Below are 122,274 nucleotides of genomic sequence, written 5' to 3' on the forward strand. Positions count from 1 at the left end.
CCATCAACTTACCAACCACTGAGGTTAGACTCACCGGTCGGTAATTTCCCGGGCTGTCCCTGTTCCCTTTCTTGAATATAGGGACCACATCTGCAATCCTCCAATCCTCCGGAACCTCTCCCGTCTCCATCGACGATGCAAAGATCATCGCCAAAGGCTCCGCAATCTCCTCCCTCGCCTCCCACAGTAACCTGGGGTACATCCCATCCGGTCCCGGCGACTTACCAACCTTGATGCCATTCAATAGTTCCAACACATCCTCTTTCTTTATGTCCACATGCTCGATCCTTTCTGTCCACCGCAAACCAGCAGTACAACCACCCAGATCCCTTTCCACCGTGAATACCGAGGTAAAGTATTCATTAAGCAGCTCCGCCATTTCTAACGGTTTCGCACAAACTTTTCCCCCTTCACCTTTTAAGGGTCCTATGCCTTCACATCTCATCCTTTTACTCTTGACATATTTGTAGAAAGCCTTGGGGTTCTCCTTAATCTTACCCGCCAAGGCCTTCTCATGACCCCTTCTCGCTCTCCTAATTTCCTTCTTAAGCTCCTTCCTACATCCCGTATACTCCTCTAAATCCTTAACACCTCCTAGCTCTCTGAACCTTCTGTACGCCTCTCTTTTCTTATTCACCAGGTTCATCACAACCTTCGTGCACCACGGTTCCCGTACCCTACCAACACCCCCCTGTCTCATCAGAACGTTGTCATGCAGAGCTCCAGACAAACATTCCTTGAAAATCCTCCACTTTCCTTCGGTACTTTTCCCCAAGAATGCCTCCTTCCAATTTACCCGTCTAATTTCCTCCCTGATGACACTGTATTTCCCTTTACTCCAGAGAAACACTTTCCTAGCCTGCCTGATCCTATCTCTTTCCAATGCTATCGTGAAGGAGATAGAATTATGGTTATAGGTTACATATAGCTCCAATGAAATTAGTAACTAGGCTGTGTGATCAGCTCCGAACACTTCTGGACCATCTAAAGGCATTTACCCGGCACGTTATCACCTGTCCCCGAGCCTTCACAATCTCTCTTCTCAGGACATTTTTATCTCTGACTTGTCCGTACTGCTAACAGTCTCACAAAGCAGCTCCCTATGTACTGATGTCAGAGGCTCTGCTGGGCAAGTTTAATGCTCTATGACTGTGTCTAATGACTGAATAGCTATAGAACTGTTTCAGCTAGCCAGCTAACATCACAATGTTTCTCAAACCATTATACTCCATTTTGATTAATATCGTATATTGCTAGTATGAAATGGAATATATATATAGAGATATATATATATATATAATTGCCCTTGCCATGGGCCACCTCAACACTCCTGCCATTCCTCAATGTGGTGATGGGCAAGTCTGGCAGTGCAAACACTCGGGAGTAAAAGCACTGGTGGAATTCTGTGATAGAAATTGGAAACTTAGACTTAAAGAAAACTGGAAGTTGGGCAATCAGCATCTGTGGTTGAAGCGGTCATAGAATATTGCCCTTGTTTATCCTTTCATTGTACTGAGCTGTGTACACCTTCTGCAGAATCCAGCAATTTCCAACATTCCTGGTCATATTTCATAGCCAAGTTCCGCACACATGAGGACGGCCTCAACCGGGATCTTGGGTTCATATCACACTACCTGTAACCCCCACGACTTGCCTGGACTTGCAAAACCTCACTCACTGTCCTGTCTGGAGACAATACACATCTCTTTAACCTGTGCTTAACGCTCTCTCCACTCACATTGTCTGTACCTTTAAGACTTGATCAGCTGTAAAGACTCGCATTCCAATCATTATTCTGTAAATTGAGTTTGTGTCTTTATATCCCCTGTTTGTGAACAGAACTCCCACTCCACCTGACGAAGGAGCAGCGCTCCGAAAGCTAGTGGCATTTGCTACCAAATAAACCTGTTGGACCTTAACCTGGTGTTGTTAGACTCCTTACTGTGTTTACCCCAGTCCAACGCCGGCATCTCCACATCATATTTCATATATACCACAGAATTACCAAGAGTAGATTCAATGGGCAGGGTTTTCTAACCACGCTCGCCTCAAGGCCAGAAAATCCCGCCCAAGGTCAACGGACCTTTGCATAGTCCATGTCCTGCCCCCTACAATTCCCGTGGCGGACGAGATGGTAAAATTCCGACTAATGTGTGACACAGATCGCCCTCTGGTTTCCTGCCACTCTCAGTCACGGGAATATTTCTGCCCATCTCAGATCCTGCTGCTAATACATCAGATAGTAGGATATTGGATACCAGGAATTCCGGACACCTGATACCAGGAATGCCAACCCAGCACGTGGTCTCTGCATTCACGTGTGACTCCATTGTGCCCCGAGCACCCACTCCGGACAACCACTCTGCTCCGTCCCATTCCCCTCCTTGACTCGCCCCCTCAGGCACCATCTGACTCTCCCACCATGTTCCAACCTCCATCACATTGTTGCCCTGATCAATACCGTCGGTTTATTGTTGATAATTTGCTGTTTTGGCCTCTTACGTGTGAAGGTGGATGTGAACTTGTGCATAAGCCGCCTGCAGCTAGACAGGAGGCAGCACTGACTTGGGACACTGTATTGGAAATGAGGATCAAAAGGTGCAGGAACAGCCACTGGTGTTGAAGCTCTGTTGCCGTCACTCAGTTCCGTCTGCAAGATGAATTTGGCAATTAAGACAGTCAGGGGATTTTGAGTCAGACAACAGCTTTTCTCAAGTGAAAGGGAACTAACAGATAAATGTCAGCAACATTGACACATCCTGTTGGTCTGCAAACTGTGTACTTTCTACACAAATGTCAGTAGAGGAAGTTTGGAAATTATTTTTCATTCAGGACAATTCAAATCAGTTAGTTTGGTCATATTTTAACATGTGCATGACCTGCAGGTCCTTCTTCATGTTCTTGCCACTCTGTATCTGGGAGCTTGCTGTGTGACTGGTGGTACGTGAAGGCACCTGTAGGCTGCCTTCCTTACTCCCTTTTGGAGAAAGTGGAGGCCCAACTTGGACACCTTCAAGATTTAGGCATCATAAGGCCCGTGCAATTTACGGAGTGGACAGTACATATCATCCCTGTCGTGAAGCCATATAATTCAGTCCACATTTGTGGGGATTATAAATTAACGGTCAACTGGGTCTCTGGATTAGGCAGGTTCCTGATGTCCAGAATTGAGGGCTTTTACACCAAGTTAGCTGGTGGCCAGTAGTCCACTAAGCTGGATATGAGCCAGGCCTATCTTCAATTCAAATTAGATGAGGAATATATAATTCAATATATCAATCGGGGTATAGATTACAAAAGCAGAGAGGTCATGATGGAGTTGTATAGAACTTTGGTGAGGTCACAGCTGGAGTACTGTGTGCAGTTCTGGTCGCCACATTGTAGGAAGGACATGAATGCACTGGACGGGGCACAGCGGAGATTCACCAGGATGTTGCCTGGGATGAAACATTTAAGTTATGGAGAGAGGTTGGATAGGCTTGGGTTGTTTTCGTTGGAGCAGAGAAGACTGAGGGGCGACCTGATTGAGGTGCTCAAGATTATGAGGAGCATGGACAGGGTGGATAGGGAGCAGCTGTTCCCCTTAGTTGAAGGGTCAGTTACGAGAGGACACAAGTTAAAAGTCAGAGGTTTAGGGGGGATTTGAGTAAAAAATCTTTTACCCAGAGAGTGGTGATGGTCTGGAATGCATTGCCTGGGAAGGTGGTGGAGATGGGATGTCTCACAAGGCAATGGGCCGAGTGCTGGCAAGTGGGATTAGGTGGGCAGGTAAGGGCATTTCACGCGTCGGTGCAGAATCGATGGGCCAAAGGGTCTCTTTTGCACTGTAGTATTCTGTGATTCTGTGAATATACTCGTCTGCCCTTCGGGGTCTCACTGGCGTGGGGAACATGCTTGAGGGGTTCCCTACCAGCAGTAGACCTGGACAACGTCCTGGTCACGGGCACCTCAGATTTTCTCTCGCCCAGTGCAGTCTGTAATTGCTCAGATCAGCTGCTATTCATTTGTTACTGCCAAGAGATAAACCAGAGACAGATGATCTTCACCTCAACCACCCTCTGTGGTAGTCAGTTCCATATGTTCACCAGAAATCTCTCCTGACTTCCCTACTACATTTATTAGTGACAAACACATGAGAAGGTTGATGGCAAATTACACAGAGTAGCTGGTCTACTCTGCCCACAAGTCACCCAGCTGTGTGGCTCTTGGGGAGGCTGGCTCTAATGGTGTCAAACTGAGGCAAGGTGGGAATTGGTGGGCAGTGCAGGGAGGCAGTCAGGGTAGGCAGTGGTATTGCCACTGGACTAGAAATCCAGAGACCCAGGGTAATGCTCTGGGACCCGGGTTCGAATCCCACCAAGGCAGGTGGAGAAATTTGAATTCAATAAAAATCTGGAATCTAATGATTCTTAATGAATTCAACATGAATTGTTGATTGTTGTAAAACCCATCTGGTTCACTAATGTCCTTAAGGGAGGGAAATCTGCCGTCCTTACTCGGTCTGGCCTACATGTGACTCCAGAGCCACAGCAATGTGGTTGACTCTTAACTGCCCTCAGGGATGGCCAATAAATGCTGGTCCAGCCAGCGACGCCCACATCCCATGAGCGAATAAATTAAAATTAATTGGAATAGATTCACACACTCATGTAGTTGGCAAAGAATGGACGTTGTAATTCAATTCCTGTCATCGCTTCCTCTAGGTCCCAGGAAGATAGAAGTGCCTTCTGACACTCAGCAGCTTCTCCGAGCTATTGGCCAGTCAGCATGATGGGTAAACCCCGCTGCTCCAGTGCTGCTGAGATCAGCCCTGCTTCTGCTCTGGCCACTGTTCAAAAGTTGGTTGGATCTCATCAGTCAGGGAACCGGAGCTGAACAACTCCACCATGGCCTGCTGGGGGAAAAAAAAACAACCACCTGCATTTATATAGCACCTTTAATTCAGTAAAGCACCCCAAGGTCTGCTTCACGGGCACGTCATCAAACACAATCGACATTGAACACATCAGAGAAGTCGGGCAGATGGTCGGAGAGGTAGATTTTAAGGAGAGTGTTAAAGGAGGAGAGGAAGGCGGTACAGCTCCTGTCAAGTTTTGGATTTAACTAGATACACATATGTGTTAGTCACGATTTTGAGTAGGACGCACAAACTTAAACTGAGCATTGCACTGGATTTCTGGTTTTCTCAGCAAATATTATCCCTTTTATTGACTTGCAAAATGTACGTGTCACTGGCAAGGCCATCATTGCCAATCTCTCCGATTCCTTCAGAAGGTGATGGTGACATTTCTTCCTGAAATTTTGGACTTTAATATAACTGTTCGAGGGATAGTACTGAGGGAATGCTGCACTGTTGGAGGGGCAGTACTGAGGGAATGCTGCACTGTTGGAGGGGCAGTACTGAGGGAATGCTGCACTGTTGGAGGGGCAGTACTGAGGGAATGCTGCACTGTTAGACGGGCAGTACTGAGGGAATGCTGCACTGTTGGAGGGGCAGTACTGAGGGAGTGCAGCACTGTTGGAGGGGCAGTACTGAGGGAATGCTGCACTGTTGGAGGGGCAGTACTGAGGGAATGCTGCACTGTTGGACGGGCAGTACTGAGGGAATATTTCACTGTTGGACGGGCAGTACTGAGGGAATATTTCACTGTTGGAGGGATAGTACTGACGTCATGGTGGATTGTCAGAGGGTCTATACTAAGAGAGTGCTTCAATTTGGGAGGGACTGCACTGAGGTAGTTCTACATTGTCAGAGGGACAGTACCGAGGGACTCCTCCATATCAGAGGGTCTGCACTGGTGGAGTGCTGCACTGTCTGGAAGGGATAATACTGAGGGAGTGCTGCATTGTCAGTGGAACTGTACCATGGGAGTTTTTTTTATTCATTCGTAGGACATGAGCATCGCTGGCTGGCCAGCATTTATTGCCCAAGCCTAGTTGCTCTTGAGAAGGTGGTGGTGAGCCGCCTTCTTGAATCGCTGCAGTCCATATGCCATGGGTTGACCTACAATGCCGTTAGGGAGGGAATTCCAGGATTTTGACCCAGCGACTGCGAAGGATAGTGAGTGGCTTGGAGGGGAATTTGCAGGGGGTGTTGTTCTCATGTATCTGTTGCCGTTGTCCTTCTAGATGGAAGTGGTCGTGGGTTTGGAAGGTGCTGTCTAAGGATCTTTGGTGAATTGTTGCAGTGCATCTTGTAGATAGTACACACTGCTGCCAATGAGCATCGGTAATGGAGGGAGTGGATGTTTGTGGATGGGGTGCCAATCAAGTGGGCTGCTTTGTCCTGGGTGGTGTCAAGCTTCTTGAGTGTTGTTGGAGCTGCAGCCATCCAGGCAAGTGGGGAGTATTCCATCACACTCCTGACTCGTGCCTTGTAGATGGTGGATCGGCTTTGGGGAGTCAGGAGGCGAGTTACTCGCCGCAGTATTCCTAGCCTATGACCTGCTCTTGTAGTCACTGTGTTTATGTGGTGAGTCCAGTTGAGTTTCTGGTGAATGGTAACCCCAAGGATGTTGGCAGTGGGGGATTCAGTGATGGTGACACGACTGAATGTCAAGGGGCAGTGGTTAGAGTGTTTCTTACTGGTGATGTTCATTGCCTGGCATTTGTGTGGTGTGAATGTTACTTGTCACTTGTCAGCCCAAGCCTGGATATTGTCCAGATCTTGTTGTATTTGAACATGGACTGGTTCAGTATCTGAGGAGTCGCAAATGGTGCTGAACATTGTGCAATCATCGGCGAACATTCCCACTGCTGACCTTACGATGGAGGGAAGTGCTGCACTGCTGAAGGGTTAGTCCTGAGGGAGTGCTGTACTGTCAAGGGGGCAGTACTGAGGGAATGTTACAGTGCTGTAGGGCAGTACTGAAGGAGTGCTGCACCATCAGTATTTAGTGTCAGTAGTTAGTGAGTGCTGCACCATTGGAGGTGCTATCTTTAGATGGACTTCAAACCAAGGGCCCACCCTCCCTCTCAGGTAAGCATAAAAGTTCCCAAGTAGAGTATTCAAAGACCATAAGACCATAAGACATAGGAGCGGAAGTAAGGCCATTCGGCCCATCGAGTCCACTCCACCATTCAATCATGGTTGATTTCAACTCCATTTACCCGCTCTCTCCCCATAGTCCTTAATTCCTCGAGAAATCAAGAATTTATCCATTTCTGTCTTGAAGACGCTCAACGTCTCGGCCTCCACAGCCCTCTGTGGCAATGAATTCCACAGACCTACCACTCTCTGGCTGAAGAAATTTCTCCTCATCTCTGTTCTAAAGTGACTCCCTTTTATTCTAAGGCTGTGCCCCCGCGTCCTAGTCTCCCCTGCTAATGGAAACAACTTCCCTACGTCCATCCTATCTAAGCCGTTCATTACCAGCAGAGAATTCCTCCCAGCGCCGTGGACCAATATTTGCCTTTCAACTGACATCAATGAAAAGCAGACTTTCTAAACATTATCACATTGCTGCTTGAGCAATTTTGATATGTGCAAATTGGCTGTGGTATTTCCTACACGAGACTGACTACACCTGGAAAATACTACTTCATTGGCTCGACAATGTTTTGGGATGTCGTGAGGGAAGAAAAGGAGCTGTATAAATGCACGTCTGTCTTCAATTCTTACTGGAATTGCACCTTGAACCAATAGCTATACTGAATGTTATTGTACTGCTTATCCAGCTCTGCTCTCTCCCTGTCCCTATGGCTTTTGTTTAAACAGTTGGTGCAGAGTGAGTGAGTCACTCAGTGTCAAGCCCTTTGACCCTTGGGACTAAGTTCAAAGGTAAATCATCGGTGATTAGGGAATTCTACCCCTGCTTCATATCATTATATAGCGTGATACAATGTTTTGCTGACTCTCAAACCCAGAGATTGATCGAGGCGCCATCCTGTTTACAAGTGCAAAATAGGCCGGCATCCAATATGACGACAACACATCCCACTCGCTGCACTGATAAAAGCAGGAAGAGTTGTCCAGTGACTGTGCCTCTCTGCGTGTGAAAAAAATAGGCCTAATCCCATTTCATAGAATCATAGAAACCCTACAGTGCGGAAAGAGGCCATTCGGCCCATCGAGTCTGCACCGATCGCAATCCCACCCAGGCTCTACCCCCATATCCCTACACATTTACCTGCTAATCCCTCTAACCTACGCATCTCAGGACACTAAGGGGCAATTTTTTGAGGACAGCCCTTTGTAAAATCAGACAGCCCTGGATGCATCATTGCCAAGCTATCTGTAACGGCTTTAATCAAGCAATTGAGGTGAGCCTGTTAGAATATAAACTCCCTGATTAAGGGCCAAATTGATGGGCCAATCAGGGAGCCTCTTGTTTAAGCAGGAGTATCAGTTCCTCTGGGACTCCGAGTGTAGACTGCAAACTGAAAGCTCTCTGTGTGCTGTTATCAGACTTGTAAATAAAGGGATTTTGGTGAAGGGACTTCTGCCTCCAATGACTTATTACACTGTCAATGATCAGGATAGACCTCTGTAGAAATCCCTCGCCCAATGCTGTTCTGAAGACCTTTGTTGCTCCATCTGATTGTCCACCCATCACCCTCCCCCCAGACACACAATTGCCGCTTTCTTCTTGATTACTCCCTCCCTTCCCAAGCTGCAGCCCCACAGAAGCTCCCTGAGTGCCATCATTAGTAACACAGCAGCCTGAAAGCCAATGTGGATTTTTGTTTGAGTTAAGGTGCAGGGAGCCAGTGTTGGGATCAGTCCTGTGTCAATACATACATGATGTGGAGATGCCGGCGTTGGACTGGGGTAAACACAGTAAGAGTTTTAACAACACCAGGTTAAAGTCCAACAGGTTTATTTGGTAGCAAATACCATTAGCTTTCGGAGCGCTGCTCCTTCGTCAGATGGAGTGGAAATGTCATGTGGAGGTTTCCGCTCCATCTGACGAAGGAGTAGCGCTCCGAAAGCGAATGGTATTTGCTACCAAATAAACCTGTTGGACTTTAACCTGGCGTTGTTAAAACTCTTACTCAATATATACAGGCAGCTCCAGCCCAGTAAATTCCTAGACCCCAGTACCCGATGAATGAAAGTACAGTGATATTAGTCATTAATCCTTCGGTAAATCTGTGATCTTATATCTACCTAACCATCTACATTGTCTACGCACTTACTCCAAAAGGATTAAAATCGGATAACTTTGCTCACCTGGGAATTTTACCCCTGATTCATACCATGATGTAGCATCATGCTATGTTTCTATGTTTCTATGGCCTAGAAGGTAGGAATATGTACGGCACAACTTGTGGGGCCGAAGGGCCTGTTTTGTGCAATAGTTTTTCTATGTTTCTTTCTATATTTCTATGCAATATTTTGCTGACCGTGCCATACAGTAAAGGGAAAACACCATTGTAAGGGTTGTAAAAGAGTTGAGATATTGGTTGTAAACCACACTAGTTTCCACATGGCAATTTATAAGGTTGTCTTAACAAGTTGATGAGATATAATGCTGTTAATACAGGAATTAGACTGTCAATCCTCAGAGTCCTTCACCAGTTAAAGTTAAGTGCATTTGAAAGAAACATGTCAGACTTTATACTGGGGGCAATGAACCACAAGCAGTTTTGAATAATATGGTTAGATCAGTAGCTACGGACATTGTGTGCCATCAAAGGAATCCAAAATCACTTGGATGTGAATGAAAACCTCAGCATGAGTTGTCGAAATCATGAACATTTTCAATGGATTAGACACGGAGAACCTGCTTCTAGTCACAGGAGGGTCGGGAACCACAGGACACAGATGGGAAATCATTGGCGAAAGAGCCAGAGGCAACACAAATTATCAGAATTTATTTTTACACACAGCGAGTTGTTGTGCTCTGGAATGCACCGTCTTAAAGCAGGTTCTATAGTTACTTTCAAAAGCAGTACGGTGGCACAGTGGTTAGCACTGCTGCCTCACAGTGCCAGGGACCTGGGTTCGATTCCCAGCTTGGGTCATTGTGTGGAATCTGCACACTCTCCCCGTGTCTGTGTGGGTTTCCTCCGAGTGCTCCAGTCTCCTCCCGAAAGACGCGCCTGTTAGTCGCATTGGCCGTGCTAAATTCATCCTTGGTGTACCCGAACAGGCACCAGAGTGTGGGGACTAGGGGACTTTCACAGTAACTTCATTGCAGTGTTAATGTAAGCCTACTTGTGACACTAATAAATAAACTAAACTAAAAGAGAATTAGACGAACACGTGAAGGGGAAAATATATAAGGCTTTGGGGAAAGGGCAGGGAGAGGGGGACGAACAGCATTGCACAGGTACTGTAGGCTGAATGGCCTCCTCCTGTGCTGTATCATTTTACCAGTCACTCCAAGAAGTTAGAAGTGTGTACTTAGAATGACAAGTGACTGATGACAGAACAACTGGACCCAGTGCCCATACAAGGAATGCCCCTGGAGAATAGGGAATAATGATCGAAATGCATATTTAGAAAGTAAAAGGTGGCATTGACATTGAAAGTGGAGTAGACCTTTTATTCACTATCAAAATGACAGAGTATTAGGGAGGGATTTTCCAGCTGCAATCGCCCCAAGGCTGGAAATTCTTGGCTGAGGTCAACAGACCTTTGCGTGGTCCGCCCCCGCCCACTACAATTCCCGTGGGACAGGAAAATTCTGCTGTTTGTGGCCAATTGACGCAGATCTTGTCACAGCTAAACTGTACGGGTAACAGAACCCTGCTGGTTACCTGATAGCTTTAGGAATACATTGAGTTACGTTTCATTATCAGGACAGGTTGCTTAACTTTGCATTCTCATTAGATAATTGAGGGGTTATCTGATCGAGACATTTAGACTGGTGGGAGAGTCCAGAACAAGAGGTCAGAAACATCTTGGGGATAGCGATCATAATTCTATCTCCTTCACGATAGCATTGCACAGTAGCACAGTAGAAGACATGAGTAATATCCCAACAATTCAGGAAAGTCAGGGGGCAGAGTTGAATATGGTTGCCATCACAAAGGAGAAAGTGCTAGAGAAACTAAAAGGTCTGAAAATTGATAAATCTCCGGGCCCAGATGGGCTACATCCTAGAGTTCTAAAGGAGATAGCTGAAGAAATAGTGGAGGCGTTAGTTATGATCTTTCAAAAGTCACTGGAGTCAGGGAAAGTCCCAGAGGATTGGAAAATCGCTGTTGTAACCCCACTGTTCAAGAAGGGAACAAGAAAAAAGATGGAAAATTATAGGCCAATTAGCCTAACCTCAGTTGTTGGCAAAATTCTAGAATCCATCGTTAAGGATGAGATTTCTAAATTCTTGGAAGTGCAGGGTCGGATTAAGACAAGTCAGCATGGATTTAGTAAGGGGAGGTCGTGCCTGACAAACCTGTTAGAGTTCTTTGAAGAGATAACAAATAGGTTAGACCAAGGAGAGCCAATGGATGTTATCTATCTTGACTTCCAAAAGGCCTTTGACAAGGTGCCTCACGGGAGACTGCTGAGTAAAATAAGGGCCCATGGTATTCGAGGCAAGGTACTAACATGGATTGACGATTGGCTGTCAGACAGAAGGCAGAGAGTTGGGATAAAAGGTTCTTTCTCAGAATGGCAACCGGTGACAAGTGGTGTCCCGCAGGGTTCAGTGTTGGGGCCACAGCTGTTCTCTTTATATATTAACGATCTAGATGACGGGACTGGGAGCATTCTGGCCAAGTTTGCCGATGATACAAAGATAGGTGGAGGGGCAGGTAGTATTGAGGAGGTGGGGAGGCTGCAGAAAGATTTAGACAGTTTAGGAGAGTGGTCCAAGAAGTGGCTGATGAAATTCAACGTGGGCAAGTGCGAGGTCGTACACTTTGGAAAAAAGAATAGAGGCATGGACTATTTTCTAAACGGTGACAAAATTCATAATGCTAAAGTGCAAAGGGACTTGGGAGTCCTAGTCCAGGATTCTCTAAAGGTAAACTTGCAGGTTGAGTCCGTAATTAAGAAAGCAAATGTAATGTTGTCATTTATCTCAAGAGGCTTGGAATACAAAAGCAGGGATGTACTTCTGAGGCTTTATAAAGCACTGGTTAGGCCCCATTTGGAGTACTGTGAGCAATTTTGGGCCCCACACCTCAGGAAGGACATACTGGCACTGGAGCGGGTCCAGCGGAGATTCACACGGATGATCCCAGGAATGGTAGGCCTGACATACGATGAACGTCTGAGGATCGTGGGATTATATTCATTGGAGTTTAGGAGGTTGAGGGGAGATCTGATAGAAACTTACAAGATAATGAACGGCTTAGATAGGATGGACGTAGGGAAGTTGTTTCCATTAACAGGGGAGACTAGGACGCGGGGGCACAGCCTTAGAATAAAAGGGAGTCACTTTAGAACAGAGATGAGGAGAAATTTCTTCAGCCAGAGAGTGGTGGGTCTGTGGAATTCATTGCCACAGAGGGCTGTGGAGGCCGAGACGTTGAGCGTCTTCAAGACAGAAATTGATAAATTCTTGATTTCTCGAGGAATTAAGGGCTATGGGGAGAGAGCGGGTAAATGGAGTTGAAATCAACCATGATTGAATGGTGGAGTGGACTCGATGGGCCGAATGGCCTTACTTCCGCTCCTATGTCTTATGGTCTTATGGAAAGAGATAGGATCAGGCAGGCTAGGAAAGTGTTTCTCTGGAGTAAAGGGAAATACAGTGTCATCAGGGAGGAAATTAGACGGGTAAATTGGAAGGAGGCATTCCTGGGGAAAAGTACCGAAGGAAAGTGGAGGATTTTCAAGGAATGTTTGTCTGGAGCTCTGCATGACAACGTTCCGATGAGACAGGGGGGTGTTGGTAGGGTACGGGAACCGTGGTGCACGAAGGTTGTGATGAACCTGGTGAATAAGAAAAGAGAGGCGTACAGAAGGTTCAGAGAGCTAGGAGGTGTTAAGGATTTAGAGGAGTATACGGGATGTAGGAAGGAGCTTAAGAAGGAAATTAGGAGAGCGAGAAGGGGTCATGAGAAGACCTTGGCGGGTAAGATTAAGGAGAATCCCAAGGCTTTCTACAAATATGTCAAGAGTAAAAGGATGAGATGTGAAGGCATAGGACCCTTAAAAGGTGAAGGGGGAAAAGTTTGTGCGGAACCGTTAGAAATGGCGGAGGTGCTTAATGAATACTTTACCTCGGTATTCACGGTGGAAAGGGATCTGGGTGGTTGTACTGCTGGTTTGCGGTGGACAGAAAGGATCGAGCATGTGGACATAAAGAAAGAGGATGTGTTGGAACTATTGAATGGCATCAAGGTTGGTAAGTCGCCGGGACCGGATGGGATGTACCCCAGGTTACTGTGGGAGGCGAGGGAGGAGATTGCGGAGCCTTTGGCGATGATCTTTGCATCGTCGATGGAGACGGGAGAGGTTCCGGAGGATTGGAGGATTGCAGATGTGGTCCCTATATTCAAGAAAGGGAACAGGGACAGCCCGGGAAATTACCGACCGGTGAGTCTAACCTCAGTGGTTGGTAAGTTGATGGAGAGGATCCTGAGAGACAGGATTTATGATCATCTAGAGAAGTTTAGTATGATCAAATGTAGTCAGCACGGCTTTGTCAAGGGCAGGTCGTGCCTTACGAGCCTGGTTGAGTTCTTTGAAAATGTGACCAAACACATTGACGAAGGAAGAGCGGTGGATGTGGTCTATATGGACTTCAGCAAGGCGTTCGATAGGGTCCCCCATGCAAGACTTCTTGAGAAAGTGAGAGGGCATGGGATCCAAGGGGCTGTTGCCTTGTGGATCCAGAACTGGCTTGCCTGCAGAAGGCAGAGAGTGGCTGTGGAGGGGTCTTTCTCTGCATGGAGGTCAGTGACCAGTGGAGTGCCCCAGGGATCTGTTCTGGGACCCTTGCTGTTTGTCATTTTCATAAATGACCTGGATGAGGAAGTGGAGGGATGGGTTGGTAAGTTTGCTGACGACACCAAGGTAGGTGGTGTTGTGGATAGTTTGGAGGGATGTCAGAAGTTGCAGCGAGACATAGATAGAATGCAAGACTGGGCGGAGAAGTGGCAGATGGACTTCAACCCGGATAAGTGTGTAGTGATCCATTTTGGCAGATCCAATGGGATGAAGCAGCAATATAATATGAAGGGTACCATTCTTAGCAGTGTAGAGGATCAGAAGGACCTTGGGGTCCGGGTCCATAGGACTCTTAAATCGGCCTCGCAGGTGGAGGATGCGGTCAAGAAGGCGTACGGTGTACTAGCCTTCATTAATCGAGGGATTGAGTTTAGGAGTCGGGAGATAATGCTGCAGCTTTATAGGACCCTGGTTAGACCCCACTTGGAGTACTGCGCGCAGTTCTGGTCACCTCATTACAGGAAAGATGTTGAAGCCATTGAAAGGGTGCAGAGGAGATTTACAAGGATGTTGCCTGGATTGGGGGGCATGCCTTATGAGGATAGGTTGAGGGAGCTTGGTCTCTTCTCCCTGGAGAGACGAAGGATGAGAGGTGACCTGATAGAGGTTTACAAGATGTTGAGAGGTCTGGATAGGGTAGACTCTCAGAGGCTATTTCCAAGGGCTGAAATGGTTGCTACGAGAGGACACAGGTTTAAGGTGCTGGGGGGGTAGGTACAGAGGTGATGTCAGGGGTAAGTTTTTCACTCAGAGGGTGGTGGGTGAGTGGAATCGGCTGACGTCGGTGGTGGTGGAGGCAAACTCGTTGGGGTCTTTTAAGAGACTTCTGGATGAGTACATGGGATTTAATGGGATTGAGGGCTATAGATAGGCCTAGAGGTGGGGATGTGATCAGCGCAACTTGTGGGCCGAAGGGCCTGTTTGTGCTGTGGCTTTCTATGTTCTATGTTCTATTAACATTAGAGGCAGGTCATTCAGGGTAAAGTAAGAAAACACATCTTCACACAAAGTATGGTGGAAATCTGTCCTCACCCCCAATTGAGTCTGGGGGTCATTTAGAGCTTTCAACAACAAAAACAACCACAACTCATAATTACATAGTGCCTGTAACCTACAGAAAGGTGTCGGGGCACATCACAGGAGTGTTGTAAAACAAAGTCTGACACTGAGGGCCCTGTTTTACCATTTTGATTCTAAGTGCTGGGCGGACTTGAAACTGGGAGTGTTTCAGATCCGACTTTTAGACCCGTTCTCAGGCGCCCCCATACACGCCCTGCCTGCAAAAATATCAGTGATTCTGAATCATGCTGCACAAGCCTGTGGGTGGGGCTTAACGCACCCTGAAATCCTGCAGCTCCGATCGGCACCTCCAACTGCGCATGCGCAGAAACAAATGATAGAATGCAGCTCCCCTGCCACATCCCTCCCGGGCCCGATAATGCCTCCCACTGGACTCCACAGACATTGCCCCACCCCCACAACATTACTGACCCCCTTATCTCCCTACCCCCTCCAGCACCCAGACTGATCGCGGGCCCATCCCCCCCTTCCCCCCCACTGATCACAGGCAGAGTGGCAACGGACCCCACCTCTTCCCCCTCACTGATTGCAGGCAGAGTGGCAACGGACCCCACCTCTTCCCCCTCACTGATCGCAGGCAGAGTGGCAACGGACCCCACCTCTTCCCCCTCACTGATCTCAGGCAGAGTGGCAGTGGACCCCCCCTTCCCCCTCACTGATCACAGGCAGAGTGGCAGCAAATGCATTGAAACGGCCGTCGCACCCGTTTTGGGCGCGGTCCTGATCGCGGCCATTTTCGGGCCTTGGTAAAGGGGGAACCGGCGCGGAGGCGGGCGTGGATCACGCTACTCGCCTCCCGCCCGACTTTATCAAGTTTTTGTGCCTGAAAACGGGTACAACTTGATGGTGAAATCGGGCCCTGAGACACACATGGACAGCAATTGGGTCAGATGACCAACACTTAGTTTGTTAAAGGGGGAATGAAAGGGAGAGAAGTGGGGAACATTATGAACAATATTCCAGAGTTTAGGGCCGAGGGAATTGAAGACCCGACTCCCCTGCGTTTTGGAAGGTCTAATACAGATAGGAAATATACAGTAAATGGCAGAACCCTTAGGAGTATTGATAGGCAAAGGGATCTGGGTGTACAGGTACACAGGTCACTGAAAGTGGCAATGCAGGTGGAGAAGATAGTCAAGAAGGCATACGGCATGCTTGCCTTCATCGGCCGGGGTATTGAGTTTAAAAATTGGCAAGTCATGTTGCAGCTTTATAGAACCTTAGTTAGGCCGCACTTGGAATATAGTGTTCAATTCTGGTCGCCACACTACCAGAAGGATGTGGAGGCTTTGGAGCGGGTACAGAAAATATTTACCAGGATGTTGCCTGGTATGGAGGGCATTAGCTATGAGGAGAAGTTGGAGAAACTTGGTTTGTTCTCACTGGAGCGACGGAGGTTGAGGGGAGACCTGATAGAAGTCTACAAGATTATGAAATGCATGGACAGAGTGGATAGTCAGAAGCTTTTTCCCAGGGTGGAAGAGTCAATTACTAGGGGGCATAGGTTAAGATGCGAGGGGCAAGTTTTAAAAGAGATGTACGAGGCAGATTTTTTACACAGAGAGTGGTGGGTGCCTGGAACTCGTTGCCGGGGGAGGTAGTGGAAGCAGATACGGTAGTGACTTTTAAGGGGCGTCTTGACAAGTACATAAATGAGATGGGAATAGAGGGATATGGTCCCTGGAAGCGTAGGGGGTTTTAGTTAAGTCGGGCAGCATGGTCGGTACAGGCTTGGAGGGCTGAAGGGCCTGTTCCTGTGCTGTAATTTTCTTTGTTCTTTGTTCCCCCAATGGTAGAGAAATTATATTTGGAAAGCACAACAAGATGAAATTAGAGAAGTGCAGTTCTATCGGAGGAGTATGGTTCAAAGAGAGGTTACAGAGACAAGGTCATGGATGGATTTGAAAACAACAATGAGAATTTCAAAGTCAAGATGCTGCTTGACCAGAAATTAGTATCAGTCAGCGAGCAAAGGGATGATAAGGAAACACGATGTGCTGTGAGTTAAAATGGTAGGATTTTGGATGGCATTGTGTTTTTGAAGAATAGAATGTGGGAGACCAGTCAGGAGTAGGTTGAAATTTGATTTGATTTGATTTATTATTGTCAGATGTATTAGAATACAGTGAAAAGTATTGTTTCTTGCGCGCTATACAGACAAAGCATAACGTACATAGAGAAGGAAAGGAGAGAGTGCAGAATGTAGTGTTAGAGTCATAGCTAGGATGTCGAGGAAGATCAACTTAATACAAGGTAGGTCCATCCTGCCTTCCTGTTTTTGCTTCCAAAATGGATAACCTCATATTTATCTACATTATACTGCATCTGCCATGCATTTGCCCACTCACTCAACTTGTCCAAATTACACTGAAGCATCTCTGCATCCTCCTCACAGCTCACCCTCCCACCCAGCTTCATGCCATCTGCAAATTTGGAGATATTACATTTAGCTCCCTCATCTAAATCATTAATATATATATTGTGAATAGCTGGGGTCCCAGTACTGATCACTACATTACCCCAATATTCACTGCTTGCCACTTGAAAAAAGATCCATCTATTCCTACTCTTTGTTTCCTGTCTTCTAACCAGTTTCTGTCCATTTCAATACACTACCTCCAATCCCATGCGCTTTAATTTTACAGGCTAATCTCTTATGTGGGACCGTTTCGAAAGTCTTCTGAAAGTCCAAATAAATCACATCCACTGGCTCCCCTTCATCAAGTCCACTAGTTACATCCTCAAAGAATTCCAGTAGATTTGTCAAGCATGATTTCCCTTTTCTAAATCCATCCTGACTCCATCCGATTCTGCCACTGTTTTCCAAGTGCTACCCTCCAATCTGTAGGAACTGTTATAGGGTCTATAGAATCTTGGAAGATGACCACCAATGCATCCATTATTTCGAGGGCCACTTCCTTAAGTACTCTGGGGTGTACATTATCAGGCCCTGGGAATTTATCGGCCTTCAAGCCCATTAATTTCCCCAACACGATTTCTGTACTAATACTGATTTCCTTCAGTTCCTCTCTCTCACTAAACCCTGCGTTCCCCAACATTTCTGATATGTTATTTATGTCTTCCTTTGTGAAGACAGCACAAAAGTATGTATTTAGTTGGTCAGCCATTTCTTTGTTCCCCATTATAATGATATTCTCTGGCTCTGATTAGATAGATAGGAATGACTGAGATTGATAGTGAAAGGCATTAAGGGAAATGGAGCTAAGGTGGGTGAATGGAGGTGAGATACAGATCTGCCGTGATTTAATGACAGAAGAGACTCAAGGGGCCGAATGGCCCACCACCATTATATTCTGGCATTAGTGGTGGAATTTGATTTGATTTGATTTATTATTGTTACATGTATTAACATACAGTGAAAAGTATTGTTTCTTGCACGCTATACAGACAAAACATACCGTTCATAGAGAAGGAAAGGAGAGAGTGTAAAATGTAGTGTTACAGTCATATCTGGGGTGTAGAGAAAGATTAACTTAATGCAAGGTAAATCCATTCAAAAGTCTGACAGCAGTAGGGAAGAAGCTGTTCTTGAGTCGGTTGATACGTGACCTCAGACTCAGAATGGTGTAGGTAGTTTATATTATTGTTTTTGTAAGGGCTGACATTTAAAAATTGTTGTCTTCCTTATAATGTATCTCATGTGGAACAATTTATAGAATTCCAACATGGTCAGAGGAGAAAGACAGGCTACGGGGAACATACCTTCCTCTACTGAGATTACCTGAAATCAGTTGAGGATGATTTTTCTTACAGGATATGTTACTGTTTATGTTTAAAGAAAGGGGAATCTGTTAATGGTAGGTTAATTACATTGTTAAGATATACACGTGAAGGGCGCTGTTTTAATAAACCACCATGAGCACTTATAAACAGAGACCGCTGGAACACTGGTTTGATGGGTAGGAACCAGATACATGTTTCTATAAATAAATCTACTATCAAGAAAAGTATTGCTATCTGGTTTCATGCGTCACCATTGGGCTTGGGATCAAACAAGCATACGTGTGATTCACTGACTCCCTATCATTGCTAAATACTCCTTTATATGTCCCCGCCTGCCCTTCAACAGAAACTGCCACACCTTCAAAACACCTTCCAAAGAACGATGGAATGTTTTCTCGTCTGCAGATTTATTGTCTATTTATCTTGCACACATGTTCTGTCTCTTAACAATTACCCATTCTTATGAGTGATTTCACCCTCAAAATGACGCCTGTCACCGCGTTAACTCTGCCTTTCTGAACCCCTCTGAAACCTATAAAACAGTTTCCCACTACCCGACACAGCATCCGAGGGAAAGTAGAAGCTAAATACTTGACCACTTTAATTCATTGATACCACTATGGATTCAGGACAAGCAGGGTTCAGCTGGGGCATGTCGAGTGCCTCCTCCCCGTGGTGTTTGACAGATCTTTAATATGTATTTGTAATAACCTCAGGGCGACTTGGGATAACTTCAAGTCAAAACGCGTTTATTTGCCAACCAATAAAAAAGTGTATACGTGCAATAGTCAGACAGACAGACAGACAGACAGACAGACAGACAGACAGACAGACAGACAGACAGACAGAACTATAACACGACTACATTCACTGCTCTCTGGCTCCAACTGAGGTTCCTCCCCAGGCCCTGGACATGTGCCCTTGCTCCCGATTGGCTCGGCTTCCTGCGCTGGCTCTCCATAGGGTATGACTCGATCATGTGGCCCTTAAGGATTGCACTCTTAAAGGGGCCACACTACTACAGTGCTGCACTATGTTACACATATGTAAGTGACTGCCTTAGAATGGCAGACTGTATTCTTAATGGAAGAGGCTGTATTTCAGAGCGTCAGACCTGTAAGGTTTAGGCACTGCCAGAGCATACATGGGACAGAACCAGGCCATTCAGCCCAAATGGTCCACGCAGGTGTTCATGCTCTCCTTGGGCTTCCTCCCACCTTCCTTTCGGCATGTTCTATTCCTTTCTCCCTTGCGTGTTCCCCTTAAATGAATCTACACTGTTCATCTCAACCAGTCTCTGTTAATGAGTTTCATGTTCTCACTTCTCGTTGGGTAAAGACGATTCTCCTGAATTCCCTATCGGATTTGTTAGTGGCTATCATTATGGCCCCTAGTTCTAGACTTCCTGACAAACGGAGAGATTTTCTCTGTGTCTACCCTATCAATCCACTTCACAACATTAAAGACCTCAGTCAGGTCACCACCTCAGTGTTCTCCTTTCCAGGGAAGAGATCCAGAGGTTTAATCTTTCCTGACAGGCATAACCCCTCAGAATCCTTTCCGCACTCTCTCTGCCTGCTTTACATATATTTTTATAAGATGAAGACCAGGATTGCTCACATTACCCTGACTATGGTCTAACTAAGGTTTGGTACTAGCTTAGCATAGAATCCCTACAGTGCAGAAGGAGGCCCTTCGACCCATCAAGTCTGCACTGACCACAATCCCACCCAGGCCCTATTCCCGCAACCCAACACACTTACCCTGCTAATCCCCCCGACACTAGGGTCAATTGAGTATGGCCGATCCATCTAACTCGCACATCTTTGGACTACGGGAGGAAACCGGAGCACCCGGAGGAAACCCATGCAGACACAGGGAGAATGAACAAACTCCACACAGACAGTGACCCGACGCCGGAATTGAACCCGGGTCCATGGTGCTGTGAGGCAGCAGTGCTAACCACTGCGCCACCGTGCCGCCCCAGACTCTCTGGGGATAAATTCTCTGCTTTTTGCAATTCAATTTCTCCGGAACTGAACCCCAATGTTTGATGTGATATCTTATGGCCTTACTAACCTGTGTTACTGCTTGTAGTGCTTTAGCCAATCTGTGGACCTAGAATGCCTCTATTTGTCCATCCCATTCAGCTTCTTGTTTTCTCAGGAGAATATGGTGCACGGCGGCACAGTGGTTAGCACTGCTGCCTCACAGCGCCAGGGACCCGGGTTCCTGTCTGTGTGGAGCTTGCACATTCTCCCCGTGTCTGCGTGGGTTTCCTCCGGGTGCTCTGGTTTCCTCTCACACTCCAAAGATGTGCGGGTGAGGTGGATTGGCCATGCTAAATGACCCCTTAGCGTTAGGGGGACTAGCTAGGGTAAATACACAGGGTTATGGGGATAGGGCCTGGGTGAGATGGTGGTTGGCGCAGACTCAATGGGCCGAATGGCCTCTTTCTGCACTGAAGAATTCTATGATTCTGTGACATGGCTTCCTTTTTCTTCCTGTCAAAATGTACCATCCCATTGCAATCAAGATTGAAATTCATTTATTAATTGCACGCTCATTCTGGAGGGGTTGTCAATTTTGTTCTGCATTTTGTTACAGTTTTCTGCATTAACTACACACACCCCCATCCCAATTTAGATTCTGTTGATATTCTAGTTCTGATCGCACTGCAACAGATATCAGGCAACATGCAAAAACTACCTGGATATTATACTTTACCTGGTGGATGGGGATGAAGATATCACAAGACAGGAGAAAACTGCACCATCTATTAAGAGAAACCTCTATAAAGAATACCATGAAGGAATCTTGACTCGCTGGTTTGTCTCTACATTCTTCCCCTGAGTGCCTCCAACATTGTTGCTTACAACAGCAGAGCCCAGGAAGGACGAACAGGAACAACTCTGAAGTAAAGTTTAAATTCTGAATGAACAAGGGAGTTCAAGATGAGTGGAAGGTTAGGATTAAGTCAGATTTGCTCGTTGACGTTGAAGGTGTTCTGCAAGAAAGTCGGTGTTTTAATTTTTTTATCTTTCAGATACCCTTTCCTCCAGCACCTGCCTTGAGTCTTTCTCCTCATGTTCTCTCGTTCCTGTGGCCCAGTGGGCTGATGGCACCGCACATTCAGCACACCGACACAAAAACTAAAGGCAGCATCCCCCCCCTCCCCAAATAACCCCCTTCCCTCCCCCTCTCTCTTCCTCCCCCCTTCCCCATCCCCCTCCCTCCCCCTCCCCCATCCCTCCCCATCCCCATCCCTTCCTCCTTCTCCTTCCCCTGCCTTCCTCCTTCGCTCCTGCTCCCCATTACTTCCCCCTTCCTGCCTCCCCTCCCCATCCCACTCCCACCCCTCTTCCCTCCCTCCCCTCTCTCCTCCTCTCCCCCTTCCCCTGCCCCCACCTTCCCTCTCCCTCTCTCTTCCCCTCCCCCTTCCCTCCCCTTCCCCATCATTTCCCCCTTTCCGCCTCCCCTCCCCTTATACGTCCCTCCGCTCTCCCCCTCCCTCACTCTTCCCCTACCACTGCCTTCCCCCTTCCATCCCCCTTCCCCATCCCTTTCTCCCTTCACACCTCCCCTCCCCCTTCCTCCCCTCCCCTCCCCCACTTCCATCCCTTCAAACCCCCCTCCCCGCCCCCCAACGAACTGGACATGGGGCAACAGGTGAAATTGCAGACAATCCTTTAAAAGACAGTTGTTCCTCCTGTTCAATACCTTTGGGATTCATTACAATAAAAACAAGCTGCTGTCACTATATTCCATCACCACCACACTTGTGGGTGCCCTGAGGCCAGTACCTGGGACATGGTTGTCCCACGTTTCCGGGAATATCCTCAAAACCTCGTAAAGGACAGGGTTTCCTCCTCAGCCCTTTACAAGGCAGACGGTGATGTGTTCGGAGGTGGGCAAATCCAGGAATAGGGATCTCTGGGGATTCTCACTCCATCGAGAAATTATAGCCAAGTTCCGCACACATGAGGACGGCCTCAACCGGGATCTTGGGTTCATGTCACACTATCTGTAACCCCCACGACTTGCCTGGGCGTGCAAAATCTCACTAACTGTCCCGGCTGGAGACAATACACACCTCTTTAACCTGTGCTTAACCCTCTCTCCACTCACATTGTCTGTACCTGTAAAGACTTGATTACCTGTAAAGACTCGCATTCCAACCATTATCTTGCAATTGAGTCTGTGTCTATATATGCCCTGTTTGTGAACCCAATTCTCCACTCACCTGATGAAGGAGCAGCGCTCCGAAAGCTCGTGATTCCAAATAAACCTGCTGGACTTTAAACTGGTGTTGTGAGACTACTTACTGTGCCCAGTCTGTTGATGCCCAGCAGAGTCCTGGAGGGGGTAGTCACACCCTGTCAGTGCTACATATCGGGCTCTCCAAGTGCCTGATGGTTCAAACATCAAAATGTGTCAGAAATTATTGTTCAGTTTTATTCCGTTTATTTACTTGATATGAGCATTGCTTTCATTATTTCTCCATCCCTAAATGCCTCTAAAGAGGATAGTAGTTGGCTTTTTCTTTTAATGGTTCCAGTCCGTGTGGTTTAGATACACTCACAATAGCGGCAGTTAGGGAACAGCAGGTCAAAGCAGTGTGTGACTTCGAGGGGAACTAGTGGGCGGTAGCGTTCCCATGCATTGTGTGCCATTATTCTTCAAGGTGCTAGAGGTGACAGGTTTGGAAGTTGCTATCGAAGGAGGCTTGGAGAGTTGCTGCAGTGCACTTTCAGAATGGTACACACTGTTCCCACTGTGCGACATGGTGGCACAGTGATTAGCACGGCTGCCTCACAGCGCCAGGGACCTGGGTTTGATCCCGGCCTAGTCATTGTCTGTGTGGAGTTTGCACATTCTCCCCGTGTCTGCGTGGGTTTCCTCCGGGTGCTCCGGTTTCTTCCCACAGTCCAAAGATGTGTGCATTATGTTGATTAGCCATGCTAAATTGCACCTAATGTGAGGGGGATTAGCAGGGGGCAGCACGTTGGCATAGTGGTTAGCACTGTTATCTCACAAAGCCAGGGACCTGGGTTCGATTCCCGGCTTGGGTCACTGTCTGTGTAGAGTTTGCACATTCTCCCCATGTCTGCGTGGGTTTCCGCTGGGTGCTCCGGTTTCCTCCCACAGTCCAAAAATGTGCAGGTTAGGTGAATTGGCCATGACAAATTCTCCCTCAGTGTCCCCGAACAAGCGTGGAGAGTGGTGACTAGGGGAATTTCACAGTAACTTCATTGCAGTGTTAATATAAGCCTACTTGTGACTAATAAATAAACTTCAAGGGTAAATACGTGAGGTTACGGGAGTAGGGCCTGAGTGGGATTGTGGTCGGTGAAGACATGGTGGGCCAAATGCACTGGAGGGATTCCATGATTCTATGTGCATTGGTGATGGAGGGCATCCCACACCCCTATCCTTCCAAAACCTTACTGAAGCCTTTACCACTGGACACACTGCCAATCATGCTGGAAAACTGGCAAAAAAAATCTCCTCCCTCCCACTCTGGGAACGCACTATAATAAATATCAGGGCCAATGATTCAGTGATCCAATAAAGTATTCCTACGGACTTCGGCAGCTTCTGAGAGCTTGGCTGGAACCCAGGTATTTTGAGATGAGTTTCAATTGAGTACTTTGGCATGGTGGCACAATGGCACAGTGGTTAGCACTGCTGCCTCACAGCACCAGGGACCCAGGTTTGGTTCACTGTCTGTGTGGAGTTTGCACGTTCTCCCCGTGTCTGCCTGGGTTTCCTCCGGGTGATCCGGTTTCCTCTCACAGTCTGAAAGACGTGCTGGTTAGGGTGCATTGGCCGTGCTAAATTCTTCCTCAGTGTACCCGAACAGGCGCCAGATTGTGGCGACTAGGGGATTTTCACAGTAACTTCTTGCAGTGTTAATGTAAGCCGACTTGTGACACTAATAAATAATCTTAAACTTTAACTTAATCTTAAACAGTTAATTTACAAGGCAACTGTAAGGGGAAGTTTTTGCTTCCTACCAGCATAAAAGACAAGCAGACATGAGTACAGTACAAAAGGCAACACAAGCTGTATTCCCTGTCCAAAATAACAAACTAAGTAAGAGTTTTAACAACACCAGGTTAAAGTCCAACAGGTTTATTTGGTAGCAAATACCATTAGCTTTCGGAGCGCTGCTCCTTCGTCAGATGGAATGGAAATCTGCTCTCAAACAGGGCACAGAGACACAAAATCAAGTTACAGAATACTGATTAGAATGCAAATCTCTACAGCCAACCAGGTCTTAAAGATACAGACAATGTGAGTGGAGGGAGCATTAAGCACAGGTTAAAGACATGTGTATTGTCTCCAGACAGGACAGCCTGCAAGTCCAGGAAGCAAGCTGTGGGGGTTGCTGATAGTGTGACATAAACCCAACAGTCTTGCCTGGTGATTGTCGGGGCGGTGTTCATTCATCCGTTGTCGTAGCGTCTGCATGGTTTCCCCAATGTACCATGCATGGTACATTGAACACCGCTCGACAATCACCAGGCAAGACTGTTCTCTTCCTGTGGGGGAGCACTTCAGCAGTCACGGGCATTCAGCCTCTGATCTTCGGGTAAGCGTTCTCCAAGGCGGCCTTCACGACACACGACAGCGCAGAGTCGCTGAGCAGAAACTGATAGCCAAGTTCCGCACACATGAGGACAGCCTAAACCGGGATGTTGGGTTTATGTCACACTATCAGCAACCCCCACAGCTTGCCTCCTGGACTTGCTGGCTGTCCTGTCTGGAGACAATACACATCTCTTTAACCTGTGCTTAATGCTCCCTCCACCCACATTGTCTGTATCTTTAAGACCTGGTTGGCTGTAGAGATTTGCATTCTAATCCGTATTCTGTAACTTGATTTTGTGCCCTGTTTGAGAGCAGATTTCCACTCCATCTGACGAAGGAGCAGCACTCCGAAAGCTAATGGTATTTGCTACCAAATAAACCTGTTGGACTTTAACCTGGTGTTGTTAAAACTCTTACTGTGTTCACCCCAGTCCAATGCCGGCATCTCCACATCAAAATAGCAAACCACAGGCCTGGGGGAACACAGCTGTTCGCCAACTGCTTCCCCTGGAATTGTGCGCTTTACAATTTATAAGGTTTTGAACTTCGCGCCAAATGTATGGTAATGGACTCATTCAAAGCGGTTGCTGATAGCATGAATGGGACCCACGTGGGTTATTGTCATTTACTACAAGTTACGCCATCAGTATCTACTAAAACAATCAGCAATTAACACAAAGCAGTGACACAATAGCGAAGTATTGAAAAGCCATTATAGATAGGTGGAATTGATCTGTGACTAATGGTGAAGTGATCCTCTTTCTCCTGGGCCGATCTCTTTCTGGGGAGTCCCCTCTGTGACTTGAACACCTTGCATAATCTAATCAGTTGAGCTATTGTCTATGTTTCCCTGCCTGGAGTCTAAAGTGATTAAAACTGTCTGTAGTGATTAGAGGGTGCAAGGAACCTCTCCATGAGTCATCACATTGCTGTGAGCTGCTGACAATATTTCCATCATTCATTGCCGGGCAAAATAAATTTGATATAAACGCGTAAAAATGTCTATGATATTAAGCATAAAAGTCATCCCCTTCACAACCATATAGAGCTGAATGCTGCCACTGCTTGTGTGTACCGGGCCCTCTGACAGCACTTGTCAAGCCTCTCTTTGCAACGCTGGGTTGTATTCGTCATGGTCGAGTTCCACTCTGATAAATGTCAAAAGAGTCTGCCAAAAATCTTTGTGACTGGGATAGGAGATTTCAATCTGAAGTGAACCAGGGAAGATAAAACACACTGAAAATATATGGTTGACCAGAAATAAATGTGTCAGATTGTCCGACGTAGAATTCTGCGCAATGTCACCGCTGCTATGAACCTCCCCGGTGCTGCTGTGGGGGTTGGGGGGTGGTGGGTGTGAGGCAGGGGAGGTAGGGCGGACGGATTGCAAAACAGAGGCTATGGACTTCACAGCTGAACGGGGCTGGGAAAATTGGGAAGTCAGGAATCAGAGCAGAAGAGTGCACAGAGGGAAAAAAAATCTGGAAACAAGAATCCACTGATGACCACGAAATCATGTCGATTGTCGGAAAAACCCATCTGGTTCATTAATGCCCTTTAAGGAGGGAAATCTGCCATCCTTACCTGGTCTGGTCTACATGTGACTCCAGAGCCACAGCAATGTGGTTGACTCTCAACTGCCCTCAGGCAACTAGAGATGAGCAATAAATGCTGGACAGCCAGTGACACCCATGTCCCATGAATGAATTTAAAAAAAGAATATGGAACCTAAAGTCACTGGGTAAGGAACTTGGGCGCGCTCAAGGATTATCTAACCTGAGTTGTGTGTGTGGTTTAAAGGTTTTGGAAGTCTATAAGGACAGGCGATGATAAATCCTGACTTGGCTCAGCATATTTGTACTTACCAGACATCCACTGTCATCTCTCTGTCGCAACTCTGTCTCTCTCTGACTCATTTCTCTCCTCTCCGTCTCATAAGGAGTAGGCCATGGGCAGCACAGTGGCACAGTGGTTAGCACTGCTGTCTCACAGCGCCAGGGTTCGATTCCCAGCTTGGGTCACTGTCTGTGCGGAGCCTGCATGTTCTCCCCGTGTCTGCGTGTGTTTCCTCCGGGTGCTCCTGTTTCCTCCCACAGTCCGAAAGACGTGCTGGTTAGGTGCATCGGCCATGCTAAATTCTCCCTCAGTGTACCCGAACAGGCGCCGGAGTGTGGCAACTAGGGGATTTTCACAATAACTTAATTGCAGTGTTAATGTAAGCCTACTTGTGACACAAATGAAAATAAACATAAACACAAACAACTTTGCATCTTTCTTTACCAAGTAAAACATTGCTGCTAAATTCAGTGTGAAAGAGAAGATGGTTGAGGCATTGGATAGGTTGGAAATTGATAAATTGGAAATATTAGGAATGCTGGCTGTACTTAAAATTGATAAGTTACCTGCAGCAGATGAAATGAATCCATGGGTACTGAGGGAGAGAAGGCTGGATATTGTGGAGGAATTGGTTGGAATTTTCCAATTCTCCTTGGGTACAAGGGTAGTGCCAATGGACAGGATGATCACAGATATTTACAGGCCGGTCAGTCTAACCTGAACGGCGGGAAAGTTTATAGAAATGATAATCCAGAACAAAATTAACAATCACTTGGACAATTGTGGTTCAGTGAAGAAAAGCCAGCTTGCATTTGATTGGCTGTGCTATATTGCCACTTACCATTAGGGGGTAAATACGTGGGGTTACGGGGATCGGGCCTGGGTGGGATTGTGGTCGGTGCAGACCCAATGGGCCAAATGGCCTCCTTCTGCACTCTCACAATTCTATCAATTCACCACACTTTCAAAAGGATGTGAAGGCATGGGAAAGGGTGCAGAAAAGTTTCACGAGAATGGATCCAGGGAGGGATTCCAGTTACAAGGATAGATTGGCAAAGCTGGGGTTGCTCTCTTTAGAGAAGAGAAGGTTGAGAGGAGATGTGATGTAGGAAACTGGGCAAATATCTGAGAAGAATAAAAATTGCGGGGCCACGTGGAAAAGGCAGGGGAGTGAGAACAATATGAGAGCCAGAATGAACACAATGGGCCGAATAGCTCTCTCCTGCGCAATGTCCATTCCGTGATACTGTTTCTTTCAACACCTCTGCATGGTTTGAGCTTGGTGGGTTAAGGGAAGCACTCCTATTTTTCTTGAGCCTCAAGCCTTGCTGTAAAAAGTCTTACCTTTTCCAGCCCTTGCTATGCTTTAGCTTCAGGGATAAACCTGGGGAACAGGTTAAATACGAGGCACACAGCCCCATTATGCTATTTAAATGGTCAACCTGCTCCCTGGAGGCAGCATTGTTGCTCAGCCCCTTGTCGTACGTTTGTTGAAATCGGGAGTGTTGGATTGAGATTTCAGCCAATGAATTCCAGATTCCCACCAGCCTTTGGCTGAGAACATTTCTCCTCAGCTCCCCTCTAATCCCTCTCCCAATAACTTTTAATTCGCTCATTAATTATTTACCTCTCTGCTAATGGAAGTAGGTCCTTTGATCCACATGTACTTTGGCCCCTCCTAATTTTATGCACCTCAAAAATCTCCCCTCGGCAACCTCTGTTCCAAAGGAAACAACCTCAGCCTATCCAATCTTTCCTCAAAATTCTCCATTTCTGACAACGTTCTTGTGAGTCTCCTCTGTATCCTCTCTGGTGTGATCACATTCTTGCTGTCATATGAGGACTTAGAGTTCCAGCAATAGCCTTGTTTGTGTTTCTTGCAATGCTAACAGAAACTGCTGCTGTTATAGTCTACATCTAGGCTAATGAGGGAGTGCATCCCATACGCCTTCTTAACCATCTTATCTCCCTGTCCTGCTACCTTCAAGGAACAGTGAACATACATTCCAAGATCCCGATGTTCCCCTAAAAATCTCAAATATTCTCTTGCTTTGCTGGCATTCCTCAAACACCTCTCCAGATTGAATTCCAGTTGCCATTTTTCTGCCCACTTGACCAACCAGCCCATCATGTTTTCCTGCAGTCCGCAATTGTTCTTCCTCACTACCAACCCCAATTTTCAGATCATCTGAAAACTTCTTAACCGTGCCTCCTGTATTTAACGGTCCTATTTCACCATTTTGATTCTAAGTGCTGGGCGGACTTGAAACTGGGAGTGATTCAGATGGTAAAATCGGGCCCGAAGTCTCAATAATTAATATATATATCACAAAGCACAAGGGACCCAGTACTGAGCCCTGCAGAACCACATTGGAAAGAACCTGCCAGTCACAAATACACCATTCGACCATTGCTCTTTCCTGCCATTGAGCCAATGAGGCACTTGCTCTTGGACCTCACCATCATTGAATTTCTGACCAGTCTGCCATGCAGAGCTTTGTTAAAGGCCTTCCTAAAATCCAGACGGCCACATCCAATGGACGACCCTCAGTGACCCTCCTTGTCACCTCTTCAATAAAGTTCGCCAGACGTGACCGTCCCTTAATGAATCCATGCTGACTGACTTATTGAAGCATGCCTTAATTGCATCCTCTCAACGTAATGCCTTCACGACACAATGTTTACTTAGCTCGATACTGGGCTGAAAGCTGCATCAGATTTTATCTGGCTGTAAAGATATTTTCAAACATGCACAATGGGAGGTTTGGCCTCGGGTGATGTTTTGGGATCAGCTACTGGCAGAGAGAAGCAAGGGTGGAATGAAAAAAGGTTTCTTGTCAGGTTTAGACACAATAACATCATTGTTTATGCTCTGAAGGAACACCTGATGCCATTTGGCACAGGACACGGAGCTAAAAGTGAAACATTCTGTGAGCAATGAGTAATGTGCTTTTATTTATTGACCATGGGGTCCGAACCAGGGCATCTTGCTTCTGTGTTCAAATACTCATTGACAGCCAGTGAATGGCCCTAAACTGTCCACTCTCTGACCACGGGAGCTCATCCAGTGGCCACATTAAGCAATTTTAACCTTCTTCACCTGAACTGAATGAGGTGCAGACACAAGGGCGGCACAGTGGTTAGCACTGCTGCCTCACAGCGCCAGGGACCCGGGTTTGATTCCAGCTTCAGGTGACTGTCTGTGTGGAGTTTGCACATTCTCCCCGTGTCTGGGTGAGTTTCCTCCCATTGTCCAAAGATGTGCACGTTAGCTGAATTGGCCATGGTAAATTGCCGCTGACTGTCTCAAGATGTGTAGGTTAGTGGGGAGTGAGCAGGATAAATGTGTGAAGCTATGTGGATACGGCGGGGGCAGGGGCTGGGTAAGCTGCTCTGTCGGAGGGATATTGCAGACCCGATGGGCCGAATGGCCTCCGTCTGCACTGTAGGGATTCAATGATTCTTGATGGGAAGCTGGTTAGCGTGTTGCTTTGGCAATTGCCACGGCATTTCTGATATATTTCCACTCAGCATCGTTTTATCTACAGGCAGATACCTTGTTCCCATTTCAAATTCCACTTCAATTATATCATTAGAAACCCAACAGTATTTTTGTTGAAGATTATTGACAATGACACTGGACAATGGGCAGGGACTCTGGGCACTGGCATTGGGTGCTGATTATAGGGCAGGGTAATGACATTGTTGTTGAAACTGGACACTGAAACCTGGGCACCGGGTACTAGTACTGGGCACGGAAACTGGGCACGGAAACTGGGGAATGACACTTGCAATGGCACAAAGTACTGGATGTGCTCATGGGTAATGACACTGAGTATTGGGCACCAGCACTGAGCACTGACACTGGGTAATGGGCACCGACTCTCAGCATTGACACTGGGTATTGGGCACTGACTCTCAGCATTGACACTGGGTAATGGGCACTGGGTGTAAGGGATTCCTGCACAGACTGAAATTCCTGTCAGGATGTTGTCCTTTTCTTTGGTCACAGGAACAATCTTCGATCTACATTCCTTTTTATGGCAGTTAAAATATAAATGGCAGGGAAATGAAACTAATTTCTGTCAGTCTCTGCTGCAGTAGAAGATTCATTTGTTCACTCATTGTGTTTTGAATGATGAATATTATAGTTCGAGAGTGTGGAATATATGGTGTTGATGCAATGACAGGGTGAGTGTCCCTACGAAAGGTTAAAGGAAACATCCTCCTTTCCTGATCATTGGATGTCCCAAAGTGCCTTCCAGCCAATTAGGTTCTTTAAAAAATGTGTCACTATTATATTGCAGGAAAATCAGCAGCCAATTAGCGGACAATAAGATCCTACAAACAGCATTCCGATAATGACCAGCTTATCGGAATTTTCTTATGATGATTGAGGAATAAATATTAACCTGGTCACTGGGCAGACCTCCCCTGCTCTTCTTTCAATTAATGCCATGGACCTTTTCAATCCGTAATGTGGAGATGCCGGCGTTGGACTGGGGTAAACACAGTAAGAAGTTTAACAACACCAGGTTAAAGTCCAACAGGTTTATTTGGTAGCAAACGCCACTAGCTTTCGGAGCGCTGCTCCTTCATCAGGTGAGTGTGAATTCTGTCAGAGGGTCAGTACAGAATACAGAATTCCCACTCACCTGACGAAGGAGCAGCGCTCCAAAAGCAAGTGGCTTTTGCTACCAAATAAACCTGTTGGACTTTAATCTGGTGTTTGTTAAACTTCTTACTGTCTTTTCAATCCTCCAGGGACACAGGCAGGACCTTGGTTTAGTGTTTCATCCAAAAAGACAGCACCTCTTCTCGGTGCAGCACTCCAGTACTGAGCCTCTGACAGTGCAGCATTCCCTCAGTACTGACCCTCTGATAGTGCAGCACTCCCTCAGTACTGACCCTCTGATAGTGCAGCACTCCCTCAGTACTGACCCTCTGATAGTGCAGCACTCCCTCAGTACTGACCCTCTGATAGTGCAGCACTCCCTCAGTACTGATCCTCTGACAGTGCAGCATTCCCTCAGTACTGACCCTCTGACAGTGCAGCGTTCCCTCAGTATTGATCCTCTGATAGTGCAGCGCACCCTCAGTACTGATCCTCTGACAGTGCAGCATTCCCTCAGTATTGATCCTCTGATAGTGCAGCATTCCCTCAGTACTGACCCTCTGACAGTGCAGCGTTCCCTCAGTACTGATCCTCTGACAGTGCAGCGTTCCCTCAGTACTGACCCTCTGACAGTGCAGCACTCCCTCAGTACTGACGCTCTGACAGTGCAGCGTTCCCTCACTACTGCCCCTCTGACAGTGCAGTGCTCACTCAGTGCAGTCTCTCCGACAATACTGCGCCCCCTCAGTACTACCTCAGTACTGCTCATCTGAAGTGCTGCACTCTCTCAGTATTGCTCCTCTGAAATGCTGCACTCCCTCAGTACAGCCCTGCTAACAGTGTTGCACTCCCTTAGTACTGCCCCTCAAACAGTGCTGCACTCCCTCAGTACTGCCCCTCAAACAGTGCTGCACTCCCTCAGTACTGCCCCTCAAACAGTGCTGCACTCCCTCAGTACTGCCCCTCAAACAGTGCTGCACTCCCTCAGTACTGCCCCTCAAACAGTGCTGCACTCCCTCAGAATAGGGTGTCAATGGGCGGGTTTGGGGGCTGGAGTTGTACATTTTGAATTATTTCTCAATAATGATTACTGATTAACAAACAAAAATTCCTCAAGCGTTTGTGATGTGAAAAATGAAAGCGATTCACCCCAACATCCCCTTCCTTATCACTAACTGGGGATACCTGTGACAACAGATGCTGTTTAACGTCCAGCCTCCGGAACAAATAGATGGCCAATAATTTGTTTGCTTCGGATGAACCAGTGCGGCGATAGAAAGTGAAACTCAGGAAATACAGCGAGTTGCAAACTGGAGTCGATTTCACGTGATTTCTGAGAAAGGAAACTGGATTGCCATATTTGGCAGGTTAGACTCTCCGCCCCTAAGTTTTTCAACCCAGGCGGCTGAAGGTTGTGGCGAGATGTTAAACCACAGAACGAGAGGGTGAGCTCCTCCTCCGGGAGGGAGGGAAGGGGCTTTTACAGCGGGTTGGTGGCAGCATGTGATGTAACTGACTGCTCCAACCCTCACTATAAAACAGGCTGGAGTTTGCGGGCTGCTTTTGAATTGAGGTTTCGGCAGGCTGTGGTGGTGAAGTTTGGAGTGACGACAATGGGCAAGCAAAGGTGACTCATTCTGTCCTGCAGACACGAAGCATTGGGCCAGGGGAAAACCCATTTTATATTTATAATTTGCACCTTTTGTAACATTCACTGCTTTCTATTATCCTGCATCCTTGCCTGTCAGACATAACAAACCCCCTTTGTCCTTATCCACTTTGCTCTTTACAGAATGAATAAACAGAAACCGCAGCTGAGACCCTGGCTGATGGAGCAGATTGACAGTGGCAGTTACCACGGGCTGTGCTGGCTGGACCCCGAGAAGACCATATTCCGGATTCCCTGGAAACACGCTGGCAGGCAGGACCTGTGTGAGGATGATTACAGCATCTTCAAGGTATGAAGGGCAGAGCGGCCCCCGGCTTCGAATTAATGCGTTTGCATTTGGAGAGAATAAATGTTTTCCCATCCTTGGCAGTGAAGTAGCGTTGTGCACTGAGGGAGCGCCGCACTGTCAGAGGGTCAGTGCTGAGGGAGCGCTGCACTGTCAGAGGGGCAGTGCTGAGGGAGCGCTGTACTGTCAGAGGGTCAGTGCTGTGGGGGGTGCCGCATTGTCAGAGGGGCAGTGCTGAGGGAGCGCTGTACTGTCAGAGGGGCAGTGCTGAGGGAGCGCTGCACTGTCAGAGGGGCAGTGCTGAGGGAGCGCTGCACTGTCAGAGGGGCAGTGCTGAGGGAGCGCTGTACTGTCAGAGGGTCAGTGCTGTGGGGGGTGGGGGGAGGTGTGCGGCAAAGGGAGGCTTGTCTTTCTGATGAGAAGCTGGTGTGAGGTCCCCTCTGGTGAATATGAAGATTAAGTGGCATCAATTTGAAGAAAAGTAGGAACGTATACTGACCCGCCGATAGTGCAGCGCTCCCTCAGTGCTGACCTGCAGATAGTGCTAGCCCTCTGACAGTGTGTCCTGATCAATGTTTATATCCAACAACGCCAAGAGAGATTATTGCATAATTAACCTCACTGCTGTTTGCATGCAAATTGGACTAGTGTCGGTTTCCTGTCGCTGTATTACTAACTTTAAAATACTTAATTGGCTAAGTACTTTGCGATATCTGTTAGATAGCAACTTCCACAACTATGTGCAACTCTTTCACATATTGACTCGTATACCAGGTGTGGTTTCTGTTCGAATTGTTTGGGTTTTGAAGGAAGCCACAGTCAACGATTAAGCTCGTTTTAATTAAATTATAACTTTGCTGGAAGTCTGTTGTTTTAATGTTGGCATGAAATATGGAAAATCAGTGGTTTAGGGTGCATGGTGACACAGTGGTTAGCACTGATGCCTCACAATGCCAGGGACCTGGATTTGATTCCTGGCTTGGGTCACTATCTGTGCGGAGTCTGCACGTTCTCCCCGCGTGGGTTTCCTTCGGATGCTCCAGTTTCCTCTCTCAGTCTGAAAGACGTGCTGGTTAAGTGCATTGGCCATACTAAAGTCTCCCTCAGTGTACCCGAACAGGCGCCGGAGTGTGGTGACTAGAGGATTTTCACAGTAACTTCATTACATTGCTAATGTAAGCCTACTTGTGACACTAATAAGAATAAAATAGTGTCAGTTCTAAAGTCAGAACAGGCGGCAAATCTCAGTGGGGAATGTCCTGTGAATTCTGTTGAATGAATGAACCCCACGGCACAGCTTGTACATGTTGCCTTGCTGTGGGGGTGCTTCATATAGAAACACTACATTGCTTGCTGCCGCAGAACGTACATGATGTCCACCTCGAGGCAGGTTGAAGGGATGTCCCCTGGTTGCTGCTCCCTTTGCTGGGACAGGGGTGGAGGGCTGGGGGTGACAGTGATCCCAGTCCATTGAGCTGAGAGCTTCAGATGGGAGGTGCACTGAGACCCCTCCTCGGAATCGCTCGGTGAACTGTTAGCTGAGAATCTGGGTTCTGTCGGGTAGTGATGAGCAGCTAGTGCCCACTGGGCAATGACCAGGTGGTTGGTAGAGTGTACCAACAGCAGTCTGCTACTTGACAGCAGAGGGAATTGTGTGGAGATTTAGAGTAACAGATAAATATCAGATCTCCTACCCATCAGAGAGGGGACTGAGCATGTTAGATATTTCCTTTCCAGTTCTGTGAGTTAGTTAAATCTGATTTATCAACTTAGTAACCTCCCAGTGCTCTGATTTAATAAACTTTACTTTAATTTGTAAAATTAATAAGTCCCAAATAGGCTTACATTAACACTGCAATGAAGTTACTGTGAAAATCCCCTAGTTGCCACACTCCGGCGCCTGTTCGGGCACACTGAGGGAGAATTTAGCATGGCCAATTCACTGAACCAGCACGTCTTTGGATTGTGGGAGGAAACTGGAGCATCCAGAGGAAACCCACGCAGACATGGGGAGAACGTGCAGACTCCACACAGACAGTGACTCAAGCCGGAAATCAAACCCAGGTCCCTGGTGCTGTGAGGCAGCATTGCTAACCACTGGGCTACCGTGCCGCCCCCCCCCCCCCCCCCCCCCCACAGTCAGCAGTCTGTTAGCTCAGTTCCATTGTTGTGTCTCGGTTCAAGATCCTCCCATGTGTACGTTTCTAAGTAGTGATTCATCAGTTGATTTTATCTAAAAACCAGTAATTGAAACGTCAAACGGGAAACGGGGCTTGAGTTATCGCTCTCTGAGCATGTTGTTAATCTGACAGTGTCACTTTGCTGCCCTGTGGTTAGCAACGTGTGAGGTGGGTAGAACATTGAGGATTTCTGCTTATCAGCTCACCCCCAAACCTCTGGCACAATATCTACTCGTGGGAGGTATGGCAATAGCTATTTAGGGGCGGCAGAGAGGGAGTGCCGCACTGCCGGGGGGACTGCGCGGAGGAGGGGTTGCATGGAGGGGGTGCCACACTGCCAGAGGGATTGCGGGAGGGATTGCACGAAGGGACTGCCGGAGGGGTTGCATGGAGGGGGTGCCACACTGCCAGAGGGGTTGCGCGTAGGGAGTGCCGGAGGGATTGCACGAAGGGACTGCCGGAGGGATTGCGGGGAGGGGGTGCCGGAGGGGTGGCAGAGAGAAAGGTCCGCACTGCCAGAGGGGCAGTATGGCTGGAGTACTGAATCGTCTCCATACTGGTATTCTTCACTGCTGTTGATTGGCAAGAATTTTGCCCCCTCTTTTTCAGGGTTGGGCCATAGTGAGTGGGAAATTCACCGACGGTCCTCCCAAATGGAAAACTAACTTCCGATGTGCCCTCAACACTAACGACTCATTCAGTTTGATTGCGGACAACTCGAAGGACGACTCAAGCCCACATAAAGTCTATGCCATCACCAACCAAAAGGCCACTCCAGCTCCTGGTATGTACCACTCGTACACTTAGACGCAATTTAAATGTTCTAGATCACAGAAAGGGACTGAGATGCCTGGAGACCAGTGACAGATCAGTTATGGTTTAATTAAATAGCAGAACAGGCTGTACAGGGGCTAGATGGCCTGTGCCTGTTTCTATGGATGTCTGTGTGTGGGTGTTTTTGATGATCTGCATCTTGGTATAAGTGTACCGTGTTCTTTCAGAGCTGCAGTTTATTGCAGCTGTAACCTGTTCTATCAGCTTCAGATCAATAAATAGCAACAGTAACATGGGGACTATGCTGCTGTGATAGTTTAAAAAATCTCTATGGCAGGAATCGTGTTTTAAAACTCCAATCTTGGCAAACGTTTTTGTTTTATTAGATTAAATAGCCACTGGACCTGGGGAAGGGGGAAGACGTTTGACATTGGATTTGTTCATGAAATATGGCTGCTGCTGGCAAAGCCAGTACTTATTGTCCACTCCCTTGTGTCTGTGCAGAGTTTGCACGTTCTATGTGCTGGTTAGGTGTATTGGCCATGCTAGATTCTCCCTCAATGTACCTGATTAAGCGCCAGTGTGGTGACTAGGAGGTTTTCACAGTAACTGTAAATCTACTTGTGACTAATAAATAAACTTTAACTTTACTTGTGGTCCTTGGGGAAAGTGGTGGAGAGCAGCTGGCGAAAGACTGTTGCAAATCTGTGCCATTTCGGTCAAGAATTGGCTAACCAAGAGTCAGTTCACTTTCCGATTGGCCGTGGGGCTCGCGAGTTGAGTGACCAATGCTGGGACTAGTTACTCCCACGGGACTAGTTACGTCCCCGCTTGAGTATTCAGACTTCAGTTAATGTGGAGAGATTGGAGCGGTCAGAGTTGTTCACCACAAAGCAGCTAGAACTCTTCACCTCCAAGCGAAGAGGGTTAAGCAAAAAATTTAATAGAGATGTTAAAAATTATTAAGTGTTTTGACGGGCTAAATAACTTTTTATTGGCAGAAGGGTTGGTAGCCATTCGACATGGATTTAAGATGTTTGGAATGTGCTATCTCCGAAGATGGCGGAGGTAGATTCAAAGGGAATTGGAGAACTACTTAAGAAGGAAAAAGAACAAATTGCAGGGAAGTGGGACCAATCGAATAGCTCTTTCAAAGAGCTAGTACAGCCACAAAGGGCTGAATGGCCTCTTTCTGTGCTGGATCATTCTGTGAGATGGAGATGCCGGCGTTGGACTGGGGTAGGCACAATAAGAACTCTCTCAACACCAGGTTAAAGTCCAACAGGTTTATTTGGAATCACGAGCTTTCGGAGCGCTGCTCCTTCATCAGGTGACGGAACGCGATGAAGGAGCAGTGCTCCGAAAGCTCGTGAGTCCAAATAAACCTGTTGGACTTTAACCTGGTGTTGTGAGACTTCTTACTGGATCGTCCTGTGACTCGGGATATTTGCGAAAAAATATTTGAAATAGAAGTTAAAATCTTTTTTTTTGTTTGATGCTATGATTTCAGATCTTTCGCAGGATGATGACAATCCAGACTCAAGATTGTACATCAGTCCAGAGACGAACCCGGCCCAGCCCAACTTCGCACACTACAACCCCCAGCATTCCTTCACATTTCAACTTCAGGTAGGATGGGATCTGGGACATTGCTGTGCTGAGCTTCGAACCATCATTAAACCGGGATATCCGGACATGGAGCGGGAAGCAGTGATCCCGGAGTTGGTCATTGACCAGTTTGAGAGCTCCAGATAACAGTAGTCAGCTGCATTCTTTTCTCAGTAACTGTCTCTCTTGCAAATGATTTTGGATTCATGGCTGCGGGGAGAATTCCACATTCTTAGAATCGTAGTCTGTCAGGCTGTTTAATTTCCGGGTGCATCTTTAAACTGGCTTAGCTTGATTTGTGACGTGCCGCTTGCTTGTTTCTGGATTCCTGAACTGAAGAAAAAAAGACGTTCTCGATCTCCCCTGAATTTTAAACACCTCGACTTTGGTAGCAATAATAGGAAGACAGATTATTATTTGAATGAGTATCAGTTGAGAGAGGTGGATACCCATTGAGAGCTTGGAGTCCTTGTGCATCGGTCATAGGTACAGCAGGCAGTACAGAAGGCAAATGGTATGCTGGCCTTCATAGCGAGAGGATTTGTGTATAGGGATGTTTTGCTGCAATTGTATAGGTGTGGCCTCATCTGGAGTATTGTGTGCAGTTCTGGTTTCCTTATGAGGAAAGATTTCCTTGCTATAGAGGGAGTACAGCGAAGGTTTACCAGGCTGATTCCTGGGATGGCAGGACTGTCATATGAGGAGAGACTAAGTCAGTTAGGACTATATTCACTGGAGTTTAGAAGAGTGAGAGAGGATCTCATAGAAACTTATAAAATTATAGCAGGGGTAGACAGGGTAGATTCAGAAAGAATGGTGGGGGAGTACAGAACTCGGGGTCATAGTTTGAGGATAAGGAGTAAACCTTTTAGAACTGAGGTGAGGAGAAATTTCTTCACCCAGAGGGTGGTGAATGTGTGGAATTCACCACCACAGAATGTAGTTGAGGCGTTGTCGGATTTCAAGAAGAAATTAGATATAGCTTTTGGGGCTTAAAGGATATGGGAGGAAAGGGGGATCAGGATGTTGAATTTGATGATCAAGATGAATGGCAGAGCAGATTTGAAGGGCTGAATGGCCTCCTCCTGCTTCTATGTTTCTATGACTAGCTCAACCCACAACTTCCTAATCTCCAGCAAGCAGAAGGCAATCTGATCCAGTCGCTCATCATTGTGGTCTCGTCATGACTGAAAGGGGACATCTCTGAGACCGATCGTTGTGGATTTGATTTATTATTGTCACATGTATTAGTATACAGTGAAAAGTATTGGTTCTTGCACGCTATACAGACAAAGCATACCGTTCATAGAGAAGGAAAGGAGAGGGTGCAGAATGTAGTGTTACAGTCATAGCTAGGGTGTAGAGAAAGTACAGGTCCTACTCTAGAAATTCAAACGCTGAGTCCAAGTGGACACTCCTGGGCAGTATTGGGGGAGTGCTGCCATATTGGGAGGGGCAGTACTGATGAAACGCCACACTGCCGGAGAGGGCAGTACTGAGGGAGTGCTGCGCTGTACAAAGTGCTGTCTTTCTGCTGAAGTGCTGAGGCCCAGGCTTCATTCTCAGATAGGTGTGAAACATCTCGTGGTGAGAATGGAGAAGAATAGCAAGAGATACCCTCCCACCCCACTGTGTGGTCCAGCAAGTATTTATCCCTCAATTAACATTACTAAAAATCTGAACAGCTGCTCGTTTATTATAGTGTGGTTTGTGGGATCTTGCTGTGCATAAATTTGCTGCATCATTTCCTACATTCCAATAGTGACTATACTTCAAAAAGTTGGCTGCACAATGCTTTGGGTCGTCCTGTGGTTGTGAGAAGCACGATAGAAATTCATGTCTTTTATGTCACATGCGGAGTGTGTGGAACTGTGCAACAGATTAAAACCAATAGAATTTCTACAGTGCAGAATGAGGCTACTTGGCCCACCAAATCTGCACTGACTTACCCAGGCCCAAACCTCCCCTGCCATAATCCCCATAACCCTTTATACCAATCCACCTAACCTACGAAGGAGATTGTCATCAACTTCAGGAAGCATAAAGGTAAACATGCCTCTGTCTACATCAGCAGGGACGAAGTAGAAAGGGTCGAGAGCTTCAAGTTTTTAGGTGTCCAGATCACCAACAACCTGTCCTGGTCCCCCCCCCCATGCAGACACTAGGTTAAGAAAGCCCACCAACGCCTCTACTTTCTCAGAAGACCAAGGAAATTTGGCATGTCAACTATGACTCTCTCCAACTTTTACAAATGTACCATAGAAAGCATTCTTTCGGTTGTATCACAACTTGGTATGGCTCCTGCTCTGCCCAAGACCGCAAGAAACTGCAAAGAGTCGTGAATGTAGCCCAATCCATCATGCAAACCAGCCTCCCATCCATTGACTCTGTCTACGCTTCTGCTGTCTCGGCAAAGCAGCCAACATAATTAAGGACCCCACGCACCCCGGACATTCTCTTCCACCTTCTTCCTTCGGGAAAAAGATACAAAAGTCTGAGGTCACGTACCAACCGACTCAAGAACAGCTTCTTCCCTGCTACTGTCAGACTTTTGAATGGACTTGCCTAGCATTAAGTTGATCTTTCTCTACACCCTAGCTCTGACTGTAACACCACATTCTGTACTCTCTCCTTTCCTTCTCTATGAACGGTATGTTTTGTCTGTATAGCGCGCAAGAAACAATACTTTTCACTGTGTGACAATAATAAATCAAAAAAATCTTTGGGTTGTGGAAGGAAACTGGAGCACCCAGAGGAAACTCACACAGACAGTATTTGCAAATGTGACATTGGGCAGGATTTTCTGCCCCACCTCCCCCACCCCCTCTGTGTTTTTTGTGTTGGCAAAGGCCGCATTGCCATTAGCTGGCGACGGGACCATCTGGTCCCACCGTTGTCACCGGGATTTGCCGTTGAATTCATCTTCTGACACCGGGAAACCCATGACTGGTTCGTTGTCGGTGGGACTGGAAGATCCCGCCCGTGGGAACAGCTGGAAAATTCCGGCCAATTACACTGAAGTAGAAAGAAACAGCAAGAATATCGCTGGGTAAACTGTTTCAAAAGAAAAAGAATCCATTCGCTTCAGTTATTTTTGTCGCGTTCTAATGAACCCTACTGTGTGACATGGGAGATTTAGCTGCTGTAAATAACCCATGGTGGGAACTGCTGGGGCAAAATAAGTGACGAGGGGCTGCAGTTCTGTTTGTCACTGATATATCTATTATTGCTCTGATGCTAAAAGGAAGCTTACTTGCTGATTAACTAATGTCAATCCCAGGCAGTTAAGACATCAACCATATCCAACAATCAATTAGATTTTTTTTTAAAAATCGTTTGTGGGACATGGGCATTACTGGCTGGCCAGAATTTATTGTCCATCTCTAGTCACCCTTGAACTGAGTGGCTTGCTAGACCATTTCAGAGGGTAGTTGAGAGTCAACCACATTGCTATGGTGCTAGAGCCACATGTAGGCCAGACCAGGTAAGGACAGCAGATTGCCTTCCCTAAAGGGCATTAGTGAACCAGATGGGTTTTTCTGACAATTGACAATAATTTCATGGTCATCAGTAGATTCTTAATTCCAGATTTTTTAAAATATAAAATTTGGATTCCACCACTTGCCATGGCAGGATTTGAACCTGGGACCCCAGAACATTGGCTGAATTTCTGGATTAATAGTCTAGTGATAATGCCACTAGGCCATCACCACCTCATAATGATATAACGTTGATAATGGATAGTTTCTGGCACGTGATGGTTGATAGGGTCCGTGAAACTGGATCTTTCCTGGGATTAAAACTCTTGATAGCTCAGCAAGTTGAGTTAATAAATTCCATTGACTTTCTTCAGCCTACCCACGCCTTTTATATTTAGTGCCTGGTAGTCCATTCACCTTTATTGCACTATTGTTCACGAACATCCTTTAGGGTAGGAAATCTGCCATTCTTACCTGATCTGGCCTACACGTGACTGCAGAGAAACAGCAATGTGGTTGACTCTCAACTGCCCTCCAAGGGCAACGAGGGATAGGCAATAAATGCTGGCCAACCAGCGATGCCCATGTCCCACGAATGAATTAAAAAGTATTTGCAGCAGTATTCATATACTGGGAGTGATATTAATCAATAAGGTTTTGCTGGAATTCTCTTGTGTGTTTGTGTAACAGTGATGGCTCCAGCCAGCTCTTCCTTTGACCCAATGTTTAATTTATTTACCCTATCTGATGTTTTAAAAATAGTACAAAGCTTTCTGCTTGATCAGATATCTTTATAAAGCAAACCAATGATCTCTCCAAATGAACAAACAATCCATTTTTTTGTAGTCCTCCGATTATATCGCAATGTGGAAAAATCGGTACTGTACTGGGAGTGCCAGACTGGGAAATGTGCTCAAGTCTCTTGGGTAGGACTTGAACCCACAACCATCTGACTAAAATGGGAGGGAGGGAGGAGGAGGTGGGTGAGTGACACAAATCCCAGTGCAAGATCTGCCCATGCAGCAATTGAAATCTGCTTAGTAAATGTGTTCATTAATAACATAACCACTGAGTATAATCACATCCTGCGCTAAGTGTGACGGGGTCTGATTACGTGATTGGGGATTGCTAACAGACTCAAATACAGATGTTCCCCCTTGTTTCTGTTGAACTAGGAACAGCTGGATGAATGCATTCCAGATTTTGGATTAATGAATCTGTCGGACAGTCCTGCAGGTCAGTATTTTTCTCATTGATTTGGGTTCTGTGTTATGATGGTGAAGTTAGGTTGCATGAAATTCTGGAGCGGAGAATCCAGCGGGATACACGATACGCAACTAGATATTCCTTATCGGCAGCTCTAAGCAGAGTGCAAAGTGCATTTACAGCTAGTTTGTGGGCCAGAGTGTTTGCACCCCCCCACCCCCAGCTTCATCCCATTTCCCCATCCCCTCCATACAATAGTTCCAGCCGCCAAAACTCCAGGGTTGTGGATTGGACCTGCTCACTCCGACTGCTTCCCCACCTGAATGAATTGTTGGACTGAGCTCTCAGGAATTAAAACTACATCTCAGGAGACCGCAGACTTCCCAGCTGAAATCCCTGTTCCCTCAGATACTCTCCGATCCAGCTACACAACCGTACCAGGCTGTTTCCTTGAGTTCCCAGTTTCTACCCAGTGGAACAGTACGGTTATGGAGCGCTGTGCCCCGTCCCCCATGAGGAACATTGCATTAATAGCAGGCATTCAAGAAGGATAGATTGACCTTGTAGGGAGTGCAGCACATTCACTAGATTGACACGGCATTTAAAGATTTGTGAGAGTTTGTTCGTGTGCAAATCGGAAGATTGACTACATTCCAGAAGTGTTTCACTAACTTTGACTTTTACTGTGCTTTGGGATGTTGGGAAATGTGATATTGAAAAAACAATCCTTTTTTTTTGTTTCCTTTTTAAAGACCAAATGGCTCCCGGCCTGTTAAATTCAGCAGACGTCTTTAACCAAGTAATGAATGGACACAGCGATCTACAGGTGCCTCTGGGCACCCCTCCCCAGGAAGTGCTCAGTGTGTCCCCAGCCCAAGTTGTGCCCAGTGGTGAGTAAAGAAAGTTGCTGAGTTAAACCCACCCCCATCCCCCTCTTCAAACAGATATGGGCCTTGTCGGGTGCCAGAGTTTGGGACATCTGTCCCGGGCTGGAGAGGAATTTGCAATGGGGAGGACAAGGATCCTATTGTCATGGTGCATGTAGTTACCAATGACATGGGTAGAATGAGGAAAGAGGTTCTGCATAGACAGTTTGAGGAGCCAGGCACTAAATTAAACAACAGAACCTTCAATGTTATAATCTCTGGATTATCACCTGAACCACATGCAAATTGGCAAAGGATGCGTAAAATTAGATGAGTCCGTGGCCCAAAGACTGGTGTGGGTTTCAGTTCATGGTAGCCTTATGGGGGAGTGAGGGCTGTACTGTTTGGACAGCTTACATCTGAATCATGATATGGAGATGCCAGTGTTGGACTGGGGTGGGTACAGTAAGAAGTCTCAACACCAGGTTAAAGTCCCAACAGGTTTATTTGGAATCACGAGCTTCCACGCACACTGTTTTTATCTGTAAAGACTTCCATTCCAACCTGTAATTATCTTGCAGTTGTGTCTTTGCCTATATATGCCGTGTTTGTGAACTAACTTCCACTCACCTGATGAAGGAGCAGTGCTCCGAAAGCTCGTGATTCCAAATAAATCTGTTGGACTTTAACCTGGTGTTGTGAGACTACTTACTGTACATCTGAACGGTGCTGGGACTAATGTTCTTGCAAACTGCATAACTAGGAAGTAGAGCGAGCTTTAAACTATTGGGGATGGGTCTGGAGAGGGGATGTGTAGGCTTACAAAGCAAGAGGAAATGGCAGCATCACAAGGCTGCTATTTAGGTAATGATACCCAGAGTATGACAGGAAGAGAGAGAGCTTATAGACATTTTAAAAAAGCAGCAGCACATCGAGTCGAAGGGGGAAAGCAATGATTAAAAAGGCAAAATGAATGGCTCTTCACGTAAATGCATATTGCATTCGGCAAAGAATAAATGAATTAGTGGCGCAAACAGAGGTTAATGGGTATGATCTTAGAGCCGTTACAAGGAGATCAAAGCTGGGAACTAAATATTCAGGGATATATGAAGGAAGGAATGGGTGGTGGGGTAGCTTTGTTAGTACGAGATGGAGTACAACAAATGATCTTGGATCAGATGATGTAGAATCCATTTGGGTGGAGGGGGAAGAAGACACTGGTGAGCACGGTCTATAGACCCCCTAACATTGTAGAACAGAGAATAAGGAAATAATAAGGGCGTGTCAAAAAAAAGGCCGTACATTAATCGTGGGTGACTTTAACCTTCATATGGACTGGGAAAATCCAATTGGCAGAGGTAGCCAAGAGGAAGAATTCTTTTACTGTATTCAGGGAGTTTCCTAGAACAATGGGGGCGATTCTCCCATCCCGCAGTGTAGTGGGCCAGGAGATTCGAGCGGCGCCTAATAGTGCCTCCCAGCACCGGATTTCCAGCAGCATCAGCTCCACACCAGAAATCAGTGGGGAGCTGCATATGTTATTCGAATGCACATTTAAATATATTTTAGCAGGCCCAGGACTGAAGTCTCCAGGCCCGCTAGTATCTTGTCCCTACGCTATGCTGCTGGCCTCTCCAGCAGGAATAGGACCCTGCCAACTGATTTGTAATGTGATTCAAGCTGGTGCACTCTACAATGCAGAGTGTGGGTGATTCTTCTCTGAACTCCCACTCAAACAAAAAGCGTGAATTACTCCAGTTTTCACGCAAATTTGACACTTTGAATTTTTTTGGAAGAATTCCGTCCCATGTGTGTGTGGATCCAACCAGGAATCAGGCTATTTTGGATCTGGTAATGTGTAATGAAGGAGGTTTAATAAACAATCTCCAAATAAAAGATCCCATTTGAAACAGTGACCATAATATGGTAGAATCTAGCATTCAGTTTGAGAGTGAGAAACATGGGTCAGAAACAACTGTGCTACACTTAAATAAGGGTAATTGCAAAGCAATGATTTTTGCACATTCTCCTCGTGTCTGCGTGGGTTTCCTCCGGGTGCTCCAGTTTCCTCCCACAGTCCAAAGATGTGCGGGTTAGGTGCATTGGACATGCTAAAATTGCCCCTGTGTCCTGGGATGCATAGATTAGAGGGATTAGTGGTTAAAATATGTAGGGATATGGGGGTAGGGCCAGGGTGGGATTGTGGTCGGTGCAGACTCGATGGGCCGAATGGCCTCTTTCTGTACTGTAGGGTTTCTATGATTTCTATGAATGAGGGCAGAATTGACTGGAGTGGACTGGGAAAGGAGTTTAGCAGGAAAGACGGTTGATTAGCATTGGCAGACATTTATGAAAATAGTTCATGATTCACAACAAAGATAGATTCCAGTGATGAACAAGCACTCTAGGAATGGGATAAATCACAACCATGGTCTTAAGGATAGTATTAAACTTCAGGCATAAACATACAATTTGGCAAAAACTAGTGGTAAGCCAGAGGATTGGGAAAGTTTAAAAAAACCAACAAACATGAACAAAAATGAAAGTGGGAATAGATAAACTGTAAGGGTAAACTAGCAAGTAATATAAAAATGGACAGTAAGAGCTTCTTTAAATCTATAAAAAGGAAGAGCGGGGCTAACATGATCATCAGCCCCTTAGAGAATCAGATGGGGAAATAATAATGGGGAACCAGGAAATGGCAGAGGAGTTGAATAAATACTTTGCACGGTCTTCTTGGTAGACAACACTAATAACATTCCAAAAATGCTAAATATTCAGGGCAAAAGGGTGGGGGGGAGGGAAACAAAATAAATGTAATAACTATCATTAAATAAAAAGTACTAGGGAAACAATAGACTAAAAGCTGATAAATCCCCTGGACTTGATGGGTTGCATCCTAGGATATTGAAGGAACTAACTACAGAGCTAGTGGATGCACTGGTAGTGATCTGCCAAGAATCCTTAATTTCGGAAAAAGTTTTGAAGTTTATTTATTAGTGTCACAGATAGGCTTACATCAACACTGCAATGAAGTTACTGTGAAAATCCCCTAGCCACCACATTCTGGTACCTGTTCAGGTACACTGAGGGAGAATTTAGCATATGGCCAATGCACCTAACCAGCACGTCTTTTGGACGGGAATTGAACCCAGGTCCCTGGCACTGTGAGGCAGCAGTGCTAACCATTGTACCACCGTGCCACCCGGTCCCAGAGAATTGGAAAACTGACAATGTAACACCCTTTTTCAAAAAGGGAGGGAGACAAAAAACAGGTAACTATATAGGCCAGTTAGCTTAACTTCTGTCATCGGGAAAGTGTTAAAGTCTGTCATTAAAGGATATAACAGCAGAGCATTTAGAAATACATAATATAATTGTGCTAAGTTGGCATGGCTTCGTGAGGTGGAAATCATGCCTGACAAATTTATTAGATTTTGTTGAGCTGGTAACCAGCAGGATAGATAAAGGGGAACCAGTAGATGTAATATACTTGGATTTCCAAAAAACGTTTAGTAAGATGCTGCATAAAAAGGGCTACTTAATAAGATAAGAGCCCATGGCTTTGGTGATAGTATATTAGCATGGATAGAGGATTGGTTAACTGATAGAAGACATTTGAGTTGGGTTAAGAGGGGCATTTTCAGGATGCAACCTATAACTAGTGGAGTGCCACAGGGATCAGTGTTGGGGCTACAGTTATTTACAATATATATTAATGACTTGGACGAGGAAAGTGAATGCACTATTTCCAAGTTTGCAAATGGATGGTGAGTGACTTTGAGAGGAACCTCCAAGTGCTGGTGTTCCCAGGTATCTGCTGCTCTTGTCCTCCTAGATGGTAGTATTTGTGAATTTGGAAGGTGCTGCCTAAGGAACCTTGGTGAGTTTGTGCGGTGCATCTTGCAGATGGTACACACGGCTGCCACTGTTCATTGGTAGTGGAGGGATTGAATGCTTGTTGAAGGGGACAGCAATCAAGTGGGTTGCTTTGTCCTGAATGGTGTCGAGTTTTGTTGGAGCCATACTCTCCAGGCAAGTGGAAAGTATTCCATTACACTCCTAACTTGTGCCTTGTGGATGGGGGATAAGCTTTGGGGAGTCAGGTGGTGAGTTACTCACCACGGGATTTCTAGCCTTTGACTTTCCCTTATAGCCATAGCATTTATATGATTCGTCCAGCTCAGTTTCTGGTCAATGGTAACCCCCAGAATGTTGATATTGGGCAATTCAGTGATGCTAATGTCATTGAATATCAAGGGGCAATAGTTAGATCCTCTCTTGTTGGAGATATTCATTGCCTGGCACTTGTGGGTGTGAATGTTACTTGCCACTTGTCAGCCCAAGCCTGGATATTGTCCAGGTCCTGCTGCATTTGGACATGAACTGATTCAGTATCTGAGGAATCGCGAATTATACTGAACATGGTGCAATCATCAGCTGAGTGACTCCGGCTGAACCCAAACTGAGTGTCCATGAGCAGGTTATTGCTGAGTAAGTGCCATTGGATAGCATTGTTGATGATGCCTTCCATCACTTTACTGATGATCAAGAGTAAACTGGGCGGTAATTGGTCGGGTTAGATTTGTCCTGTTTCTTGTGTATAAGACATATCTGGGCAATTTTCCACATTGCTGGATAGATGCCAGTGTTGTAGCTGTACTGGAACAGTTTGGCTAGGGGCGCAGCAAGTTCTAGGGAGCACAGGTTTTTAGTACTATTGCTGGAATATTGTCAGTGTCTATAGGCTTGCAGTATCTATCGCCTTCAGCCATTTCTTGATATCCCAAGACATCCAGCAGCTAATTGGGAAGGCAAATGAAATGTGGCCTTTATTTTAAAGGGGATGAGTATAAAAATAGGGAAGCCAGGCTAAAACTGAACAAGACACTAGTTAGACCACATCTGGAATACTGTGATCCGTTTTAGTCTCCTTATCTAAGAAAAGATATGCTGGCATTGGAGACAGTCCAGAGAAGGTTCACTAGGTTGATCCCCGGTATGGAGGGATTTTCTTGTGAGGAGATGTTAAGTAGGTTGGGTCTGTACTTATTGGAGTATAGGAGAATGAGGGGAGACCTTATAGAGACATGTAGGATTCTCAGAGGGCTTGACAGGGTAGATGCTGAGAGAATGTTTCCTCTTGTTCAAGAGAGGGCATAACCTCAGAGTAAGGATCGCCCTTTTAAAACTAAGGTGAAGAGGAATTTCTTCTCTGATGTTGGTGAATCTGTGGAACTCTTTACTGTGGAGAGCTGTAGAGGCTGGGTCATTAAGTATGTTCAAAGCTGAGATTCAAGGGTTATGGGGATAAGGCGGGAAAGTGGAGTTGAGGATTATCAGATCAGTCATGATCTCATTGAATGACGGAGTGGACTTGATAGACCTAATGGCCTACTTCTGCTCCTATGTCTCATGGCCTTGTGCTGGATATAGGGGCATGGTTGTAGCCACTGCTGTCCACTGGGGTTTCCTCTCTGACTGCCCCCAATCTGGCTGGGTACAATCCCCTGGAGGGTAAGAGGGATTTACCATCGGTTCACTGGCCTTTACCACTTCTGATCCAATCCTACAGAAAGATGGACAGGGTACGGAATGGCTGCCATTTCTACACAGAGGAGAGATGTATGAGGCAGAAACATGACCTTCGTCTAGCCCATAACCTGGGCATTGGAGCTGCAGAGACCCCAATCCGTGGAGGCGTTAGAGAGAGTGCAGAGAAGGTTTACCAGGATGTTGCCTGGTATGGAGGGTCTTAGCTATGAGGAGAGATTGGGTAAACTGGGGTTGTTCTCCCTGGAAAGACGGAGAATGAGGGGAGATCTAACAGAGGTGTACAAGATTATGAAGGGTATAGATAGGGTGAACAGTGGGAAGCTTTTTCCCAGGTCGGAGGTGACGATCACGAGGGGTCACGGGCTCAAGGTGAGAGGGGCGAAGTATAACTCAGGTATCAGAGGGACGTTTTTTACACAGAGGGTGGTGGGGGCCTGGAATGCGCTGCCAAGTAGGGTGGTGGAGGCAGGCTCGCTGACATCATTTAAAACTTACCTGGATAGTCACATGAGCAGCCTGGGAATGGAGGGATACAAACGATTGGTCTAGTTGGACCAAGGAGCGGCACAGGCTTGGAGGGCCTGTTTCCTGTGCTGTACTGTTCTTTGTTCTCTAATCCATGAGGGTAAAGCGGCAGAGATCCCAAGCAGGGTGATGGGTGTCAACACCCCCCACCTCCCAAGGCTCAGCTCTTTTCATGAAGCCAGTAAATACAAAGGGACGGCACGGTAGCGCAGTGGGTAGCGCTGCTGCCTCACAGCACCAGGGACCCGGGTTTGATTCCCAGCTTGGATCACTGTGTGGAGTTTGTACATTCTCCCGGTGCCCCGGTTTCCTCCCACAGGCCAAAGATGTGAGGGGTGGGTGGATTAGCCATGCTAAATTGCCCCTTAGTGTCAGGGGGACTAGCTAAGCTACAATAGAATAAATGCATGGGGTTAGGGGGATAGGGCCTGGTTGGGATTGTGGTCAGTGCAGACTCGATGGGCCGAATGGCCTCATTCTGCACTGTAGGGATTTATGATTCTATGAAAGCAGAATGCATTAATTATCATTACTCAGCATTCCATAATGCAGCATTGAGCTCAGCAGGGATACAGTGATGACCCATTTGGCCTGGGACACAGGGTTGCAGCTCTATCCAGCAAATACAGGGAGGCTGTAACCACAAATCCAACAGGGTCTGGCTGAGAGGGAGTCTCCTCTGGACCACACTCCAAGGTCCCCATCCTATTGACATCCGCGTGAAGCATGGATGTGAGGGAACTTGGGGAAATAAATAGTCATGTCTTGAGGAGTGTATATATTACAGAAGGAGGTGCTGGGAGTCTTAAAGCGCATCAAGGTAGATAAATCCTCCGGACCTGATGAGGTAGCACAGTGGTTAGCACTGCTGCTTCACAGCTCCAGGGTCCCGGGTTCGATTCCCGGCTCAGGTCACTGTCTGTGTGGAGTTTGCACATTCTCCTCGTGTCTGCGTGGGTTTCCTCCGGGTGCTCCGGTTTCCTCCCACAGTCCAAAGATGTGCGGGTTAGGTTGATTGGCCAGGTTAAAAATTGCCCCTTAGAATCCTGAGATGCGTAGGTTAGAGGGCTTAGCGGGTAAATATGTGGGGGTAGGGCCTGGGTGGGATTGTGGTCGGTGCAGACTCGATGGGCCGAATGGCCTCCTTCTGCACTATAGGGTTTCTATGATTTCTAGGTATATCCCAGGATGTTGTGGGAGGCTAGGGAGGAAATTGCGGGTCCCCTAGCAGAGATATTCAGATCATCGATAGTCACAGGTGAGGTGCCTGAGGATTGGAGGGTGGCAAATGTTGTGCCTTTGTTCAAAAAGGGCTGCAGGGAAAAGCCTGGGAACTACAGGCCAGTGAGCTTCACATCTGTGGTGGGTAAGTTGTTGGAAGGTATTTTGAGAGACAGGATTTACAGGCATTTAGAGACGCAAGGACTGATTAGGGACAGTCAGCATGGCTTTGTGAGTGGAAAATCATGTCTCACAAATTTGACTGAGTTTTTTGAAGGGCTAACCAAGAAGGTAGATGAGGGCAGTGCAGTTGATGTTGTCTACGTGGACTTTAGCAAGGCCTTTGACAAGGTACTGCATGGTAGGCTGTTGCATAAGGTTAAATCTCACGGGATCCAGGGTGAGGTATCTAAATGGATACAAAATTGGCTTCTTGGCAGAAGCCAGAGGGTGGTTGTAGAGGCCTGTGACCAGTGGTGTGCCTCAGGGATCAGTGCTGGGTCCACTGTTATTTGTCATTTATATCCATGATTTGGATGAGAATATAGGAGGCATGGTTAGTAAATTTGCAGATGACACCAAGATTGGTGGCACAGTGGACAGTGAAGAAAGTTATCTCTGATTACAACGGGATCTTGATCAATTGGGTCAGTGGGCTGACGAATGGCAGATGGAGTTTAATTTAGACAATTGCGAGGTGATGCATTTTGATAGATTGAACCAGGGCAGGACTTACTCAGTTAATGGTAGGGCGTTGGGAAGAGTTACAGAACAGAGAGATCTAGGGGTACATGTTCATAGCTCCTTGAAAGTGGAGTCACAAGTGGACCGAGTGGTGAAGAAGGCATTCGGCATGCTTGGTTTCATCAGTCAGAACATTGAATAGAGGAGTTGGGACGTCTTGTTGAAGTTGTACAAGACGTTGATAAGGCCACACTTGGAATACCTCGTACAGTTCTGGTCACCCTGTTATAGAAAGGATGTTATTAAACTAGAAAGAGTGCAGAAAAGATTTACTAGGATGCTACCGGGACTTGATGGTTTGAGTTATAAGGAGAGGCTGGATAGACCAGAACTTTTTTCTCTGGAGCGTAGGAGGCTGAGGGGTGATCTTGGAGAGGTCTATAAAATAATGAGGGGAACAGATCTGCTAGATAGTCAATATCTTTTTCCAAAGGTAGGGGGTCTAAAACTAGAGAGCATAGGTTTAAGGGGAGAGATACAAAACTGTCCAGAGAGGCAATTGTTTCACCCAGAGGGTGGTGAGTGTCTGGAACAAGCTGCCAGAGGTAGTAGTAGAGGTGGGTACAATTTTATCTTTTAAAAAGCATTTAGATAGTTACATGGGTAAGATGGCTATAGAGGGATATGGGCCAATTGAGTTCAGCTTAGGGGTTTAAAAAAAGGGCGGCATGGACAAGTTGGGCCGAAGGGCCTGTTTCCATGCTGTAAACCTCTATGGCTATCTCCCATCCGGCATTATTTGGAGAGTGCACTGTAAACTTTATATGTTATGTTGACGGGTTTCAGCAATGAGAATCACTCTTTTCTGTTCCAAGTATTAGAGCAGCAGTGGGAGCCTTTCCATATCCCAGGATCCCACATCATGGAGAATGTGGCCCAGGAGATGCCAGCGCACATTCCGGATCCAAATCTCGCTCCGAATCCAAATCTCGCTCCGAATTCCGCTTTGGGGGCAGCAATCGGAACTGCCGCCCCTTCTCAACTCTTCCAACAATGTACGTCAAACAGAACAGCAGCCGAACCTTGTGTCAACTCATTCTATCTCTGCATTTCATACTTAAAAATAAATTTTAGTACAGAAAGATTTGCATTTCTTTAGCGCCCTTCAGCACCCCAGAACATCCAAAGCACATTACAGCTAATGGAAAACTTTTGAAGTGTTGCCACTATTGTGATGTAACAAATTGGGCAGTCTGTTTGCCACCACACGATGGCACAAACAGCAACATGACGGGGTCATTGAGTTTCCATGCTGCTGGCGGATAAACACTGGACAAGACAATGGGGAGAACGTCTCTGTTCTTTAGCACATAGAGCCATGTGACCTTTCACATCCACAGCGGTCAAGTGAGATCTTGGTTTTAATGTCTTATTCAAAAGATGGCACCATCTGCCGGTGCAGTGCCCCGCTCGGTGCTCTGCCCCTCCGCCCTGTTCCACCATTCAATTCGATCATGACAAGATCTGTGTCTAATCCCATCTAGCTGTCTTTCATTCGATACAATTGTAAGGGTTGTTGCTAGATCTCAAAAGAAAAACAAAGAACAGTACAGCACAGGAACAGGCCCTTCGGCCCTCTAAGCCTGCGTCGATCATGATGCCTGCCTAAACTAAAACCATATGCACTTACGGAGTCCGCATCCTTCCATTCCCAGCCTATTCATGTATTCGTCTAGTTGCCCCTTAAATGCTGCTTTCGTACCTGCTCCCACCACCTCCCCGGGTAGCGTGTTCTGGACATTCACCACCCTCTGTGTAAAAAAAAAACAAACTTGCCTTGCACATGACCTGTGAACTTTTCCCACGCACCTTAAACCTAGTACTTGATTTTTCTACCCTTGGAAGGAATAGGTTCCGAGGCTTGTATACTTGAGCAGTAGTCTTTATTGGTAACACATTACTATGTGCACAAAGAATAGTGCGGACTGGGAGCTAAATTCACGCCAACTCAATTAGACTCTCCCCATAATCAGTCCACTATCAAATGATTCTCCGCATCATAATGTGCGCGGTACTGTTTCCCCAGTCCTACCTGAACCCTTGCTGTGCTGATCATCTTTATGTCACATATATTCTTTAAGAACAATCTATCATTCCCAATTTCTACATTTTGAGTTGACGTCAACAGCCGTTTTGAGGGAGAGAGATTCCTTGTGTGATGAAGCGCTTCCTGTGAGAAGTCTCACAACACCAGGCTAAAGTCCAACAGCTTTATTTGGAATCATGAGCTCTCAGAGCGCTGCGCCTTCATCAGGCGAGTGCTCGTGGAGCAGCGCTCCGAAAACTTGCGATTCCAAATCAACCTGTTGGACTTTAACCTGGTGTTGTGAGACTACCCGCCCCAGTCCAAAACCGGCATCCCCACATTGAACTGCTTCCTGACATCACTCCTGAAAGTGCCCTTCTTCTAGCCACCCTGTGAGAGAAAAAGGCTTCTCTCTCTCTCTACCCTATAAAACCCTTTAAATATTCCGATTGGATCATCATTTAATCTCTTGTACACGGGGGAATACAAGCCAGGTCTGTGTCAGCCATCCTCACAATGAAACCATTTAGCCCTGTTACTAAAGCAGCTTAATCCTCCCTCACTCTGCAGATCACGGGGTAAAATCCGAGCCACTTGCTGACTAAACCTCTTCCTCTTTGTGCAGTTCCAAGAGATTTTGATATTACCATTTACTACCGTGGCAAAGAAGTTCTGCAGAGCACGGTTAGCAACGGCCTGGGCTGCCGCCTGTATTATGATGAAGAGAACGCGAGGTTTGCTCAGTTGCAGCATATCAAGTTCCCGAGTACAGAGGAGATCATTGATCACCAACAGAAAAGGTTCACCAACTGTCTCTTGTCAAACGTGGATGGGGGGCTGCTCCTGGAACATAAAAATGAAAACCTTTACGCCAGGAGGCTGGGGAAGTGCCAAGTCTTTTGGGCTCACTCGGAAACGTCTGAGAATGAGGGTTTGCAGAAGCTGAACCGAGATGAGGAGATCAAGTTATTCAGCCTGAAAGATTTTTTGAGGGGTGAGCTTCCTGCTAATTGGTTTCTGTTGTCGAATGTTAAGTAGCCCTGGCTTCCACTGTGCTAACTGCAGTGAATGTGTCCACTACCTCAGTGTTTTCCAATGGAGGAGACTGAAGAATTGAGAACAACCGCAGCAGGGGTGGCACAGTGGTTGGCACTGCTGCCTCACAGTGCCAGGGACCTGGGTTCAATTCCGGCCTCGGGTCACTGTCTGTGTGGAGTTTGCACTTTCTCCCTGTGTCTGGTGGGTTTTCTCCGGGTGCTCCGGTTTCCTCCCAAGGTCCAAAGATGTGCAGGTTAGGTTGATTGGCCTTGCTAAATTGTCCCTTGGTGTCAGGGTAAGTATGTGAGGTTATGGGAATAGGGCCTGGGACGGATTGTTGTCTGTGCAGACGAGATGGGCCGAATGGCTTCTTTTTGCACTGTAGGGATTCTATGATTTATGAGCATTTTATGGTGGGTATGGAGTTATTTAGGAGTCACAGTCTAAGAATAAGGGGTAAGCCATTCGGGACTGAGATGAGGAAGAACTTCTTCACTCTGAGTTGTGAACCTGTGGAATTCTCTACCACAGAAAGTTGTTGGGGCCAGTTCATCAGATATGTTCAAGAGGGAGCTGGACGTGGCCCTTGTGGCTAAAGGGATCAAGGGGTATGGGCAAAAAGCAGGAGTGGGATACTGAAAGTGCATGATCAGCCATGATCATATTGAATGGTGGTGAAAGCTCGAAGGGCTGAATGGCCTACTCCTGCACCTACTTTCTGCTGCTTATTCTTTCATGGGTTATGGGTGATGCTGGCAAGGCTGGCATTCGTTGCCCATCCCTAATTTCAATTGAACTGAGATCTGCTGGCTGAGGGCAGTTAAGAGTCGCCATTTTGGTGGGTCTGGAGTCAAATGTAGATCAGACCGATTAAGGATGTCAGATTTCCTACAGATGAACCAGAGGATTGCTGATAGTTTGATGGTCACCACTACCGAGACTAGGTGTGGGATTTTCCTGCTTTTGCCACCAGTGGGATCTTGCGGTCCTGCTGAAGGTGACCCCCCACCCACTCCACAGCAGGTTCCTCGGTGGCAGGGCAGGCAGGCTAGGCAAAGTGTCATAGACATAGGCTGGACTGGAAGATCCCAGTGGCAGTGGTGGCCACTTCCACTGCGGGGAAAACACGCCGAGGGGGAGGGCAGAGGGGTGGGGTGCAGAAAATCCTGCTCTAACTTGCAATTCCAAAAGTCCCCAGAGTATTGGCCTGGGCCACTGTCTTTCCTTAAATCTTCCAATCCACTTGACCACAATTTATTTGGGATGGAGTTTAATGGCATGCTGGATTTGCACCTTGATCAACTCCTCCATGGGGGCTAAAATTGGGCAGGGCGCATGAATCCAGCGCTAGCCCCAGTTCCATGGGTCTCTTGTGACCAGTTAGGTTAAAATCTCCCCAGAAAACCTGTCCTCTGAATGTTGGCCCACTGTTTAAAAATGGGAAGATTAAAATCTGGCATCTTTTTTCTTCAGAATATATTGAATTCACGCAGCAGAAACGTGGAGTGCCGCAGTGCACCATCTTACTGTGCTTCGGTCAACGATTCCAAGTGGAAACTCAGAACAAGAAACTCATCCTGGTCAAGGTGAGAAAGTCTTCGCCAATCCAACAGGGAATTCTGGAGATACCTCTTTAAGAGATATTTGCATTTATATAGTGCCATTCACAAACTCGGGATGTTCTAAAGTGTTTTACAATAAATAAAACCTTGGTTGCAGTGTAGGAAACGATGGAATCAATTTTCACACAAGATCCTACAAACAGGAATGTGATAAGTGACCAGATAATCCTACCAGAAACTGGTTGGAACATGGAACTCTCTACTACAAGGAAAGGTTGAGGTGAATGGTACAAATAATGGGTGGAATTCTCCCAAAGAAAATCGAAATGTTGAATTCGTGGGAAATCTGGAGTAATTCACACTGGTTTTTACAGTGGGAGTTCACACTGGAACCTCCCACACTCTGCACTGCAGAGGCCACCAGCCTGAATATCATTAGATTTCAGGGGGTGGGGCATATTCCCACCCGGGAGGCTGAACATACGCAGTGGTCTGGGACCCCTGCAGTGCTGACCCCCCCCCATGGCCTGACCCCCCCCCCCCCCCATGGCCTGATCCCAGACTGCCCCCATCTCCAGTACCACCCCCCCCACCCCGCCCAGATCACTGGCCTCCCTCCTGCCACCATCAATCCCAATGCAGAATGACAGTGGGACCCCACCCCCTTGGCACTGCCCAATGGGCATTTGCTAAGGTGCTCCCTGGGAATGGGCTCTTTTCCCCCTGGCACTGCCCAAGGGCACCCATGCCCGGGGGCACCACCCCGCCCCCCCCCCCCCCCCCCCCCACCTGCAGCCTGATCCCCCACGGGGCCCCGATTGCCTCCCCTTCACTCCAGCAAGGTCGGACCGCTAGTTCCCCGAAAGTGGGGAGCTGCTGTAAACCCCTCCGGAGTGAAATACTGTGGCAGGGCGGGAGAGGCTAGCGGGTCTGGAGAATTCAATCCTGGGCCCACTAATAGCATATAAATGATATTTAAATTATTATTTAAATGCTAGCCCCACCTCCCGCCGATTTCCGGTGCGGAGCAGTTAATATTTTAGCGCCGCGGGATGAGGGAATCGCCCCCAATATTTTTAAGGGGAAGTTAGATAAATGAGGACAAAAGGAACAGAAGGTTATGTAGATAGTGAGAGATGGAGTAGAGTTGCAGGAAGCTCGTGTAGAAACACTGGCTTGGAGCAGTTGGGCTGTTTCTGCACTGTACGTTCTACATAATTCCATGCGCTTCATTTCTTGGGCTGTTTCCTTCTGCATTGGTCTTCAGACTCTATTAAAGAAAAACTGAAGTTGTTCTGGTGCAGATTGATCCTTCCGGCAGAAGTTGCAGCAGATTCCCGCCTGCAGCAGTGTAAGGTCGAGTGATTTTAATTGCTGGCTGACTTCTATCCTGAATGGATTCTATTTCCAAGCCCACAACCTCAACCACCAAGGGCAGCAGATGCATGGGAACGCCACTGCCTGTACGTTCCCCCTCTAAGTCTTCCATCATTCTGACTTGGAAATATATTAAAGGAGTGCGGGAGGTCAGGGAGTAAGCATGAGAAGAGGCGGTGGAGACCCGGGAGAGAGGGCGCCAGAGGAGCCAGTGGAGACCCGGGAGAGAGAGCGCCAGAGGAACCAGTGGAGACCCGGGAGAGAGAGCGCCAGAGGAGCCGGTGGAGACCCGGGAGAGAGGGAGCCGGTGGAGACCTGGGAGAGAGAGCGCCAGAGGAGTCGAGAGATCACAGAGCATGAGGTAGAGATTGCAAACAGTGCAAGTAGAGGCGCAGTCGGGTGATTGAAAACAGCGCGAGATATCGGAGTTCTAGCTTGGAGTTTGGAGCTCCTTCACTGATGTCAAGATTCAAAGTAATGTGGCAAGTCGGAGCAGCTGATTGGGTGAGTACAGTCAGGTAAATATTTGCTGCTTTTGTTGCTTGTAAGGACATCATTAAGAGGTTTAGTTTTTAAGGACTATATTCTGGAATGATGGATCCTAGAGTATTTGATTTTAAGTATCTTCGGAAAGGTTTATTTAAAGGGCTAAGACATAGCAGAAGAGGTCAAAGCTATGGTGTGCTCCTTCTGTTCTATGTGGGAAACCAGGAACAGTTCCAGTGCCTGGGAACAGCATGTGTGTGGGAGTGTCTCCAACTGCAGCTCCTGGAAGCTGGATTTCGAAGCTGGTGCGGCAGCTGTGGAGCATCCACGAGGTGGAGAGTATCATGGATAGCACATATAGAGAGGTGGTCACACCACAGGCTAAGACTCTACTGACAGGAAGGGAGTGGGTGATCACCAGACAGAGCAAGTGCATGACACTCCTGTGCCCATTTCCCCTTCAAAACTGGTATACAAGCTTTGGATGCTGTTGGGCGGAATGGCTTCTTGGTGTGTGGGGTTGGGGGGAGGGGGGGGGCGGTGGGGGAACAGCAAGTTCGTTGCACACGGTTGGCAGTGCTGCATGGGAGAGGAGTAAAAAGTGTGGGAATGCGTTAGTCATAGAGGATTCAATTGTGAAGGGAATAGATTGATCTTTCTGTGGCTGCAAATGAGACTCCAGGATGGTATGTTGCCTCCCTGGTGCCAGGGTCAAGGATGCCACAGCACATTCTATAGGGATTCGGTGAATAGCCAGTGGTCATGGTATACATTGGTACAAACAATATAAGTTTTTTAAAAAAAGGATCAGGTCCTTAAAGCAGAAGGTGCTCCATGCTTGTCAGAGCAGAAATAGCAGGATATTTCTACCAGAATTTGGAATACTGCGTCCAGTTCTGGTCGCCACACGACCAGAAGGACGTGGAGGCTTTGGAGAGAGTGCAGAAAAGGTTTACCAGGATGTTGCCTGGTATGGAGGGTCTTGGCTATGAGGAGAGATTGGGTAAACTAGGTTTGTTCTCCTGGAAAGACAGAGGTTGAGGGGTGACCTAATAGAAGTTTATAAAATTATGAAGGGCATAGATAGGGTGAACAGTTGGAAGCTTTTTCCCAGGTCAGAAATGACAAACACAAGGGGTCACAAGTTCGAGGTAAGGGGGGTAAGGTTCAATACAGATATGCGGTGGACATATTTTACACAGAGGGTGGTGGGGGCCTGGAATGCACTACCAAGCAAGGTGGTTGAGGCAGACATGCTAGGATCATTTAAGACTTATCGAGATAGCAACATGAACAGACTGGGAATAGAGGGATACAAACGGATGGTCTAGTTAGGAACACATGAGTGGCGCAGGCTTGAAGGGCCTGTTCCTGTGCTGTATTGTTCTTTGTTGATATATCAGATGAATACGTGGCTGAAGAGATTGGGAGGGTTTTGGATTCCTGGGACATTTAGGAGTGGTTCTGGGGGTGGTGGGACCAGCACAAACTGGACAATTTGTACCCGGGCAGGACCTGGACTGATGTCCTCGGGCAAGTATTTGCTAGAGTGCTTGGGGAGGGTTTTAAACTAAAATTGCCGGGGAGATGGGAACCTAAGCAAGGAGGTCAAAAGAGGGGGAGACGGGGAATTAGAAAAGTGAAATCAGAGAAATCAAAGGCCAGAGTCAAACAGGGCCGCAGTGAAAAACAATGGGAGTGGGACAAGGAGAATTTGCAATAAAGGGGATGAATTAGTCAGCATGGATTTATGAAACAGAAATCATGTTTGGCAAATCTATTGGAATTCTTTGAGGATGTAGAGCTGATGAGGGGGAGCAAGTGGATGTGGTTTATTTGGTTTTTGACAAAGTCCCACATAAGAGATTAGCATGTTTAATTCAAGTGCATGGATTGGGGGTAGTGTATTGAGATGGATAGAAAACTGATTGGCAGACAGGAAACAAAGAGTAGGAATAAATGGGTCTCTTTCCAAATGTTAAGCAGTGACTAGTGGGGTACTACAGGGATCAGTGCTGGGACCCTAGCTATTTGCTATATGTATTAATAATTTAGATGAGGAAACTAGATGTGATATCACCAAATTTGCAGATGACACGAAGCTGGGTGGGAGGGTGAGCTGTGAGGAGGATACAAAGATGCTTCAATGTGATTTGGACAAGTTGAGTGAATGGGCAGATGATTGGCAGATACAGTATAATGTGGATAAATGTGAGGTTATCCACTTCGGAAGCAAAAACAGGAAGGCAGATTGTTATCTGAATGGCTTTAGATTGGGAGAGTGGAATGTGCAACGAGACTTGGGTGTCCTCGAACACCAGTCACTGAAAGTATGAATGCAGGTGATGAAGAAGGCAAATGGTATGTTGGCCTTCATAGCGAGAAGATTCAAGTACAGGAGCAGGGATGTCTTGTTGCTGTTGTACAGAGCCTTGGTGAGGCCCGCATCTGGAATACTGTGTGCCATTTTGGTCTCCTTATCTGAGGAAGGATGTTCCTGCTATGGGGGGAGTACAGTGAAGGTTTACCAGACTGATTCCTGGGATGGCAGGACTGACATTGTGTGAGGATTATATTTGCTGGGGTTTAGAAGAATGAGGGGAGATCTCATAAAATTCTAACCGGAATAGACAGGTAGGTACAGGAAAGATGTTTGCAATGGTGGGGGTGTCTGGAACCAGGGGTCACAGTCTAAGGATATGGGATAATCTAGGATTGAGATAAGAAGAAATTTCTCCACCCAGAGTGTGGTGAGGTTGCAGATTCTGCAGTAATTTTCAAAAGGAAATTCACTAAATATCAAAAGGGGGAAATTTTGCCAAAGCATTTAGATGAGCACTTGATACACAATAGCATGCAAGACAATGGACTAAGTACTGGAAATTGGGATAGGTACTTGATGGCCGACACAAACATGATGGGCTGAAGGGCCTCTTAATGTGCTGTAAACTCTGACTCTGGGGGCAAAAATAGAGTAGGATTAATTGAATACTCTCGCAAAAAGCTGGGTCAAGTTCAATGGGCCAAACGACTCTCTGAGATCATTCTATGATTCTACAAAAGGAGCACTCTTCCTCTATTCCTGGGGGGAAGGGAAACTGAGACCCTTTAACAACCCCAGCTCACCCAGGCTCTTTGCTCTGAGATCCAGAGGTACCTGGATATGTGTAGGTTAGATGGGTTAGCCATGGTATATGTTTGGTGTTGCGGGGAGGGGGTCTGTCTTAGACACTCTGTCAGAAAGTCGGTGCAGACTTGATGGGCTGAATAGCCTCTTCTGCGTTGTAGGGATATTATGATTAATGGTTGAACTGTGACATTACTTAAAAACATAAGCCTAATAAATTTCACCATTGACAGAACTTGAAAGGTTTTGTTTTCTTTTCCTTTGAGCAGCTGAACCTCATTCCTTCAATGTGTTCGTTCTTTCTTGGAGTTAGAGGTTAACAGCATGGAAACAGGCTCTTCGGCCCAACTTGTCCATGCTGCCTCCTTTTTTATTAACCACTAAGCTAGTCCCAATTGCCCATGCCTGGCCCATATCCCTCTATAGCCATCTTACTCATATAACTGTCTAAACACTTTTTAAAAGACATAATTGTACCCACCTCTACTACTACCTCTATTAGGGGAGACGGTGGCATAGTGGTACTGTCACTGGACTTGTGATCCAGGGTAATGCTGTGGGACCCAGGTTCAAATCCCACCACTACAGATGCTGAAATTTGAATTCAGTAAAAATTTGAAATGAAAAGCCTTTCTTCTGTTTTCAATCCTTAGGTTGTTCCTAAAGTCTGTACCTGGCTGATTGAAAAGGCCCACCAAGATGGAGCATCCTCACTAACCAGTGAGAACGTCAGCCTGCAGATCTCCAACAGTTCCAACTTGTCCTCCATCGAGAACCTCCAGGCTTTAGTCAACGAATTGGAGAGCATGGAATGGAGTTAGTGTAGCTGGAGCACTGGCCCCAAGAAATGGGCTTCGAATATCTACAACTATCAACACTCTCAACCTGTTAAGAAGGCTTTCTTTTAATCTCACATAGCTCATTCCCACCCAATTCCTACAATGCTTATCCAGAAGGATCTTCTAGAACTCGTCACTGTTTCCTAACCTTTGTGACTGTAAACTCTGGGTGAATCTAAATCTTCATCTTTTGGACCTCAGAGGGATGTTTATTGCACCTTGCTTCTTTCTAGTTACTAGTCAAAGCATTTGGACTGTTTGCGAGTGTTTGAGAAGCTGGATCAGAAGATGCTTCTCTCTCCTCTGGTTAATGCTGATAAAGGAAAGCAATGTTCAGAAGATTAAAACTCCAAGTCCTCACATAGTTCTCCACAGTGCCATTTCCATTACAGGCAGGCAGGAGCAGGAACTACTCTTGGGTAAAGAAAGACACACTAAGCTACCACTCAGAAGGTCCATCAGTGCCAGTTTTTGTTATTTAAAAAAAACACACCATCATTTTGGGTGGAGATGTTCTTCTGTGGCTATTTGATAAACTCTCAGTTTGCAATATCATCCTGTTCAGGGTTGGTAGTAAAGGAAGGAGAGGAGTACACACTGCATGCCTTGAAAATCGCCTCTTTTTTTTTTGAAAGCTTATTTATTAGTCAGAAGTGGGCTTACATTCACACTGCAATGAAGTTGCTGTGAAAATCCTCTAGTTGCCACACCCCGGCGCCTGTTCGGGTACACTGAGGGAGAATTTAGCATAGCCGATTCACTTAACCAGCACGTCTTTCAGACTGTGGGAGGAAACCAGAACACCCAGAGGAAACCCACACAGTCACGGGGAGAACATGCAGACTCCACACAGTCAGTGACCCAGGCCAGGAATCGAACCCAGGTCCCCTGGTGCTGTGAGGTAACAGTGTTAACCACTGTGCCGCCGTGCCATCCGAAGCGAGTATTAGTTTCGAAAGTCCAAGTGCCTTTGAAAAATGGGCACAGACTGGATAGGCTGATTGGTGCTGTATGCTGCCCTGCTGAAAAATTATTTTCCCAGCATTAAACAGAGGGCTTGAGCCTTTATCATAACGAGGAGGTGTCTATTTCTCAAGCAGATGAAACAATTTAACACTCAACAATGAATTTCCACTAAAGTCCAACAGATTTATTTGGTATCAAACTTTCGGAGCGCTGCTCCTTCATCGGGTGAGTTAAACTCGTGATTCCAAAATAAACCTGTTGGGCTTTAACCTGGCGATGTGAGACTTCTTACTGTGCCCACACCAATCCAACACCAGGATCTCCACATGAATTTCGCGGCAGAATCCATCATGGTGGATGAGCCAGCCACTGAGTGTGGGGCAACCTTCAAGTTTGATAACTATTTATATTTAATGTGGTTTAATATTTTTAATCGATGTTGCCTTTTATGAAAATGTTGACCCCTTGCAAGTCAAGCGATTTAAAAAAAAAAAAAAAATTAAACCAGAGTAAAAGGAGAAAACCTGACCATCCATCTCATCAGTGAGTCACTGATGGCTTGAATTCAGGCAGAGTAACCCACACTGCTGAGCATTCAGAGAGTGCTGGTTACAAAGAGTCAATAATCCTCGGGTAGGATGGAGATAGAAATGTTTACAGCAAATGACTTAAGGGCTTCCGTGTAAACTGTGAACTAGGACCAATCTGTATTGATCTGATCAGCACTCTGACGCGGTAATCATCAGTCTGGAGAATTTTGCACTATAATCGATGAATTTCAGTGATTCCTCGACAAGAATTTGCACAAGTATCAGGTTTATGGTATAATTTTGCAGATTTTTGATATTTTTAGAATTGCCTGTATGACAGGCCTCTGCACACACGTTGGCTGGAATTTTACCGCCTTGCCCGCCCCAATTCCGGCTCGCAGAACGGAATTCTCCGTTGGCCTCGGAGCGGCATTTTACGAGCCTAGCCCGAGCGAGGCCGGAAAATACCAGCATTTTGTGTTCGTGCATCAATCATTCCTTCCACAGCTCGCCCCCCCATTTCCCTCCCTGTTGACCAGGGTGGGGAGTGGTGGTGTGTGGGGTAAGGGTGATGGGAGACTGGATATACCGTTTCGGTTGATCAGCTGGCATGTTGTGCGCCCATTTTTTTTTTTCTATCCAAGATGCCAGCACATCTTCAACGCAAACGTCACTTATTAAAAAATCAGCTCGGGAACAGGCTGATTAGATTCCATTTAAACTTGTTGCTCGTTGGTCAGAGCAGAATCTGCCTATGGCTATATTCGGGGAAGTGGCAGATGCGAGTGATTTGGTCACGTGGCCATTCCCAAAATTGGCTTTGGGAATGGAATTGGTGCTCGCTGGTGGAGATTGAAGTTGCTCCATAGTCAATGATGGGACCATCGATCCCATTTTGTTCTACCAGATGTTGGTAGTAAATGCACTATTACTCCCATTTCCCCAAGAAATAGTTTGAAGGAGTTCATTGAGCTGCCGAGAAGATCAGAGTGTTTGATGAATTTCTAAACTGAATTCTCTGAAGCAGACAATGTTCCATTTGTGTTGTGGTCCGCACTCCAGGCTCAGAATGGTTCTTGCCTTGGGGGCAAGGTAATCTTCATTGAATCCATCAGACAGCACTGATTGTAGTCCAGATGCCAGGGTCTCCCTGTGGTTAAGGGGAGAGGGTACCTGATGTGCATTCTGGACAGCCGCTGATTGGATTTAACATGACCCAAATGTAAAGAGGGTGGAGGGGGAGCACGATGAGGAAGATGTACATTCCAAGTGGTATTTGTTGTCTCGCTGACCACGAGGAGACAACACCTGCAGTCTGAGGTCCCCCCACCATCCAACCACTTTAACCTCTGCACTTAAAATCTTTTTCTCAGCCCAGCAAAGCTTGAATCGTCTCATTGGGGTTTGAAGGGTGAAGTGTATATATTCCTGTGTCTCTATCTGTATATTTTATATCTTTGTTGCTGTTTAAGATTATATTAGTTTATTAAAACATGGAGAAAAATTCCTTGGATTCAGTAGTTATTTTCAGTCCTGTTTTGCATCACTTAAGCTGCTATGTTGGTGTTTCGTGTGCTTATTTATAGAAATTGTGCCCAATGTTTGGGGAGGGACTGATATTCCTGGGGCCTGGCTGGTTCTCTGCGGTAACAGCCACTATCCAGTCCTACGTCCACTGGGTTTCAACAGCCCTTGAATCTCACATTGTCAGGATGTGCCTCAGTTGTTTTAATTGTAGTCACTCAGAATTTGGGAACAGCAAGATCCCACAGCCACAAGACAAAAAACTGGTTAATCTAGCTCCACCTGTTCCATATATCTCTGAAATGTCACCAAATCTTTAGTCACTGCATATGCATAATATTACATTTAAAAGATGACACCACTTGCCCTCCGTATTGACTCTCACAGTGCTGCCCCTTCACTAGCACCCCTTCAACAGGGCGGCGCTCCCTCTGCACTGACCCTCTGTCGGTGCGGCGCTCCCTCTGCACTGACCCTCTGTCAGTGCGGCGCTCCCTCTGCACTGACCCTCTGACGGTGCGGCACTCCCTCTGCACTGACCCTCTGACGGTGCGGCGCTCCCTCAGCACTGACCCTCTGTCGGTGCGGCGCTCCCTCAGCACTGACCCTCTGTCGGTGCGGCGCTCCCTCAGCACTGACCCTCTGTCGGTGCGGCGCTCCCTCAGCACTGACCCTCTGTCGGTGCGGCGCTCCCTCTGCACTGACCCTCTGACGGTGCGGCGCTCCCTCTGCACTGACCCTCTTTCGGTGCGGCGCTCCCTCAGCACTGACCCTCTGTCGGTGCGGCGCTCCCTCTGCACTGACCCTCTGTCGGTGCGGCGCTCCCTCTGCACTGACCCTCTGTCGGTGCGGCGCTCCCTCTGCACTGACCCTCTGTCGGTGCGGCACTCCCTCTGCACTGACCCTCTGTCGGTGCGGCGCTCCCTCTGCACTGACCCTCTGACGGTGCGGCGCTCCCTCTGCACTGACCCTCTGTCGGTCCGGCGCTCCCTCAGTACTGACCCTCTGACAGTGCAGCACTCCCTCAGTACTGACCCTCTGTCGGCGCGGCGCTCCCTCAGCACTGACCCTCTGACGGTGCGGCGCTCCCTCAGTGCACACTGGGGTGTGCTGACCTGGATTTACTTGTATATTTATAACATTTTAATACAACCAATTGTCCCACACCGCTTCATAGGAACATAACAAAACCAAAGGGCAAAAATTGAAGATAATTGGTAAAAATAACAACATAACGAAATGAGACTGTTTTTATACATGGTCAAGATCTAGAATGATGCTGCCTCAGTAATGCAATCAGGGCTTTCAGACAGGACATGGATTATTAACTGAAAAGGAAGAATGTGTAGGACTTGGGGTGGTGGGGGAGTGACACTGGGTGAGTTGCTCCTTTAGAGAGCCAGCACACACACACAATGGGCTGAATGGTCTCCTGTGGGGTAACTCCTGTGATTAGGAGTTGGAGAGGTTTAGGGAGGTAATTCCAGAGCTTGTGGGAGTTGGCAAACTCCAGGCTATGACTCCAAATGAATGTGATTTATTAACACCTGTGTGAAATGGCCTAGCAAGCCTATCTGTTGTGTCAAACTGATCGAGGTTGAAGAAGACCCACCACCAAGATCGCTCTGTTAAAGCCGCAGTGGCTGTACCAATCTGTGGCACCACCTTTTCAACGGGAATAGTAACCGACACTAACCTCCAGAACACCAGCAGTGCATAAGAGGTAACACGGAGCTATTACTATTTTCTTTCAATATTTTAGTTCTTCTGTGGAGGTGGGAGAAAAGACTTTATCACCGGGAGGCTCGGAAGGACAATATTCCACTACAGTAACCGACAACCTCAAAAAGACAAAGATCTCAAGATACATAGGGACTGCTCATTGAACTCTGACCTCTGATCGCTGCCCCGATACATCAGTTCAATTTTGGCTTGCATTTAACAATAATGGTGTTGGCTTTATTCTGGACCTTCACCTCGCTCCTGTTTTCAGTGTGTCAGCGCTTGTTATATTGCCGAATCCCATTTTTAAAAAACATTAACCCATCCAGTAGCTATGAGGATTGATTGGAGAGGTTGAGACTGTTTTCCTCGGGGGGGGGGGGGGGGAGGGCTGCGAGGAGACTTGATCGAAGTATTCAAGATCCTGAGGGGTATGAACAAGGTAGAGAATGAGAAACTGTTCCCACTCAAGAGAGCATCAAGAACTCAAGGGCACCAATTTAAAATAATTGGCAAATTAGTAGAAGTAATGTGAGGAATATTTTTTCACTCAGTGATTGGAGTCTGGAACAAACTTCCTCAGAGGGTGGCGGAGGCCGTTTCGATCGAGGTATTCCAAAGGGAATGGGACTGCTAGCCGAAATGAATGTGCAAAGTTACGAGAATAAGGCAGAGGGAGGGGGACTGGATAGAGTGCTCTTCAGAAAGCCAGGGATGGGCTGAATGGCCCCCTTCTGTGCTGTCAAGACTGTGAGATGCAGGGGAGGTGTTGGTCTGGTGGTATTGTCGCTAGACTATTAATCCAGAAACTCAACGAATGCTCTGGAGATCTGGGTTTGAATCCCGCCATGGCAGATGGTGGAATTTGAATTCAATAAAAATACCTGGAACTCAGAATCTACTGATGACCATGAAATCATAGTCAATTGTCGGAAAAACCCGTCTAGTTCACTAATGTCCTTTAGAGAAGGAAATCTGCCGTCCTTATCTGGTCTGGCCTACATGTGATTCCAGAGCCACAGCAATGTGGTTGACTCTCAGCTGCCCTCCAAGGGCAACCAGGGATGAGCAATAAATACTGGCCAGCCAATAATGCCCATATCCCATGAATGAATTTTTTAGAAAGTACCTCGCCTTCCTCCGACAGCAATGCCAACTGGTGAGAAAAGTCATTTCTTTATTTAGAGTTTTCTCTTTTGGTTTTTACACAAACCCAAGAAAACAATTTATGGACAGATTGTGGTGAACCATCGTTGGTTCCCACTGGATAGTACTGAGCCAGGGTCTGGCCAGTACTACAAGGATGTACATATGTTACTGTTGGGTTAGGGATGGGTTGTGCTACTTGTTGCTGTTGGGGTTAGGGTGGGGTTGTTACACCTTTGTATTGTAGTGTTGTGGTACATCCCAGTCGGGCTCCGCCTCCTGGGAGAGGTATAAAGGTCCCTGCTCTGGCTGGGACCCCTCAGTCTGGGATCGTGTATATAATTATTGGCTGCTTCATTACAGTAAATAAAAGCCTTTATTTCCCGAGCATCTAGCCTCGTGTATGATAACGCGCATCAATTTTATTTACTGTTGTTAAACTCTCGTCGAAGAAAAAAAAAGAGAGTATGGAGCAGATACTGAAGCCGGAACGCCTTACACTAGATCCACGTGCGGTGGGCGCCTCTAACACCTTCGACCACTGGCTGAAGTGTTTCGAAGACTACCTGGCAGCCTCCGCAGCGGTCACTACAGATGATGACAGACTCCGGGTCCTCCATGCGAGGGAAAGCGACACTGTCTACCTCGCGATCCGTGCGGCCACCGATTACACAAAGGCCCTCGAGCTTCTGAAGAAGCGTTATATCAAACCGCCCAATGAAATACACGCTCGTTACCTCTTAGCCACTCGACGACGGCAGTCTGGCGAAACGATGGAGGAATATGCGAACGAGCTCCTACAGCTAGCCAGGGGCTGTAACTGCAAAGCTGTGTCGGCTGAGCAGAGTATGAACGACCTCGCCCGAGATGCCTTTGTGGCGGGAGTCAGATCATCGTACATTCGTCTTAAACTACTGGAGAAAGGTAACCTTGACCTTACCCAGGCAATCGAGCTAGCGGAGATGCTGGAGACGGCCTCCAAAAGCCTAGTATTGTATCCGGAAGACCACGTGGAGACAACGTGGCAGGAGCAGTCGCCAAACCCTCCTCGTCCCTCGGGTTCGAAATGCTGTGTAATGGCGTGCTCACACTCGGGCCAGACGACGGCAGCAGCTCCGGGCGGCCCGCGGTGTTACTTCTGTGGGGGAGCGAAGCATACTCGGCAATGGTGTCCCGCTAAGGCTGTGTTGTGCTCCGCCTGCGGTAAGAAGGGGCACTATTCGAAAGTGTGCCGATCAAAATCTAGGAACGGCAGTGCGGCCTGCGATTCTTCAGAGCTCGGCTCTTCGTCGTCGAAATCATCGAGGGGTTCGTCCACGTGTGAGGCCAGGGCGACGCCATTATGGTCGACGGAGTCGGAGGTGTGTGACCACCAGGGGTCGCTGAGTTTGGCGCCATCACCCACGTGCGACCTATGGGAGTGGCCATGTTGGTCGGCACCGACCGCGAACGACCAGCAGGGGTCCTCCTCGTCAATTTCAGCTGCCTGCAGTGGCACTCATGAACCAACGGTGGCGTCGATCATCCTGGACCAGGCCAAGCCTCATAGACTTGACAAATCTATGATGAACATCCAGGTAAATGACCACATGATTTATTGTCTGTTTGACAGCGGGAGCACTGAGAGCTTTATCCACCCAGACACTGTGAAGCAGTGTGGACTCCGGATTCAACCTGCCAAACAGACAATCTCTATGGCATCGAGGTCCCGGTCTGTCACCGTGCTAGGGAGTTGCGTGGTAACTTTGACGGTGCAAGGCACAGTTTACGAGCGTTTCAAGCTCCTAGTGTTGCCGTACCTTTGCGCGCCAATACTTCTTGGACTAAACTTCATGGTCCACTTGAGGAGTGTAACCCTACAGTACGGTGGGCCACTCCCTTCACTGTCAGTGGGAGAACAGCAGCCTCCAAATTGCCCAACGTGCCCCGCCTGTAGCCTCTCGATGCTGAAGATCACCCCACCCTCCCTGTTCCAGAATCTTGTGCCAGGCTGCAAGCCCATCGTGACCACAAGTAGGCGTTACAGCGCTGAGGATCGGATCTTCATTCGATCTGAGGTTCAGCGGCTCCTCAAAGAAAGGATCATACAACCCAGCGCTAGTCCGTGGAGGGCGCAGGTCGTGGTGGTCAAGAGCGGGAACAAACCCCGGATGGTCATTGACTACAGTCAGACCATTAATCGATACAAGCAGCTGGATGCGTATCCCCTCCCGCGCATATCTGATATGGTCAATCAGATTGCGCAGTACCGGGTGTTCTCCACCATAGACCTCAAGTCTGCCTATCACCAACTCCCCATTCGCCCAGAGGACCGACAATACACGGCTTTTGAGGCGGATGGTCGCTTGTATCACTTTCTCAGGGTTCCCTTTGGTGTCACCAATGGGGTCTCGGTCTTCCAGCATGCTATGGACCGAATGGTGGACCAGAACGGGCTGCGGGCTACCTTCCCGTACCTGGATAATGTCACCATCTGCGGCCATGACCAGCAGGACCACGACACGAATCTCCTGAATTTCCTACGCACTGCATCTCGCCTGAACCTGACCTACAACAGGGAGAAGTGTGTGTTTCGTACGCGCCGTTTAGCCATCCTAGGATACGTGGTGGAAAACGGGGTCATTGGCCCTGATCCAGACCGCATGCGCCCCCTTTCTGAACTTCCCTTGCCCCCTAGTGCAAAAGCACTGAGAAGATGCTTAGGCTTCTTCTCTTATTATGCGCAGTGGGTTCCCAATTACGCGGACAAAGCCCGTCCGCTCATTAAGTCCACGACTTTTCCCCTAACGCCAGAGACCCGATTGGCCTTCGATAAATTAAAAGCCGACATCGCGAAAGCTACGATGCACGCTGTTGACGAGTCCATCCCCTTTCAGGTGGAGAGCGATGCATCTGATTTCGCCCTGGCCGCCACACTTAACCAGGCGGGCAGGCCCGTCGCATTTTTTTCCTGCACCCTCCAAGGCCCCGAAATCCAGCATTCAGCGGTGGAAAAGGAGGCCCAGGCCATTGTGGAGGCCGTCAGGCACTGGCGCCATTACCTGGTGGGAAAACGGTTCACCCTGATCACGGACCAGCGGTCCATGGCGTTCATGTTTAATAACACGCAGAGGGGCAAGATCAAGAATGACAAGATCTTGCGGTGGAGAATTGAACTCTCCACCTATAACTACGACACCATGTACCGTCCAGGGAAACTCAATGAGCCCTCGGATGCCCTCTCACGTGGAACATGCGCCAGTATACAGGAGGACCGTTTGCAGGCTCTCCATAATGACCTATGCCATCCTGGGGTCACTCGGCTCTACCACTTTATAAAAGCCCGCAACCTGCCCTACTCGGTGGAGGACGTCAGGTCCGTTACAAGAAGCTGTCGGGTTTGCGCGGAATGCAAACCGCACTTTTACCGACCTGACCGGGCACATTTAGTCAAGGCCACTCGTCCCTTCGAGAGACTGAGTGTCGATTTTAAGGGCCCCCTTCCCTCAACAGATCGGAATGTGTACTTCCTCAATATCATTGACGAGTACTCTAAGTTCACTTTTGTTGTTCCCTGCTCTGATACATCCGCTGCCACGGTTATCAAGGCATTCCGTGATCTCTTTACCCTGTTCGGGTACCCCGGCTACATTCACAGCGACAGGGGCTCGTCGTTCATGAGCGATGACTTGAGGCAATTCCTGCTCTCATACGGGATTGCCTCTCGTAGGACCACGAGCTACAACCCTAGGGGTAACGGACAGGTGGAACGTGAGAATGCTACAGTCTGGAAGGCTGTCTTACTGGCGTTGAAGTCAAAAAGTCTTCCAGTCTCCCGTTGGCAAGAGGTGCTCCCTGATGCGCTCCATTCTATTCGCTCACTCCTGTGTACGGCAACCAATGCTACTCCCCTTGAGAGGATGTTTTCATTCCCTCGGAAGTCTTCCTCGGGGACCTCATTACCGTCTTGGTTGACGTACTCAGGACCCGTCCTCCTGCGGCGACATGTAAGGGCCCGCAAGTCCGACCCGTTGGTCGAACAGGTCCATCTCCTCCACGCCAACCCTCAGTATGCCTATGTGGCATACCCTGACGGGCGAGAGGACACGGTCTCAATCCGAGACCTGGCGCCAGCAGGGGACGTAGCAACCCCTGTCGCTCCCATACCCCCTGTTACAAACCCCTTAACTCTTGTTTCTCCCCCCGACAAGGCGCGGGCAGCATCGGGACCATTGCTTAACCATTTTACTCCCGTGTACAGCTTGCCTGAGTCCAGAAGATGGTCGCCACTGCAGGGCGTGTCAGGACTCCATGGACTACTGTCACCTCAGGGTCAACCAGCCTGTGAGTCCGTGGAAGAACAGCTGGACGCCGCCTTGGGGAGAACGCCACCGCAAGTGCCTACTCCGGTGTCACCGCCGGTATTGAGGAGGTCACAACGACGGTGCGGTCCCCCTGACCGTCTGAACTTATAGACTGATGACATTTTATTCTGGTTTTTTTGTACCCCGCCGGACTTTGTTCTCAAAGGAGGGGTGAATGTGGTGAACCATCGTTGGTTCCCACTGGATAGTACTGAGCCAGGGTCTGGCCAGTACTACAAGGATGTACATATGTTACTGTTGGGTTAGGGATGGGTTGTGCTACTTGTTGCTGTTGGGGTTAGGGTGGGGTTGTTACACCTTTGTATTGTAGTGTTGTGGTACATCCCAGTTGGGCTCCGCCTCCTGGGAGAGGTATAAAGGTCCCTGCTCTGGCTGGGACCCCTCAGTCTGGGATCGTGTATATAATTATTGGCTGCTTCATTACAGTAAATAAAAGCCTTTATTTCCCGAGCATCTAGCCTCGTGTATGATAACGCGCATCACAGATAGTGACAGTTATTTGGAAAACACTTTCCCAATGCTCTGTCTCCTGTATGAGGTGGGGTTTAGCCTTATCTCCCAGTGCAGTGCTTCCTGCTGTCACAATGCAGGCAGCACGATCATGTTGCAAAGATATGACACCAGCAGACACTGACTAAGCACAGAGAAATATACAGTCAGCATAATTCAACCAAGATGATATCTGTCTGTGTGGAGTTTGCATATTCTCCCCATGTCTGCATGGGTTTCCTCCCACAGTCCAAAGATGTGTGAATTGGGTTGATTGGCTATGCTAAATTGACCTGAGTCTCAGGGGGATTAGCAGGGTAAATAGGTGGGGTTACGGGAATAGGGCCTGGGTGCGTCAGTGCAGACTGACCCACCCAGGCATTGGGATCTTTTCTGGGGAAGGACTGATCTGTTCAAGAGGGATGGGTTACATTTGAACTGGAGGGGGAACTAACATCCTGGTGGGGAGATTTGCTAGAGCCACTTGGGAGGGTTTAAACTAGTTTGGCAGGGGGGTGGGATCCAAAGCAGTAGGGAGACAGAAGAGAAGTTTGAGGACAGCACAGAAGTTAGAGAGCACATTAATTAGTAAAGGCAGTGTCAGTAATCCTAGTACCAGACAGATCAGGCAGAAGCAAGACAGAGAGCAAGGGAAGTCCCAGATTAAACTGCATTTATTTCAATGCAAGAGGCCTGACGGGCAAGGCAGATGGACTCAGGGCATTGATAGGTCTGTGGGACTGGGATATTATAGCAATTACTGAAACATGGCTAAGGGAGGGACAGGACTGGCAGCTTAATGTTCCAGGGTACAGATGCTATAGGAAAGATAGAACAGGAGGTAAGAGAGGAGGGGGAGTTGCACTTTTGATTAGGGGAAAGCATCATGGCCGTACTGAGAGGGGATATATCCGAGGGTTCGGCCACTGAGTCTATATGGGTAGAACTGAGAAATAAGAAGGAGGAAATCACTTTGATAGGGTTGTACTATAGGCCCCCAAATAGTCAGCGGGAAATTGAGGAGCAAATATGTAAGGAGATTACAGATAGCTCCGAGAAAAATAGGGTGGTAATAGTCGGAGATTTTAATTTTCCCAACATTGACTGGGACAGCCATAGTATTGGAGGGTTGGATGGAGAGAAATTTGTTGAGTGTATTCAGGAGGAATTTCTCATTCAGTATGTGGATGGCCCGACTAGAGAGGGGGCAAAACTTGACCTCCTCTTGGGAAATAAGGAAGGGCAGGTGACAGAAGTGTTAGTGATGGATCACTTTAGGACCAGTGACCATAATCCTATTAGTTTTAAGATAGCTATGGAGAATGACAGGTCTGTCCCAAAAGTTAAAATTCTAAATTGGGGCAAGGCCAATTTTGATGGTATCAGGCAGGAACTTTCAAAAGTTAATTGGGGGAGTCAGTGGGAAAGCAAGGGATGTCTGGTAAGTGGCACACTTTCAAAAGTGTGTTAACCAGGGTTCAGGGTAAACACATTCCTCTTGGAGTGAAGGGCAAGGCTGGCAGAAGTCAGGAACCCTGGATGACTCGGGATATTGAGGCCCTGGTCAAGAAGAAAGAGGCACACGACGTGCATAGGCAGCTGGGATCAAGTGAATCCCTTGAAGAGTATAGGGAGTGTAGGAGTAGAGTGAAGAGAGAAATCGGGAGGGCAAAAAGGGGACACAAAATTGTTTTGGCAGATAAGGCAAAGGAGAATCCAAAGAGCTTCTACAAATACGTAAAGGGCAAAAGAGTAACAAGGGAGAGAGTAGGGCCTCTTAAGGATCAACAAGGTAATCTAAATGTGGATCCACAAGAGATGGGTGAGATCCTAAATGAATATTTCTCATCAGTATTTACTGTTGAGAAAAACATGGATGTTAGGGAACTTGGGGAATTAAATATTGATGTCTTGAGGAGTGTACATATTACAGAGAAGGAGGTGCTGGAAGTCTTAAAGCGCATCAAGGTAGATAAATCCCCGGGACCTGATGAGGTATAAACCAGGACGTTGTGGAAGGCTAGGGAGGAAATTGCGGGTCCCCTAGCCGAGATATTTGAATCATCGGTAGTCACGGGTGAGGTGCCTGAAGATTGGAGAGTGGCAAATGTTGTGCCTTTGTTTAAAAAGGGCTGCAGGGAAAAGCCTGGGAACTACAGGCCAGTGAGCCTCACATCTGTGGTGGGTAAATTGTCGGAAGGTATTTTGAGAGACAGGATCTACAGACATTTAGAGATGCAAGGACTGACTAGGGACAGTCAGCATGGCTTTGTGAGTGAAAAATCATGTCTCAGAAATTTAATTGAGTTTTTTGAAGGGGGAACCAAGAAGGTAGATGAGGGCAGTGCAGTTGATGTTGTCTACATGGACTTTAGCGAGGCCTTTGACAAGGTACCACATGGTAGGTTGTTGCATAAAGTTAAATCTCACGGGATCCAGGGAGAGACTTCTTACTCAGAAGAAATAGAAAGGTCTGTGAAGACAGCCATGTGCTAGAGCCCACAGTCTGAGCCGTAACATGACATCTACCCTTCCAGGAAGTTCTGTGTACTGTTCCGGTGATGAGTAATGCCCTGACAATGTTGTGCAGGAAATAGGAGGCATTTTAACCCGCCAAAAACAGGCCTGTTTCTGTCAGGCGAAATCCGACATGCCAGCAACCCACTCAGTTCCGCTTTGTACAGAAGTGGGGCTGGGAACAGGTGACTAATCCAATCCCAGGAAGTGGGTCGCTCATTTTAATATTGGAATGAAACTTCTTTAATGCTGGCTGGCCTTGTTAACCACGCTTCAGGGACTCTTGTTCACTGAACTGAGGTCAGAACTGCAGAATGGGATAGGTGAATGACACTTGCAGCACGGTTTGAGGGTTAGGAGGAATATATCTGCTTACAGAGTTGAAATATCCTGCAATTAGCCCCCGCCCCCCCAACCCTCTCCGATCACACCACATGGTCAGAACTCCAGGAATATGTCCTACAGGATTTCACAATCTTCACCATATTACCCAAGGAGTTAACTGCCCCAGCAAATCAGCAGGGAGCTGGGATTGAACCTGGGGCAATTCAGGTAACATATCGCATGGACAAATGCCTAATTTTGTCTTGGTGTCACAATCAGGAGAGTCGAGGATAAAAACCAAGCAAACAGTGCAGACAAGAGTGGAATTTTCCTGTCCCACCCGCCATGGGAATCGTAGGTGGGGGTGGTGGGTGGGGTGGGGTTGTGGACCATGCAAAGGTTCGTTGATTTCAGGTGGGATTTTCCGGTTTTGGGGCTATTATGGCTGGAAAATCCCATCCAGTATGTTTGACCTGGATTAACACAATGGGCAGTGTACTGTAACAGACATTTGCTAATCAAATTAAATGTAGGATGGGTATTTCATATAGGGATATGCAAACCACCCCAACATTTTACACAGAAAGCTGGTGGCTTCTCTTCCAGAGTTTGCCATGCATTAACAGCTTACCAATTACAATGTTTCTCACACCAAATATTTGCTTAATCTTGTACTATTTATCATGTTTTTATTCCCATCTCCCTAGTCTATATATCACTCTCAGAGTTGGTTAGCTCAGTTGGCTGGAAGGCTAATTTGTGATGCAAAGTGATGCCAATAACATTGGTTCAATTTCCGTACCAGTTGAGATTATTCATGAAGGCCCTGCCTTCTCAACCTTGCCCCTTGCCTGAGGTGTGGTGATCCTCAGGTTAAACCACCACCTCAAAGGGGAGAGCAGACTGTGGCAGCTTTGCCTTTTACATCACTCGCCATTCTGCAGGTTATGTCATCTGTGCATTTACAATTCTCTTTCTGTCTTCTTCTTTCTATCCCTCTCTCTTAAAGTAAAGTTTATATATTGGTCACAAGTAGGCTTACATTAACATTGCAATGAAGTTACTGTGAAATTCTCCTAGTCGCCACACAACGGCGCCTGTTCAGGTCAATGCACCGAACCAGCACGTCTTTCAGAATGTGGGAGGAAACCGGAGCACCCGGAGGAAACCCACGCAGACACGGGGAGAACGTGCAAACTCCACACAGACGGTGACCCAAGCTGGGAATCGAACCCAGGTTCCTGGCGCTGTGAAACAGCAGTGCTAACCACAGTGCCACCGTGCCGTCGGCTTGCTTTCTCGTAGGCTGCTAGTGGGGGGAAATATGACTAGAGTCCAAGGTTGAACCATTTGCTGTAGGGCAAGGACCAGACCCAGTCTTGTACTTAGATTGAACTCATGTTATGGGGAATGGAGACTATGCTTCAACAGTTGCCTGCACAACTCCAGCAACACTTCCTAAAGTGGCAGCTTCACATTTACCCCCATCTTGGTTTGTGATGATTGATTTTTCTTCCTCTCTTGAAGGTGCTGATATTCAGTGAGGTACAGTTTACCTGGATACTGACCCTTGCTGAGGTAAGGATACCATGGGGCCTTGTGGTCAGTGCAGACTCGATGGGCCGAATGGCCCCCTTCTGTACTGTAGGGATTCTATGATCCTATGGGTCACTGACCATGGATTTCCCCCATGGGCTTTTGGACACTGACTTGCAATGGAGTCTATAGGTGCTGACGCTCAGTGGTTTTGGCTTTCATGGGCACTGATTCTCGGTGGGGTATGAGTTCCGGGGAACTGGCTGGCAGAGTGATACAATGATCACTCACTGCCCATTCACAACTTACCCAAGTGGCCATTATGCTGTGTGATTTTAGGTCACAAGTGTTTACAGGTTGACAATGTCTGTGTAGCACATCCATGTCCATCCCTGGATATATTGATATAATGGTTATGTTAGTGGACCAGAGACGTGGATTAATAATCTGACAGGACATGAAATTAATGGTATTTGGTAAATTTGAGATCATTTAAAAATCTGATAATTAAAAAGTTCATACATATAAAAGGGGCCGTGAAGCCGGTGGGCTGTTTGTCACTTTTGAGAAGGAAACTTGCCGTCCTAACATTTTCTAGCCTATCTTTGATTCAAATCCCAGCCCAGTGTGGGGAGTTTATAGCTACCTTCTGCATTCAAGCTGTTATAATAAATAAGAAGCATAACATCTAAAACATGGGGGCACACTCTTAGGATAAGGGCAATTAGGACTGAGATGAGGAGAAATTTCTGTGAATGTGAGGTCATCCATTTTGGTAGGAATAACAGCAAAATGGACTATTATTTAAGTCGTAAAAAATTGCAGCATGCTGCTGTACAGAGGGACCTGGGTGTCCTTGTACAAGAATCACAAGGAGTTGGTTTGCAGGTGCAGCAGGTAATTAAGAAGGCAAATGGAATTTTGTCCTTCATTGTTAGAGGGATAGAGTTTAAAAACAGCGAGGTTATGTTGCAGCTGTATAAGGTGCTGGTGAGGCCACACCTGGAGTACTATGTACAGTTTTGGTCTCTTTACTTGAAAAAGGATATACTGGCACTGGAGGGGGTGCAGAGGCGATTCACTAGGTTGATTCCGGAGTTGAGAGGGTTGGCTTATGAGGAGACTGAGTAGACTGGGGCTATACTCATTGGAATTCAGAGGAATGAGGGGAGATCTTATAGAAACATATAAGATTATGAAGGGAATATATAAGATAGAAGCAAGAAAGTTATTTCCACTGGCAAGTGAAACTAGAACTAGGGGGCATGGCCTCAAAATAAGGGGGAGGAGATTTAGGACTGAGTTGAGGAGGAACTTCTTCACCCAAAAGGTTGTGAATCTGTGGAATTCCCTGCCCAGTGAAGCAGTTGAGGCTACCTCATTGAATGTTTTTAAGACAAGGATAGATAAATTTTTGAACAGTAAAGGAATTAAGGGTTATGGTGAGTGGGCGGGTAAGTGGAGCTGAGTCCACGAAAAGGTCAGCCATGATCTTATTGAATGGCAGAGCAGGCTCGAGGGGCCAGATGGCCTACTCCTGCTCCTAGTTCTTATGCTCTTCACTCAAAGGGTTGTGAATATTTGGAATTCTCTACCCCGGGGAATATTCCATCACTGAATAAGTTTAAGGTTGGGATTTTTGATCTCTCAGGGAGTGAGGGATAAGGGGAATGGGTGGGAAAATGGAGTCAAAACCCAAAATTGGCCATGATTGTATTGAATGATGGAGCAGGTTGGATGGGCCAAGTGGTCTACTCCTGCTCCTATTGCTTCTGTTCTTATGTTATGTCCAATGCCCTCCTGATGACCTCCCTAATCTAATCCCTCCTCCTCCAATCTCTGGCCAACCCATCGATACCCCACCTGCCACCCTCCCCAATCTCTCCTCTCCACTCCCCAGGTGTAACTTGCTGCTGAAGACCTCACAATCTAGTTGGCTGGGGCTAGAAAACACACTGTTAAAATGTTAATCTGATCCTGCTGTTAACTTGGTAGCCTGTGTGAGATATCCCCAGCTTCTGGGTTTCGATAACATTGAACATTGAAACATAGTGACATAGAAACCAGAAGCAGGAGTAGGCCATTCAGCCCTTTGAGCCTGTTCCGCCATTCATTATGATCATGGCTGGTCATTAGGTTCAATATCCTTCTCCCCATTTCCCTTGATCCCTTACGCCACAAGAGCTGTAGAAACATCCTCACAGATCCCTCACTGCAAATATCGGGGCCCGAGGATCCGATTGCATTCTTTACGCTGGTTTCACTGTCCCTGAATTTGGGATCATAGGTATACTGCTGAATGAAGGCCATGGACAACAACAGCAAACGTTCCAAGAGGGTGTTTAATGCAACCTTCACACAACACGCAATGAAAGGTCAATTAGATGGCCTTCACATGTGTTCCCCAGGACCCGCTTTCGAGGACCAAGTGAGGAAAGAGAAATAGATTCAAATTGCCACAAGGATAGTATCTAACTAAAACTTGGTGGTGCGAAGGGTATCGAAGGATTGAATGTGCTCAGCTGTCTCCACACTCTCCGAATGCTGATTAATCTTGCGCCAATTATTTCACAGAGCGACACTCCCAGGGCCACTGCAGACAGGTCTGGATTGAGTCTATGGTAGGAGAGGGGTGTCACTGAATGCTGTCCGGGTGTAGGATAGAGATAAAGAAAAGCACACTGCATTACTCCAAGTGTCAATATTTCACTATCAGCTCCAGAAATGGATAAACATTACCACCGCTCTCTCGGAAACAATCAAGAGTCATGATGGAATTCCTGTGGAGATAGAATATTTTATTAGATTAAGTTTCAAATTTGCTAGTTTACAAATTGATGCAAATATCTTCAAAATGGACTGTAATCATTCTCCCGGTTTTTAAATATTGTATATCTAGCGCACATTTTCTGTCACTTTTGGATGCCTGTGCCACACTTAAAAATAAAAGTAACTTGACACAGGAGCCAGAAACACTGTCACAAGAGCTTGGGAGACTGAGTGGGCAATGTGTTCACTAAGGCCATTCATGCTGTTTTCAGGTTTAAATCCAGCTCAGACAGGCTGGAAAGATTCCCTACTTTTTCTTACAAATGGGTTTTGGATTACCCGATCCTCAATCTTACTTGAAGAAAGCACCAAGACCGATAGTGTGAAATGAGAACATCACACAAGATCCATCTGCTGGGGATTAATGTGCAACATCAGGGCTTCTTCCTAGCCTGCCCTCAAATGGTTCTACCCCCCCAGGTCCTGAAAACAGTACACAACCCTCTAGCACTGACATCCAATAAGACAAACCTCACCAGCAGAATATACAACAGGAGCATTGGTATTACGCCATTGCTGAGGGTGAGAGAATAGCCCAGAGATGACTGTCAGTGGGTGATGCTAACGGCTATCACTGGCCTCCCACGTGACATTCACCCCACATGTCTATAGTTTAGCAGAGATGTCCAACTATTTGAGTTAAGTATCACAGAGTCATAGAGGCTTACAGCATGGAAACAGGCCCTTTGGCCCAACTTGTCCGTGCCGCCCTTTTTTTTAAACCCCTAAGCTAATCCCAATTGCCTTCGTTTGGCCCATATCCCTCTATAGCCATCTTAGGCATGTAACTGTCTAAATGCTTTTTAAAAGACAAAATTGTACCCGCCTCTAGAACTACCTCTAGCAGCTTGTTCCAGACACTCAGCACCCTCTGTGTGAAAACATTGCCCCTCTAGACACTTTTGTGTCTCTCCCCTCTCATCTGAAACCTATGCCCGCTTGTGTTAGACTCCCCTACCTTTGGGAAAAAATGTTGACTATCTGGCTGATCTATGCCCTTCATTATTTTATAAACCTCTATAAGATCACCCCTAAGTCTCCTACGCTCCAAAGAAAAAAGTTCCAGTCTATACAGCCTCTCCTTAGAACTCAAACTGACCCTCCTTAGAACTCAAACCAGCATCTTAGTCAATATTTTCTGCACTCTTCCCAGTTTAATACTATCCATTCTATAAAAGGGTGATCAGAATTATATACAGTATTCCAAGTGTGGCCTTACCAATGTCTTGTACAACTTCAACAAGAAATCCCAACTCCTGTATTCAATGTTCTGACCAATGAAACCAAGCATGCCGAATGCCTTCTTCACCACTCTATCCACCTGTGATTCCACTTTCAAGGAGTTATGAACCTGTACCCCTAGATCTCTTTGTTCTATAACTCTCCCCAATGCCCTACAATTAACTGTAAGTCCTGAATAAGTCCTGCCCTGGTTCGATCTACCAAAATGCATCACCCTGCATTTATCTAAATTAAACTCCATCTGCCATTCGTCAGCCCACTGGCCCAACTGATCAAGATCCTGTTGCAATCCCAGGTAACCTTCTTCACTGTGTGTTAAGTCTGTGTTGTAATAGTGACCAGTGTGAAGTTACACTAACACATTAAGTATCCATTATATTTGGCTTAACCAGCCACGTATGTTAGGTTAAGGCATCGAGTGAAACAAAGGTTTATGGTACTGCTGATTGTAGAGTTCTCTGACACACAAGGACCTCAATGTGCCGAGTGCGAGACACCAATTTGCCATAAGAGGAGCGAGTAATGACATTCCCTCGGAACATTCTGGCATTTCTTTCAACAGAGTTCATAAAGTGATAGATTTACCTGTTCCGTTACATTCAATGTAGAGGAGTTTCCTTTGAGGAAGTTCCCAGTTATGTTATAAGTATTGTGGATATTCTGTGGCGTCACGGAGCTCTTTGCAACTGTAAAATCAAAAGCGATTACATTTATCCCAAGAACTGGAAGGTAATGGAGTCAAGGGAGAGTATTATGGATCAGGAAAATCATTTGGCTTATTTAATTCATCTTGAATAACCTTAACATTCCCCATCAAACTAGACGCCCATTATTCCAAACACTCCCCAAACCAAACTGCACAGCCTAACTCCCAGATAGACCATGCCACGCTCCCCCCAACACCCCATCTTCCACATGCAACAGCCACCAGTCTACTACCACACTCCCCACAACACCTCCACATGGCCCCAACAATGCCCCACTCCACCCACTCAGTACCCCCAACACCCCCCTGCTTCACCCCCACAGCCACCACTGCACTCTGCACTAATCTACTTCCCACACACGAGGTGGCTATGCTGACAGGGTGAAGCACGGAGGGAAGTGGCTCGAACGGCCTGTTTTTGTGCTGTAGACTTGATGTACCTGTATCAGCACTTTGAAAAAGTTTTTCAATAAATCCCACTCCTCCCTCCCTCCCAGTCTCACTGACCCCCCCTACAGTCTCACTGACCCCCCTACAGTCTCACTGACCCCCCTACAGTCTCACTGACCCACCCCCCAGTCTCACTGACCCCCCCTTCAGTCTCACTGACCCCCCCCTACAGTCTCACTGACCCCCCCTACAGTCTCACCGAAACCCCGCAGTCTCACTGATTCTCCGCAGTATCTCTGACCCTCCACAGTATCACTGACCGTACGGAGTATCACTGACCATATGCAGCATCACTGACCGTACGGAGCATCACTGACCGTACGCAGCATCACTGACCGTACGCAGCATCACTGACCGTACGCAGCATCACTGACCGTACGCAGTATCACTGACCGTACGCAGTATCACTGACCATATGCAGCATCACTGACCGTACGCAGCATCACTGACCGTACGCAGTATCACTGACCATATGCAGCATCACTGACCGTACGCAGTATCACTGACCATATGCAGCATCACTGACCGTACGCAGTATCACTGACCATACGCAGCATCACTGACCGTACGCAGTATCACTGACCGTACGCAGCATCACTGACCGTACGCAGCATCACTGACTGTACGCAGTATCACTGACCGTACGCAGTATCACTGACCGTACGCAGTATCACTGACCATATGCAGCATCACTGACCGTACGCAGTATCACTGACCGTACGCAGCATCACTGACCGTACGCAGTATCACTGACCGTACGGAGTATCACAGACTCCCTACAGCCTCACTGATCCCATACCTACACATACTCCATAGCAATGGCAAAGATCATCCTCTTCATGATCTCAGGGTGAATCAGATTATTCACAATCTGTGCTTCTGATTTCATACAACTATGGAAATGAACAGCATTGAAGGAGGCCATTCAGCCCCTCATCTCAGCACCAACAAATAAGGAGTCATCCAGTGTAATCTCACGTTCTGGCTCTTGGAATGGGATTTTACAGCCCCTCCCACCAAAGTCAATGGAGATTTGAATAGCTTATTTAATGGCCCAACTCCCACAGCGACGGGGCTGTAAAATTCTCCCTTGATCTGTGGCCTTGTGTTACAACACACTGCATTTCTGCAGCAATATCAGAGGGGCCGCACTGACAAAGTGCAGCACTGTCAGAGGGGCAGTACTGAGGGAGTGCTGCCCTGTCACAGGGTCAGTACTGAGGGAGTGCTGCACTGTCAGAGTGTCAGTACTGAGGGAGTGCTGCACTGTCAGAGGGTCAGTACTGAGGGAGAACTGCACTGTCAGAGGGTCAGTGCTGAGGGAGTGCTGCACTGTCAGAGGGTCAGTACTGAGGGAGAGCTGCACTGTCAGAGGGTCAGTGCTGAGGGAGAACTGCACTGTCAGAGGGTCAGTGCTGAGGGAGAGCTGCACTGTCAGAGGGTCAGTACTGAGGGAGAACTGCACTGTCAGAGGGTCAGTGCTGAGGGAGTGCTGCACTGTCAGAGGGTCAGTACCGAGGGAGTGCTGCACTGTCAGAGGGTCAGTATTGAGGGAGTGCTGCACTGTCAGAGGGTCAGTACTGAGGGAGTGCTGCACTGCCAGAGGATCAGGTCTGAGGGAACGTTGCACTGTCAGAGGGTCAGTACTGAGGGAGTGCTGCACTGTCAGAGGATCAGTACTGAGGGAGTGCTGCCCTGTCACAGGGTCAGTACTGAGGGAGTGCTGCACTGTCAGAGGGTCAGTACTGAGGGAGAACTGCACTGTCGGAGGGTCAGTACTGAGGGAGAACTGCACTGTCAGAGGGTCAGTATTGAGGGAGTGCTGCACTGTCAGAGGGTCAGTATTGAGGGAGTGCTGCACTGTCAGAGGGTCAGTACTGAGGGAGTGCTGCACTGTCAGAGGGTCAGTATTGAGGGAGTGCTGCACTGTCAGAGGGTCAGTACTGAGGGAGTGCTGCACTGTCAGAGGGTCAGTACTGAGGGAGTGCTGCACTGTCAGAGGGTCAGTACTGAGGGAGCGCTGCACTGTCAGAGGGTCAGTACTGAGGGAGAACTGCACTGTCAGAGGGTCAGTACTGAGGGAGAACTGCACTGTCAGAGGGTCAGTATTGAGGGAGTGCTGCACTGTCAGAGGGTCAGTATTGAGGGAGTGCTGCACTGTCAGAGGGTCAGTACTGAGGGAGTGCTGCACTGCCAGAGGATCAGGACTGAGGGAGCGTTGCACTGTCAGAGGGTCAGTACTGAGGGAGTGCTGCACTGTCAGAGGGTCAGTACTGAGGGAGCGCTGCACTGTCAGAGGGTCAGTACTGAGGGAGTGCTGCACTGTCAGAGGGTCAGTACTGAGGGAGAACTGCACTGTCAGAGGGGCAGTACTGAGGGAGTGCTGCCCTGTCACAGGGTCAGTACTGAGGGAGTGCTGCACTGTCAGAGGGTCAGTACTGAGGGAGCACTGCACTGTCAGAGGGTCAGTACTGAGGGAGTGCTGCACTGTCAGAGGGTCAGTACTGAGGGAGTGCTGCACTGTCAGAGAGTCAGTACTGAGGGAGCGCTGCATCATTGATGGATCAATACAGAAGAAGTGCTGCACCTTTGGAGAAGCTGTCTTTCAGACGAGATTTTAAATCGAAGCCCTCTCTGCCTTCTCATGTAGATGTAAAAGATCCCATGGCATTTTGCAAAGAAGAGCAGGGGGTTTTCACTGGTATCGAAGCATACAGTCCGTTATTTAAACTTCAACCAACATCACTGAAACAGTCTGTCTGGACACTTTGCCTTTTGTCCAGGGCAATCGGGTAAGACTGGGGTGTGGGACCAATTGGAAAGCTCTTACAATGAATGGGCGCAGCCACGATGGTTACTTTTGTGCTATGTGCCGGTCTGAGCTCATTACTGCCCGTGGAATCTTGCTGTGTGCCGTTTGGCAAGTGACATGCCTTACATTACAACATTGGCTACAGTTGAAAAGTACTTTAACTTTTGTAAAGAGCTTTGAGACGTCCTGAGATCATGAAAAGTACAAAACGTAACAGAGCAATGTTTAGAGGTAAAACAGTCCGCTTGCAGCATCTCTGATTCACAGTGACCATCACCAACCTTCACTCCTCCCATTCAGATCTCGCGACCCTCGACTCATGCAGAACAAGAGCTCTGTCCGGAAATCGGCACCACAGTTTTCACACGTTTTTATCTTCTCCTCCTCCGTCTGCTCACTGTTAACAACAACACATGCATTTACGCAGCACCTTTAATATGGTCAAATATGGTTTGCCTTCTGCAATATCCTGCTTATACATCCTCAAAAACTTGTCAAACACGATTTCTCTTTTGTACAGCTATGAGTGGGGGGGTGTGCGCTAGGTTATGAGGTGAGAGATCGTGTTTGAATACAATTCTGCTCCTGCTGACCCACTGCGTCTCACGGGTGCCCAGTTTTGAGTTGCTAGATCTGTTATATATCCATCCTGTTTAGCACAGTGGTAGTGCCACACAATATGAATGAGGGTATCCTCAGTGTGAAGATGGGACTTTGGCTCCACTGGGATTGTTCAATGGTCATTCGTACCAACAATGTCATCATGGACAGATGGATCTGTGACATGTAAATTGGTAAAGACAAAGACAAGCTTTTTCCTTCTTGTTGGTTCTCTCGCCACCTGCCGCAGGCTCAACCCAATGACTATCTCCTTCAGGACCCAGTCAGCTCGCTCAGCACTGGGAATAGTGAGCCACTCTTGCTGATAAGCATTGAAGTTCCCCACTCAGCGTACATTCTGTGCACTCGCCGCCCTCAATGCTTCTTCCAATTGCTGTTTAACATGGGGGAGCATGTTAGGTCAACTGAGGAGCTGGGAGGGGGTTGCAGGGAGGGGGCAATAGACTATAGTCAGCAGTCCCATGTTTGAGCCGATGCCAATATGGGGTCTGGATTCAATGTTGAGGACTCCCAGGGCAACTCTCTTCCAACTGTATACCAGTGTGCAGCCCCCTCTGGTGGGTCTATCCTGCCAATAACCATAGAATCCCACAGAATCCTTACAGACCAGAAAGAGGTCATTTGGCCCATCGGGTCTGCACTGACCCTCTGAAAGAGCATTCTACCTAACCCCACTCCCCTGCCCAAACCCCCATAACCCCGTGCATTGATCATGGCTAATCCACCTAACCCACACATCTTTGGACACTAAGGGACAATTTAGCATGGCCAATCCATCCAACTTGCACATCTTTGGAGTGTGGGAGGAAACCGGAGCACCCGGAGGAAACCCGCGCAGACACGGGGAGAATGTGCAAACTCCACACAGACAGTGACCCAAGCCGGGAATCGAGCCCAGGTCCCTGGCGCTGTGAGGCAGCAGTGCTAAGCGCTGTGCCACTGTGTCGGTAAGACAGAAGATACCCAGGGATGATCAGGCTGTTGCTTGGCTGGTCTGGGTGGGACAGATCTCCCAGTTTTGACACAAGCTCCCAGATATTAGTGAGGATGATTGGGCAGGGTCGACAGGGCTGGTTGTGCCATTATCATTCCCAGCACCTTGTTCAATGCCAAGGATTTTTATACTTGGTCGTAGGTTTGATACGTGTGAGCAGCACACTCAGCCATTTCAGAGAGAAATTAAGAACCAATCACATTGCTGTGGAGCCTGATTGATTCATAGGGCTGGATTTACGCAATGAATCAGAAGCATTCTAAAAATGGCGAGCAGGTCCTGATTCTGTGATTCCTGTTCCTGGAGCTTCCAATTTTTGGGAGTGACCTTTAAAGGTGTGCTGGTATGGGTGGCAAGCTTGCACCCTGCACTTCCATGCGGTCGATTCCATTGCAGGGATGGGTATGTCCTAATCCTCTGCAATTTTCATGGAATTGGGTGAGCTTTTCATAGAATCATGACTCATGGCCCATCAGAGGTATCCAGAATCATTGTCTGCCTGAGGGAGCCGTTTGAAAGATTCTCCCTATATCCTCCATGACAAGGCCCCCCCGCCCCCCATCCACTCCCTATGGCCCCTCATGACCCATGTTCCCCTAACAACCCCTTTAGCCCCCTATGTTAAGGTATGATCCCCCAAACAACCCCCATGATGCCTTTTGCCCCCATGCCAAGCTATGGTGCATCCATATCCATCACCCACTATACACGTTTAGTGTGTTCACCCTATAATTATTGCATTAAAAATGTTTTTTACAATTTTGAACATCTGGATTACACTCCTAACCTTCTCTGCCCCAAGAACAACCCCAGCTTCTCCACTCTCTCCATGTGACTTAAGTTCCTCAGCCCTGGTACCATTCTGGTCAATCTTCTCTGCACCCTCCCTAAGGTCTTAAACCAGATAGGATTTACAGCAATCCATGACAGTTGTCATGTTCACCATTACTGAGACTAGCTTTATAATTCCAGTCTTATTAAATAGAGTCATGGAATCATAGAGGTTTACAGCATGGAAACAGGCCCTTCGGCCCAGCTTGTCCATGCCGCCTCTTTTTAAAAAAAAAAATCAATAAGACCCAATTGCCCGCATTCAGCCCATATCCCCCTATAGCCATCTTATCCATGTAACTGTCTAAATGCTTTTTAAAAGACAAAATTGTACCTGACGCTACTGCTATCTCTGGCAGCTCATTCCAGACACTCATCACCCTCTGTGTGAAACAATTGCCCCTCTGGATCCTTTTGTATCTCTCCCCTCTCACCTTAAACCTATGCCCTCTAGTTTTAGACTCCCCTACCTTTGAGAAAAGATGTCGACTATCTAGTTGGTCTATGCCCCTCATTATTTTATAAACCTCTATAAGATCACCCCTAAGTCTCCTATGCTCCAGAGAAAAAAGTTCCAGTCTATCCAGATTCTCCTTGTAAGTCAAACCATCATGTCCCAGTAGCATTTCAATCTCAATTCTTATTTACTGGTGTGCAAAGTTCACTGCCTCTCCTATTATAAGATTCTAAGTAATAATCTTTGCTGCAATTCTCCCATCTAATAAAACATTCTGATGACCAATTTGCCCACCACTGGAAACACCCATCTGAGGTGTTCAGGTGAGCATCGTCACTGAGATGGAAGCTACTTACATGTTCTCTTCTTTCTCATCCAGATCGGGCCAGTCGAAGTAATGCTGACAGTCAGGGTTTCTGCATGGGGTTTTCAGTGAACAATGGAGACCTGGCCACTCTTCGATCACTTTCTCCACTTTCTGAATGGCCGCCATAATTAGGCACCACTGGCCCTCCAAACCTGAAAGAGCGGAAATGGAAAAGAATTTGAATTCTGACGAAAGGTCATCGACCTGGAATGTTAAACGCAAATTACTGCGGCTGCTGGAATCTGAAGCCAAAAGAGAAAATGCTGGAAAATCTCAGCATTTCTGGCAGCATCTGTAAGGAGAGAAAAGAGCTGATGTTTTGAGTCCAGGTGACCCTCTGTCAAAGCTAAAAGGCGTAGAAAATGGGAGATATTTATACTGTAGGGTGAGGGGATGAAAGATGAGTCATAGCCACAAAAACAAGGGGAAAGGCTGCTAATGGCAGCCCATAGAGTCCCTCACCCAGCATTTTCTCTGCCTTTTCGCTTTGGTAAAGGGTCATCTGGACTCGAAACGTCAGCTCTTTTCTCTCCTTACGGATGCTGCCAGACCTGCTGAGATTTTCCAGCATTTTCTCTTTTGACCCGAAATGTTAACTCTGTTTCTTTTTCCACTGATGCTGCTGACATAATCAAGGACCCCACGCACCCCGGACGTTCTCTCTTCCACCATTTTCCGTTGGGAAAAAGATACAAAAGTCTGAGGTCACGTATCAACCGACTGAAGAACAGCTTCTTCCCTGCTGCCATTTTGAATGTTTTGAATGGAAATACCTTATATTAAGCTGATCAATCTCTATACCCTAGCTATGACTGTAACACTATATTTTGCACCCTCTCCTTTCCTTCTCCCCTATGTACTCTATGAATGGTATGCTTTGTCTGTATAGCACGCAAGAAACAATACTTTTCACTGTATCCCAATACATGTGACAATAATCAATCAAATCAAAGAGACCTGTTGAGTATTTCCAGCATTTTCAGTTTTTGCCCGATTCCAGAATCCACAGTATTTTGCTTTTGCAAGAAGTCAACATCTCTCTATCAGTTTCTCTGTCCCCGTCTGTCCATCTTTCTCTCTCTCTCGCTTTGTCTCTCGGTCTGTCTCTCTATCTCTCTGTCACTCTCTATTTATCTCTCTTTCTCTCTGTCAGTTTCTGTATCTTTCGTTCTCAGTTGCGAACAATCAGAAAATCATACATTCCCAACAGCACAGAAGGAAACCATTCAGTCCATTGAGCCTTCACCGACAACAATCCCACCCAGGCCCTATCCCGGTAATCCCTGCTAATCCCCCTGACACTAAGGGATAACTTAGCATGGCCAATCAACCGAACCCACGCATCTTTGGACTGTGGGAAAAAGACGGAGCACCCGGAGGAAACCCACGCAGACACGGTGAGAACGTGCAAACTCCGCACAGGCGGTCACCCAAGGCTGAAATTCAACCCGGGTCCCTGACACTGTGAGGCAGCAGTGCTAACCACTATGCCACTGTGCTAACCTTAAACTCTGGGGGGAATTTTCCTGTCCCGCCTGCCACGGGAATCATAGCGGGCGTGGGGCGGACCATGCAAAGGTCCGCTGACCTCGGATGGGATTTTCCGGTTTTGGGGAGAGCCCGGCCAGAAAATCCCACCCTCTATCTCCCTTTCTCTGTGTCTCAGTCTCTATCTCTCTGTTCCCCTGGGCTTCCTCTCTATGTTCCCCTGGGCTTCCTCTCTCTGTGTCTCTGTCTCTATCTCTCTGTTCCCCTGGGCTTCCTCTCTCTGTTCCCCTGGGCTTCCTCTCTCTGTTCCCCTAGGCTTCCTCTCTCTGTTTCTTGCTGCTTCTGCCACTCTCTGTACCTCTTTCTCTCAGCCTCTGTTTTTTTCTCTGTCCCTCCATCTTTGCCTGTCTTTCCCCCACTCTTCCAGTCTCTTTGTGTCTGTATGTCTCTTTTTATTTGTGGCTGTGTTAGTCTCTTTCTTTCTCCTTTCCGTGTCTATCTCTTTCTGTATCTGTTTCTCTGTGTGCGTGTGTGTGTGTCTCTCTCTCTCTGTGGACATAGGAATGGGGGGCGGGGGAGGGGGGGCATTAAAAACCTCCACCCTGTTGCACCTGTCAATGAGATCATGATCAACGTGTGACCTAACTCCATATACCCATCTATGCCCCACATCTCTTAATACATTTGGGTAACAAAAGTCTATCAATCGCAAATTTAAAATATACAATTGATCTAGCGTCAACCAATAATTTTGATGTGTCAAAGTGTTCCCTAATTTCACTCCGGGAGCTCTGGCTCTATGCCCCCTAGTGCTGGACTCCCCAACCAGCAGAAAGAGTTCCGCTCTCTACAGACTGGGCTAAGACACAGAGTGAGGAAGCTACAGTCTGCAGCTGCTCAGGATGGTGCTAAAACAAGCAAAAAACAGGCATTTGAGCATTTTGTTTACAGAATGCGCATTTTTCTGCCAAAACAGTTGATAAAAAGCTGATGAGCAAATTCTAAATTAAAATAAGGGACACCTGACAGATCACGGGTCAAAGTGAGAGAAGGTACATCAGGTAGAATGACTTCCAGTCACGCTCCTGGTTGTTGTAGGATTTACCAGAGGAAGAATTCACATACCGTACACAGCAACAACTCACACTGTACACAGCAACAACACACACACTGTACACAGCAACACACTGCACACAGCAACTCACATACTGTACACAGCAACAACACACACTGCACACAGCAACTCACATACTGTACACAGCAACAACTCCCACACTGAACACAGCAACAACTCACACTGTACACGGCAACAACACACACTGCACACAGCAACAACACACACTGCACACAGCAACAACACACACTGCACACAGCAACAACACACATTGCACACAGCAACAACACACACTGTACACAGCAACAACACACACTGCACACAGCAACAACTCACATACTGTACACAGCAACAACACACACTGCACACAGCAACTCACATACTGTACACAGCAACAACTCCCACACTGAACACAGCAACAACTCACACTGTACACAGCAACAACACACACTGCACACAACAACAACACACACTGCACACAGCAACAACTCTCATACTGTACACAGCAACAACTCCCACATTGCACACAGCAACAACTCACATACTGTACACAGCAACAACTCACACATTGCACACAGCAACAACTCACATACTGTACACAGCAACAACTCACATACTGTACACAGCAACAACTCACACTGTACACAGCAACAACTCACACACTGTACACAGCAAGAACTCACACTGAACACAGCAACAACTCACTTAACACAGCAACAACACATTGTACACAGCAACAACTCACACTGTACACAATAACTCACACATTGTACACAGCAACAGCTCACACACTGTACACAGCAACAACTCCCACACTGTACACAGCAACTCACATACTGTACAACAACTCACATACTGTACAACTCATACTGTACAGCAACAACTCACACTGTACACAGCAACAACTCACACACTGTACGCAGCAACAACTCCCACACTGTACACAGCAACTCACATTCTGTACAACAACTCACATACTGTACAACTCATACTGTACAGCAACAGCTCACACTGTACACAGCAACTCACCGACCGTACACAGCAACAGCTCATGCAATGTACAGAGCAACAACTCACATACTGAAAACAGCAACAACTCACATACTGAAAACAGCAACAACTCACATACTGAAAACAGCAACAACTCACATACTGAAAACAGCAACAACTCACATACTGAAAACAGCAACAACTCACATGCTATAGACAGCAACACACTGTACACAGTGATAACTCATACTATACACAGCAACTCACACACTGTACACAGCAACAACACACATACTGTACACAGCAACAACACACACTGTACACAGCAACAACACACATACTGTACACAGCAACAACACACACTGTACACGGCAACTCACACTGTACACAGCAACAACTCACATAGCGTACACAGCAACAATTCACATGCTGTACACAGCAAGAACTCACACACTGTACACAGCAACAACACATTGTACACAGCAACAACTCATGCTGTACACAGCAACAACTCATACATTGTACACAGCAACAACTCACACACTGTACACAGCAACAACACATTGTACACAGCAACAACTCATACTGTACACAGCAACAACTCACACATTGTACACAGCAACAACTCACACTGTACACAGCAACAACTCACACACTGTACACAGCAACAACACATTGTACACAGCAACAACTCATACTGTACACAGCAACAACTCTCACATTGTACACAGCAACAACTCTCACATTGTACACAGCAACAACTCTCACATTGTACACAGCAACAACTCACACACTGTACACAGCAAAACCTCACACACTGTACACAGCAACTCACATACTGTACACAGCAACAACTCACATACTGTACAACAACTCACATACTGTACAACTCATACTGTACAGCAACAACTCCCACACTGTACGCAGCAACAACTCCCACACTGTACACAGCAACAACTCCCACACTGTACGCAGCAACTCACACATTGTACACAGCAACAACTCACACACTGTACACAGCAACAACTCCCACACTGTACACAGCAACTCACACATTGTACACAGCAACAACTCCCACACTGTACACAGCAACAACTCACACTGTACACAGCAACAACTCCCACACTGTACACAGCAACAACTCACACACTGTACACAGCAACAACTCACACACTGTACACAGCAACAACTCACACACTGTACACAGCAACAACTCCCACACTGTACACAGCAACAATTCACACATTGTACACAGCAACAACTCACACCTTGTACACAGCAACAACTCACATACTGTACACAGCAACAACTCACACATTGTACACAGCAACAACTAACACCTTGTACACAGCAACAACTCACATACTGTACACAGCAACAACTCACACACTGTACACAGCAACAACTCACACACTGTACACAGCAACAACTCACACACTGTACACAGCAACAACTCACATACTGTACACAGCAACAACTCACACCTTGTACACAGCAACAACTCACACACTGTACACAGCAACAACTCACACCTTGTACACAGCAACAACTCACATATTGTACACAGCAACAACTCACACACTGTACACAGCAACAACTCACACACTGTACACAGCAACAACTCCCACACTGTACACAGCAACAACTCACACACTGTACACAGCAACAACTCACACACTGTACACAGCAACAACTCACACACTGTACACAGCAACAACTCACACACTGTACACAGCAACAACTCCCACACTGTACACAGCAACAACTCACACATTGTACACAGCACCAACTCACACCTTGTACACAGCAACAACTCACACCTTGTACACAGCAACAACTCACACATTGTACACAGCAACAACTCACACCTTGTACACAGCAACAACTCACATACTGTACACAGCAACAACTCACACACTGTACACAGCAACAACTCACACACTGTACACAGCAACAACTCTCACATTGTACACAGCAACAACTCACTGTACACAGCAACAACTCACACATTGTACACAGCAACAACTCACACATTGTACACAGCAACAACTCCCACACTGTACACAGCAACAACTCACACACTGTACACAGCAACAACTCACACACTGTACACAGCAACAACTCACACACTGTACACAGCAACAACTCACACACTGTACACAGCAACAACTCCCACACTGTACACAGCAACAACTCACACATTGTACACAGCAACAACTCACACCTTGTACACAGCAACAACTCACACCTTGTACACAGCAACAACTCACACATTGTACACAGCAACAACTCACACCTTGTACACAGCAACAACTCACATACTGTACACAGCAACAACTCACACACTGTACACAGCAACAACTCACACACTGTACACAGCAACAACTCTCACATTGTACACAGCAACAACTCACTGTACACAGCAACAACTCACACATTGTACACAGCAACAACTCACACATTGTACACAGCAACAACTCCCACACTGTACACAGCAACAACTCCCACACTGTACACAGCAACAACTCACACACTGTACACAGCAACAACTCACACATTGTACACAGCAACAACTCACATACTGTACACAGCAACAACTCACACCTTGTACACAGCAACAACTCACACCTTGTACACAGCAACAACTCACACACTGTACACAGCAACAACTCACACCTTGTACACAGCAACAACTCATATTGTCACGTATTGTGACAATAATAAATAAACTTATAAACTCAAACAAAATTTGACAATGTGATTCATATGAGGAGATGTTAGATCAGATGTCCAAAGGTTTCCTCAAAGAGCAAAGGTTTTTCGGAGAGTCTTAAAGGAAAAAGATAGAAAGGCAGTAGGGTTCCGGGATGTAATTCCAGAGTCTAGGACCCCGGCAGCTAAAGTTACGGATAGCAATGGTGGAGTGGGTGAAATCAGAAAACACTCAAGAAGGCCACTGTTCTCTTGTGCCAATTCCTACTGAACTGATGACCATTCAACTTCCCTTCCTGGCTCCCATCCTAGCTCATATTGTCACTGGCCTTTCTCTTCAGGGTCTGTCCCACTCTGCTTTAAATGTGTCCTCACCCCCCTCTCCTCAAGCCCCTTAACCCCCTCCCTCTATCTTGCAAATTATGGTTAGAGATGCTGTATAAATGCAAGCTGTTGTTCCAATTCTGGCACCTTGTGTGTTCCCCATTTCACGGCCCCAGAATTGGTGGCCGTGCCTTCAGCTGTCAGCACCTTAAGCTCTGGAATTCCACCACCACTACCAACACCATCACCCCCCCCCCCCCCACCCCCACCCCCACCCCCCGCACCCCCCCACACCCTCCCCCCCCCCCCCCCCCCCCCCCCCGACAACTCCCCAACCCTCCCAAACTTCTCCATCTCTCTCCCTTCCTTTAAGTTTCTCCTTTGAAACAAAGCACTTTGGCCAAACCTTTGGTCACTCGCCCTAATATCCTCTCATGTGGTTCAGTGCTTAACTTTGCCCCATAATGTGAAGCTCCTTGGAACATTTGACTTGATTCAAGGCACTGTATGAATGCAAATCGCCATTGTGATCAGTGAATGTTGAACCTGTCTCGTCAGACCAGCCTTATTCGGCTGGAGGCAGTAGAGTACAAGTAGAAATATGGCCATGTTTGGTGTGAATTTCCTTTGTTGTTTTAATTGAGATTTTACCCAACTTGAAACAAACAGATTGGCACATCAGTTTAGGTTTAATTGTAGCAGTCTTGTCAATTCACTAAGGTGCAGCCAAACATCCGGAGGATGTCGCCTCAGTAACAGCTTCTCCCTTGCTGCCATCAGACTTTTGAATGGACCTACCCTTGAATGTAGCCCAATCCATCACGCAAACCAGCTTCCCATCCATTGACTCTGTCTACACTTCCCGCTGCCTCGGCAAAGTAGCCAGCATAATTAAGGACCCCATGCACCCCGGACATTCTCTCTTCCACCTTCTTCCGTCAGGAAAAAGATACAAAGGTCTGAGGTCACGTACCAACCAACTCAAGAACAGCTTCTTCCCTGCTGCTGTCAGATTTTTGAATGGACCTACCTCGCAGTAAGTTGATCTTTCTCTATGCCCGAGCTATGACTGTAACACTACATTCTGCACTCTCTCCTTTACTTCTCTATGAACGGTATGCTTTGTCTGTATAGCACGCAAGAAACAACACTTTTCACTGTATGCTAATACATGTGACAATAATAAATCAAATCAAATCAAAGGATATGAGCAAACCCACCATTCTCCTCTCCATTTCCCTTGCAGCGGAATTCAATATAACTGTTGGCTTCTTCATTGTGTTCCTTCAGGAGAAGTTTCCTCCCATTACACGCCAGCAGGCATCTCTCTTTTCCAACCCAGTGAGAACAAATAAAATTGCACAGTTTAATTATCGTCCTGTGAAATGCAGAGAAGGGAATTAGGAAGAGGATTCTTACTGACGCACGTCAAGAACCAACTGGGGTTTTCAACAACAACAAAGACAACTGCACTTACGTAACACTCTTAACATCATAAAATTAGCCGGCCAAAACAGCGGCAGTATCAGATAAAATTTCACCCTGAGCCCACAGGAGGAGATAATAAGACATCTAACAACAGGTAGGAGAGGGACAAAAACAGAAAAATGCTGGAAAATCTCAGCAGGTCTGACACCATCTGTGGAGAGAGAATAGAGCTAACGTTTTGAGTCAGCTCTGACGAAGGGTCATCCAGACTCGAAATGTTGGCTCTATTCCCTCTCCACAGATGCTGTCAGACCTGCTGAGATTTTCCAGCATTTTTCTGTTTTTGCTTCAGATTCTAGCATCCGCAGTATTTTGCTTTTATATTATTTGGAGGAGAGGGATGGGGGAGGGGACAAGGGGGATGCCGTTGTGGAGTCCTAGGTGCTAATTGTTTTGTTGTTGTTTGTTTTTTCTGCCCTCTACCTTTAGCTGCCTTATTGTTTGTGTCATTTCTGTTGATGGGCCCTTTGGCCCAGCAAGTCCACACCTGTACATTACAAACACCTGAACTCCTCATCCAGATACTTTTTAAAGGATGTGAGGCAACCTGCCTCCGCCACCCTCCCAGGCAGCGCATTCCAGACTGTCAGCACCCTCTGGGTAAAAAAGTTTTTCCTCACATCCCCCTAAACCTCCTGCCCTTCACCTTGAACCCATCTACCCTCGTGACTGACCCTTCAACCAAGGAAACAGCTGCTCCTTGTCCATTTTTTCCTGCCCCCTCATGATCTTGTTCACTGAATGTTCCTTTTCTCAGCTTTCCTAACCTCATCATTGAAAGTCATACAAAGTGGGCAAGAGACCCATTCCTCATGTACCCCGGCCCAAGTAACTTATCAGCATTCAACAGAGAAGGGGGGAAAAAAAATAAAGAGGAAAGAAAGCAATACCTGTGGAAAAATCCTTGTGGAATTTCAGGCAAGAAGAAAGCGCGGATGTGTAGATCCTCTTCACTGTCCTCTTCCCATTGTTCTGATACCGCCTTGGCATCAGTCAAGTAACTTGGGAATAAGTAGGCGGGAGTGGCAGCATTCCTTGGCAGCGACCATGGGGAGCCTGGTCTGAACTCATTCGCATTGGGATTTAAAGCCTGGGATTTTGAAGGAAGACAAATATCAAAATGTTCCAATATTTGGAATAGCTTGCCTTTCACTTTCGCATCTCCAAGCATGTCCTCTGCAATTTCATGCAGATCTTCATTCCCATTGAGCTGATGTTTGACCAGGATCATTATGGCTTTATGATGTAGGGTTGCTTTAGTCTGAAAGTCAACAATCCATTTTTGCTGGTCTGGTTTGAAGGCCAATTCCTTCTTCAGAGCTTTGGGTGGGATGTTGCGCAGCTGTATCAACAGATCATGGCGGACAATCATCTGAAATGACAAAAGAATTCATTGGAAAGAGATTCCCGGTTGACAGAACCTTGGCCCTGACTTTCCTATTCCTCAGTGGCATTTCTATCAAAGCCTTTCCATTCTTGTTAATATTATCATTCACCTTATTTCCCTTATTCAAAATGTCCTGAGAAACAAACAACACAGAATGATTTCCATAGCACCAAAATACTGAGGATGGTGGAAATAATCAGCGTATCTGCTAGCATCTGTGGAGAGAGAAAGAGAGTCCATAGGTGGGATTCTCTGGTCGCATGCGCCCAATGACTGGAATTTCCTGCCCGAGGTCAAAGGTCCTTTACACAGTCTGCCGAATTTCCTGTCCCACCCGCTATGATTCCTGTGGTGGGCGGGACTGGAGATTTCTGGCCAATGTTTCAGATAGCTACAAGGTACTTGGTGAACGGATTATTTGTGTTGACTGGAGAAGAATGTACAGCTATTGGCATTAAGGCCATTGTTTGTTCTAAATGACCTGGACATCGATACAGACGGTACAATTTCAAGGTTTGCAGATGATACAAAACCCAACAATGTCGTAACTCGGGAGGAGGACAGGGGCAGAAAGTGAAGGGCAGACTGCAGCAATAAGACGGTGGGTGAAACTTAATATGGATAAATGGGAAGCTATGCATTTTGGCAGAACCGACAGAGAAATGTAATATAATCCAAATAGGACTGTTTTGAAAGGGGGTGAGAGCTGAGGGACCTGTGGGTGGTGGGTTGGGGAGGTGCATATTGATAAATATTTGAAGGCGACAGGCCAGTACTTTGCCAAGCAACTCATTGAAATCCACATAAGGACATAAAGTTGTTTTACTTACCCACTAAATATCCCAGAAAAAGTTAGGCCTGGTGCATGTAGGTGAAAGTGAATTTTAATGTTTAAGTTTTAAATTTGGTTGGTAAGGCTGTGAAGAAACTGCATGGGATACTTGGCTTTGTCAAAAAGAACATAAAGTTATTCCTGATCTTTCTAAACATTGGTTGGGCACCAGCTGGAGTATTGTAATAAAAAGAGAAAACCCTGGAATTACTCAACAGTAGCCATGATGTGGAGAAGCCGGCGTTGGACTGGGGTAAACACAGTAAGAAGCCTCACAACACCAGGTTATTTGGTAGCACAAGCCACTAGCTTTCGGAGCGCTGCTCCTTCATCAGGTAAGCGGGAGTTCTGTTCACAAACAGGGCATATAAAGACACAAACTCAATTTACAAAATAATGGTGGGAATGCAAGTCTTTACAGGTAATAAAGCCTTAAAGGTACAGACAACGTGAGTGGAGAGAGGGTTAAGCACAGGTTAAAGAGGTGTGTATTGTCTCCAGCCAGGACAGTTAGTGAGATTTTGCAAGCCCAGGCAAGTCGTGGGGGTTACAGATAGTGTGACATGAACCCAAAATCCCGGTTGAGGCCGTCCTCATGTGTGCGGAACTTGGCTATCAGTCTCTGCTCAGCGACTTTGCGCTGTTGTGTGTCGTGAAGGCCGCCTTGGAGAATGCTTTTCCGAAGATCAGAGGCCGAATGCCCGTGACCGCTGAAGTGTTCCCCAACAGGAAGAAAACACTCTTGCTTGGTGATTGTTGAGCGGTGTTCATTCATCCATTGTCACAGCGTTTACATGGTCTCCCCAATGTACCATGCCTCGGGACATCCTTTCCTGCAGCGTATCAGGTAGACAGCGTTGGCCAAGTTGCAAGTATATGTACCGTGTACCTGGTGGATGGTGTTCTCACGTGAGATGATGGCATCCGTGTCGATGATCCGGCAGATAATACACATCTCTTTAACCTGTGCTTAACCCTCTCTCCACTCACATTGTCTGTACCTTTAAGACTTGATTACCTGTAAAGACCCACATTCCAATCATTATTTTGTAAATTGAGTTTGTGTCTTTATATGCCCTGTTTGTGAACAGAACTCCCACTTACCTGATGAAGGAGCAGCGCTCCGAAAGCTTGTGGCTTGTGCTACCAAATAAACCTGTTGGACTTTAACCTGGTGTTTTGAGACTTCTTGCTGTGATTACTCAACAGCTCAGGCAGAATGAGGAGTGAGGGAGTGAGGGTGTGGAATAAGAGAAAAGAGGGACAATCTACAATCATTTGGGAGGCAGGAGAGATTAAATCACATAAGGGTGGTGGTGGCAAGGCCAAAGGGAGTGGCACTGGTACAAGTAAAGCTGTGTCTAGAAGAGATGCGAATCCCAGGATCGTGAAAAGCACAAACAGGCTACAGAGCTGTAAATGGCACAAACAGGTTAGGCAAAGTGGCTTCTTTCTGTGATTTAAGCTTTTATGATTTGATGAAGGATGAAAAGATGAACTGATTCCAGACTGGCCCTCACCTTAAACAGGGTGATCAGAAATGAAGGCTTAAGGAACACAATTCTTTCCAGAGTTTCTACCTCCTGGTACCACACAATTAACCCAATCCGATGCAAGTAACACAGAATGCATTTCAACTGTTCACTGTTAAGGTTATGAAGATCTATCATTCTCAGTAATTCATCAAGAGCCACAGATCCTGTTTAAAATAAAACAAAATTGAGTCAGTCATTGTCTCTGAAACACATTCTTCAGTGACAGTCAGTACCTGCAGAACTGTAACCCAGCGACAGTCAGTATCTGTGGAACTGTAACCCAGTGAGAGTCAGTGACTGTGGAACTGTACCCCATTGAGAGTCAGTGACTGTGGAACTGTACCCCATTGAGAGTCAGTAACTGTGGAATTGTACCCCAGTGAGAGTCAGTGACTGTGGAACTGTATTCCAGTGAGAGTCAGTGACTGTGCAACTGTATCCCAGTGAGAGTCAGTGTGTGTGGAACTGTACCCCAGTGAGAGTCAGTGTGTGTGGAACTGTAGCCCAGTGAGAGTCAGTGTTTGTAGAATTGTATCCCAGTGAGAGTCAGTGACTGGAACTGTATCCCAGTGGGAGTCAGTGACTGGAACTGTACCCCCCCCCCCACCCCCAACCCCCGCCCAGTGAGAGTCAGTAACTGTGGAAATGTCTCCCAGTGGGAGTCAGTGACTGGAACTGTACCCCATGAGAATTTTCTGCAAAGAATTGTGAATCTTTGGAATTCTCTGTTCTAGAGAGCGGTGGATGTTCAGGTTATTTGTCAATTGATTTTGGGAGTACTAAGGAGTTTAAGAGACATCGGGGGGAAGGTGTATTGCAGAATGTGCAACTGAGGTAGAATTGCCATTATCTCAATGAACGGCAGAGTAGATTTGAAGGGCTGAATGATCTGCTCATGCTGCCATTTCTTCTGCTTTGATAACTGATTGTAGCCAGAAAGCTAAGTGTAGACACAATGCTGTTTAAAATGATTGACCCTTACCATGGACTGGTACTTCTGGTGTTTTCATTAGTTCCATAATCGCATTTTCCACCTTCTTGTAAGTGACAGGAAGTTTCCGGATTGCATTTAGGAAAATTTCCTTATTCCGAACAGATTCCAGAATCTGTAGCCAAGCCCCGAATATGGCATCGTATTGAGTACAGTCAACGGGAATAAGGTCCAAAACCTGCAGGGAAAAGGTCACCCATTTTAGCTCAATCTTGTTCAGACTGTAGTTTGTTTATATCCGAGAAGGAGGGAAGGAAGGAGGGAGGATGTGAAGGAGCAATAGAGAAAGAGAATGAGGGACGCAAGTGAGAGATGGAAAAATGGAATGGATGGGAGCAAGAGAAGGAAGGGGTCTGGAAGGGAAGGACGGATAAAAGGAAAGGAAGGAGAGAGGGAATGAAAAAATGAGAAAAGGAAGGGAAGAAAGGAGGGATGGTAGGAGAAAGGGAAGGGAAGAAAGGAGGGATGGTACGAGAATGGGAAGGGGAAAGGAGGGGAAAGTTAAAGGGAACAGCAGCATAGTATCTGTGTTGTAGAACTTGTAAACCAGTGCTTGTGACTTTAAATCCCACCTGGAAAGTGTCGAAATGTTTAATATACGTGATAATTTGACGCCAAAGCTGGTACAGTAACCATGGGTGTTGCTGGGTTGTTTTAATCTCTGCCTGCCCCTTGCAAAACACATTAGTACGGGAATGGAGATTGTCTGACACTTCCTCATCCAGGCGTTCCCAGTCCTGAGATTTGGACCGGTTTTGGCATATCTTTGGAAGGTTGTCACAGCTGCTGAGGCGGACATGGGGCCTGGGATCATGGCAAAAATAAAGAGGGCTAAATATCGTTTTAACAAGGTAATCAGCCCTTTCTGCCACCTCCTGTTCCTCCCAAAGTCAGGCAGTGCTATCGATGACCCTGAAATGGCCCTTGCCACCAGCTGTATCATGCTGATATCTGTCCACCCCTAATGCCACAAACACCAGTGGAGTCAGCGTCAATAGAGCCAATTCAGTGCAAGAGAGCTTGCGAACATCTCACAGTTCATTGCCATATCTAAAACGGGTGGATTTTGATAAACATGTCCGCATCACAGCAAGGTCCTGATGTCAGAAGCAGCCTGGAGTAACAGGTTATTTACATCAGGACAGAGATGCCGCCGTGCAGAAATGCTACTCTTGCACCTCTGGTTGTACAACCACTAGAGTTGATGCATGTCCCCTGCCAGCACACTGGAGAATCCAACACCAAGGTGCAAAGAGATCTTACAGCGAGGCAGAACATCGCATAGTGGATCTAAGGAGTGCATGTGTGTTTTTTTATATAAATGTCCAAACCAAATCTCAAACTACATGATTGTTGGCTCTGGAGCATTCCATGCTCAGTGAGCAAGTGAACCAAGGTACTGTTCCTTTAAATGGTCAGCATATCCAACATGAACCCTATCCTATGTTACAGATCCACATTTCTCTTCACCTTTAAACTGTACTCCACTAAATCACGCAGTTTATTCACTTGATCACTGTATAATTCACACTGTGATTTCTGTTTCAGTTTCTCCAGCCGCTGTTTCAAGTTCTCCTTTCTCTCAGTCAGCATCTCCTGGATCTTCTCTTCAATGTCCTCCTTCTTCCTCTGGATCTCATCCTTATCGCACAGGTCTATGTGACTCCCAATGGGAAGCACAATGGATTCTGGGACTCTCATCAAGACATTGTTGATCCAAAAACCAACCTGCTTCTTGAAGGAATCTGCATCATCCACCTGATACCTGGAGAGAAATAACCAGCATCACAAAATGAAACAGGGTATCAGGACCGATTATTCCAAATCATCAGGTTCACTTCATTCACATATATACTCTACTCTATCCCAGATACTGTCCTCGATTATTTATTTAAAATTTTATTTATTAGTGTCACAAGTAGGCTTACATTAACATTGCAATGAAGTCACCGTGAAAATTTCCTAGTTGCCACATCCAGCGCCTGTTTGGGTACACTGAGGGAGAATTTAGCATGGCCAATACACCTAACCACTGTGGGAGGAAACCAGAGCACCTGGATAAAACCCATGCTGACACGGGAAGAAGGTGCAGACTCCGCGCAGATAGTCACCCAAACCGGGAATCAAACCCAGGTCCCTGGTGCTGTGAGGCAGCAGTGCTAACCACTGTGCCACCGTGCCACCCAAACTAGAATAGAAAATGTGGTCATTCTTCTGTCAGGGTATTACCCCCATAGAATAAACAAAGAAACCTCCAGAAAATTCATCCAATCTCACAGCACGGTGGCACAGTGGTTAGCACTGCTGCCTCACAGGGCCAGGGAGCAGGGTCCAATTCCAGCCTTGGGTTACTGTCTGTGTGGCGTTCGCACATTCTCCCTGTGTCTGCGTGGGTTTCTTCCAGGTGAACAAAGAAAATTACAGCACAGGAACAGGCCCTTCAGCCCTCCGAGCCTGCACCGACCATGCTGTCCGACTGAACTAAAACCCCCTATCCTTCCGGGGACCATATCCCTCTATTCCCATCCTATTCATGTATTTGTCAAGACGCCCCTTAAAAGTCACTACCGTATCTGCTTCCACTACCTCCCCCCTCAACGAGTTCCAGGCACCCACCACTCTCTGTGTAAAAAATCTGCCTCGTACATCTCCTTTAACCCTTGCCCCTCGCACCTTAAACCTGTGCCCCCTAGTAATTGACTCTTCCACCCTGGGAAAAAGCTTCTGACTATCCACTCTGTCCATGTCTCTCGTAATCTTGTAGACTTCTATCAGGTCGCCCCTCAATCTCCGTCGTTCCAGTGAAAACAAACCAAGTTTCTGCAACCTCTCCTCATAGCTAATGCCCTCCATATCAGGCAACATCCTGGTAAATCTTTTCTGTACCCTCTCCAAAGCCTCCACATCCTTCTGGTAGTGTGGCGATCAGAATTGAATACTACATTCCAAGTGCGGCCTAACTAAGGTTCTATAAAGCTGCAACACGACTTGCCAATTTTTAAACTCAATGCCCCAGCCGATGAAGGCAAGTGTGCCATATGCCTTCTTGACTACCTTCTCCACCTGCATTGCCACTATCAGTGACCTGTGTACCTGTACACCCAGATCCCTTTACCTATCAAACTCTTCAGGGTTCTGCCATTTACTGTATATTTCCTATCTGTATTAGACCTTCCAAAATGCATTACCTTACATTTGTCCAGATTAAACTCCATCTGCCATCTCTCTGCCCAAGTCTCCAACCGATCTATATCCTGCTGTATCCTCTGATGGTCCTCATCGCTATCCGCAAATCCACCAACCTTTGTGTCGTCCGCAAACGTACTAATCAAACCAGTTACATTTTCCTCCAAATCATTTATATATATTACAAACAGCAAAGGTCCCAGCACTGATCCCTGAGGAATGCCACTTGTCACAGCCCTCCATTCAGAAACGCACCCTTACACTGCTACCCTGTCTTCTTTGACCAAACTAGTTTTGTATCCGCCTTGCCAGCTCACCTCTGATCCCATGTGACTTCACCTTCTGCACCAGTCTGCCATGAGGGACGTTGTCAAAGGCCAAAGAAGTCCATGTAGACAACATTCACTGCCCTACCCTCATCACTAATCTTTGTCACTTCCTCGAAAAACTTGATCAAGTTCGTGAGACACGACCTCCCCTTCACAAAACCGGCTGCTCCGATTTCCTCCCACAATCCAAAGATGTGCAGGTTAGGTGGCTTGGTCGTGCTACATTCTCCCTTAGTGTCCCAAGATATATAGGTTAGGGGGATTAGCGGGGTAAATGCGTGTGACTATAGGGATAGGGATTGGGCCTGGGCAAGAGTCAGTGCAAACTCAATGGGCCAAATGGCCTCCTTGTGCACTGTAGGGATTCTATGACTCTGTGAATATTTGCACACGTATCATTGCTCAGACTCTGGCATCCGATGTGCTGGAGATTGTTTGATCTTGTTAGTCTGCAACTATCCTTATGATCCACACTGTCATTCCAAGCCTGAGATTTAGCCAGACTCTTTCTGAGAAGTTCAACCACGTTTGGATTGAAATGCAAGCATCTACTAAAGGTCCCATCTGCTTTGCTGCAGTCAGCTATCTGACTGAAAGCCGCTGTGTCACAGTCAGTTCTAATAACAATGCACATTGAACTCATATTGGGGTGTCAGAAATAGAGCTAAGATGGGAGTTTGAAGAGCTGTACAGAAGTACAGCTACTAAAAGAGGAACACAGAAATATTCAGGGCTGCTGAAAGCTTCCGGAAAAAAAAAAGCCACTGAAAAGGAAAAACAAATAAAAGGCGCAGACTGCAGCTGAAGGGTAAGACACAATGGCTGTTAATTTTCCTTTCCTGGCACCTATCAAAATGAAGGGCGGTTTGACCACTAGAATGGCAAAACTTTTTTATTCATTCATTTACGGGATGTGCTGTCACTGGCTAGGCCAGCATTTATTGCTCTTCCCGCACGGTAGCGCAGTGGTTAGCACTGCTGCTTCACAGCTCCGGGGTCCCGGGTTCGATTACCGGCTCGGGTCACTGTCTGTGTGGAGTTTGCACATTCTCCTCATGTCTGCGTGGGTTTCCTCCGGGTGCTCCGGTTTCCTCCCACAGTCCAAAGATGTGCGGGTTAGGTTGATTGGCCAGGTTAAAAATTGTCCCTTAGAGTCCTGGGATGCGTAGGTTAGAGGGATTAGCGGGTAAAATATGTGGGGGTAGGGCCTGGGTGGGATTGTGGTCGGTGCAGACTCGATGGGCCGAATGGCCTCCTTCTGCACTGTAGGGTTTCTATGTTTCTATGTTTCTATTGGCCCTTTAGTAGGTGGTGTTGAGCTGCCTTCTTGAACCACTGCAGTCCCTGAGATGTAGCTACACCCACAGTGCTGTTGGGAGGGAAAACCAGGATTTTGATCTATCAAGGAATGGCAATATATCTCAATTCTATCTCATCAATATAACTGTGAATATATTTCACAGTAACTTCATTGCAGTGTTAATGTAAGCCTACTTGTGTCACAAATAAATAAACATATATATCTCCGAGTCAGGATGATCATAGAATCCCTACAGCCCTGAAGGAGGCCATTCGGCCCTTCGCATCTGCACCAACCACAATCCCATCCCACCCAGCCCCTATTCCCATAACCCCGCTTATTTACCCTACTAATCCCCCTGATGCTAGGCTCAATTTAGCGTGGCCAATCAGCCCAACCCGCACATCTTTGGACTGTGGGAGGAAACTGGAGCACCCGGGAGGAAACCCACCGCAGACACGGAGAGAATGTGCAAACTACACACAGACAGTGACCCGAGGCTGGAATCGAACCCATGTCCCTGGCGTTGTGAGGCAGCAGTGCTAACCACTGTGCCACCGTGCCGCCCCAAATGACTGATTTGGATGGAAACTTTCAGGTGGTGTTGTTCCCAGTGTCTGCTATTCTTGTCTTTCTATATGGTAGCAGTCGTGGGTTTGGAAGGTGATGCCTAAGGAGCCTTGGTGACTTCCTGCAGTGCATCTTGTAGATGGTACACACGGCTGCCTCTGTTCGCTGGTGGTGGAGGGAGTGAGTGTTTGTGGAAGGGGTGTCAATCAAGCAGGCTGCTTTGTCCTGGTTGGTATCAAGTTTACTGAGTGTTGGAGCTGCACTCATCCAGGCAAGTGAAGAGTATTCCATCACACTCCTGGCTTATGCCTTGTAGATGGTGGACAGGCTTTGGGGAGTCAGGAGGTGAGTTACTCACAACAGATTTCTAGTGTTTGACCTGCTGTGGTAGACACAGTATTTATGTTCAGTTTCTGATCAATGATAACCCCCAGGATATTGATATGGGAGATTCAGCACTGGTAGTGCCCTTGAATGTCAAGGGGTGATGGTTAGTTCCTTCTTGTTGGAGATACCCGGCACTTGTGCCCCACGAATGTGACTTCCCACTCATCAGCCCAAGCCTGGATATTGCCCAGGTCTTGCTCCATTTGGATATGGACTACTTCAGTAGCTGAGGAGTCACAAATGGTGCTGAACATTTTGAGAGATTGTGACAGATTTAATTCACAATCCTGAGCAAATATGAAGAGCAACACTTTTGGGGAGAGATTGCTACAAATTGGATCCCACCCTAACTCTCTGCGAAGAACAGGAAAAAGAGATGACAGAAATTCTGAGAAGTTTTGAAGGCACATTCTGAATCCCAAGTGAACGTAATCTATGATAGATATGTATTCAACATTAGGGATCAAGGTGAAAAAGAGTCCATTGACAGAATGTGACTGCAGTAACACAGCCTGCAGCATCCTGTGAATTCAGGCAAATGAAAAATGATCCAATTAAAGGTGGAATTGTCTTAGGCATAAGAAATCTGACAGTGAGAGCAGGACCACTGATAGAGGAAAAACTCACTCACAGAAAAACAATCGACTTGGGCAGAAACGCTGAGGGTGTAAATGATCAGCTAGAACATATTCATGGAAGAACAGACCAGGTTTTGCCATTATGCTGATAGACATTTCAGGTGGAAAGAGGAGAAGGATCACAGGCAAAGAGCAGGATGCAAATACAGCGGAAGGCATCACACAAAAGAAAATAAGGCTTGTCCATTTTAGGGAAAGTAGCGTTCTAACTGTAAGAATCATAGAATCATAGAAACCCTACAGTGCAGAAGGAGGCCATTCGGCCCATTGTGTCTGCACCGGCCATAGTCCTACCCAGACCCTATTCCCGCAACCCCACATATTTACCCTGATAATCCCCCTGACACTAGGGTCAACTTAGCTTGGTAAATTAACCTAACCCGCACATCTTTGGACTGTGGGAGGAAACCAGAGCACCCGGAGGAAACCCACGCAGACACGGGGAGAATGTGCAAACTCCACACGGACAGTGACCCGAAGCCGGAACTGAACCCAGGTCCCTGGCGCTGTGAGGTAGCAGTGCTAACCACTGTGCCACCGTGCCGCCCCAGATTCATTTTACAGTGTTTTGGCTCAAAAGAAGGAAAACAAGTCGATACAGATGACAATTGGAGAGAAATCAACTGAAGATTTTGATGAATCATTAACACCATGAGCAGGATTTTCCAGCCCTTCCAGCCAGGGGAATCTTCCAGTCCCGCCGAAGGCGACACCCTGCGGTGGGTTCCCCCAGCGGCAGAACAGGTGAGCCATGCAAGATGACATAGATGGGACCTGAAGATCTTGCTAATGGCCAACGGCAAGCCGCCTCTGCTGCCAGAATACATGCCGTGGGGAAGCCGGAAAATTGTGCCCCTTACAACAGGTTGGTTCCATCAGGTCTACAGGTGATAAATGGTTTGTGACTGTTAAAACGATCACCGCAGAAGGAAAGCATGAATTGTCAGATAGACACTGGTGTGTCATGAAAGATCATCACCTTCACAAACCTGTCTACCTGCTCCCAGCAATGGAAATGGAACAACAATGGAAATGGAGCAACAATGGTTACCACGGCAAAAAGAAACACCACAAGAGCGACGTTCCCCAAGAGGAAACATCACCCAGCAGCACAGCGATGAGAACATTAATCATTTAGACAGTGACAATGTATGCAATGCTTATGCACAGACTAACTAGAATAATGAACAGTTTGGCATTGCATAAGAACTGCGGTTGTAAAGTGGGTAACTTGGGTAACTCACAGTTACAATTTGTCTTTCGTTATTATGAAGATGGAGATGTTTGGATTGAAAAGCAATCATGTACTAAATATCCCAACCTGCTTGCCATAGTCACATGACAGAATAGGTGGTCAGGGATAGGTGGGAGCTAATGAGAGATTGACATGGACACAAGACTAAAGAAGGTGCTGAGAGTGACATAAAGGTAAGAGAGCAGAAAATGTTAATAGGAGAACAAAGGTCAGTGCTCCGTGAAAGCTAAACTGAAAAACAAGTGACAGATGGCCCTGTGGGGGAGGGGCGGTGTTTGCATTGGGACAAAAAAACAAATAAAACAAAAAAGGGATGAATATGGAGAGGAAAGTTCACTGTCCAAAGTTGTTGAACTCAGTGCTATGTCCAGAAGGTCATGGCAAATTGGAAGATGAGAATCATCATAGAATCACAGAAATCCTACAGTGCAGAAAGAGGCCATTTGGCCCATAGAGTCTGCACTGACCACAATCCCACCCAGGCCCTACCCCCATATCCCTACATATTTACCCACTAATCCCTCTAACCTACGCATCTCAGGACTCTAAGGGGCAAATTTTAGCATGGCCAATCGACCTAACCTGCACATCTTTGGACTGTGGGAGGAAACCGGAGCAGCCAGAGGAAACCCATGCAGACACGAGGAGAATGTGCAAACTCCACACAGACAGTGACCCAAGCCAGGAATCGAACCCAGGTCCCGGGAGCTGTGAAGCAGCAGTGCTAACCACTGTGCTACCGTGCCACCCTAAAGGAGGTGCTATTCCTCCAGTTTGCATTGGGCTTCACTGGAGCTATGCAGCAGGCCAAAGATGGACATGTGGGCATGACAGCAAGATGGTGAGTTGAAATACTAAATGACAGGAAGGTTGGGGTCATTCTTGCAGATGGAATGAAGAGGTCCCGCAAAGTGATCAGCCAGTCTGCACTTAGTCTTTGCACTGTAGAGGAGACTAAATTGGGAGCATCAAATACAGTAGACCAAATTGAAGGAAGTACAAATGAAATGCTGCTTAACCTGAAAGGCCTTGAACAGTGAGGAGGGAGGATATAAAGAGGCAGGTATTGCACCTTCTGCGATTGGAAGGGAATGTGTTCTGGGAAGGGGATGGGGAGTTGGGCATAATGGAGAAGTGGACCAGGGTATCACTGAAGGAGTGGTCCTTGCAGAGTACTGACAGGGGGCTGAGGGGAAGATGTGTTTTGTGGTGGCATCATACTGTATTTGGCAGAAATGATAAAGGATGATCATTTGAATTTGCAGAGGCTGGTGGGGTGAAAAGTGAGGACAAGGGGACCCTATCATCTGGAAGGGAGGGGAAGTGATGGCATTGTAAAAGATAGTTATTGCAATTTGAACATACTTCATCACACTGCACTGGGCACTGAAACAATGTAACATCGGGACACTGTAACACAGGAACTTGTAACATTGACACTGTAACAGTGTAATTCAGGAAGAATGTCACATTGGCACTCTGCAACACTGCAACACAAGAGGAATGTCACATAGGCACTGTGTAACACTGTAACACAGGTACACTGTGACATTGGCACTGTAGAACATTGTAGAACATTGTAACACAGGCACAGTCACATTGGCATTCTGTAATAGTGTAACACAGGCACACTATGACACTAGCATTCTGTAATAGTGTAATACAGAAACAATATGACATTGGGACACTAACACAGGAACACTGACATTGGCACTCTGTACCACTAACATAGGAACAACGTGACTTTAGCACTTTAAAGCACTATTATAGGAACAATGTTACATTGTTCCTGTATTAGACTATAACAGAATGCCAATGTAACATTAGCACTCTAATAGAATAACATAGGAACAGTGTGACATTAGCACTCTGACACAGGGACAATATATTAGCACTTGAATGGAGTAACAAGAGAAACAATGTGACATTAGCATTCTCTCATAGAGTAACAAAGAAACAGTGTGGCATTAGTACTCTGTAATAGAGTAACACAGGAACAACGTGGCATTAGTACTCTGTAATAGAGTAACAGAGGAACAATGTGACAGTGGCACTCTGTGATACTGATGCTAAGAATGTGACACTGGAACATGGCTATCCAAAATAGAATAGCTCATGAATAGTGAAAAAGATCGAAATAGGTTCTGCTCATCTCATTTTAGAAAAGAGAGAAGAGAACAAGGCAGATAATGAAAGTTAAATGAGTCGAGGAACTAAGAGAAGATAAAAGAAAAGGAAGTAAATGAGAGTTGAAATGAAGGAAGGAATTGAACCAGGAGAGGGGGTGGGCCATGAGATAGCAAGAGAGAGTAAAGGACAAGGTGAGAGAGAATAATGAGTGGGGGGTCACTGGGATACTAGTTAGCATCCAGAGATCTGGTTGATCTTTCCACCGAGTTCCAGTGATTCTCTTAATTGAGATTCTCAAATGAAGCTGAGGCATTCCTGGTTCCTGATGCTTGATGCCCTGTGATGAACTGTGTTCACTCAGTGAAATACTGGGCTTCTTGAAAACACCACATGTAATTACTGTGATTAAATTAGCCCTGCCCCCCTCATTCACTCTGTCTGGAGGACCAACTGCCCATTCTCAGTCCTCCAGCCCTGCCCCCTCCTCCTATTTGTCCAGATGGGGGAGGGGGGTAATCAATCAGAGGTTCCACTTTGGGCTCAGACCAGTGAGGACTTTGATCTCTGGAAAGGAAGGAAACCCTGAGTGGTGGATGGGGAGGATTCAGAAACTCCTGCTGGAGGCCCCAAAACCCCCAATAAGAAGCTGAAACTCCCACCCTTACACATCCGGGGAGTCCTGCTCCATGTGCCGCCATCTTGGTGAAGTAACAGAGAGTGGGTGGGACCTCAGGGTCCCAGTGAACAGGAAAGAAAATAATTGATTCATTGACAGCTGTAGGATTTGTAGAGGCTATGAACCTGGATGAATAACCGGGGGGGGGGGGGAATACATTAATGATAGAGATTAGTGTGAAATCAAAAAGATTGTTGTCAAACAAAAACAACAATAACTCCTATTAATTTAGTGCTTTAACATCATAAAGCATACCAGTGAACCTCAACAGAAAATGGATAAAACAAAGCACAACACCCAGACACATAACACGGGTTCATGGAGGCAGGTTGCTCGGGGAGTGCCACAGGGATCAGTGCTTGGTCCTCTGCTCTTTGTGATTTTTATTAATGACTTAGAGGAGGGGGCTGAAGGGTGGATCAGTAAATTTGCTGATGACACCAAGATTGGTGGAGTAGTGGATGAGGTGGAGGGCTGTTGTAGGCTGCAAAGAGACATAGATAGGATGCAAAGCTGGGCTGAAAAATGGCAAATGGAGTTTAACCCTGATAAATGTGAGGTGATTCATTTTGGTAGGACTAATTTAAATGTGGATTACAGGGTCAAAGGTAGGGTTCTGAAGACTGTGGAGGAACAGAGAGATCTTGGGGTCCATATCCACAGATCTCTAAAGGTTGCCACTCAAGTGGATAGAGCTGTGAAGAAGGCCTATAGTGTGTTAGCTTTTATTAACAGGGGGTTGGAGTTTAAGAGCCGTGGGGTTATGCTGCAACTGTACAGGACCTTGGTGAGACCACATTTGGAATATTGTGTGCAGTTCTGGTCACCTCACTATAAGAAGGATGTGGAAGCGCTGGAAAGAGTACAGAGGTGATTTACCAGGATGCTGCCTGGTTTGGAGGGTAGGTTTTATGAGGAAAGGTTGAGGGAGCTAGGGCTGTTCTCTCTGGAGCAGAGGAGGCTGAGGGGAGACTTAATAGAGGTTTATAAAATGATGAAGGGATAGATAGAGTGAACGTTCAAAGACTATTTCCTCGGGTGGATGGAGCTATTACAATAGGGTTCATGGTGGGAGATATAGAAAGGATATCAGAGGTAGGTTCTTTACTCAGAGAGTGGTTGGGGTGTGGAATGGACTGCCTGCAGTGATAGTGGAGTCAGACACTTTAGGAACATTTAAGCGGTTATTGGATAGGCACATGGAGCACACCAGGATGATATGGAGTGGGATAGCTTGATCTTGGTTTCAGATAAAGCTCAGCACAACATCGTGGGCCGAAGGGCCTGTTCTGTGCTGTACTGTTCTATGTTCTATGATCAAAAGCCTGGGGAAAGAGATAGGTTTTGAGGAGAGTCTTGAGGTGGAATGTGAGGTGGAGGGAGTTAATTCCAGAGCTTGGGGACATAGGAACTGAAGACATGGCCACCAGTGGTGGAGCAATTGTAACTGGATATTTGCAAAAGGCCACAATGAGAACAGTGCAGATACCTCAGAGCTTGTTGACACAAAAACAGAAAATGCTGGAAAAACTCAGCAGCTCTGACAGAATCTGTGGACAGAGAGAGAATAGAGCCAACGTTTCGAGTCTAGATGACCCTTCGTTAGAGCTCAGGGTAAGAGTTTTTCCAGCATTTTCTATTTTTGTTTCAGATTCCAGCATCCGCAGTATTGTGCCTTTATCTCAGAGAATGTTGGGGCTGGAGGAGATTTGAAAGATAGGGAAAGACAGGGCCATGGATGGATGTGAAAACAAGGGTGAGGATATTAATTCTCGACTGCGAACTACTACAGTTCGGGGAGCATGGCGGTGATAGGGGAACAAGATTTTTTTTTACAGGCAAAGACAAGGCAGCAAACCTTGGTTTGCAGATGCAGCAGGTAATTACGAAGACAAATGGAATTTTGTCCTTCATTGCTAGAGGGGTGGAGTTTAAAAACAGGGAGGTTATGTTGCAGCTGTATAAGGTGCTGGTGAGACCACATCTGGAGCACTGTGTACAGTTTTAGTCTCCTTATTTGAGAAAGGATATCCTGGCACTGGAGGGGGTGCAGAGGAGATTCACTGGGTTGATTCCGGAGTTGAGACGGTTGGCTTATGAGGAGAGACTGAGTAGACTGGGAGTTTACTCATTGGAATTTAGAAGAATGAGGGGGATCGAATAGAAACATATAAAATTATGAATGGAATAGATAAGATAGAAACAGAAAGGTTGTTTCCACTGGTGGGTGAAGCCAGAACTAGGGACATAGCCTTAAAATAAGAGGAAGCAGATTTAGGACTGAGTTGAGGAGGAGCTTCTTCACACAAAGGGTTGTGAATCTGTGGAATTCCCTGCCCAGTGAAGCAGTTGAGGCTACCTCGTTGAATTTTTAAAGGCAAAGATAGATAGATTTTTGAACAATAAAGAAATTAAGGGTTATGGTGAGTGGGCGGGTAAGTGGAGCTGAGTCCAGGAAAAGATCAGCCATGATCTTATTGAATGGTGGAGCAGGCCTGAGGGGCCAAATGGCCTACTCCTGCTCCTAGTTCTTATGTAGACCAATAAGATGTATAGGTTAGGTGGATTGGCCATGGTAAATCACACATTAGTCAGGAGGATTAGCAGGGTACAAATATCGGGGTATGGGCATAGAGCCTGGGTGGGATTATTGGTGCAGGCTCGATTGGCCCAATGGCCTCCTTCTGCACTGTAGGGATTCTATGATTCTGTCCTATAATACTTGGAGCAAATCAGGCATCTGGAGATTCCTTTAGGTCCTCAACCCTGGCCGTCAGCTCACCTGTGCAAGTCAATAACCAATACAACCAGGGCCTGTGGTGTGATGAAGACATGGTGAGTCAGGTAATATTCCAGCTGCCCAGCAAAATCCCAGCACAAAAAGGAGAAGTCTTCAGTTTGAAACTCATTGATCTCGATGCCAATTGTCCTGTCGCTCTCTGCAATTGTCACCAATTCCCCTTTGGTCAAACTTTTACATAGTGTTGACTTTCCCGCCATAGATGCTCCGAGGAACATGGTTTTGACCCGTTTGTCTTCCATGGACTCGTTGGTCTGGAGTTGTTTGAAATAACTGCGGATTTGCTGCAACCCACCGGCACAGACCTCATCGGGGGGCTCCGTCAGTGGGTTTGCCCGAGCGCTGAACTTCCTCAGCAACCCAACATCAAACAGCCCGCACGGGAGTTTACACAACTTGTTGTTGTCAATGTAAAATTCCTCGAGTTTTCCTAATGTGGCAATTGCTTCCGGAATTTCCTTGATAACGTTGTGAGACAGGTTGAGGTATTGCAGCTCCTTGCAACAGATGAGATCTCCCGGGAAGTCGGTCAGGCGATTGTTGTTAAGTTTAAGATGTTTCAGGCCAGGGAGTCGGGAGAAAATTCCCTCTGGGATCCGATAGATTTTGTTCTGGTTTAAGTGTAGTTTTTCAAGGTATCGTAGTGCGCCAATACCAGAGGGGAAATCCACCAGTTCATTCTTAGACAGAATGAGGATCTTCAGATTGCTCAACTTCAGAAGGCCTGCGACATTCTTCAATCTATTGCGATCTAAATTGAGATGATTGATCTGTGACTGTTTCAGGATATCTTCAGGTAAAAGCTTCAGACGTTTCATGGACAAGTCCTTAACCTGTCCTGAGTCTTGCTCAGCTATTTGTTTTTCTTCTGCAAAACAAACACAGTTACTCATTTAAAAAGTTCATATAGAACTGGGGAATATACTTCCCAGCATGTTCCATCCCCCAATTCATTTTAGTGACATTTGATAAAGGTTGGCTAGTTGCACATTCAGCAGAATACAATATGTTGACTTTCCTGGCTAGAAGAACATTGGGCATTAGTGAATAAGCTATTTATGTATCCTCTCAACCAGTTATACTTTTAACTGATAATAATTTGGGGTGTAAATTGGAAATGGGAGAGGAATATAAATCAGGGAGAGTAAATAAAGAGAGCCTAAATCAGGGAGGGTAAATCAGGGAGTGTAAATCGGCACGGTGACACAGTGGTTAGCACTGCTGCCTCACAGCGCCAGGGACCCGGGTTCAATTCCAACCTCGGGTCACTGTCTGTGTGGAGTCTGCATGTTCTCCCCATGTCTGTGTGGGTTTCCTCCGGGTGCTCCGGTTTCCTCCCACAGTCAATTCCAACCTCGGGTCACTGTCTATGTGGAGTTTACATGTTCTCCCCATTTCTGTGTGGCTTTCCTCTGGGTGCTCCAGTTTCCTCCCACAGTCCAAAGATGTGTGGGTTAGGTTGATTGGCCATGTTAAATTGACCTGAGTATCAGGGGGATTAGCAGGGTAAATGCATGAGGTTATGGGAATATGTCCTGGGTGGGATTGTGGTCGGTACAGACTTGATGGGCTGAAGGGCCTCCTTCTGTACTGTAGGGGTTCTATGATTCTATAAGAGAGTTTTTTTAATTCATTCATGGGATCTGGGTGTCGCTGGCTGGGCTAGCATTTGTTGCCCATTGCTGAGGACATTTAAAAGTCAACCATATTACTGTGGATCTGGAGTCACATGTAGGCCAGACCAGGTAAGGATGGCAGATTTCCTTCCCTAAGGGACATTAATGAACAAGATAAGCTTTTACAACAATCGACAATGGTTTCATGGTTATCTTCAGACTTTTAATTCTAGATTTTTATTGAATTCAAATTTCACCATCCACGGTGGGATTTGAACCCAGGTCCCCAGAGCATTATCCTGGATTACTAGTCCAGTGACAAAACTATGCCACTGCCTTCCCTAGATCAGGGAGTGTAAATCCGGGTTTGTAAATCAGGGGGTTTAAATCAGTGTGTGTAAATCAGGGGTGGCAGATCGCCTTCCCTGAAAGACATTGGCGAATCAGATGGACTTTTGCGAAAATCGATAATGGTTTCATGGTCATTATTAAAGTTTTAATTCCAGATTTTTATTGCTGTAGTAGGACTTGAGCCCAGGGGCTCCAATGACAATACCACTAAGCCTCCACCTCCCCTAAATAGAGACAGAGTAACTGGGAAAATGGAATAGAATCCTTACAAGGTGCAGGGTGTGAGGAAGTGTAATCAGACTGGGTGTGACAGTCAATGGGCTTTATAGTGAATATAAATTGCTAGTCTGTCCTCAGAAATGGACATAGCAAAGTCAAGAAAGGGAAAGTGAAGGGTCAGAGATGGACCAGGCAAAGATGAGAGAAGGGTGGAAATAGAAACAAAGTGAAGGAAATTTTCCAGTTCTTAGCAAGAGAGGCATCAATACATCATCAGTGTACCAGGAGAGAAATGAGGGAGGGAGCCTGAGCAGGACTGGAACAAGGAATGTTCTCTCATATCCCACAAAGGGTAAAGCATAGCTGGGACATTTGTGGATACCTGTAGCAAGACCTTTTTATTTGGAGGAAGTGAGTGGTGTTAAAGGAGAAATGATGCAATGTGAGAACCAGTTCAGTAAGGCGGAAGAGGGTGGAACCAGATAGAGACAGGCTGAGCCTTTGCTCAAGGAAGAAACCCAGAGCTCTCAGACAATCCCGGTCAAGCTCTGGAGTGACTCCATTTCCATGCTGAAGATGAGTTAGGGCCAGGAAACTGGAAATGGTTCATGTGATGAAGGGTACAGAAGAGTCACGGATGCAGGTGGGAACGGACTGGACAAGGTGGGGGGGGAGTGTGTGGGGGGGGAGGGGGGTAGAGAGTCGAGATAGGAAGAAATCAGTTCAGTGGGGCAGAAAGTGGTTGAAATTCCAGGACCGTTCTGTTTATGGAAGTTTGCACAGGAGAACTAACTCTGGATCTTGGGAGAGGGATAGGGGCAGGCTGTTTGGAACTAACGGATGATGAGGTTGGAGGCTGCGAATAAGGATCTTGTGAAGCAACTGAGGACATTTTATTAAAGCGCAAGTATGTGGGTCAAATTACAATTACAGTTGGTGGAATAAAAAAATTTAATAGGTCTCAAAAAGGAGTGAAAATGGGATTGAAGCTGATTAGTCTCAGATCCTCAGCCTGAAACTCAAAGGCATAGTTTTTTCATCCCACTATTTTTGTCCAGATTTACACAGTAGATCGTATGGTTCACTTAATACCCTTGCTCCCAGTTTCCCATTGTTTTGCCCCAGCAACTCCTTACTCCATCTCCTCACTCTGTGTCTCCCTCTCATCTCCCCATTCCATCTACCCCTTCCCATCTCCTCATTCTGTGTCTCCCCCTCTCACCTCCTCACATCCTGTCTCCCCTCCCCTATCTCTTCACTCTGTCTTCCCCATCTCACTTCCTGTCTCCCCCCATCTCCTCACTCCATATTCCCCTTCCCACCCACGCCTCTTTCTCAGGAGGCTAAGGAAATTTGGCATGTCCGCTATGACTCTCACCAATTTTTACAGATGCACCATAGAAAGCATTCTTTCCAGATGTATCGTAGCTTGGTATAACTCCTCATCTATCCAAGACCGCAAGAAACTACAAAGGGTTGTGAACATAGTCTAATCCATCACGCAGACCAGCCTCCCATCCATTGACACTGTCTACACTTCCCGCTGCCTCAGAAAAGCAGCCAGCATAATCAAGGACCCCACACACCCCAGACATTCTCTCTTCCACCTTCGTGTATCAGGAAAAAGATACAAAAGTCTGAGGTCACGTATCAACCGACTCAAGAACAGCTCTTCCCTACTGCCATCAGACTTTTTAATGGACCTACCATATATTAAGCTGATCTTTCTCCACACCCTAATTGTGACTGTAATATTATATTCTGCACTCTCTCCTTTCCTTCTCTATGTACAGTATGTTTGGTTGCTTGAATCTATCATCAAGGAAGAAATAGCGAGACACATGGATATCAATTGTCCCATTGGGAAGACATAGCATGGGTTCATGAAGGGCAGGTCATGTTTGACTAATTTGGTGGAATTCTTTGAAAACATTACGTGCGCAGTGGGGAACCTGTGGATGTGGTGTATCTGGATTACCAGAAGGCATTTGACCAGGTGGCGCACCAAAGGCTGCTGCATAAGATAAAGGAGCACGGTATTATGGGTAATGTATTAGCATGGATAGAGGATTGGTTAACTAACAGAAAGCAAAGAGTGGGGGTAAATGAGTGTTTTTCCGGTTGGCGATCAGTGACTAGTGGTGTGCTTCAGGGATCAGTGTTAGGACCGCAATTGTTTACGATTTATATAGATGATTTGGAGTTGGGGACCAAGTGTAGTGTGTCAAAATTCACAGATGACACTAAAATGAGTAGTAGAGCAAAATGTGCAGAGGACGCTGAAGGTCTGCAAAGGGATATAGATAGTCTAAGTGAGTGGGCAAGGGTCTGGCAGATGGAGTACAATGTTGGTAAATGTGAGGTCATCTATTTTGGTAGAAATAACAGCAAAATGGACTATTATTTAAATGGTAAAAAATTGCAGCATGCTGCTGTGCAGAGGGACCTGGGTGTCCTTGTGCATGAATCACAAAAAGTTGGTTTGAAGGTGTCGCAGGTAATTAAGAAGGCAAATGGAATTTTGTCCTTCATTGCTGGAAGGATGGAGTTTAAAAACAATGCGTTATGTTGCAGCTGTAAAAGGTGCTAGTGAGGCCACACCTGGAGTACTGTGTACAGTTTTGGTCTCCTTACTTGAGAAAGGATATACTGGCACTGGAGGGAGTGCAGAGGAGATTCACTCGTTGATTCCGGAGTTGGGGGTTGGCTTATGAGGAGAGAGACTGAGGCTATACTCATTGGAATTCAGAAGAATGAGGGAAGATCTTATAGAAATATTTAAGATTATGAAGGAATAGATAAGATAGAAGCAGGGAGGTTGTTTCCACTGGCAGGTGAAACTAGAACTAGGGGGCATGGCCTCAAAACCTGGACTGAGTTGAGGAGGAACTTCTTCACACAAAGGGTTGTGAATCTGTGGAATTCCCTGCCCAGTGAAATAGCTAAGGCTAACTCGTTGAATGTTTTTAAGGCAAGGATAGATAAATTTTTGAACAGTAAAGAAATTAAGGGTTATGGTGATTGAATCATAGAAACCCTACAGTGCAGAAGGAGGCCATTCGGCCCATCGAGTCTGCACCGACCACAATCCCACCCAGGCCCTACCCCCACATATTTACCCGCTAATCCCTCCAACCTACGCATCTCAGGACTCTAAGGGGCAATTTTTAACCTGGCCAATCAACCTAACCCGCACATCTTTGGACTGTGGGAGGAAACCGGAGCACCCGGAGGAAACCCACGCAGACACGAGGAGAATGTGCAAACTCCACACAGACAGTGACCCGAGCCGGGAATCGAACCCAGGACCCTGGAGCTGTGAAGCAGCAGTGCTAACCACTGTGCTACCGTGCCGCCCCAATTGGGTGGGTAAGTGGAGCTGAGTCCACGAAAAGATCAACCATAATCTTATTGAATGGCGGAGCAGGCACGAGGGGCCAGCTGGCCTACTCCTGCTCCTAGTTCTTATGTCAGTATAGTGCACACCAAACAATACTTTTCACTGTATCCCAGTGCATGTGACAATAATAAATCAAATCAGATCAAATCTTCTAACTCCTTTTCTCCCCCTCCCCACAATCCATCTCTCCCTCCTCATCTCCTCACTCTGTGTCTCCCCCTCCCCATCTCCTCACTCCCTATGTCCCTATCTGCCTGGACTCCGTTTCCTCTGACACTCTCTCTCTCTTTGCTCTCTCTCTCCCCACCCTCCCAGCTTCCTCCTGTCTCTCTGTCTCTTGCTCTTCACACTCCGTGTCTCTCCGTGAGCAATCCGGGTTCCTGGCAAGCAAGGAATTTGACTCAGCTGCCAATATGAAAGTTTTCTTTTTATTAAAAGAATCAGGGAGGAGTGAGAGACCACTAAAGTTTACTTTCTTCCTACATTACACAGCGAGTGAGCCAATCTCAACACCAGACGGCCAGGCCAGCACACAGACTGAGAAATCACAGGTACAGGCAGACCACCCACACACACATAGACACACATGTGGTGAGGCTGGAAGAGGGCAACAGGCACGGAATGAGCCACAAAACTGCACAAAGCTCTGAGGAAGGGAGAAAGAAACCAGATGAGACTGCAGAGTATGACTGACAGACAATCCTTCCGCTGTCACTCTCTGAGTTCAGTTCCACATCCATTGGCAGCACTCACTCCGCACGAAAAGCCGTGTAGTGCGAACACACACCGGACATTGATCAGGGACACCCCAGAAAGAACCCAGAGCTCGGCAAACGAATGCCGCGGGGGGAAACCGAGCGCAACCGGGAGCAGACCAGAACCAACGAGGGAGAAGGGGCAATCAATGGGCAGGGTAGAAGGGTAAGAGTTTTAACAACACCAGGTTAGAGTTAGAAGGGGACAGACAGGGGAGAGGGGGGCAAGCAGGGGAGAGGGGGACAGACGGGAGAGGGGGACAGACAGGGGAGAGGGGGAGACAGGAGAGAGGGGGACAGACAGGGGACAAGGAGGAAGAGGCAGATTTACTCACCCGCTCTCCCGGCCATTCTGCTCTGAATGGAGAAACGAAACTGAAAGTTTCTGACGTGGAGGGTAAATTTACCCAGAGAGGGTCATCTGGTCGGAGCTGGAAATTTCTGTTCAGCACATCCCTGCCAATTACTAAACTGCCTCTGTGAATGAGGCAATAGGAGGGCAGATCTGCTCTGACAGTAACAATTTTTACCCTCTCTGGAGACAAATTACCCCAGAGAGGGTAAAAATTGTTACTGTCAGAGCAGATCTGCCCTCCTATTGCCTCATTCACAGAGGCAGTTTAGTAATTGGCAGGGATGTGCTGAACAGAAATTTCCAGCTCCGACCAGATGACTGTCTCCCTTTTCCTTTTCATACTTTTGACTCTGGATCAGGCCGGAATCGGTTTGAAAACGGGACAGACAGCTCAGAGCTGCAGCCTCAATTCACTGTGAGAGAGAACATTGACATTTCACCCAATCATGGGACACTTTCCAGACCAACACCGAAGAAAGGCTCTGCCACATACCTGTCCGCAGCTTCCCCCATCAAACACCACATCTCTGCTAAAGGCAATGATGCCGCAGGAGGCCCATCAAACACATTAGTACAGGTGTCATTGACTTTCAATGGCAGACATGTGGATTAATGACTTCAGGCACAGTCAACAAAGACACAACCTCCAAAAAAAATTCCAGGACTTGGGGATAATAAGGTAATGCTTGACTATCCTCCCCTCCCATACACGATAAGGCCATGGGCATGTAT

At 46.9% G+C, this 122,274-nt stretch overlaps 2 protein-coding genes and 1 non-coding gene across 4 annotated transcripts; 1 reads left to right on the plus strand and 2 right to left on the minus strand.

The window, feature by feature from the left end:
• The first annotated feature begins 33,053 nt into the window (after positions 1-33,053).
• Positions 33,054-65,290, plus strand: irf7 (interferon regulatory factor 7). Of its 2 annotated transcripts, XR_013498776.1 has the most exons (11): positions 33,054-33,345; positions 33,511-33,676; positions 36,463-36,637; positions 38,138-38,256; positions 42,890-42,950; positions 43,673-43,810; positions 52,648-52,827; positions 54,484-54,852; positions 56,370-56,482; positions 57,726-58,339; positions 62,102-62,240. XR_013498776.1 is itself a non-coding variant. In XM_078220836.1 (10 exons), exons 1-10 carry the CDS (start codon positions 33,332-33,334, stop codon positions 62,267-62,269), a joined length of 1,503 nt encoding a protein of 500 aa, XP_078076962.1. In that variant the 5' UTR covers positions 33,054-33,331; the 3' UTR covers positions 62,270-65,290. The 2 variants fall into 2 exon arrangements, 1 of the variants encoding a protein (XP_078076962.1); XM_078220836.1 differs by lacking the exon at positions 57,726-58,339 and having other exon boundaries at positions 62,102-65,290.
• Positions 65,291-79,728: 14,438 nt separating this feature from the next.
• LOC144498924 (malignant fibrous histiocytoma-amplified sequence 1) lies at positions 79,729-121,578 on the minus strand. The gene is made up of 11 exons (XM_078220837.1): positions 121,523-121,578; positions 114,829-115,714; positions 103,046-103,340; positions 101,567-101,753; positions 100,570-100,748; positions 97,721-98,202; positions 96,563-96,720; positions 88,704-88,866; positions 85,726-85,841; positions 82,062-82,162; positions 79,729-80,185 (listed from the first exon to the last, which is right to left on the minus strand). Exons 1-11 carry the CDS (start codon positions 121,536-121,538, stop codon positions 80,165-80,167), a joined length of 2,604 nt encoding a protein of 867 aa, XP_078076963.1. The 5' UTR covers positions 121,539-121,578; the 3' UTR covers positions 79,729-80,164.
• On the minus strand, positions 102,650-102,827 carry LOC144499357 (small nucleolar RNA SNORA53). Its single transcript, XR_013498830.1, has one exon. It is a non-coding gene; the product is annotated as a small nucleolar RNA SNORA53 (small nucleolar RNA).
• Positions 121,579-122,274: the final 696 nt, after the last annotated feature.

Source organism: Mustelus asterias, chromosome 9 (genome assembly GCF_964213995.1).
Source record: "Mustelus asterias chromosome 9, sMusAst1.hap1.1, whole genome shotgun sequence".
Classification (NCBI taxonomy): Eukaryota; Metazoa; Chordata; class Chondrichthyes; order Carcharhiniformes; family Triakidae; genus Mustelus; species Mustelus asterias.

What these genes read in the sequence shown, in the direction of transcription:
- LOC144498924 (XM_078220837.1), bottom strand. An exon ending in ACCAGAAGTACCAGTCCATG is followed by an intron (nt 100,749 to 101,566) that starts GTAAGGGTCAAT and finishes TATTTTAAACAG; the next exon opens with GATCTGTGGCTCTTGATGAA. An exon ending in CATTGAATGTAACGGAACAG is followed by an intron (nt 80,186 to 82,061) that starts GTAAATCTATCA and finishes CTATCTCCACAG; the next exon opens with GAATTCCATCATGACTCTTG.
- irf7 (XM_078220836.1), top strand. An exon ending in AAAGGCCACTCCAGCTCCTG is followed by an intron (nt 36,638 to 38,137) that starts GTATGTACCACT and finishes CTATGATTTCAG; the next exon opens with ATCTTTCGCAGGATGATGAC. An exon ending in AGCCCAAGTTGTGCCCAGTG is followed by an intron (nt 43,811 to 52,647) that starts GTGAGTAAAGAA and finishes TTCTGTTCCAAG; the next exon opens with TATTAGAGCAGCAGTGGGAG.